The sequence below is a fragment of the Podarcis gaigeae genome (genome assembly GCF_964106915.1).
Source record: "Podarcis gaigeae genome assembly, chromosome: 1".
NCBI lineage: Eukaryota > Metazoa > Chordata > Lepidosauria > Squamata > Lacertidae > Podarcis > Podarcis gaigeae.
In genome coordinates this window covers 110,298,345-110,442,523 of record NC_139678.1, presented here as the reverse complement: position 1 = coordinate 110,442,523, position 144,179 = coordinate 110,298,345, and the positions used below count along the sequence as shown (strand labels likewise).

At 42.5% G+C, this 144,179-nt stretch overlaps 1 protein-coding gene across 8 annotated transcripts; it reads left to right on the top strand.

Annotated features, from left to right (window-relative positions):
• Positions 1-27,773: 27,773 nt before the first annotated feature.
• STK39 (serine/threonine kinase 39) lies at positions 27,774-136,233 on the top strand. 8 transcript variants are annotated; one of them, XM_083709585.1, is made up of 18 exons: positions 27,774-27,860; positions 73,796-73,908; positions 74,639-74,747; positions 75,693-75,834; positions 76,616-76,671; positions 83,253-83,362; positions 83,455-83,556; positions 86,878-87,011; positions 90,494-90,542; positions 90,667-90,732; positions 102,273-102,395; positions 102,825-102,857; positions 104,309-104,371; positions 105,437-105,504; positions 121,626-121,678; positions 124,301-124,369; positions 130,218-130,282; positions 134,682-136,233. In XM_083709585.1, the coding sequence occupies exons 2-18, from the start codon at positions 73,894-73,896 to the stop codon at positions 134,754-134,756; spliced, it is 1,332 nt and encodes a 443-aa protein (XP_083565711.1). In that variant the 5' UTR covers positions 27,774-27,860; positions 73,796-73,893; the 3' UTR covers positions 134,757-136,233. The 8 variants fall into 8 exon arrangements, with proteins under 8 accessions (XP_083565711.1, XP_083565706.1, XP_083565712.1 ...); XM_083709580.1 differs by lacking the exon at positions 27,774-27,860 and adding an exon at positions 33,186-33,952; XM_083709586.1 differs by lacking the exon at positions 27,774-27,860 and adding an exon at positions 33,198-33,945.
• The last annotated feature ends 7,946 nt before the right edge of the window (positions 136,234-144,179 follow it).

The following is a 144,179-nucleotide window of genomic DNA, read 5'->3' as shown; positions in this document are numbered from 1 at the left end:
AGGGGAAGAAGTCTACTCAACAAGACACTGAGCTGCATCTCTCCTTGGTTGGCTCAGCACAGGTGTTTGGGCACTATTGACTCAAGTATCGAACTGGCTAACTCTGCCAGTGTCATGAGATTTGGCTGAGATGGTGGGGCCCTAATAGCTTACCTTTCCCGCCCCGACCTGGCCACAGTGATCCATGCGACGGTCACCTCCAGGCTTGACTACTGTAATTCACTCTACATGGGGCTGCCCTTGAAGCTGTCCCAGAAACTCCAGCGGGTACAGTATGCTGCAGCGAGGCTCCTCACGGGGTCTCTGCCATGGGAGCATGCATATTCACCCAGTGCTTTTCCAGCTGCACTGGCTCACGGTGGAGTACAGGGTCAGATTTAAGGTGCTGGTTTTGACCTTTAAAGCCCTTCACGGCCTAGGACCCTTGTACCTACGGGACCGCCTCTCCCAGTATGCCCCATGGAGGACCTTAAGGTCCATAAATAGCAACACCCTTGTGGTCCCAGGCCCTAAGGAAGTTAGATTGGCTTCAACCAGAGCCAGGGCCTTTTCAACTCTGGCTCCGGCCTGGTGGAACGCTCTGCCTCATGAGACCAGGGCCCTGCAGGATCTGATTTCTTTCCGCAGGGCCTGTAAGACAGAGTTGTTCCGCCTGGCCTTTGGCTTGGAGCCAATTTGATTCCCTCTCTCTCTTTCTATTTACTTTTCCCTTTCTCCTCCTGTGAGGAGGCTGCATTTTAATATTTTAATGTTGTATTTTAATCTTGTTTTTAAGTTGTATTCATTCAACTTGTTTTTATTATTGCTTGTTAGCCTTCCTGAGCCCGGCCTTGGCTGGGGAGGGCAGGGTATAAATAAAAAATGTTATTATTATTAATACATGCAGATTCTGGGAGGTTGGCAGAAAACAGCGACAGGGCTAGGACAGGTCCTGCTCATGGCACTCTGTGGTACGGGGAAACAGCTGGGAGCTCCTCAGAAGAAAGTATGAAGGCAAACTGATGAAATAAGTGCTTTAAAAGAACAGCAGGTGCTGCTGTGTTAGGCGTTGGGAGGTGTGCAAGGCAAAGAGGATTTAGCAGGTAAAAGGGCTGTTACCCCGTTTGCTGTGTTAGGACATCGCAGACAGGTTAAAAGGGGTTGCATTCAGTGGTGTGCGGTCAGTGGGCTAGGGGGACAAGTCTAGTCCCCTAAATGTTCCCAGTAAATTTGGGAAGGAGGCAAGAGGGCTCCAACGTCCTGTCAGAGGCCTGGCACTTTCTTCTCAAAGGCCGGGAAGCTTCTGCTCAGCTTAGGGAGGAAGGAACTATGCTCACATGCGCAATGTCAGGACGTCATGTGCACTTCATGTCCGTCCCCCCAATTGCCCTCGCAGCTGGAGCCTCTGGCCCTAACTGTTCCCCTAAATATACGCCACTGGTTGCATGCCTGACCCTCACAGAAATATCATTAAGTCCCGTGCCTGGAGTCCTGATAACTAGAACTGGGACACCTGGGAGACTGATAATGACTTAGACTGGACTGTGTGGGATGGTGCTGCTGAAGTATGGGCAGCTGAAGACAGATCCCTAATTAGTAATAAATCTAAGAGGCTGCCAAGTGGCAGGGAGTACTCCAGGCAACTTGCATTTGTCAGGGACTATGGCCAGCAAATTTCTGAAAATGCCAATCAGGGTCATATAAGTTTTGGAGCATGTGGTTAGTTTGCCTTTGGGGCCAGCATTGTATGCAAGTGAGGCGGGGTGGTGGTGCAAATTTTGGCATTGCACAGGGTGCCACAGGTCAACCCCTGAAACCTTGCAGCCTGACATGCATCTCCTGGGCTAACCTACTGCCTTGAGGTGCAGCTGACACAGATACATATTCATGTATCCTAAAAGCATCTGTACACGCAAGTCTGAAGTCCCTGGCCCAATCAGGGTTCTCAGATGTGTGCACATAGTGTTTAAAGAGGCATGTATAAATAATGTGTATCATCAAACCTTTCCACATTTGCCGTATGAATTGTGTAGCTGCCATAACTTAAGCCTGGGCACTTTACTAGCTTATGTTAGAAGTAGCATACTCCAAGCAAATTCGGTATCCTGCCACAGGAGGCCACTGTGGTCGGCCAATTATCATTTCTAGAGTTGCATATGATGCTGTTATGGGTCTGAGCCTTACTTCCTGTCGAATTCAGTGGAGCCGATGTTTCCTATTAACATGACGTGAGCAGGAACCGGCGCCATAAATTCCGGTAAGATTGATTGACAGGTAACGGCACCGAATCGTCAACACCAAGTGAATTTACTTCTATCACAGAAACATGCCAAAACACAAAAGATCTGTCCCAGGGAGTGCGAAAGATGAATACGTAATTTGCACTTGGTACTTTGCTCCTGGAATAAAGTATGCTTAGCACAGAGACATGAAAGCTCTGTTGAAGCCATTTAAAGTAGAAGCAAATACATACGATCCTATAAGGCAGGAGGGGGAAAACCTGTGCCCTTCCTTACATTCTTGGACTCCAATTCCAGCTCTCATCAGCCCCAGCTAGGATGGCCAGTGGTCAAGGATGATGGGAACTGTGATCCAACCACATCTGGAGGGCCACATGTTCTCTGCTATAAGGCTACAACATATAAACTACCTTTTCAATCAACCCTTTGGTGCAGAATGGCCTGGGTATGGCTGTGTCATAGACTTTTCATTTTCTACACATAGCAGATGTTGCCTACCCGCTGCTTCCAGAAATAATTGCCTGCTATGGAATAGACAGATATTAATAATCAAAGAGGCACTGCACAGAGGCATAACATTAAGCAGGGACTGTTTAAGCCATGCATTTTTAAAGAGATCTCTTAGAAACATCAACTCATCCATTGCTTACAAAGTGGAGGCCGTTTCCCCAAGGTGAAAAAGGTGCACTGCAAGAATAAATTAAGCCACATATTTTCTGATTGCAGAGAAACTTCTGACCCATTTTGGAGCTCCATCTACCTGTAAGCTAAACTCAGAAGTGGGACAGGAGAGGTGCTGTTTTCCTAGTAAAAGAGGTGCCGGAACCCACCACAAACACCTCTCTCGTTCTCTTAGAATGGCAATGGCACCCACCTGAGAGGTGCCGGAATGGAGTTCTAGCGAGGACGGCACCCACTGCCATTCCCACTCGTCTTCCCTGCAGCTTCCGCACAGACAGACAGATGATGTCTGCAAAGGATTAGGGTGACACCTGTACACAATCACCTCTTTGCACACGTCATCTTGACCCTGGGAGCAGGGCCAGCAGCTCTGAGGTCCCATTTCCTCCTCCACGAGTTTAGCCTATGCAGGGAGGAAAGCCCTGAGCAACTTTATAACTGCAGTGATTCCTTGAGCAAACATGACGTTTGAATCTGTATGCTAGCGCTCAAACAGTACATTTAGCTCTGTTCCGCTTGAATTAAGTTATTTGCATTTCATGTGTACCTTATTGCAAAGAGTAAACACATACATGCAATCCAGCCAGTTTGGGCTTACCCAAATTGCAGTATTACCCAGCTTTTCCAATTGGAGTTGTGGCCTTGGCACACTTAAGTGGGATGGCAACTTTTACCCTTATGGTTCTGAGTCTCTCTTTGCAAGCTGTGACTAGGGGCCAAATATTCTGGTGATAAGAGTGGCTAGGGCAACCAAGGGGTATAAATATTAAAAATATAATTATTGTTATTATTAACATCAGAGCTTTCCAAACTTTTCATGTCGGTGACGCACTTTTTAGACATGCATCATTTCATGACACAGTACTGTAATTCAGTTTTACTAGCAAACCAGAGGTTAAACTAACCCCTTTTCAGCCCAGAAGCAGTCACTCATACAAGTTACAGCAAAGTCTACTTGTGCTGCTCATTCCCTATTTTCCTGTGTTGGGGCACACCTGAAAAAGTACTGCTGCGTCTATTCTACCGCAACACAAAGCCGTGTCTGAAACCTCTTGCCTTCATTTATTAAAGCAGAAACAGAGCCCGAGACGCCTGATATGTAGTCATCAATTTGAATAATGAGATGGGTTTATTCATGAGCTTGGCTCAGTCTAGGGCTGCTGATGAACGAAACAAGAGAAGAGTCCTGAGGTAAAAAGTAAAACACTGACTTTGAATTTCTGCCCCACACATTCTCTTCAGTTTTGTGTTTCAGAATGTGAAATAAGACTTCCTTTTGCATATTATCATTGACTTCATGGATTGCAATAGAACTTTATGGTAACCTGAATACTGAGAGGGCAGGAATGTTGTCTTTTATTTAAAAAAAGTATCAAGATATAAATTCAAAACAAAAGTTAGCAAATATGCAAATCGAGCATTAGGATACTGAGCATATTAAAATATTGTTGATTATTTTGTAATGTGTTTACAAAATGTGTGTTGCATGCACATATCCACAATCTTATACCATTATAATTGCAATGAACTGGTACTAGACTGCTTAGTATAATAATGTTTTGATATGTATTCCTGTTTAGTATTTCTCTTCTGTTGTTTGTTGGGGCACATTTATGTAGAAAAAGCAGTAGCCAAGTTTAAATAATAAATAAAGAACAAATGAGCTTCATAGGTGAGTGGAAATTTGAACCTTGGTCTCCCAGGTCCTAGTCTGGCACCTAACCACTATACCAAAATGGATTTCTTTCCTCCCCGCTGCATCCACTGGGGACCTGCACCTTCCAACTTTCACTAGGAGACAAGTGCACTGAACATCCCTGGGATCCTCCACAACAGATCTCTCTCTATCTGCTCCATTTCCCAGAGTTCACTGCGTTTCCTGTCCTTGTGCAGCTCAAACCTATCGTTTCTATTCGTGCTTTCTCTGGTGCACTTAGGCCTCCAGCGCCACCTACCAGATCTGCAGCAGCACTCACTGCTCCTTATATGGCAGGCGCGGGGAACCCGTGGCCTTCCAGATGTTACAGAACTACAACTATCAGCCCCAGCAAGCAGGGATGGTGGGCACTGTTGCTCAACAACATCTGGATGCCCAAAGTTTCCCTGTTCCTGTTCTACGGCAACAGTAATATCCACCTGCTCCTCCATCTTTTTTCTGTGTCATAGAAAAAAGGTCCAGGATAAGCTGTTGGTCCAGGCAATGCCGAATTTGTACAGTCTATGTATTATTTAAACTAATCAAGTCACTTTCTGTAATTATCCCACTCTGGGGATTCAACCAGTGCAAAGATCATTCTCTCTTGTGCCATTTTGGTGTCTGTAATCCCTAACAAATTTATTTTGAACCCTAAAGGTAAAGGTAAAGGTAAAGGTAAAGGGACCCCTGACCATTAGGTCCAGTCACGGCCGACTCTGGGGTTGCGGCGCTCATCTCGCTTTATTGGCAGAGGGAGCCGGCGTACAGCTTCCAGGTCATGTGGCCAGCATGACTAAGCCGCTTCTGGCGAACCAGCCCAGCCCATGGAAACGCCATTTACCTTCCCGCCGGAGCGGTACCTACTGTATTTTTCACTCTATAAGACGCAGCCGACCATAAGACGCACCTAGTTTTTGGAGGAGGAAAACAAGAAAAAAAATATTCTGAATCTCAGAAGCCAGAACAATAAGAGGGATTGCTGTGCAGCGAAAGCAGCGATCCCTCTTGCTGTTCTGGCTTCTGGGATAGCTGTGCAGCCTGCATTCGCTCCATAAGATGCACACACATTTCCCCTTACTTTTTAGGAGGGAGAAAGTGAGTCTTATAGAGCAATAAATACGGTATTTATCTACTTGCACTGACGTGCTTTCGAATTGCTAGGTTGGCAAGAGCAGGGACTGAGCAACGGGAGCTCACCCCATCACGGGGATTCGAACCGCTGATCTGATCGGCAAGTCCTAGGCTCTGTGGTTTAACCCACAGCGCCACCTGCGTTCCTTTTGAACCCTAACTGGGATTTAATGGTTCTTGCTAATCCACATGCCTCCATCCAAGTAATAAAAACATGGTTCAACTTTCATAAGGCATGCCATGACTTTGCACCCGAGAGCTTCAAATACCACATCTCTGGGGTAACATGTTTGCACGTGTGTTGAGTGCAACCTGTGTCAATGTGGTAACAGCTTTCAGTTGCTGCAGGATTGTCTCATACTATTGATTCCCATTGATTTCCCCATTTCTCCCATCTCTTTGTTTTCAGAAAGTGTAGAAAGTTGTGCAGAGGTTGGGAGAACCATGGCTGTTGCTGAACAAGTAAGAATGAAATTAATTAAACTCAAATATTAACTGAGTGGTCATTTTCAATTAAAAAAAATATTGAGTGGCAGCTAAGTAATGTCTGACTGCCTATAGGCAGGACTAGAAAATAAATATTTAACATCATCAAGGTGATTGAACTGTAGGTAACATCTGCCTTCTCATCAGAATTCCACTTGGTTTTAGTTAATAATGAAGGTGTTAAACTGCCAACTCGAAATATGCATGTTAAGATCCCATGGCAACTACTCCCTTTCCGGTTAGACTGTACAGATCAGATATCTGTCCGAACGGTTAAAATCTCTACATTTCCTGACACGTATTCTATCTTGTGTCTGGAGGACAACATTTTCCGCAGCCTCCTTGTCTTTTGCATGGAAATTAGCCAACCTTCTTTGGACTGAGCTGACCTTTCCTGCTGGAGAAGTGTATATAGCGATCATCACAGCCGTCAGAATCTGAGAGTGCCTACTTAGTAACCAGCTCCAACCCTCTCCGAAGCCAGACTGCCATTCTGCAGTCTTGGCAGGTACTTCTGCGAGGATCAACCAGTCAAGAAATTGGGGACTGTAGAAGCTGCAGAAGCCGAACGACCATACAGGAGTGGCTGCACCACTGCGTCTGTGAGAGAGTTGGCCAGATCTGGCAATTGCTGCAGAGAATCACAATGCCTGCTTAAAAACAAACAAGTAATGCCATTGGGGACATTCTATGCAGAGACGCTACACAAGAGGGATGCTGCTGGTTGTCCTACTCATTGGACATTTGGCAAGTGTTCACCTTTAGAGTTTGTCTGCACAAGACTCCAATCCAGGCAACTGCTATTAGCATAACATGCAGGTAAAGGTAAAGGTAAAGGTACCCCTGCCCGTACGGGCCAGTCTTGACAGACTCTGGGGTTGTGCGCCCATCTCACTTAAGAGGCCAGGGGCCAGCGCTGTCCAGAGACACTTCCGGGTCACGTGGCCAGCGTGACAAAGCTGCATCTGGCGAGCCAGAGCTGCACACGGAAACGCCGTTTACCTTCCCGCTGGTAAGCGGTCCCTATTTATCTACTTGCACCCGGAGGTGCTTTCGAACTGCTAGGTTGGCAGGCGCTGGGACTGAGCAGCGGGAGCGCACCCCGCCGCAGGGATTCGAACCGCCGACCTTTCAATCGGCAAGTCCTAGGCGCTGAGGCTTTAACCCACAGCGCCACCTGCACATGCACAGCGCCACCTGCACATGCAGGTATGACATGCCAATTATGCAAATGTAATGGGGGGGGGGGAAATCAGCATATCAAATTTACACATCATTCCAAACACATCATTCCATTCGATGCCTGCTCCTCCCATATTCTGAAGGCAGCAAAGAAAGATCTGTAGTTAATTTATGGTTGTTCATTATGCAGCTGATTCTGCAACAGTAGCTGGCCATGGGAATTGCCCCAGTACCAAGTAGAGAACAGGAATGAGGGGTTGCCTCTTCCATATATATTTGTATTCAGGGCTGGGTGCTGATTAATGGACTGTCAGTCCTAAGCAGACTTCTGGGGACGGGGATTGAACTTCTGGAAGGAGGAGCAAATCTAAGGAGGACCAAAATTGGCGCACCAACCCTTTAGTATTTCTCTTTCCTACAGAAAGACTCCCCTGTGGCATCCCATGGGATGGGATGGGGAATTGATGCTTTCCATTGTTGTTCATGGTATTCTATCGGAACCAAAACTTTAATTTCACGAGGTGCTATACAATATGCAACATAAGATTGGTAGTAACAATTTATTATGTAAATCAATTTCCCCCAACCTGGTGCCCTAAATATGTTTTGGATTATAACTCTCATTAGCCACAGCCAACTTGATCCATCCTGACAAGTGCTGATGGGTGTTGTAGTCCAAAATATCTAGAGGACACCAGGGTGGGGAAAGTTGATCTAAACAGACAGAAGAGAAAGCTGGAATTAAAGGAGGGAAGGAAAGGTAGGCAGAAGCTCTTGGGACTGCTGAGCACCTAGAAAGGAATGCTGTGATCACCAATAGTCAGCATGGATTTCTGAAAAAGAGACTGATTCCAATACATCCAAATATAGGATAACCAGAATAAAACTGTACACTTAATGGTGCAATCCCATACTGAAGATACACCAGCTGGTGGTCCCACTAAATTTGTGGAATGCAAAGTATTAAAAGCATGCTGGCAAACATGTTGGAGTCATGGAGAAGACATGAGTGTTCCTCCAGTGTTGGTACGGAATTTGTATGGTTTATTCACCTATTTACACTTTCAGTCTGCATGAAGGAAGTCCAGATCTTACAGCCCGGTAATTTAAAGGGGGGATTGTACCCCACAACAGTGCAGCCAGCCTTCAGCCTGCCTGCTCAAGATGGATTCCAGCCTTCTTCCTGCTTCTTCTTCCCAGAACCCCTTGCTACGAGACCCCCCCTTTTCCTGCCACGTCATACACACAGCTACCCTGGCAACCTTCCAAACCTGTCTCTGTTCACACCTCAGGGCAAGGGGGAAGGTAATTCTCTTGCATTGCCAATGACCCTCAATGGCCTTGTATTGTTTCTTAATGGCCCTCACTTGGTCAGGTCGTTTTTGCATAGGCTAGCCCTAGAATTCCTCTGCGGCTTGTATTCTCCCTTCATATCCCAAACAATCAAAATCCTACCATTTATTAATTTCTAGAGTTTAGGGAGTCCCGCCCCCCCAAAAAAACAACTACAACACCAACTATGTACACAGATCCCACACCACCACCTCTCCACCTTTAGAATGCACAAGTGGTGGCCCAAAACTTTCCTAGCCCTTACTCAGGTACAGTCAGAAGGGAAAAGCTGTAATTTAAATGTGGGCATGTGGCGCTGTGGGTTAAACCACTGAGCCTAGGACTTGCTGATCAGAAGGTCGGCAGTTCGAATCCCTGCAATGGGGTGAGCTCCCATTTCTCATTCCCTGCTCCTGCCAACCTAGCAGTTCGAAAGCACATCAAAGTGCAAGTAGATAAATAGGTACCACTCCAGCGGGAAGGTAAACGGCGTTTCCGTGCGCTGCTCTGGTTCACCAGAAGTAGCTTAGTCATGCTGGCCACATGACCTGGAAGCTGTACGCCAGCTCCCTCGGCCAATAAAGTAAGATGATCGCCGCAACCTCAGAGTTGGTCACGACTTGACCTAATGGTCAGGGGTCCCTTTATCTTTACCCTTTATCTTTACCCTTTATCTTTACCCTTTATCTTTACCCTTTATCTTTACCCTAACCCTAACCCTTTACCCCTCGTAATAGATGATATATTCTGAATAAATTGCAAGTACCAAACAGACAATACAATGTATTCCTTGTTGTGAGGATGGGAGGGTGAGACAGGACTCTGCTCATGTCATCAGCACTTCAAAATCCCTTCTGATTTTTCCCCAAAGATTTTACATGCACAATGGTCAGCACGTGAGGTAGCATATGAAATCTAGTGATCAATGGGCCCCCAGCTCAGGATGCAATATTAAAAGCTATAAACAAAGTTACACATAATGAAGAAATGCGGCTACAAAATGCATCCCCAAGCCCGCTATCTCGTTAAAAAAGGGTGCCTTTATTTATGATGCAAGTGAACAGAGGTATTCAGGTTGTTATCACTTTGTTTCACACTTTGTCCTTGCAGACAGAGCATTTCATTAAGTCATGGTTACAAAATAGATCATTCATCTACATCATCTAATTGAATTGTCTGGTTTGCCGGCAGGATATAAGTGAAGTCTGAAGAAACTGATAATACTCATGTTGTGATCAATAATGCGTGTCTCAAAAGGGTGTCTCGGGGCTGATTATGAACGCTTGGCAAAAATCAGGAAGGCCAAACTATGTCTCCAGCAAGCTTATTGAATGAAAAGGAATTGCACAGAATTGTAGAATTGGAAGGGACCCCAAGGGTCATCTAGCCCAACCCCCTGCAATGCAGGAATCTCAGCTAAAGCATCCATGACAGATGGCCATCCAACCTCTGCTTAAAAACCTCCAAGGAAGGAGAATCCACAACCTCCTGAGGGAGACCATTGTTGGGATTTTCCATTCCACCTTTAGTTGCAGACATGGGATTGTAACGTGTCACATGTCTGTTTACATTCCTGCACAGTTTGCTGGCGTAAGCGGAACTTCCACTGTATGGCTTTTGTTTGGATTCTCTCTCTGAGAAGTCAGCAAGGAGAGACGACATGTTTCTTTGTCTTGATTTATGATTAATAAATCTGTAGTTCATAGTATGCGTCCATAGCCTCACCCTGTTCTGTTTGTGTGGTTTACACTGCTGAATATAGTGTGCACAAGTCTGAGAGGCTTGAGTTATTGATTTATGTCGGAGCCAGAGGTCGATGGATCTTCACTGTAGCATGGCTGGAAGGAGACAATCCAACTGGGCTTTTGACCCAAGGATGCTGACAACCATTCCACTGTTGAACATGTTCTTACTGTCAGAAAGTTCTTGCAGATGTTTACTCGGAATCTCCTTTCTTGTAGCTTGAAGTCAGTGGTTTGAGTCCTACTGTCCAGAGCAGGAGAAAACAAGCTTGCTTTTCGTTCAAAGCAACTCCATCAGGTTTGGGCAAAGAGATCTCTCAGAACCTTGTGGTTCCCCTAGAGACAACCTGCAAAAATCCCTCCACATGTTCATAGATCTGTAGGTCAAGCTGACCATTTCAGGAACCAAAACACAGAGGCAGTGATTTCACATATACTATTATATACCAGAAAGGAAAGAAACAGGTCAGAGTGAGAAAGAAATGGAGACCATTGCATATGAGATCATTTTTCATTTCTCTATATACCTATTATTAGCTAATTTTTTCTACCCAACAAAGAATTAATTTCATTTTGGATGCTTCCATATAACTACAGCTACAAAGCTGGTCCAGCAAAAATATATGGTATTACCTCTTTTCGACAAAGCTCTTGTGTGTAGGTTGGTAGGTAGGCATTTGTTTATTTAAAAGCATTTTATACCACTTAATTTGTAATAACCTCTAAGCCAGCGGTTCTCAACCTGTGGGTCCCCAGATGTTGGACTACAACTCCCATCATCCCTGAGCTCTGGCCTTGCTAGCTGGGGTGATGGGTGTTGTAGTTCAACAACATCTAAGCAGTATGCAAGAAATACAACATGAAAACAACAGTATCATAAAAACAGATACAACATAAAAGACAATAAAACACAAATTCAGTTGACTAGGTTGACCTCAGTTAAAGAAGCTGAATCACTGTCTTCATGAAGATGACAGCTTCTAAAAAAAGAAGGCAAATAAATGCACGTGCACCAACGAAGAGAGAAATAAATAATTGTAACCAGGCAAGCATTTCTTCACTGCATGATTAATGTATATAATTAACAGGTACAAGCTGTGATGATGATGTTGAATGTGCTTAGATGGATTGGGCAAATTAATTGTGGATAGACCTATCAGTGACTCTTAATCATGATGGCTGTATAGTACCGCCATGTTCAGCAGGAGTTATTGCTTTTGTGCCCATGTGACTTCCAGGAGGCATCTGATTGGACGCTTTTGAAATGAGGATGATGAACTAGAGCATGGGTAGGCAAACTAAGGCCCAGGGGCCAGATCCGGCTTTCAACACATGTGTGGCTTTCAACAAATATAAAAACATAATATAGGAGGAACTCATATTCTTAGGTTGAGATGAGAAAATACCCTCCAACATTCCTCAGATGAAAATAGGGGCATTCTATTCTACATCAGTATTACTGCTGGGGGGGGGGTTGTCTCTCTCTTTTTGCATGTTAAGTTTTTTATTAAAGTTTTTCATGACACAGTCAACCCCTGAACTCTAACAAGGTGGGCGTTATCTCTCCCTACCTCTTTTATGTTTTTACTTTGTTAAAAATATAATTATAGTACTTCCCCCCCCCCCTGCAGTCTATCCATGCACGCTGGTCCTAAATCTAACACCCTACCTGGAGAAAGTGAGAAGAAGAAAAACTGGGCAGCCTCCAAATCAACTTTCAGCGACAGCCTCACAAAAAAACGCCTTTAATTCCAAAAGAGAACCCATTTTCTCCCACAGGACTTGGGGAAACAGGTCACAAAAGCAAACTCAAATTGCACCACTGGAGATGGGGAAGTTACCGGGGGGAGGGGCAAAAGCTCATAATTCATCTGTGGTACAGATGAGCCATTTATACCCATCTAAGGTCTAGCACAGCACGTTCTCTCCCTACTCCCATTTCCTCTCCCACCCACCGGACCTCTAGGGAAGTTCAGGCATGATCAAACTGTAACCTGTCCCAAAGGTATGATTAAAATGATCTAAAGCAACACAGGCAAAAGCAAGCTGCAGCAGAAAAATGAAATGAAATAAACCGCAATTGTGTTGAGTTCACAATTGAATTGTAGAATTGGAAGTGATCTCTAAAGACCATCAAGGCCAAACCCTGGCAAAGTGGGGACTGAATTCAATGGGGATTGCTCACAGGTTGCAAACCTACACTTATTTATCAAGGAGGAGGTTCCGTTGGGCTCAGCAGGGCTTACCTCTGAGAAGACATGCACACAGCCTCCCTTAGAAGAAGAAGCAGAAGAAGAAGAGTAGTTTGGATTTGATATCCCACTTTATCAGTACCCGAAGGAGTCTCAAAGCAGCTAACATTCTCCTTTCCCTTCCTCCCCCATAACAAACACTCTGTGAGGTGAGTGGGGCTGAGAGACTTCAGAGAAGTGTGACTAGCCCAAGGTCACCCAGCATGTGGAGGAGCAGAGACGCGAACCCGGTTCCCCAGATTACTTAAAGAAACCATTAAACCAAATGAGGCATATACCTACCTACCTACCTACCTACCTACCTACCTATAATTGTAAAGTTGAAAGGGACCCAACCCCCTTCAATGTAGGAATCACAGTGAACAAAAGGAAGGTAAGGAGAAGTAGATTGTCTCCATGCAGCCCAGATCACTCACTCTCCCTTCTTAAACTTAACTATTGCTATAATAATAATAATAATTCATCATGTTTAGTGAGGCGCAATTGGTCCTTTGTTCTCCTCCTTCACGACAACCCTGCAGAGTAGCACTGAAGAATGATGAATGGCCACATGGATAGCTTGGCAGGCAGGCAGGATCTGAACCAGGGCTTCCCCGTACAGCAACTTTAACACCACCACTACCCTCGATTTCGCTGAGCCCTCTCTACAAAAGCTCACATGGAGGCGATTCGCTGCCCATCCCATTTCCTGCTCACTCACTGAGGCAAGAAAAGGACGCACGTAGGACTTTCCAGAGTCTTATGCACAGGCTAACGGCTTCTGGCATATCATAGGTAAAGGTAAAGGGACCCATGACCATTAGGTCCAGTCGTGACCGACTCTGGGGTTGCGGCGCTCATCTCGCTTTATTGGCTGAGGGAGCCGGCATACAGCTTCCGGGTCATGTGGCCAGCACGACTAAGTCGCTTCTGGTGAACCAGAGTGGCGCACGGAAACGCCGTTTACCTTCCCACCGGAGCAGTACCTATTTATCTACTTGCACTTTGACATGCTTTCGAACTGCTAGGTTGGCAGGAGCAGGGACCGAACAACGGGGGCTCACCCCGTCACAGGGATTCGAACTGCCGACCTTCTGATCGGCAAGTCCTAGGCTCTGTGGTTTAACCCACAGCGCCACCCGCGTCCCTGTGCATATCATACACAGTAGAAAAACACAGGATTCTCTTCATCCACTCTCCAGACAAGCTGCCCAAGGGAGGAGACCGGTGGCTGTGGCCATGGAGCAGCGATGGGATGCTCCCTCACACACTTCACAGCTGTCATTATCACTCGGGACAAGCGCTGTCTCATCCTCATCCCCCGAGCTTGGCAGTGGCAGTGCTGGTGGGGAATTGAGACATTCCAGGATTCAACCAGAAGCTGGGATGGCATTAGTAATTCCGGGACTCTTCTGGCAAAATTGGGACACTTGGAGGGTACGCTAGAGTCCCTTTTCCCAGGAACCACTTCAGCCAGCATTCCACTCATCATAGTCTTAGTTAAGAGGGAAGCCAATGCACCTTCTGCTCATGCTCAAGAAAGAAGACAAAATGGTGGACTGGCAACAGAAAGTGGGACCCACAGGTGAGTCCACCATTTCCCCTTGTGCCTACAGTTTGCTTAACCTCTCTGCTAAAGATTTTCCCTTGGCAGCAGAGTTATTGTGGGATTTCCACTCTCCATTCTTTTCTGTAATCAAATAAACAAATAACTTTGCGGTTCCTGTGAATAATCGGAAGACCTGAATGCATGGAGGCAATCTTCCCGGGTCATTTGCAAAGCAAATTAGCTGGGGTGTAGAAGAAAGATAAAGGGCTTCAGTCTTCATGGTGGCTCATATGACATATTCCATGAAAAAATAACCTTGATTTGGCACAGCCAGATGTTACGTCTGTAACAACAAGAATTACTTGAAAGAAACATTATTGAGTCTACCCACACAGAAGGTTTAAATGCGCAATTTGTTGGCAGAGGAAAGGCCAGCTAAAGCCGGTTGGGAAATGCCAGTGGTGCTACAAATCAATACAGCTGACTTCCTTGATTTATGGGGTGTGTGCATTTGTGTCAAGTGTCTGGTGCAGCATCTGAATATAGCTCATTTAATTGCTCTACTTGACCTGTCTGGAAACAAACAAACAAATACTGAGTAAAAATCTGTACAAAATCCCTGATGCAGAACTATCCTGAAATGTGTTCCTTCTGTAATTTCAAACCATCACTATCTATTCCCGCTAAAGCTGTTTCGGTGGATTTTAAACTTTTGATCCTATGACTCGGCAGAAAAGAAATTTTTCATTTAAGATTTTCTGTTGTAGCATGCATTCCTTTATGCAGGAAGTGCCAGGAGTCAGTCTGTGGGAGTTCTAAGTAAAATGTAAAACTGTAAACATGCAAAACCTCTCAGTAAAACTGTGCTGATTAACCTACCGTATATGTAAGAAACTGACAAAGGAATCCCATGCATGTCTATTAAGAAGTACTCTCAGGTAACTCTTTGTATAGCAGAAGTGTGGAAGCTTTTTCATCCTGAAGGCTGCAAATTTATGGCAACCAGATAACTTTGGACCTCAGAGCAGCCACGCCAACTCTAGGGGGCAGAGGTGTCGTCATTCCCCTCAATATAGGCCCAATATTGAGTTTGAGGGGATAAATAGGTACCGCTGTGGTGGGAAGGTAAACAGCGATTCCATGCGCTCTGGTTTCCATCACAGTGTCCCGTTGCACCAGTAGCAGTTTAGTCATGCTGGCCACATGACCCGGAAAGCTGTCTGTGGACAAACGCCAGCTCCCTTGGCCTAAAAGCGAGATGAGCGCTGCATCCCATAGTCACCTTTGACTGGACTTAACCATCCAGGTGTCATTGACCTTTGCCTTTACCTATTGATGGGGCAGAGGAGGCCGAACTGCCAAGCTGAGCGTGGCACAGCATCAAAGGCAGACTCCTCCTGAGCGCACATGGCCTTTCAAGCTGCATGGCATTGGGCAAGGCCTCCTCCCGACGGTGCGCCTCCTTCTGATGACACGCATTCAATGTCACAAGAGTGCGTTGCGTGCCACGTGCGCAACATCACACGCACAATGCACCCCTGGGCCCCCCAAGGCAGCGCCTCTGCCTCAGACCCAAAAGTGGATGGAGTACTGAATATGAATTTTACCATATACGGTAAGATAGTTTCTACACCCATGCGCACACACATAGGAGATAACTCTCAGGGACCAAGGTCCCTTCGGCTCCTCCCAATAAAATATTTGAAGGGTTCGTTGTCCGCCCCCCCCCCCAGTTGATGGGCATTGCCATTCAACTGGTGTTGTGTGATCGATTATGCAGGGTGGGGCTTAACTGCCCCCTCCAATATTTTACTCCAGTTGGCACCCCTGCATATACACCTCTCTGTCCTTCCAGACAAGCAAGAGGCATCGTCAGGGGTTAACAACACATTCCAGGCAGGGAAAGCCACTCAGAAGGTGTGAAGCTGGGCCTGTGAGAGGGAAGGGGTCATGGCATAGATGGATTCCTGAGGGCCACATAGAGAGGCCTGGAAGCTCCCACCCACCCACCTCTCCTGATATACAGGATGACACCCTTAAATGCTTGAGGTTGCAGTAACTACACTAGCAGAATGCAAACCGAAAACAAAAACACACACAACTGTGTTTCCATGCGCTAGCATCAAAATGTGTTAGCATCGAAGGTCAGTATAGAATTGCAATTGCCACTGTGAGCCTAATGCTGTCAGTATGAATGAATGGCCAGGATACAATACTGGCTGACTGGGCCATTTTCAAGATATCCTACTGCATGAATTAAAGCACCTGCCATATTCAGGTCATTCTGGTCCTGCCAGCCTTCAGCTCTGCCCTTTCTCTATCAATCACTTCTCCTACCTGGGCAGTTATCTTCCCACAATGGCCAACATTGATGCCGAAATCCAGCATCGCCTGAGCTCTGTGAGTGCGGCTTTCTCCCAACTGAAGTGTTGAGTGTTTGAGGATCGGGATATTCACTGGGAAACAAAAATGCTTGTTTACAAAGCTATTGTACTACCAACTTTACTGTATGCTTGCGGAACATGGACCAATTATAATCGCCATCTCCAATTCCTCGAAAGATTCCATCAACAGTGTCTCCAAAAATTTTTACACATCACTTGGGAAGACAGGCAAACTAATATCAGTGTACTGGAAGAAGCAAAGATCACCAGTGTTGAAGCAATAATTATTCAACATCAATTTCGTTGCACTGGTCATGTTGTGCCAATGCCTGATGATCGTCTTCCAAAGCAACTACTCTATTCTGAACTTAAAAACGGAAAGCGTAATGCTGGTGGGTCAACAAAAGATTTAAATACTCCCAAGGCAAATCTAAAAAAAGGTAGTGTAAAGCTTGTGCTGTCTTCTTTTGCCACGGTACAGGCTATGAAGCGGGCATGTGCAACCCATATGTAGGGCTTCTTCTTTGGCGACCACTCGTAGCCAAGTAAGATTGTCTTCCATGAACATGGTCTTAATAGTGAGTCCGTAAGTGACTGTGGAGGCCAATTCTGGATCCACATGTCCTTCCACAGTGGGGACATTGGTTTCTGGGCGGGAGTTGATCATGGTGAGGGCTTGCCAAGCGTTCCTTCCTCTTAGCACGTTTCTCCCTTTGGTCCTGACTTTGAGCGTCTTCAAAGCCCATGACACTTTTGGTAAAGGCTGTTCTCCAACTCTAACGTGTTTCCGAATTGTTGGTGTTTGCAGAAATGTTTCTTGTGGTTGTTTCACAGCTGGGCGCTAGGGGGCGCCAATAAACATGGTAGCTCAGAATGAGTTCTCAAGATGTCTGCCTAAAAAAACTACCCTATTTTAACCTGATACGTCTGGTCTTCTGGATTCACGAAATTAGCAGGATTTACGAACGAAACGGTTTGCACAAGGATCATAATTCATATGTAGAAGTACTACGAGTAAGAGGAAAATCCAATTTTTGAAAATCCCTTTCTATGTAAATTTTCTTCCCTCCGTCCCCCAAAGGTTTTATCAAAGTTTTCACAATACTACAGTAAAATAATATCTAGAACAAATAAAATCAAAAAGACAAAAAGGAAAGGAAAGAGAGAAGAACAAGAAAAGATAATAGCAAAAAGAAGAAAAGAGGAATCAGAGAGCTAAAGAACATTAAGAATAAGAGCAATAATAATAATAATAATAATAATAATAATAATAATAATAATAATAAAGCTGTGTAAATTTTCAAGGATTTTTGATTCCATGAAATTGGCAATATAGCTTATTAATAACAGAGGATTTTGTACACATTATTGTGGCAACGTAGCTGACATGTCCTTCATTCTCCTTTTTTCAAACAAAAGCTGAAATATACCAAATGATCATTGTTTATTTCTCATACCAGTGGTTCCCAAACCCCATGAGCCACTTGAAAATTGCTGAGGCTCTTAATTATTTTTCTGCCTGTTGTAGCAATTGTAATGAGCTGCCCTCGATGTTGGATGACTTTAAAAAGTATTCTTATTTATTTTATGGTCTTTTCATAATTGCATTCTAATTGTGATACAGTAAAATACAATACACTGGTACCTCAGGTTACAAATGCTTCAGGTTACACATTTTCGGGGTGTGCACCACGCTGAACTCGGAAGTACCAGAACAGGTTACTTCCGGGTTTCAGCGCCCGCGCATGTGCAGAGGCACTAAATCACGCTTTGCACATGTGCAGAAGCGCTGAATTGTGACCCGCGCCTGCGCAGACGCGCACTGCGGGTTGCGAACGTGCCTCCCGCACGGATCACGTTCACAACCCAAGGTTCCACTGTACAAGAAATAAAAAAGGCACACATCCCAATTAAAATTCAATATTGATATTTAATGCAGACATGCTGCGGACGACTCAGATGAAGTTCATGGACCACTGGTGGTTCACAGACCACAGTTTGGGAACCCCTGATTGGTACCATGTGGTACCATTCAGAAGTTCTACTGGCAGGCAAAAAAGATATTGTGGGCACCTTGGCACCTGCAAGGACCAAGATGGCAAAGACAGATGTACACATTGCTGAGCTATAAGGCAGCGTTCTGTGTTCCTGGCACGAGAGCCCAGGTTTAATCCTCAGCACAGCATTGCAGACCCTCCCAAGTTTTCCTATTTTCCAGGGACATCCCTGATTTGGAGAAGCCATCCTGGTTTCCGATTTGATCCAGGAATGTCCCACTTTTCCTTTGAATGTCCCTGTTTTCATTGGAGAAATGACAGCAATCCTGTATAGGGACGTCCCGCCCCCCCCAATCCAATTTCTATTGGTTTTAACATGCTTCTATGCTGCTGTTTTACTGGTTCTGCATTGTTTTATTGAAATTGTTTATTATCTTTTTACATTGTACACAGTGCAGAGATTCTTTAAAAGTATCAAGTGGCTTATAAATGGTTTTAAACAAACTACACGAGCAAAGATTCACATTGACTGATCCTGCAGCAAATAGCTTACTAGCCCCAGCAGGCAGATTTTAACTAGAATATAATTTTTCAAACTCTAGGGATTGTAAGAAGTTTATCTGGGATGTAGGGTGTGTGTTGGGATTCTCAGTGATAAATCAGTTTATTTTATTTTTTATAGCTATGTAGTGAAACAGGTGCAGGAGCCCCGAAGGGCAAAAAGTTGGCAACCCCAGGAAGGAGCCAACCGTGATTTCTCTTGTGTCTCCATCTTCCCCTCAGCCTCCTTCTCCTGGGGCTTTTCTCTCCTTCCCCACTCCCCCTAATAACTGCCTCTTCTCCTTCAGCCACCATGTCCTTTTGTGACATCAGAGGCAGCCTGCTGCTAATGGCAACAGCTGAGAAGCATCATCACAACCTCCCTAGGCCTGACCATTGTGGGGGCATCTTAGGAGCGAACTGTTTACCATTAAAAAAATACGTACCGTCCGCCCTTCATGCATATTAATATTGGGGTGGGGTGGTGGTTTCACACCACAAATGAAGGTATTTGCCCTTCCATTATTCGTCTTTGAGAAAAGAAGATAGAATAGACACAACCGCTGGATGTAGTCTGTGGTGGGGAAGAGAAGTATAAGATGGTTTGCACTTAAGACCTGCAAGTTCTGCTCATTGCTTTCACAGGGGGTGGCTGTGTTTTGAGAAAGCCTCACTGGCTTCAGGCTGCCCTAGGTTCCCTCTTCATTGTTTTCAAGCACATTCCTGGCTTCAGAGATCCCCGGAAGATGAAAATGATAGATGTGACGAGGGGGATGGCGACCATCCCACAACAACACCCAGAAGCACCTCCACTGGCTTCTGCCTGGCAACTTCATCTGCTAACTTCTACCCTTCGCCTTGCCCACTTTCAAAACCTCCTTTCCACAGACACAAGCATACGTCAGCCAATATTCATGAAGAAGACACATTCACTCACCTTTTGCTCTTCGTTCATTCACGGAAGTGCCCTGGCTTCGACCTACAAATATCTGCAGGCTTCTGTCGATCAGCTTCTGAAGGTGAATTTCAACCAGCTCACATCAACAAACATCATTGTGAGGCATCTAATCATAAGCCTGCATTTTTATCAGAGCTTATATATTTCGATCAGGGCTTGTATTTTAAAATGAGCTTAAAGATTTTCAAATGTTTCATGCCAGGCAGAAGACTAAAAAACCTTGGCAAAATGTTTTTCCTCCTAAGACAAGGGGGCCCCCTGATTTATAGCAGAAAACAATTCTCAAAGTCATAAAAAGGGAATTACAGGCTGAGAGCGAGGACACTGACCTTGCATGTTACAGAAGATAAAAAAAGCAGAGATAAACAAATTAAGGGTTGGTAAATAGTAAAATAACACCATGTGCCTCCCAGTAAAATGAGCCATATTTTCTTCCTAAGGTTAAAAAGGCCAAGAGCAGTGAAAAAGGCAACTGGCTTGGCTGGAGAAGAAGAAGCTTCTTTCTATTTTTATTTTGAGGCTGGAAACTGTTCCTTCCTTTTCACTTTGAGAAGGTTTAATTCTTTTAAAAGGCTACCTATGATAATGTATGAAATATATTAGCTTAAATGTAATTATGCAAAGGATTTAAGAAATGCTAGATTCTTATTTCATAGAGTCATATTGCAATAGGAGACCAGAAGGGCAAATGAGCCCAGCCTCCTGCCAGACAGGAGACGCCATCGAGCACTCCTGATATATAGTTGTCAGGCCTTTTTGTTTAGACACCTTCAAATGAAGGAGATCTTTCAATGTTGATGTGAACTAAAGATCCTTGAAGATAAAAATTTAAGATTAACCATCTGTTTTGGAAGGCAATAGGGCAAGGAGGGCAAGAGGTGAGCTGGTAATTAAGATTCCTTGTTGAGACACATGTAAGATATATTACTACTTATTTGTCATTTATAGATATAAGAATATATAGCTCTTTGTGTTCCATAAAAGGACAGAAGGAAATGGGTGTATCTTTTGTGATTGGTTCTAGCAAACAGCCAATAGGAATTTCAACCAGGCTGATTGGACAGAGGCAGCTACAGGAGGAGCAAGGGGGCTGGATTAAGGAAATATAAGTGCTGGCCAGAATGGCAGGAGGCCAGGCCAGAGCTTGGTAACCATACCACTGTGCCTCTCATTTATTTGTCTGACAAATAAATTATTATTTTAATTTCTCTATTGCTGCGTTGAATATTTCATTCCAGCTAAGCGTTAACCACAAGCAGGGTGCTACAATTGCTCTGTTTCAGCCTTGTAACATCCAAATGAGAACTCCATTGGCTTCCACCCACCAACATCTGCCAGCTTCTGCTAGTTCTACCACTAGAACATCACACAGCTTGAACCATGGATATCAGCTGCCTTCAAGCAGCAATTCCACACTGCAAATGAACTTGCCTTATTATTGCTCCATAGCATCCTACAGCCAGATGATCATCTCCATCCATCTGCCTATTCACCTCCTCCAGGTGGAAGAAGACTGAACGTCACAGCTGTTACTTGCTGTGTTCTGTTGGGGAAGAGGAAAAGGCCCACTTTTATAATCCACTCAGCTGCCATGTACTTTTGTGATGTCACAGGTAGTCTATAGCCAATGGCAACAGCTGGAGATGCATCATTATAATCTCTGCAGGCCTCACAATTGTGGGTACATCTCCGCAGTGACTTACTTGTGTGCTTGTTTATTGTTAAAAATATTTGGAGACCAACCTTCATCTGTACTGATACTAGGGAGGGGCATATTATAAAACTGTTGCTGGGCACTTTTTTCGGCACAAGGGGCACATTTCCCCCGTTCTGGGGCTGCATGCCAGTGACTGATGGGGGTCAGAGGCAGGTGGGAGTGGAGCAGCCAAGTGTCTCATACCTTTGTAGCCTAGGCTCCATTCCAGCTATGTGAATCCAGAGGCTTCTATAGTCCCCCTGCCCATTTTTAATCCACTAAATAAGAAGTATAATAAAAGTAAAAGGAAATAAGGGACTGCAGCTAGTGAGGGGAATAACCTGAAGCAGAATCCAGTGATCTGCTCTTGATTTGTGGACTAGGAGTTCCCCACCCCATAATAAAACCCAAGGGTTATATCCAACATGAGTTGTATTCAGAGTAGACCTACTGAATCAAAAGACTTAGTAAATCCAGTGATTTCAGCAGGTCTCATTTCAATGAAGTATTTGGATATCGCTCCAATAATTAAAAACAAAACCCTACTCCATACACACACACACGTACATATATTTTTCTTAATTTTTTTTTTAGTTTTGCACCTTATCTGTCATGGTATTATCCCAATCATAATTTCTTTTGTTTATCCTTCTTGGAAGAGAAAGGAGAAAATATTAGTTTTCTCAGACTAAGACGATTAAGACTATAAAAGCTTATAAAATTTATCTAAGCTTTTATATCCTTAATTGTCCCGTTTGCTTATGAATTGTTATATGTGCTGAAATTAATCATGTCGCCAATGTTTACTTTATCTTACTTGTTTAGACAATATTTTACACTGTATATTTATCTGATTTTCATTATTGTATTAACATCTTAATACAAATTATAATTTAAATCAACAACAGAGCCAACCAAATTAAAATAACAAAACACTATGACAAATTAATTACATTTGATTAAACATTGATTACAAATTGGACCTCACATCTTTTTCTTCAGTGTTGCAGGTGGAAAGCTGTTGCCACAACAATGAGTCATGCCCACAATCGCTGATCATGATCAGAGTGTCTTCCCTTGATGACATTTCCCAGCACAATTCACCTTTAAAGCCCTAAATGGCTTCAGCCCTGTATACCTGAAGGAGAATTTCCACCCCCACCTCCAGCCTGGACACTGAAGTCCAGCTCCAAGGGCCTTCTGGAGGTTCCCTCATTGCAAGAAGTGGGGTTACAGGGAACCAGGCAGAGGGCCTTCTCGGTAGTGGCGCCTGCCCTGCGGAATGGCCTCCCATCAGATGTCAAGGAAATAAACAACTATCTGACTTTTAAAAGACATTTGAAGGCAGCCCTGTATGGGAAAGTTTTTAATGTGTGATATTTTGCTGCGGTTTTATAATTTGCTGGAAGCTGCCCAGAGTGGCTGGGGCAACACAGTCAGATGGGTGTCATATAAATAATAAACTATTATTATTATGACTCCCGCAAACACATAGGGCTGTGGGTTGGGGCTTCAAGCAACTATACACCTTGTATCAGAACTCCAAAGTCTGTTGCTGTTGCTTGGTTGTTCTTTGAGTAAGGTTACGAGGTGGCTTTTTTTCAAATGCTTAGCTTCAGAACACAAGAAGAGCTCAGTGGCCCAGCATCCTGTTCTCACAGAAACTAACAAGATTAGAAAGCTGCAAGGAGGACATGAGCACAACAGCACTCTGCTCTCCTGTGACTTCCCATAACTGGTATCCTGAAGTACTGGGCCTCCAACAGTGGAGGTAAACCACAACCATGCTGGCAAGTAGCTGTTGTTGCCTTGTTCCCCCTGAAATATTATTTTAGTATTTATGTATTCTATTTATTGGACTTACATACCACCCTCTGTGATAAGATCTCAGGGCAGTTCATAAGATAAAAATGCAAGGTAAAAGCACAAATAAATAGTTAAAACAAAAGCAACAACAAAATCCCCTCCCCCCCCAAAAAAAAACATTTAAAAGGCTGTAGGTTATTAATCAGCCTAAGGCCTGGTGAAAGAGTTTGTGCCTGGTGCCTAAAAATATATAATAAAGGTGCCAGGCGAACCGCCCTGGGGAGAGCATTCCACAAACAGGGAGCCACTGCAGAAAAGGTCCTTGCTTGTATTGCCACCCTCCAGACCTCACGAGAAGGAGGCACATAAAGAAGAGCCTCAAATGATGAACACAGAGTCTGGGGTGGTTTATATGGGGAGAGGCGGTCCTTGAGGCCTTGTTGTTGATGAATGGTACATTGAGTTGAATACAAGTAGAGGGCATACAGCAAAGGTGTGCTTTTATTTTATTTTTTTAAAACAGAACTGAATGCTAATGCTGAACAGTACCACACAATGAAATTTTTCATGCTGTAGCCTTGTTAAAGCTAATGAGGTGCCCCCTGGCCAAATGTACAGCCCGTTATTTTAATTGTTGTAAGCTGCTCTGAGCGATCTAAAATGCTCATAGACGTGCGTGTGTAAATGTGCTCATACACATGAGCTGTACCTGAATGAGTGACACGAGACATTAATCTTGACCATGATATTATCTCAAGCCTGAAAAAATGCACCAATCATCACTCTCTTATTTTCCTCACAGAGTGACAGAAATGACTTAACACCTGCATTTCCACACAATTTTTTAAAAAAACTTACCTGAGGAGTTTGATGGCTTGTTCATACTCTAAAATAGGAGGGTACCCCATTTGATCAGACATATTTAAAACAGTAGTGCACAGTGGTTTAAAAAAGAGAAGAGGCCGCCATGCAACCTTCTGTTAAGATCACTTAAAAACATTAATGAGCTGTGACTTAAGGATGCTGCCTCACTGAAATCAGTGGTATTTGGGTTGGTTTCAACTGGAGCAGAATTGCACCTGTGCAGTGTGAGCCTAAGTATGCCTACTAATAAGTAAGCCCTACTTTGTGTAATGGGACTTTCTCCCTAGTCTTTGGTGTGTTACTTTTTCTCCCCCTTAACATCAAGGTACACATTTACTTTGTGTTTTCAGACCATAGCTGTCAACTTACAGATTTGAAAATAAGGGACCAGCAGCCTCCAAAATAAGGGATTAGCAGCCAAAATAAGGGATCAACAATTACTTTGATAAAATACATATTTTGTTGCGTGCAAATGGCTTTAGATACCTATTAGGTCCATTCATTACCATATAGCATATATTCAACACAAAAAACCCGCAAAAATTTGTTGTTGACAAAGGACAGCTGGACATAGAAAGGGCCCCATTACCTTCAGTAGCTTATTTAAGGGGCATCATCAATAAGGGACAGCAGCGGGACATGGCGCTGGGATAAGGGACTGTCCCGCCAAATAAGGGACGCTTGATAGCTATGTTTCAGACATGTGCTGGGTTCTCCATCTATTATCGTGGTTGCCACCCTAGACAAACAAACAGAAGCTTTTTGAGGGGTAACATATGGAAAGGCCTTTAGGTGTGCATTTCCCCAGTCCATCAACACAATCTAGAAGCACCTTGAGTTGATTGTACATACTGCAGCTGCTGCACCTACGAGGATTGTCCTAGTCACTTCAGTGAGGGGACATCTCTGCCCACACAATGGAAAGTGTGTGTTGCACTCCCCATAGCGAAGTAAGTTAGGTAATTTTTTTCAGGTGGGGCATCCCGATCCAGCAAACTGCTGTGTTGAGAGGACATAATATCAAAACATTAATGTAACCCAACAGGGCAAATCCATCTATATTAGTGAGAGATACATTATAAAAACATCACTTATTTATGGCCTTCTGATTTAATATCCTACTTTGTGGTGCTGTCTTCCCAGACCTAATTACACAATATAATTTACTTCTTCCTATGCAAAGTCTGTTTGTCATATGATGTACAATGTACAGAGGACAGGAGTCGAATGCAAACGGTGTTCCTCTTTCTCTCTTCTAATTGCTGAACATATACCATTCTTTAATTGCTCCATATTTTCACTTCTTTCAAGCAATGAATTTGTGAAAGGAGATTAATATGTAAGCAGTCAGTGCGAACAGCATTCTTCCAGGCTTCCTTTCTCAATGGCAGAATTGGAAGCAGCGGAAGAAAGAGAATTTGAAGGTCGTATAAATCCTGCACTCCAAGCAGCCAAAAAGCCGTCCATAATTCTAGAATTATACATAGCAGCAGGAGCAGTAGGAAAAGCACAAAAAGACAGTTGCTTTATAAAATATACTCTAGGTCACTCATCTTTTTAAACCACTCTGTGCTAGTATGTGTGGGAACTAACCTACTGTACAAAGATAAAAACGGCATTAAATGCTTCTCTCACTTTTGATTTTGGTGCTGCTCTCCACAGCTGTTCGGCCTCCAAAAGACTTCTCAGAAGGGAATATGGCCCTCTAGATGAAAAAGATTCAAAAACCCTGACATACATGGAACAGGAACAATGAAAATATTACGGACGGTGAGATTAAAAGATAAAATGTTGTGGAAGTGGAGATAATCACACATTAATCAATAACAAGAAAATATGTTGACGGTATATTACGAGGGCTCAAGATCTAGTAGAATCACACATCTAACTAACCATTGCCAATACCTTTGACTAATTTGTTTTGGCTAGCCTACCTAACTCACAAGCTCCAGAAATGTTCGATTACATTTTTTAAAAAGTAAATAGATGGGGAAATACATATTTATTAACATACTTACATTGATTTTCTATCTATACAATACCTTCCAAGCAGCTATATACCGTATTTTTTGCACCATAACACTCACTTTTTTCCTCCTAGAAAGTAAGGGGAAATGTCTGTGCGTGTTATGGAGGAAATGCCTACGGGTGGCATGCCTACGGATTTTCCTTCTCTAAAAACTACATGCGTGTTATGGTCGGGTGCGTGTTATAGAGCGAAAAATACGGTAACTTCCATTGCAAGTGGAAATCAACACCAAAAAGAAAAATTAAGCAGGTAGAACAATCAAACCAAAGAGGGTCAAAATCAAGCTCATAGACACATTGTAATTGTAGTGTGATGTGGTGTCTCTAAAGACAAATATACATTCAGGAAGCCAAGCGAATGAATCCCACAAGTTGCCACCAAAAAGCCCTTGTCCCGTGCATCCTGTCCTTTGTCATATAGCTCACCTGGCAGCTGAGACAAACCAGGAAATCTGAAGATCATGCTCATCTACTGTTCTATAGAGCCAGCATGTGTAGTGGTTATAGGACCTGGGAGACCAGGGTTCAAACCCCGCTGGGGTGAAGCTCATTGGATGACCTCGGGCTAGTCACTGCCTCTCAGCCTAACCTACCTCACAGGGCTGTTGTGGGGATTAAACGAGGAGGAAAAAGAACCATGTATACCACCTCAAGCTTCTTGGAGACAAAGGTGAGATGGAAATGCAGTAAAGCTAATTAATAAATAACAAACTGTGCCTTTTGGGTGCAGCGGGGATCTGTTTTGGACTGTCCCAAACACACACCTACCTACACACCTTAGAAACATTTCCAGGGGCCTTGTACAGATGCACATTTTTGTGAACAGCTGGAATGCTTGGAAAGAGAAAAGGAACTGCAAAGGGCAGCTTTCCTTCTGTCAAGGATTCTGCACTTTTAATAGCTGCATATCAGGCATCTATATTCCTGAACGGCAGCTGTCGAAGCACATTTGGAGCTGTCAGTTGTTTTGATGCCCTCACTGTTTTTTTTTTTAATGTCCTGTTTCTTAAAACTATTACCTCCACCCTGGAAAAAAAATACCTCCAGTAATCCTGTCACCTGTTAATTTCTCCTCAGTGAAACACCATTCATTTAAAGCACATGGCTTTACCCAAAGAATCCTGGGGGCTGTTAGCTGCCCCTCACGGAGCTACAATTCCCAGCACCTGTAACAGACTACAGTTCCCAGGATGCCTTGCGAAACCATGTGCTTTAAACATACGATTGTGGATGTGACTGCTGTTGGTAAATTCACAAACTAGTCATTGGCAAGGGTGGGGGTGGGGGAGAAGGAAGGCAACCCCAGTGCTACCATAGCATAAGCCACACAGGATGTGGGTGAGTATTGCCCAATTCAAACTAAGGAGGTTTTCACTGCCTGGAAACAGCAGCACAGAGGCAGAAAAAACAACCCTCCACCAATGTTTTCAGTACCTCAGTTGATGGCATGATAACTTCTTTAGTCTTTAAGGTACCACAATAATATACTGTTTTCAGACAGGGATCTCTTGCCTGTGAAGAATTTTGCCTTGCTTAAGGGCATTCCCCTCCCCAAAAAATCCTTGCCTATGTTATGAGAAAAAAACTGCTCATTTTCCCTTATGGGGTACCCCAGAGCCCATATAGAGTCCTTTTGTAGGTTCTCTATCTGTAGGAGAAAATAACAGAGACCAACCAGAGCATATTGAGAAGCAAAGCAGCTAGTAAGCCTGATCTTTTTTAAAGCTGTTGCAACAGGGTGCTCCGCCTCCCCACAGGAGGTGGGGGAAAGGACCCCGAGCCATGCGTGCAAGCCCTTATACAGTGGTACCTCGGGTTACAGACGCTTCAGGTTACAGACTCCACTAACCCAGAAATATTACTTCGGGTTAAGAACTTTGCTTCAGGATGAGAACAGAAATCGTGCGGCGGCAGCGAGAGGCCCCATTAGCTAAAGTGGTGCTTCAGGTGAAGAACAGTTTCAGGTTAAAAACGGACCTCCAGAATGAATTAAGTTCTTAACCCAAGCTACCACTGTATAAGGGACGCGGGTGGCGCTGTGGGTTAAACCACAGAGCCTAGGACTTGCCGATCAGAAGGTCAGCGGTTCGAATACCTGCGATGGGGTGAGCTCCCATTGCTTGGTCCCTGCTCCTGCCAACCTAGCAGTTCGAAAGCATGTCAAAGTGCAAGTAGATAAATAGGTACCGCTCCAGCAGGAAGGTAAACAATGTTTCCATGCGCTGCTCTGGTTCGCCAGAAGCAGCTTAGTCATGCTGGCCACATGACCCAAAAGCTGTGTGCCGGCGCCCTCGGCCAATAAAGCGAGATGAGCGCCACAACCCCAGAGTCGGCCACAACTGGACCTAATGGTCAGGGGTCCCTTTACCCTTTACCTATTATATATATATGACCGTAACATTCTTTTAACACCTACACAGCAATGTTTTGAGTAGCATCTGCTTCCATCTGCATCTACACAGCAACAAATCTATTCCATTAACCTCTTTATGGCATGCACGGGGACGCCATTTGATCAGTAATCAAGTTTTTATTATTATTATTATCGTTTGTTCTCATCTGTGCTGCGCTGATGTAACCTTCAGAATCTGTCAGCAGCAAGCAAAATTAAAGCAGTTGCTCGTACAGTATATGGAACGTATTACATTTTTTAAAAAAATGTTCGAAAGGACATTTACAAAAGAGGGGACTGTACCTTGGAAAACACACACATTCAAGCTTTCGGTAGCTTTGCAAAATGAGAAAAGTAAGAAGACCGTGCTCCGTCTCGATAAGACTAGAAATTCTGTGTTGTAGAGAAACGCTAGAGAAAAGGTTTTTTTTTTTTTTAATTTAAGTATACAATGGGTAACCCTTGCAGAAATGTTGAGTTCAAAAACAATGGCTGCATTTCTACAGCTGTTGTCATCTCTTCATATAACTGGGGGGATAAAAAACAGAATTCATCTAGTTTGTTTCAGGCTTTTAAATTTGCAATTTTGAAACCACTGCAGCAGCCTTGAATCGTATGCGTATCTGTCAGAAGCTGAGAGAACTACAGGAGAAACCTAAGTTACTTTGCTGTTCGTTCCACATGTCCAACTACCTAAAATGTGTTGAAATGGAAGACTATTGCCTTGATGTGTGTAAAACCCATTGCCTGCGCAGATCTGAAAAAGCAAATAAACACACTGATGTAAAATGGAAAGACTTCCCTGTTACCTCACAGGAAATTGACTGATTCTCAACATCCCACATTTGCTCTCTTCATTCAGAGCTAGATTTCAGCCCCACTAATAGCTAGGCAGTGGTTTCTACATGAAATGCCATTTCCCCTTAAAGGATTTTTGGGGGTTATTGGTAAAAGTACTTGCATTTGATTTTGTTTTTGAACGGGCATTTGGCATATCAAATATTTTCCTTAGTACTCTGAATGGCTATAAATGGTTTTGCCAGATCCACAGGGCAATCCTATGCATGTTTGCTCAGAATTAAACCCCACTGTGTTCGGTGGGGGCTACTCCTAAGCGTGCATGAGCCTAAAGTACCAATTCCATGCCCACAACGTCAGCCCTGTAGTGTAGGATTGTGAGGCACACCTTTTCCTGGGTTCAGAACTCGAGATGCAAAATGACTGGAGAAGACACGCCCTTGAAATTTCATGGGAGGCATGCAATCCTTTGTACGCTTACCTGAGAGTAAGGTCCACTGAATTCACTGGGCCTTCCTTCCAACTGCACACAGAGTCAAAGAATCTTACAGTTGGAAGGTACACCAGGGGTCATCTAGTCCAAGCCCCTGCAATGCAGGAATCTCAGCTAAAGCATCCATGACAGATGGCCATCCAACCTCTGCTTAAAAGCCTCCAAAGAAGGAGAGTCCACCACCTCTTGTGGGAGTCTGTTCCACTGCTGAACAGCTCTTACTGTCAGAAAGTTTTCCCCCTGAATGTTTAGTCGGAATCTCCTTTCTTGTAACTTGAAGCCATTGCATCACTTGAAGTTCTACCCAGCAGAGCAGGAGAAAACAAGCATGCTCCCTCTTCCATGTCACAACCCTTAAGTCGACATGCGTAGATTTGAGCCGTCAGAATATACAGTGGTAGCTTTGGTTATGAATGGGATCCGTTCCAGAGGCCTGGCCATATCCTGAAAACTTTGTAACCAGGGGCGCCTTTCTGCACACGTGCGCAGTGCGATTGAGGTACCACTGTATATGACCACGTTATATGTGCAATTGTGTAACAATTTATATGCTAGGAATAAACAAAGGCAGATTAGTACTAAGCTCCTAGAACTCCACAGGCATCTTATATTTTATCAATATTTTTAAACAAAGTTATACTATTTCTTTTTTTTTAATTAAATTTTTATTCAGTTTTCTTTTTCATTCATTACATACATCTCATATCAATAACATTTTCTATTCATTCCTTCCTCCCTCCCCTCCTAGGCTTCCCCCAACTTCCGCTTCTGGTTTGTTTCTCCTTTCACCCACCTTGCTACCTCCTAAAAGAAAAAATACTAATAGTATACTTATACAATAATATCTAACCTAAATACATAAAAATGAAAATAAGTACACCATATTATTTCCTTATCTTCTACATTTTCTAATACTAATGATGTGAATGTTTATTTAAATCCTGCCATCAAGTCTATACTTTCTTTGTTTCTGCAGATATACCCGTATTTTTCGCTGTATAAGACGCACCAGACCACAAGACGCACCTAGTTTTTGAAGGAGGAAAACAAGAAAAAAAAATTCTGAATCTCAGAAGCCAGAACAGCAAGAGGGATCACTACACAATGAAAGCAGCAATCCCTCTTGCTGTTCTGGCTTCTGGGATAGCTGTGCAGCCTGCATTCGCTCCATAAGATGCACACACATTTCCCCTTACTTTTTAGGAGGGAAAAAGTGAGTCTTATAGAGCAAAAAAAAAGGATAATCTAAATGGTTCCCATTCTTTTTCAAAGTCACTGTTGTCTTTTTCTCGTAGTCTGTGTGTCAAAAGTTATACTATTTCTTGTACAGACTTCATCGCCAAATGCAGGCGTCTGCCACACAGCAATATCTTGGTTGCTCGCGACACTTACCCTCTGATCGGGAAAACTTCTCCTCTGATCCTAAAGACATGGCATTTTGTTGATGTTACTCAACCATGAAGACATATGGATAGCTCAGTTGGTTAGAGCATGCTACTGGTAATGCTAAGGTTGCAAGTTCAATCCCTGTGTGGGATGGCTGACTCTACATCTGCATCCATATGGTAAGAAGAGCTTTTCTTTATTGTTTCTCATTGCCAAGCCTGTGCCTTGGATTTGGCAACGTGTTCCTGCGTTGACCCTTGTACTTCCTGCAGTGGCTGCTTCTGTATGGTTCCTATTGCGTAAAAGAAATAATAATACTGTGGTAGTTTCTCATCTGTGAGCATGGCTACTGCTCCTCCAGCATGTGAGGGAAATTTTAAATTCAGGTGCCATAATTTTCCTGAAAATCTTTATTATAGTATATTTAGCACAGCAATGTAATTCAAGTCCTGCAAATAAATCAATTTAAATGAAAGCTGGGTGGGCTGAATGGAAAGAAGATGGAATTAATGGGTGACTATAGGTAGAAAAGGTAACTTGCAAGAAAATGGAATTATTGGACTGGGGGATTTTTAGGGGGAAACGAACACAGTGTGATATGAATCATCACTTCTTGAAAGTTACAAGTAGGCATGATTCACTCAAAAAGAAAATGAGATACACCTACTCTGTCACATGAACAATCTTAAACAGAACTGCCACAAACTATTAAGTTTCTGAATGTTAGCACCAATAAATTTAAGGGGAAAAGGTACATTGTCAGAAATGTACATTTGATTTAAAAACTGGCCCAAGTGCTGTTAAGAACATTCCCAGACTTAAAAAAAGGTATTTTCACTGTCTCTTATGAAAACAGTGACATACTGTGCAAGTTTGTGAGGCCTAGGTTTCAAACTCAGCATATACAGAGTACTGAGGCTTGTAGTATGGTCGACTGTAATATCAATCTCAAATTTCTGCATAATGTTGGCACTGCACATCTTGCAGAATAAATGCACAATCACATACTAAATGCAAAATCTTCCTTCCATTTTATTGCTGTTCAACTGTGCAAACAATGGAGTTTGCTAACTAGGGGGTGTCCTGTAGGAAAACCCAACATTTATTGTGTATAATACATTATGTTACGAATGTTAAATGGTCCAGAAAGTAACCTTGTACAGTACTGTATAAAGTACACACAGGCATCTTTCACAAGTTAAATCCCCAAACCACAGTGGCCAGGAACCAAGATGAAGCTTTTGTGCTCCTGTAACCTGAGAGGTAAGTCACCCTGTAGTCCCTTTCTTGCAAACGTTTTGGATTTAAAACGTCCGGCTTTGATTATCCATATATAACAAGAAAGTTTTTATCCGCTCCTCTGCGACCCACATTGTGTGCGGCAGGATGCTTAAAGAAGTGTATTGAACAGTAAGCGATCTGAATTGAACAGATCAGGGCCGCATGGCAGGGAAAAATAAATGCTTGGTTGGCTCCTGTTTTTGGAACCGACGAAGAGTCACAAACCGCATAAAACCGCTCCTCTCACCCATCGCCTTCCTATGCAGCAGAACGCAATGCCTGCTGACTCGGAAGTAATAATAGTAACAAAAAGAAACGGGAAAAGAAACCCTGCCTGCGATGCTCAAAGAGACCTGCTCATTCCCACAACGAGGCTGTGCACTTGCTTGAGAGGAAGTCCCTCCGAAGTCACTGGGACTTGCTTCCGAGTAAGCATGCACAAGGAGAGGATCGGGCCCCTTAACGTTATGATCGCACCCATCCTCTCGGCGGAGAGGAGGAGCGTCGTTTGCAAACCTCCTTCCCGGGAGGGCTGGTTTTACCCCCCACCTTTTTTTTTCTTTTTGAGCCACTATCCCTCCTCAATATTATGGTTTGTGCCAAGCGGATCAATTCCGGCTCTCGACTGCGTAGGGCTACTCCTGCTTCTAACGCGTGTAGCAGCAGCAGCAGCAGCAGCAGCTCAGCCTCCGCCCCCTCGGTGCGCTCCCTCCCCCACCGCGCGGCGGGCTGGCTGGCAGGAAGGATGGGAAAGAGGGAGGGAGTGGATGAGCGAGCTGCAGATGAGGGTTAAAGGTGCTGCTGGCAGGGAAGTTTGAAGGAGGTCGCCGCCGCTTGTGCGCTCCGGCAGCATCATGGCGGAGCAGAGCGACTCGCCCGTTCACGTCCAGCAGCAGCAGGAGCAGCAGCAACAGCCGTCGCCGCAGCCGTCGCCGCCGCCGCAGCAGCAGCCGCCGCCCCAGCCCCAGCCGCCGGTGCAACAGACCCAGCCGGCGCCCGCTGCGCTGCCCCCGACCCCCGCGCCGCCCGCCGTCGGCTGGCCCATTTGCCGGGACGCCTACGAGCTGCAGGAGGTGATCGGTCAGTGGCGCGTGTAGCAGGGAGCGGCGGCTCAGGGGGAGGCGGGTGGGTGCCGGGGATGCCTCGTCAGCCGGCTTTGGGGCCTACCGGCTTTTTTCCCCTGAGCTTCCCCAGCCTAGAGGCTCTCATTGCGGCGGATGCGCCCGGCACTGCAGTGCCCGATGCTGCAAACTTGACTTCCTCCTGCTTCAGGCACCGGCTCTTTGCACAGCGCCGCTTTCATCTCGCTTCCCCTTGTTGCAACGTTCCATGATCCGGGGGAGGAGAACGGAGCCCGGCTCGTTCTAGAACACTTAGGGCCGGCTCCCCTGCTTGCTTGCCTGCCTGCCTGCCTGCCTTCATTGAGGGGTGGGGCATCAGCACCCCCCCCTTTGCTCTCTCGATTTCTCTCCCCCACCCCCACCTCGCCTCCCCGGAGTTTTCCCTTAAGCATTGCGGCTTCTGCCGGCCTCCTAAGTTGCCATGGCACTTCTTGCCTTTCTGGCTCCCAACTTTCTCTCTCTCCTGTTAGTGGGGAGATGTAAGTCCACCCCGGCCTCCCTGAATCTCTCTTGTCCACCCCCCGCCCCCACCCTCCAACTCCTTTTCTCCAGGTGCAGCGTCACTCTTGCATCCAGAAACGTCACGTCTATCAGTTTTAGATGACAGTTTTCTGCACATTGCCCTGGCCAAGGGCTTCAGTTACCGCTCTCCTTTCTCTCCCTTCCGTACCATCCGTGCCCCACCCCTTTAACATGTTCTTCACTCTTTGAATAGGTTTCTTTTGCAGTGGCATAGCTATTGCTTTAAGTTTTTTTAATGCCAGTGCCCATCTTTTTCCCCTCCCCTTGTTTGGTGTTGCAGCGATGTTAGCACCATGTAGGTTGGGTCTGTTTCTTGTTTCTTTCACGTTCCCCCAGAAGTTAATCAAATAAGCCTGAGGGGTGACTTGGATGCTATTTGCTGGGCATCAGTTGCTTTGCAAGTCTGGTTTATAGAGAGAGATAACAGGGCTAAAGCCTGCAAATGCAACAAAACTCCAAATCCAGGAGTGTCATTGCTTTGTGAGCTAGGCCGCATCCAGCAGTGGGGTAGGGCTGCCTCCAGTATCTCTTGCAGTTGTTTTTAATATTGATGGCCTCAGAACTGCAGAAATGGGCATTTAAAGAAAAGAAGAGAGCAGACTCTCCTTTGGGAAGTTTTGGCACCCCTCTTGTACTTGCCGAGATGTGCGTCTGTATTGCATGTGGTCTCCTAAGGACTGCTAACAAGAGAAACCGTATCCTTTTGTCCTTTGGATTTTTTAGTCTTTTTGTCCTGCTGCCTGTCATCCTACTTCTTTCTTGGCCTTCTCACCGCCATGGCACTGAAATAGCTGAAGGATGCTGTGCAAGCAAGGTGCCTAAGCTCTCCTCTTTTCTGCTTCTGGAGCAGGGAGGTATCCTGCAGCAGCCCCGCTTGTGGATTGCCAGCATCCTCATCGTCCAGGGGGAAGAAGACCATCAAAAGCACCTTGTAAAACTGTCCACTTAACATTCTTTATCAAGATTTTGGGGACACTTTAACAGAGTCGCATTGGACTCAGCAGGGCTTACTTCTGGGTAGAGATATAGGACCGTACTTTTCTGTTTTAACTATACGTTCCAACATTTATGGCACCAGTTTAAGTTGTTTTTTTAAAGATCAGCTCATTGACAGAGAACATTGCAGGGAGAGTAAAATAATATCTTTATTGGGGCCAGTTGATGTTCATTATGTGGCTTCCGCTCAACTTTTCCTCGGAGAGGGATTTATTTTAAAAAGCAAATTAAAACAAGAATTTTTTTCTGAGTGATGGTCTGCCTTGGTTTCTGCCCGGTTAGCCTTAGAGACCTTGTGTTGACACAACTTACATTGCAAATGGACACTGCTTTTGGAAATAGCTCAGTTGGTAGAGCATGAGACTCTTAATCTCAGGGTTGTGGGTTTGAGCCCCACATTGGGCAAAAAGATTCCTGCATTACAGGGGGTTGGACTAAATGATCCTCATGGTCCCTTGAAACTCTGCAATTCTGTAAATTTGTGAAATGTAAGAGCCAGCCATGTCTGGCCATGTTCTCCAAAGACTGCTGCATCATGGTAGGAGTTAAACAAGCCTCTGCAAGAAATCAGTGAATCACTTTCTTAGAGTGGTAGCCTACGTGTGTTTATTTGGAAGTAAGTTCTATTGAATTCTGTGGTAGTTGTTCCCTAGTCCCATGTGCTTCATAAGTGAAGCTGTAATTTGTCACTTGTCCTTTTTTCCAAAATGCTTAATAAACTTTTTATTAAGTAAGCTAAGCAGGATAAAATCCCATTGACTTTTAAATGAATTGCAGACTGTCTTTATTTAAATCAAGGTGACTTCTTTCTCCAAGAAAACAAAATCTGAATTAAATAGGAAACTTTAGAAAATCAGTGAACAAGCTTGCATATTCCTTGGCTGCCACAACAGTTAAAACATACTGGCTTGTAACAAAAATCTGGCTTTGTTCAGTTTAGGCACATTCTCTCTTGCCACATAGCCCACACACTTTTTTGTGGTATAAAACTTACATTCATAGACTAGGGAGTTGTGAAATGAAGGATTTCTGTTTTGTGCTGCCATCTTAATTCTAAGCAAGATTTGTTTACTAGGAAGTGAGCACCATTGAACCCATGTATAGGACTGTACTTTAAGTGCCCCATGCTTTCTAGGTATAAGATCTGGTAGTAGAATAGAGACATCAAATGACCATACTGTTTGGAGAACAGCCTAAAGATTCATAGTTTGCACAATAACAAATACAATACAAAAAGTTGGGTTACCAAGAGAATTGGGCTTTAACTGATTGATAGAGGGTTCTGAATTAACTTTTAAGAGAGCCAGGGTAGATTTTTAATATTTTGAGTCCTTATATTAAATCCAGACTCCATTTAAACCAAATGCTATCCCTTCGAGTGTTGCTTAATAGAATCAAACTTTTAAAAGCAACTATTTTTTTTTAATCTTGGTCCTTTAATTCCGTACGATGACTTGTAGCTTCTTTGTATTATGTATTGCTTACAAAATGAGGAAGATGAAGGCCTAAACTAGGCATTTGAAAATAAGCTTTGGATATGAGCTAAGCATATTCACCTTTCAAAGAAAAACAAGCAGAAATAGTGCAATCTTGAACTTGTGAGAATAAACGTAACTTAAATCAAAGTTGGATTTTCGCTCAGGGTTTCATAATTACCATATTTTAATGAATATTTTAAAATACATTATATTATGCTGATGTTATGATAGGCACTAGGTCTGAAAACCCTAACCAGTGCAATTAGTCGGTTCATTCACTGCAAACATAAGCATGTAAGATTCTTGATCTTGGCTTAGTTTGAAGCCATGGATGTTCAGTACTTATGGCATTTTTATAATACATGTCTCTCTGAGTTGCATTTTTGGAAGGGTGTTCCAGATGGGTTAATTTAATCCAGAGCAATGCTCCTTTTGAATTAACTTAAGATAAGTAAAAGCAGTGACAGGCCACAAAAAAACCACAGTTTTATTATTGTAGTTGCAAGGTAGTTGTGCAGAGAGTCTTGTAAAATCCTTGTCTTGATTAAATGTGGCTTACCTGCAAGATTGTTTTAAAAGCATGATCGGACTAGTGTAACAACTGTGATTTCTGATGGAAGCATATTTGACAGCTAAAAGTGCCAGAGGAATGGATTTTAACTTTCTCTGGTCTAATCCGGATGACACTTACCTGCTGGTTTTCTGTTTCCTTTTGTGTAATTTGCATTGCATTCATTTTCAGGTCAAGATAATGTAATCTCTGAATTGGCTCTTAAATGCTTTATAGTTACAACAAGAGCACGCAGTGTGTACCCACTGCAGCAGTTAGACATACCAGTAATTTATTCTAGGTCTTTAGTTTTCTTTGGGGAAGCCCTCATTCTGACAATTGGCTTCAAATATCCCATTGCTGTTAATGGGTTTGAATACCTTACTGGTGCATATCTAGTAGGACTCTGTCTTACGTTCTTTTAACAGTATTAGATAAACTCCTGGAGAATAAGGTGATCAATTGTCTACTCCTTCCTACTCTCTGTTTCCTGCTACTTAACCAATTCCCGATGCACAAGAGAAGAGCTTCCCCTCTCATTCCAGGACTAGTAAGCTTACTCAGAAGTCTTTTATGAGGTACCTCATTGAAAGCTTTTTGAATGTCTTGAGTACACAAGGTCAGCTGGATCTCCTCTATCTATATACACTTGTTGACACTCTCAAAGTACTGCCATGGACTTGGGAGGCAGGACTTGCCCTTGCAGAAGCCATGTTGGCTTTGCTTCAGCGAGGCTTGTTCTTCTATGCTTGGCTACTGTATCTTTAACAATACTTTCTAACAGTTTTAGTTTAGAGAAAAGGTAAGAGATGACATGATAGAAGATTATAAAACTATGTCTGCCATGGAGAAAGGGGATAGAGAAAAGTCTACCCCCTCAATAACACTAGAACTTCTGGACATCTGGCAAAGTGAAGTGTTCAAAGATTTAGGGCTGATAAAAGAAACTACTTCATGCAGCGTAAATTGAACTACCGGTATACGGCTCATGCCAAAAGGAGGCAGTGAGGGCTACCCAACTCGGAGGCTTTGATTAGATAAATTCATGGAGGTTAAGGCTAACGACTATTAGCCAGGGTGACCATGTTTCATCTCCACTGTCAAAGGTACATGCCTCTGAATACCAGTTTCTGGGGACTGCAAGGGAGCAGAATCCGGTTGTGTTTAGGTCCTTCTTAATGCTTTCCATGGGCGTTTGGTTGGCCACTGTGTGAACAGGATGCTGATAAAGCTAGCCTTTGGCCTGAGCAAAGAGAAACCAGAGGAGGATGGATCACTGAGCCCACCACCCCATACACTCTTGAGTACTTTTTGGAAGATGCCACACACACCTCAACAGATTTTTATTATATCCATCCTCTTAAAATTGGGACCCCAGTAGTCCATTTAATAGATACAAAACACAGGTTTTCTGTGTATGAAGGTCTGCTGGTGTAGTTTAGTGTACTGGCAAAAGGGCTACCATGCAGCATCCAAGACCCTTGGGAATCTGGTTGGGAGGTTCTGCTCTCCCTTTAGAAACCGCGGGAAAGTAAGATAGCAAAGGCCTTTCCTTCTTTCATCCTTAGTGGAAACCTTCCTTATTCCCTGGACTAAGCAAAGCTGCTCCTAGCATACTGTTGTCATTGCATCAAACTTGCAGGGTTGAGCAAAGGCGTTCATAAAGTTTCAGCTAGATGAGTTTTGCTCAGCTTACCTATTGCCATAGTTTCCCACTTTAGTAGTAGCTCTTTGCCCTGTAGTTCACTATAGTTACTTGAGGAGTTAGTGATTTCGCTTGTGGATTAAAGTGAAGCCTCCCAGGGAGCTGTTAATACAGTTAGCAGACCAGCAGGTTACTTGCAGCTTAAATAGGAGGTAACAGCATTTTTCTATTTTTAGGCTTTGGTTAAACACTCAGGAGTGACTTTAAGGGGGCGGGAAGAGTCTATTAGCTCCTGCATTCAAGCTATTGCTTCTTGGCCAGTATATCTGAATTGCTGTATATACCCTGAGCTTCAGGCTTGACAACTGGCATTGAGGTCCCAGCCTTTCAAGCAACATCTGTTTGTACACAGGCAAGAGTTCATTGTGAGTCGCTTTACTCATGCAAATAAAATTAAGCACATACCTGTGCACATACCTTTTTCTGAGGGTGCAGTTCAGTTCAGCTTCCTGATTATGTCAGCATATTTACATGAATAAAACATACCACTCTAACAAACATCAACTTGGTTTTACTGATTATTTTAAAAGCCAATATCCTTGTATGGAGTCGTTCCCCCAAGTTTGTGAGACTGCTGTACACAAAAGAACAAAGGGCTCCTATGAGAGCTATTTGAGGGTTTTTTCTTACTTCTGTTTACATGTGGCTGTTTTTGATAAGAATGCATCTCTCAGTTTTCCCTGCCAAAGGAGGATTATGTTCATTGATGAAAAATGTATGAAGATTTTCTGGAATTCTCCACTCTGTAGAGGAGGATATAGTTGTTGCTTTGCAACTGACACAGGCATCCTAAGAAGAGATAGCTCCGGTCTGCTAATGATCCCATGAAGAAAAAGTTAAGGAGGTCTGTTCCTCTTTGCCTTAATGTAAGGACGAAACTTCCTTTGAGAATTATACAAAAGCAGGAGTTCACAACTGAAGTAAGCAGCCATGTTGGCCCGTCACACTAAACCATGGTTTAATACGATATGCAGGAGCAGTGTGCAACTCATACCTCCTTCCACATGGGGGCAGGATTTTGGAAGCCCTTGCCTCCACTTTGCCTGTGGGGTTTGTTGGTTTGTTTTAATGGTGGATTATACTGTTGTGTTGTGCGACTGTTTTCAGTACAACTACTTTTAGTCTGTTTGAATTGTATTGTATGTATTCTGTATATTTCTGCTGTATTAATGCAAATTGCCTTGAGACCTTGTGGTAATAATGTGAACACATAAGGGAATGATAATTTGCGGTTTGTTGTGCTGTCCGTACTTTACCTTTAATTATGGTTTGTTGCAAACAAGTCTGCTTCAGACCATGGTGTCTTTTTAAACTATGGTCAGTTTTATGTCAATGGCCATTCTGTGTCCAGATAACACGGCAAGCTGTGATCAGGCAGAATAAACATTTAATAAATGAAATAAAAGCTTAACAGTGGAAGCAAAAGCTTCCGAACTTCTACTGATAGTGTGGGAAGACACAAGGAGAATATGCTAGCCCACAGGTTTTTGTAGCTTGTTCCTAGTCATGCAGCTTGGGTATTAAACCATTTGAGAAATATGAACGTTGCCACTATCTGCAGGCATGACCTGAACGGCAGAATGTTAGTTCGTTCATTTTGTGCTATGTACATTGTGATGGCTGACACTGCCAGTGTTTTGGTGTTGGATCACTCTGTTAAGGTCTTACAATAATAATCTAGTTATGTAAACACTTAGTTCTCAGGTTTATTACTTTAGCCTTGCATATAGTTGAGGCCCACTATGTTCCCCTAGGCCAGTGCTTTTCAACCGGTGTGCCATGGTGCCCTGGGGTGCCTTGAATGATGGTCAGGGGTGCTGTGGGCAACACTGGCCTCTGTCCCTCTATCCTTCCCACCCTCTTCTGATGCCCTCTTGCATCTCTGCCTCCCAAAGGCTCCCACAGCTGTTTGTTGCAGCATCCCTGGCTACAAGCTCCCCAGGGAAATGGTGCCTCTGGGGCTGGCCAGGGAGTGCTTCCCTGACCCTCTGTGGCAATGTGAGGAGGCACCTCTCTTTGGGGCAGGGGGTGTAGCTCAGAGACCAGGGGCAGCAGCTGTGGCTGCCCAGAGGACTCCTAAGGAGAGGGGAGAGGAGACGAGGTTGAGGGAGGGTGTTAGAAGGGTGAGAGGCTGCCAGCTCTGCAGGCAAGGGGTGACATAACTGGGTTCCAGAGCCCCACAGGGGTTTCGCAGAAAGAATGCAGTTGGTCAAGGGAGCCGTGGACTCAAAAAGGTTGGAAACCTCCGCTCTAGGCTGTTGCTTTCCCCCCTTCCAGTTAGAGTCAGGGCCATGAATGGGAGGGAGAGTTGTAGATGCTGTTGCCAAAGTACTGCTATATTTCTCCAGCTGTAGGAAAGTGCTAAAAGTGGCATGGAGGATAATATGGTTGTGAGAGACTGGGCAGGTACAAGTATAGTTTTTGACTGTTGCTCAGATGAGCAGGTAGTCTTGATTCCAAGCACGTTGAATGGTGGTGATATAGGTCCTGTTGCTGCTACAGCCATCTTTGTTTTGAAGAAAAACATATATGTGGGGTTGGTAATCTGGATTAGACAGGTAAAGGAAACAGAAATACGCTCATAGTTCAGACTTTTGCCCATAAATCTGCTACAGCCTTTTTTCCTCTTTCTCAAAGGCAGGGCATTTTTGAACTCTTGATTTCCCCTTCCTGTGGAGCCTTGCATGAAGATTTACCTGAAATTGTCATTTAACACCATCTTTTTCTTTTTAAGATGGGAGCAAATGTCTCATGAAGAAGATTGGAAGTTGCATCAGATCCAGTGATCCACCCAGCTCTGCATCATTTGCCAGTGTTTCCCAAACTTGGGTTTCCAGATGTTTTTTGGACTACAGTTCCCATCATCCCTGAGTACTTGTCCTTCTAGTTAGGGATGATGGGAGTTGTAGTCCAACAACAGCTAGAGACCCAAGTTTGGGAAACAGTGAATTATACACGGACTAGCAGTGGATTGCCAGGCTTTCAGACACAGGATTCCCTCGCATCCATGTAGCGTTAAAAACTCAGATATATTCGTTACTGTAATTGCAAAATGGTTACTTAAACCTAGGTTACGGTCACCACAATAGAATGCTTAGATGCCCCCCTTTTTTTTTGGCAGTGGAATTTATTTTTATTTTTATTCATTTCAATACCACTTTATATTAAAAATAATAATCTCAAAGCGGTTTACAACAAATTAAAACACCAAACAATCCAGAATAAAACAAATTTGAGCGCCAGGAAAAATATTTCAGATCCTCCTCAAAGTCACTATTTGCTTTCCCCGTATTTTTTTTTATCTACTTAATTTATATAACCGCCCCATAGCAGAAGTACTCTATGAAACCAATGTGGTGTAGTGGTTAGAGTGTCAGACTAGGACCTGGGAGATCAGGGTTCAAATCCTCACTCGGATATGATGCTCACTGGGTGACCTTGGGCCAGTCGCAGTCTCTTAACCCACCTCACAGGGTTGTTGTAGGGATTAACCAAGGAGCAGGGTGAATCCTGTACTCTTTGGAGAAAAAGGTGTGATATAAATGCAATAAATAAGCTCTTTTGCTTACCTGCAAAAGAAAGCTGGAGGGGCCAGCCAGATGGAGATGTCAATCACCTACCTGGTATCCAGAGATCTCCACGTGGTCCCAATTGAACCCGCACCAGTCACAAAACTCGCCTGTCATCTGGGGGATTTCGAACCTTGCCTATGTGGAGATGATGGGGACTGAACCTGAGACATCTTTGCATGCAAAACAGATGCTCTGCCATCAAGTTGCAACCCTTTCCCTTCTCCTGTAGATGCCAGGTGCCAAGTCTTCCGAACTTGAAACCCTACCTGAACCCGAAAATAAAGTCGCCAGACTAAGTGGTGGAAATCTCAGAGTGGAATTGCTTGGTTGGGTGCACATTTGTCTTAGTTTTGCTACAGTTCCCAGAATAGTTTAATAATCATTCCCTCTTCCCAGAGAACTCTGGGAATTGTAACTCTCTGAGGGGAATAGGGTTCTCTGAAAAGCTCTCAGCAGCTCCCAGAATTCCCTGGGGGCAGCCAGGACTGTTAATAGTAGCATCATTGAGCACTAAATGATGGTTGTGAGTGTGGCCCTAGTGAGGACTGCATGCTTTACTTGCATTTTGGTGCAATTGTGTGAATAAAGCCATCCATATGACCAGTGTTGTTGTTTTTTTCCTGGGGGAAAAGGTAGGGGAATGCACCACAAAGTTTGTTTGTTGTGGGCCCAGTCACAGTGCCACCACCTCCTCGGGCAGTGGCTAAATGTAAGATATGATTAATAAAATCAAGTAGACAACAATCTGGATTAGAAATGGCCACAACTTTAGTGATTACAGATTATAGGTGGATTTTGACTCAGGCATTGGGTATATATCTATTCCAGCCCTGCCACCCGACAAAAATAATAATTATTTATTATTATTTATTATTATTAAATCTTTATTAATTTGAATTAAAAAATATCCAAACTCAACGACATTTAATACAGACGCAAAGCGAGAAAATAAAGATGAAAGAAAATAAAAAGAGAGAAAAAGAGAAAAGCAAACAAAAAACATAATACTATGCATTTCATATATGTAAATACCATATCATACTGTATTTACAAACTCACAAAAAAGAACAAAAACATTACTGTGAATTAGCTAAAAAAGACTTCCAAATATTTTCATTTACTATATCTATTCTTTCCTTTATAATGCACAGTCTCAAATTAACTTAATTATTTTCGTAAGTCCAAACATAATATCATTTCCACCTTTTATTTACAAGAATCACTCTAGTTCTGCCAGGACATTCTTCTTACAATATTTTTTTAGATATTCTTTAAATATTCTCCATTCTTTATATACATTCTGTTTCTATTGATCTCTTACTCTCCCTGTCATCTTTGTTTTGTTTTGTTTTTTAATAATATTTTATTAAGTTTTAGGAATAACAACAAGCAGAAAAAAGAAAAAAACACATACACAAAAATATAAAGTTACAAAATACAAAAAATACAAACACTTATAGAAAAAGCAAAAAGCAAAAAACAAAACACACTAAAAACAAAAAAACAAAAATCCCTCTTTTTAATTTCTCATCTTTGATTCACTTATTTTCCTGACTTCCCCACATCTCCCTTTTTTGTATCCCTTTAATAAATTAATTCAGCAAATTCATATCCAATTAATTTATCTATTATCAATCCAATCTTCTTATTAGCCTTGTTGTTAGAACCCCTTCAGTTCATTTCAATGTCATCAACATTCAAAACTTTTACAATGTTTCTGTAAATAAATTTTAAATTTCCTCCAATCTTCTTCCACCAACTCTTCTCCCTGGTCTCGGATTCTGCCACATCTTTGCTAGCTGTAGATATTTTATCATTAGGGCTTGCCACTCTGCTATTGTAGGTATTGCCTCATTTTTCCAATTTCTCGCCACTAATATTCTGTCTGCCGTCGTTGCATACATGAACAATGTTTTTATATTTTTTCCTATTTCTATTGGCAGTATGCCTAGAAGGAGGGTTTCTGGTCTTTTTTAAAAATTAAGTTTAAATATCTTTTCATCATAAATATTGTTCCAGAAGTCTCGGATAATTATGCAGTTCCACCACATATGCAAATAAGATCCCATTTCTTTTTCCAGCAGATAGGTGATCTATTTGTGTACATTTTTGCCAGTCTTGCTGGAGTAAGGTGCCATCTATATATCATCTTCATTTTCCCTGAGATTATAGCACGCCATGAAGTTGATGTCCTCCCTCAATAATGAATCAATAATTAATTTTTAAAAGTCAAGGGAACTTGTTTCCCCCAACTTCTTGTTCACAAAACCCCCCTCGTACGGCCAGCTGCTGAATTAGTAGCTTCCCTACCAAATACCACTAACGTTATGCCACAGTTGACGTTGTTGAAATATTGCTTAGTAAAAGCCCAAACTTCTGTTCTGGCACGCTTGGTCTCAATGTCAGCCTGGACAGTGCTGGCTCTGCAAAGTTTGGCACCGGGTAATGCGGCCGGATTCTTCTTCCTGACAGCTGCATTTGTAACCAGCTGCAGTATTCCTTACTAATTATGTTGTCCGAGGAAACCACAGCCAGATGGAACTGGCTTTGGAGGGACAACTGAATATCTAGTCATATGCTGCAAGAGAGGAATCAGCTGTCCTGGGAGAACAGCCCTCCTGAGCGCACTTTAGTTTCAAGTGTGTTTACAGTTCTGCTGCAGAATAATAAGGAAGCGCAATGATAACCGAGTGTCCGCTGTGCTTTCAAGTGTTCAAAAGGGGTTCCTTACAACAACCCTGAACATTGGCAGGTATCATCCCAATGTAGTGAACAAAGGATTTCCTTTTTTATTTTTGTTTTAAATTGAAAATTTTCAGCATAGAATCCAATTTAAAAACACTAAATAAGAATAATAAACAACAAAAAAGAGAGACAGAAAGAGAGAGGAACCCCCCCCCAAGTCCTCTATCAGAGGTGGATTTTAACCCTTGCCTCTCAGCTCTCACCTGGGGGAACAAGGGATTTTTTGATTCACCATACTCTTTTTGGGGCTACTGTGTATAGGCAGACCAACTATGTGTTGGCTACTCTGCTGCTGGGCAAACTCTGCTCAATTTCCAGGTGCCCTTTCCCCCTTAAATAGTCTGCTGGAATGTACATTGCCTCCTCACTCCTCTGTGCTTTAGCTTGACTCCTGCCCCCTCTTGCATGCTTTGTTTGAATTTGTTTTGCCCTATGAGATACTTTTCTTAAATGTTAACCTTGGAAAATTGCTCTTGATGGAGAGGAGGTAGCTTTCTGATGGTTGTCACTTTGATTTACTGCCCATGCTACAACCTAAGGTACCACCAGCACACTTTGCAAAAATAAAAATAAATAAAATAAAAATACTTTATTTGCTGTACAGAAATACTGCAAAGTATTAAATAATACTGTTAAAGTATTATTTAAATAAGTAGGTATTTACTTATTTAAATAATACTTATTTAAATATTATAAATACTTACAATAGTAAGTATTATTACTTAACAGTATTTATATCCTGCACTTCACTAAATGTTTTCAGTCTTGGAGTGGAGAACAAAGTAATACAAATAAGCAGGGAAAAACAATACAGAAATTGCAAAAATCGTATTAGCAAGCCCTATAAGCAATATCTCAAAAATTCAGTCATAAGGTAAGCAAGCGAAACTGCAGTAACAAAAAACTGCATTTCCAATTTAACCAAATACCTAGGTAAAAGCAAACAAGACAGTTGGTAGAGCACGAGACTCTCAATCTTAGCTTTTTGAGCCCTACGTTGGGCAAAATATTCCTGCATTGCAGGGCGTTGGACCAGATGATGTTGTGCCTTCTAATTCTACAATTCCAAGACATTCAAATAGATTAAATAACCAGTGGTCTTAGCAACAGTTCCCACCCTGTTTTTCACTTGCAATAGCCCTCTTCCTCCCTCTTCTGCCTCTTGCACAAAGAAGACCCCACTCTGAGCCAATAGACCTCAGTGGCATTTGAGTAACTTAACATTTCCCCCTTCCCCTCTAATCCATCCAACCTCCCCACACACCGTGAACTGCTGCCCACAAGCATCTACAGCAAGAAACTCCAGCCCTTTATCTACAGTAGCAACAGCCATGCACAGAAAAAGGAGCATCAACATGCCACAGCTGGTGTTTCTCTCCCTTTCCCAATAGGAATGGATGGATTTGCTTCCTCCTAGGGGTCAGATCTACCGAGACGAGTTGCTGTGCTCACTAGGTAGGCCTGATAGAATAATAGAAATGTACAGTTGGAAGGGACCCTGAGGATCATCTAGTCCAACCCCCTGCCAATGCAGGAACATGCAGCTGTACCATATGGGGATCGAACCTGCAACCTTGGCGTTATCAACACCATGCTCTAATCAACTTGAGCTTTATGGCCGACCTGCTCCTGGCAGACATTTAGGTAAGAATCACTTTCCCGATTGCTGCCTTGCCTGGGGTTCATTTCAAAGCAACATTTCCACCCCCCTCCAGATTAAAGTAGTGATTTAAGTGTCTGTACATGATTCACAGCTGATTAAAGGAGAGGTCTTTGTATTTGTAGTTTGGGATGTATGTACCTGAATGCGAAACTGGCAAGGGAGAAGGAGCCGTGGAATGTAAGCAGGAGCTACTATCTCAGAACAATGTTCCTAAGGTGGTTTAAGTTTTTTAATAAGCCTTCAGTGGGTGGCATTATAGGTCAATCTATGGCATGAAGAGGGACGCAGGTGGCGCTGTGGGTTAAACCCTCAGTGCCTAGGACTTGCAGATCGAAAGGTCGGCGGTTCGAATCCCTGCGGCGGGGTGCGCTCCCGCTGCTCGGTCCCAGCGCCTGCCGACCTAGCAGTTCGAAAGCACCTCCAGGTGCAAGTAGATAAATAGGGACCGCTTACCAGCGGGAAGGTAAACGGCGTTTCCGTGTGCGGCTCTGGCTCGCCAGAGCAGCGATGTCACGCTGGCCACATGACCCGGAAGTGTCTCCGGACAGCGCTGGCCCCTGGCCTCTTGAGTGAGATGGGCGCACAACCCCAGAGTCTGTCAAGACTGGCCCGTACGGGCAGGGGTACCTTTACCTTTACCTTTATGGCATGAAGAATAAGAGATTCACCTTCGTCTTAAGTGGGTTGTAGTTAAAGCCACAGTGTTGGCGGTGGTGATGGTAAGGGAGGCAACTGCAGAATCGGACAACAGCTACTCAAAATGCAACAAATCCAATAGCTACTCAAAATGGCTGAACTTATTTTGAATGACACCACAGGATGACTGGCTCCATTCAGATGTTAATAAGCATGGCCAATGGGCCACGTAAATAGCTTTGATGGTAGTGCTTGATAAGTGGTCTACAGAGGACTCTTTATGTGTGGAGATGCACATGTTGCCCTTAGGAATGAATTTTCTCATGTCAACCAAGCAAAGCCTCTTCAAACTTGATTTTTTCCCTTTTTTTGCCAGATAGATGGTGCACTGAGAGAGATTTATCTTTTTTTTTTGTTACAGAACTGCTTTTCTTTTCAGAGGTTTCCAGGGTGCAATGGAGAGAGCCTGAGTGAAGATGTTAATAATTAGTTACTTGTTAATTAAGTGGCAGATTGTTATGACATCTGTAGGGTTAATATTTCCACTTTTTCTTTCCTCTGGGTATTTGACCTGATTTGAGTGCCCTGTATGCTGAATTAATATTGGTTTTATTCCAGTTGTATGATTAATACCAACTTAAATCATCTCGCCAGACTAATTACATCTCAATACTCTGTGGACAGAAGCTGCTTTGTGAACTTGATGTGAATCCACAGTTTCAGGAGAGGTGTATTTAAAGTTTTAAATGATAAAATGGCCTCTCTTTTGGTATATGTATTAGGCAGAAATGTGGGGGTATGGATTTAAGAAGGCGTCAAGGTGGTGATTACCCTCACGCTAGTGGTGATTTGTACCAGGTGTTGGCCCTCCAGATTTGCTGAGCTCCCATCAGCCCCTGCAAGCATGGTCCATGGCAAGGGATGATGGGAGTTGTGGTTCAGCAACATCTGGAGGGCCAAAGATTCCTCACACTTGCGGTAGTGAATCACTCTGTGCAGAAATACTTACGTGTGCAAGAGTAGCATAAGCAGGCCTTCCTCAGCTGGTAGATCTTGGATGCTATTAAAGGTTGACAGTGTGGGAGGCACTGTTTGCTTCGTAAAAGTTCTTGCGTGTTAAGATCCCAAGACCTCCCTCAATAAATAAAGACACAATTGACACGGAATTTAGTTTAAGGCTATTGGCATAATTTTGACCACAACTTTATTGATTACAGATCATGAGTGGTTTGCTTAGGCATTGGTTCCCGACTAGCTGCACCTGACCTCAGCAGGGCAGCACTGATACCTGGACTCCAGCAGACGTCAATACGGGAAAACATCCTGGGGGAGCATTGGACCAGGTTCAGACTCTAGCTCACCCCAAATGCTCCCAGGGGCTCTAGCGTGGCCCTAACCCCTGGAAGGGGATTGGACAAAAGCAAGGCGAGCCCCTGGATTCCTTTAACGGAATACCCTAGCATTGGTGGGGCAGGCACAGCTTATCCACATCACACCTCCACCACCATTGAACCAGTGCCTATCCGCCAAACCTTACAAAGTTGTGACGATTTGCTGTGCGGCAGGCGAAACCCAAGTGGCACCAGCCAATCAGCCAAATGGGAGAATTCCTACTGGGCCCCCAAGAACAGACGACCCACGACGGCATAGCAAGGTCATAATGAACCCTAAATATAGGGAGGGTGGGCGGGTGATCCGATGCACAAGGCGAAAAGAGGAAACTCAACACAACGTGCAGCGGTATATAAAAGGCCCCTCGGTTAATGTATGAAATGATCCCATTGGCCAGAATTACCCCAGCAACCAAGGGTCCACCAACTGTGTTGTTGTGGCTATCCAATCGCTCCCACTCACAACAGCAGTGAGGTCAGCCTTGATGATCAGACCGCAATGTGTGCTCTCTGGGAGGAGGACACGATTTCCCACACTCCTGCTTCCAGAAAACAAGCCATGGTCTAGTTGTCATTGTATCCAAATGTTGACCCATGACTTGTTTTTTCTCCCAACAAACCATGAGCGGTAACCCAGGACAGATCTAGGCTACAGTTTGTAGTTTGTGTGGAGAGAAACAAACCATGAGCTCAGCTTCAGGGAACATGGGAAACTAGACTCCGGCTTGCTTCATCTGCAGTGCAACAGCAGGAACGGTGGAGAAGAGAAGCATTTAAGTCATAATTCATTTTTAATTATGGCTTAATATGACGTGCATGCCAAATCGTGGTGATACTGTTGGCACTAGATGGCAGAACTGCTACAAGAAGTGTCAAATGTTATATGGGATATGCCTTTGTTGGGTCATCAAATGTTTGATGCCATATGGTCAATAGGCTAGTGTACTATGTACGTCAGCATAAAGATAGAGGAAAGAGGATGCAAGACAGATGTTGCTAGTTAGGTTGTAAAAACTGTTCCTATGCATACTTACTCAACATTGTGCATGGGAATGCAGCATGAATAATTTAAGATGGTACATTTTTCAGTACATTTTTCTAACTCTTGAATCTTTTAATTATTCTTAACAGTGTTTTTTCTGGCTTGTAGTTACCTCATTAAGAGACAATGAGAGCAGGTTGGTTAGTGTTTTTGAGTTGTACCAAATAAACTTTTGCATTTCTTTCCTTTCCTCTCCATGCTTAACTAGTATTTTCTAGATCTCTGTTTAATAAATTAACTACTTTTGATATCCTAACATTCAGCTTTAAAAATCTAGGATATAAAATGTTGTATCTATTTATTGTATTGGACTATTCATAAGTAAGTCCTGTTGAGTTCAGTGGGCCTTATTCCCAGCTAAGTAAGGACAGCATTGCTGTCTTAGTCTAAAATAGTTGCATCTTGATATGATCTGGTTGTTACGGCCTCTTTGCTGTGGTCTGCAAACTTTTACAGCTATGGTGAAAAGGAAGAGAAATTGTGGTTGGTTTCAGTGCTTTTCCTTTTGTAATGAATTCTCACCTTCCCTTTAGTTAATTGCTATTAAAGTTCAGATTTGCATATTATGTTTCCACGTCCTGCATAGGGGACCCTGGGAGTTTTTCTGTCGGAAAATACAAGGTTTAAACATAGTTGTGGATCATACAAGCAAGGTAGGAAAGAGATCCCTGAGCAGCAAACAAGGCTGACCGATGCCCAGAAAACATAAGGGGGTGGATTGGCCTTCAGGCAATTTATGAGATTAGAACTGCTGCCTTTTCAGACTTTGCCCTCTGATCCCTGTGCAGCATGTTATAGCAAAAATATATTATTCAGCGCTGGCATACGGGGAGACCGCATCCCATTGTCTTGGTAAGTGCTCCTATCTCCTGGCAACATCTTGCCACTGATGCCAGGAGACGGAGGACTACGGAAGTGGCCCCTTGCACCGGTGCAAACTTGTGTCAGAAAACGTCTGGGAAATGTGTCTTTCTAAGAAAGGTTTGCTGCTTACATAGAGCAAGGCCCAAGCTTAGGGTCCGGCAGGTGACGCCGAAAATGAACAAAGCCAGGCCTCAAGCCTGACGGGGAGTCAAGTAGACTGCGCCTTCCATCTGAGCATGCGATGTTGGGTCAGTGAGGAGGGAGTAGAACGACACTATGGGCTTTTATTAATTGCTTTGTATTCTGGGAGTCTGTTGTGGTGCTGAAAACTGATTCCCCAGCTGAGCCCTATTTGTGCCACACCTGCTACACGAGAGTCGGCTCAGGCTGCCAAAGACTTTGCCTTTCACTTCCTGAACCGCGGCACCTCCATGCTTTCTGTTGCTTTTCATACACACCTGTCGGTGTGGCGGAAAATCCCCCCTCCCCACACTCACGTATTTCATGCGGAAGGTATTAGTCCGTGAAGGGGGGGGGACACGAGGTTTCTTGGTTCAACTCATTCGTTAGACAGCTCTGAGGTGTTTTTCATATTTTTAATGATAACAGATAGATTTTATCCAGACACACCCAGCGGTTCTGTTCCGTGGCCTGGATTGTATAGCAATTCACAGGCCTTGGGCTGCAGCGAATTCTGATGCGTGGGGATGTTTTGCCCTCCCTGTTGCACCCCACCATCAGTGGGGAGGGAGACATGCTCATTAATTAGGGGAGAGGCTTTTTTTCTTCAGTTATCTACTGAGATGAGCAAAAAGAGAAAAGGGGCATAAAGGTTCTCATTTCTAGACTATAGTCCCTTGCTGCCTTTTTTTCCCTTTTCCCTATTCTGCAAGCTATGCCAGTGAGAAAAGACAGGAGGTTTCTACTGGCAGTCAGCCTGGAAGGCTAATTAACTGGAGGAGGGGCTAGTATTTTTCCAGTACCTCTCCGGAGAGAGCTGCATTTAGTCTATTTTTTTTTTTAATAAAAGAAACCTTATATCAAGTTTGTTTTCCCCATAAAGCTCCTCCTCGCATTTTGCAAACAAGGCTTCATGGCACAGAAGTGAGACCCATAGATGATTATAATTTCCTGAAAAGATTTAAGTAGTAAATTTGAATATGCATTTGATCTTTATTCAGATTTCATACTCGTTAAGAGTACAGTATCTGATGAACAGCTCCTAGTCGTAACTTTGCACTCTGTGTACCAGCTGCTCGTGAGTGTACGTGTGTGTGCCTGATTTGTGCCTATTACAGGAGCACTTTGTCCAAGATGTGCCCATTTAGTTGCAAAGTAGATTTAAAAATAAAATAAAATATGCTCATCATTGGAATGAGTCTTAACAACTTTTTCCAATTGCCGGGCATACTTATTGTCATAGTTTTGGGAACTAGAGCTGTAGGATTGCTGGGGCTGGAGTGGAAATGTTGACGTTCAGAGAGTTAGTTTTGTTTGCCACAACAAATCAAGACAATTTTACTGTGGCATATGCTTTTTTTGTACCATCAGGCACAGGGAATTTAAGAATTGCCTCATGTTTTGCTGAAGTGCACTCTAGTCCGTGGAAGTTTATACTATAATAAATTTGTTTGTCTTTTCAAGCAGATTTCCAGGTAGATGGGCATGTATTTTCTACATGCTAGGGAAAGAGATTTCTCTCTCTGAATACTTAAATAGACATATTGAAGCATGCCAGTTGTTGGTTCCATGGAAGCAGGTTGGCATCCTTTCTAGATGATCTGAAGGAGCACATGCTTAACACACACAAAAAATATAGAATTATTTTTTTGTTTGATGTAGGTATCCTATCCTCCCCAAAGGAGGATAGACGATGACCTAGAACGGACATGTATAAAATACTAGTTTGAAACTGTCTTAAAATGGTAAATACTATGCTGGTTGGGACTGTGATGGGAATCCTAGCAATGACTGCAGGGCCACAGGTTCTCCACCCCTGGGGGAATATAAATAAGGGTTTGTTGCTTACAACCACAAAAGTTTGTTGTTGGGTGAGGGGGGGTGCCCAACTCTTGTGGGGTAGACACAGAATGCATTAGTTAACTCTTTGACACTTTAAATATTATAGTAGAATATAAGTCACTGCCTCCTCTGCGGTATATTGGGCCTGTAGATATGCCTAGAAACATAGTCTATTAGCTGTTTTACCTTAATTTATTTCTCATCTAATGCAAAATAGAGGGACTGTGATCATAATTGCTGAGATGAACTCATCCATTCCTCGCACAATTCTTAGCAAGTGTTTGAACTGCGTGATACTCGGGTAATCATGATGAGTTCATGGTTTTTCTCCTCTTCCCCCATACTTATTATCATGTTAATTCATAGCTTCATTAACATAATTCCTCTCAAAGGTTTACTTGGCCTAGTGCAGGGGTCAGCAAACTTTTTCAGCAGAGGGCCGATCCACTGTCCCTCGGACCTTGTGGGGCCCTGGACTATATTTTTTTTTTGGGGGGGGGAATGAATGAATTTCTGTGCCCCACAAATAACCCAGAGATGCATTTTAAATAAAAGGACACATTCTACTCATGTAAAAACACGCTGATTCCCATACCGTCTGCGGGCCGGATTTAGAAGGCTATAGGGCCAGTTCCGGCCCCCGGGCTTTAGTTTGCCTACCCATGACATAGTGTGTCCATAACTGCTAAGGCACATTAGAACCCTCCCTGTCTTGAAAGTATTATAGGAAGAGTGTAGAAAACCTCTGCTTTTCAACTGCTCTGAGGTTAAAGGCCCTGAAATACACAAGTAGTAACTTAGGACAGTTGGCTCATGCTGGAGTATAACATGACTGGAGTGTGGAGTATGGAATATCAATATTGTTCATCATAAAAAATTATCCCATGGCAATTAAAAAATAAAAATATAAAGTACAATGAGCATATAAAATAACATTAAAACTGCAGCAGCGAAGTATTTTGTTTACTTAGGAAAAGCGTATTTCCAAATGTTGCAGATGGGGTTTTGGGTTTATTTCAGTGCTTTCAAGTCTGAGTTGAAAAGCACTGGGAATGAGGTAGATATTTTGGAGTAGCGAGGCTGAATGCGTTGAAGAGTCAACTATCAAGCTTTACTCCAGGTTTGTTAACCTGAGCTAACAACTCCCAGTGAAGCGTTCCGTATTTCACTGTTTCCCATACAGAGTCATTTGTGGGTCGTGATATTTGCTTGTGTTATTAACACAATCACTTTATTTTTTTTTATCTCAGGATGAGTCAAGAACATCTGGCCTTTTCTGATTCACTCTTTGATATATAAACAGAGGTTGAAGGAGGTTGAAGCTGGTTCACGGGTGATTTTCTTGGATGAACCAGTGCATTAGTGCGAAAGATGTGTGGGACATAGAAGGGAGTGAAGTGGCTTGTTTTTCATCGCAGTATGACATGATGGAGGAAATTCTTCTGTGGGTGTTCAGAGTTTTCAACTTGCCTGTTTCTCCTGACACCTCCTAGCAGTGATGCTCTAACATATCTGCCAGGAAAAAAATACCTCCCCAGATTTTACTGCTCCATTTACTAAGTTCGGTGTTTTGTTTTATATTCTGCCTTTCTTTCATCACAGAACGTCATGTGGGGCTCTGGGCGGTCCATTCAGGCACTGAACAGGCCAAAACATGCTTGGCTTTAGTAGGGGGACTGCACTGTTAGACTTCAGAGCATAGTCTGCTATTCTTTAGTCTATTCTTAACAGCTGCTGTTGCTTTGTATTCACTGCAACCCATTCACTGTATCTTTTAATATTAAACTGTTCAGATGGGTGAAGGAGCATGGTAATTAAAATGAATATTCACAACCTGGCAAAAAACCTACCTGGACTACTGCAGAGTGTATCCAGAGGTAGATAGCTATTAGCTGTGGGCCTCTTGTGGAAGTTCACTGCCTGGCTTTTGGCCAGGCCCGTAGATTGAACTCTTGTTCTAGCTGTTAGTAGCAGATGCTTCCGAACACGTGGGTTTCTGGTCTGCTTCCTCCCTCCCAAAAGCAGTTTTTTCAACATTTAAGAAGATTGACCCTGGCTGATTTTTAAAAGTACAGCTGCCATGTGGGTTGTGAGAGTTGGACGAAGCCAACCTTGAGCCACAGGAGAGATCCAGAACATTCCAGAGGCATAGAAGTTGCTGCTCAAGTTTGTACCAGAGGCTCCGAAGAATAAAGTTGCAAGCCATTCATCATCCCTCCAGTTTATGTTCCTAGAATCATTGCACCCGGATTGGGATCCACCTGGTGATAAAGCTAGGCCTTATGGTCTTCTTCCAGTTTGGCTCTCTGATTTTGAGGTGGATATTGCTTTGTGTTCTATACTTAATCCTCCCTGGTTCCCCTTGACAGTGGGTGTGAGGGTTGAGGCTGGAGCACAGGAATAGTGGGCAGGATTCAACTAACGAGCCCTGTAAGTGGGAACCCTCTGCAAGGACCTCCGCTTGTGCAATGGTGCTTTCTCCTCCTCTCCCTGTGCCCTCCCCCATAATTGGCTCCAGGTGGTGGTGTGAGAAGAGCGCATAGGGGAGGTGAGGTGGCAAGCAACAATGCTTGCACAGACAAAGCATTCGTAAACGGGTGATGTTGAATTTCACCCATTGCCCTAATCGTGCACAAGAAGCAGATTTGCAGACCATATAGCATGCTGCTTTAATACCTTCCACTGCCCCTCTTCCCCGACCCATGGTTTTCCCCCCAGATTTTATTCCCATGTCTCATCTCTTAATGGTACTGTGTTGCAAATGGATGGAAAGGCAAGCCTATAAAACAGATTGCCAAATGTGTGATTTAAACTGAACATCCGGCTTTGCTTGCCCAACCACTAACCAGAGGCTCAGAGTGATAAACTCTTAGCCACTTACGGTGTCTTTCCATCATCCACTTGGAGCGTGCAAAATGCTCAATTCCATGCGTACTTCCCCTCTCTCTTCACAAATGGTAAGTGAATCATTTTCCCGTTGCATCAAAGGTTTACGCACTCCACTGGTAGATTTCAGGGGTGAGAAATCTCCCTGTAGATTGGAGAAAGAATGCTCAGTGGCTTCTGATGCCACCAGATGAAGTATGGAATATTTCTCTGTGTGTATATGTGTTTTGTGTGTGTGTGTGTGTGTGAGAGAGAGAGAGAGAGAGAGAGGGAGAGAGAGAGAAAAGATCTGAAAGGTGTTAATATATCAAAGGCATATGGAAAACCAGGCTTCTGTTTGTTCTGTAAAATACAGATGTACTCCCTTTTCCTTTTTTCTGTTGCTGTGGTTAGCTCTGCAGGCCTCCTCCCGTATTAAAACAGAACACAACATAATTTTTTTTTTTTACTCTGATGTTATATTTTGTGTGTTTGTGCCAAGGAGTAAGGACTTCTTTCTTTTCATCTCTTACGGAATTGTTACAACTTTATCTGCGTTCTCATCCTCCTCACCTAAAGCGGAGGAAGACAGTGACTCAGCAGGCAACTAATAATATAATGGAGTTGCTTATTAAAGGAGCTCTCAAGCCTTAGTGCATGCCTCAGAAGCAGTAAGACATGGGCTGTTCTTTTCCTATCACACTCCTCTTTCAGCTGATGTGTAGGGGGACAAAGTTGAGCACAAGAGGAGTGTTTGAAGGAACTGGTCTCAGCTCCTTATCTCTTACTCCCAAAATGGCTCATTGTCACTATGACAGTGATGGCATCTGTGTCTCTGTAACTCTTCCCACTGGTCAAAGGTGGGAAGAGGCATTTCAGGTTCTCCTTTGAACCCACATACTTCTTCTGTAATTTTTAAAAAATGGAACTTGGAAGAAAATCTCTTAATGATCTCTCTCAGCTGCTTAACCTCAGGCCAGGCTCATTCTGTTTTTTTCCTCAGTTTCAACACACTGCGCATTGCTGCAGGCAGTGGTGTAGGTTTTCCGGAAAAGTTTTCATTGTGCAAGTTTCAGTTTATAGGATATTCTCTAGAGTGGGGCTGTCCCGAGACACTATGGCACCTGAGGCGAATCACAGAATGGTGCCCCCCCGAGGGGGGGTAGAGCTACATTAGGAAGAAGGATGGGGGAATAAAGATCTACATTAGGAACAAAGAGGGGGATCCAGTTAACCTTACCCAACAATTGAAGTGGCAATCAAAGTATGTTTTTTTGGGGGGTGGAATTGGTGAGAAAGGTTGGTGCAGAGCCCAGGAGACCCCAGACGGCAACCTCTGCATTTCCTCCCTAGAGGTGGGAGGAGACCTATTGGCCAAGATGCTGCTGTAAATATGGCATTAGAGGGGCTGCCGTGGAAGTGGCAGATCCAGCATCCTAAGAGCACCACCACGGCGGCAGCAGTGGGCAGTGCATTGCTTGGGAGGCCAGATCTGCCCCTGTGGATCCTGCCACCTGAGGCGGTCACCTTACCTTGTTATACACCAGGGGTGTAAGCGAACAGGCAATATGGAACACCCCTGCTCTGCTGAAATGAACGACCTTGAATATGTAATCTTTTGCAACCTTCCCGAGATCTTCAGGTGAAGGGCAATATAAATATAAATACAGTGGTACCTCTGGTTAAGAACTTAATTAGTTCCGGAGGTCCGTTCTTAACCTGAAACTGTTCTTAACCTGAAGTATGGTACTTTAGCTAATGGGGCCTCCCGCTACTGCCGCTGCGCAATTTCTGTTCTCATCCTGAAGCAAAGTTCTTAACTCGAGGTACTATTTCTGGGTTAGCGGAGTCTGTAACCTGAACCGTCTGTAACCCAAGGTACCACTTTACAGTATAAAGAATAGAATAGAATAGAATATGTACTCTCTTGTGGCACAGCAGCGATTCCATGTTACAGTGCAGCCTGCAGTAGACAATGTCCGGCCTTACCTGCAATTCAATTGTCTTTTTAAATTTCCTGTTTGACTGAGGAAGGCGGCCAGATCGAAAGAGTGAACAACAAGAGATATCACTAGAGTGAACCAGCAGGCCGAGATGAGCTTGAAACAAGCTGTGGCTGTGTTTTTGTTTTCTAACCCCCCCTCCCCAAAAATTGATAAAGCAGCCTATTTAGGATTTCCATCACCCTGCCTCTCCATAAGAGCAGTAACAAATGGTCTTTGTGTGCTTTAGAACTGAAAGAACAGAATGTGACGGAATCCGAGCACCGAGCTCTCCCTGCTTTTTGGAACTTCAAAGCTGCGTGTGTCTGGCGGCGGCGGATGGTTTGCAGTGCCTGTGACTTCTAGGTTCAGCGAAAGCTTTGGCTGCGTGGCCACTTAACATGCAGTGTTAGGGTCTGTTGAGGACGGTGTGCCTTAGCTTCTGTTGACACATGTTTTAAGTGCAGACATTTTCACCACTAGAAGGGCCATGTTTGGCGAACTCTTGCGGGTGGGGAGAGGAGAATATCCCAGGATTTTTCTTGGCTCTGCTAGCTAGAGTACAGATACACATTCTCTCTTCCAGTCAGGGGCATTCTGAAGAGAGATCCATTTTTCTCGAAAGGAGAGGAACAAGGAGGACTCATCTTTAAACGGCTCTCTTCAGTGAATAGCACACAGTGTTGGGGGAACATTAACAGATGGGTATGTCTGGTAGTTGTCACCTAGCTGTGCTCATCGACTTATGAAGTTGGCTTATGCTAAGGCGGCGTTCACACTGCTGTTTATTTAGTTTCCCTGACATTTCCCTGTTGCTTTGCACATTATATTTGAGCTTTCGCACAGTGTAAAAGCCACTTCCAGAAAAGCTAATGGAATAGAACGTAGAACAAGTTTAGCACTCATTTCTGTGCTGTTGGATTCCTGGGGAAAAAAATCACTTTGCCACTTCCACAACCTAGCTCACGGTTTCCCAAACTTGGGTCTCCAGCTGTTTTTGGACTACAATTCCCAGCATCCCTGACTGCTGGTTCTGCTAGCTAGGGATGATGGGAGTTGTAGTGCAACAACAGCTGGCGACCCAAGTTTAGGAAACCCTGCTCTAACGCGATGAACTCCACATGTGAATACAGCCCAAGTCTAAGCTATTGGTCTTTCAGTTGCTCCCAATGTTGCCTATCCCAGTTGGCAGCTATTCTCCAGGTTCTCAACACAGTGTGAGTTGTGTGCACAAACTGCCACATCAGTTGTGCACAAGCCTTTGTGTGTGTTTGTGTATGAGAGTGGGTGCAGACAAGATGTAGCGCAGGTAAGAGGTGCATGGGTATTAGTTTAGTTTCCAGACTGGTGTAAATGCATGGCAAACCATAAAAGCAACTGTGGCCGAAGACAGGGTGAGGACCTGTAGGGCATCAGATGTTACAGGACTACAGTTCCCATCATCCCTGCCTTTTGGTCATGTTGGCTGGGGTTGATAGGAGTTGGAGTCCAGCCACGTCTTCAGTTCTGCAGGTTCTCCATGCCTGGCCTAAGAGAATTTCTTTTGCTAAGAGCATGGCTCGTCTTGTGGCCACCAAAGGGGAAGTGAGAGGGAAAGAAAGGCAAGAAAGGGAAAGGATCTAGGAAGAAGAAACCACCACCACTGCCATCCCACCCCCCGATTGCAAATTCCCAACTTGTTTTCAGAAGCGTTTTCTTTGAGGGCGACTGTAAATGCTGATAGCTGCATAATACAATTAAGCAGAGGAATTGTTGACATCGATTATACTACAAAATCAAAAACAGGGAGCTAGCCTGTTGTCATAAGAGCCCAGTTTACTTTGTAGCTCCCTGCAGTTTTTGGACTGCTTGAATCCATCTGGATTACTTTGATGGAACATGCAGCCCCCCAGTCTGGCCAATTTCAGTTCCTCTTTCTTTCGCAGATTGAATGTGGGCATGTCCAGTCTTTCCACAGCTGCTGGTCTGCACCCTGGTGCCTTGTCTGCACAGCCGTGGTATTTTATTACAATTTGCACACCACACAGCCCTCTCTTCTGCCTGAAATGCCAGGAGTGGTTGGGTGGATTGTCTACGAAGAGTCAGCTGGCAAGGAGAAATGGTGTGCTCCTGATACCAAGAAGTAGTCTGTTTTGGGGTCTGTATGTGAAATGGATCCATGTATCTTGCTTCCCACTCTGTTCCTTCCCCAATCTGGTGCCACCCTGTTGTGTTGTATGACCGCCATGCTGCCTAGGGCTGATGAGAGTCTTAGCCTGAAATATCTGGAGTTCACCAGACTGGGGAAACCTGTGCTAGACTTCTTGCTACTTAATCGTGTAGGCAAAGCGGGGAAAGCAAATACTGTATGCAGGATGTTTACTTCTTAAGCGAAACAAAGATACTAAAGCGGACCTTCTGCCAGGATCACTGCAAGACAAACTTCAGTTGTATAAGAGTGTTCTGGTCTGTACTCGTTTGGCTGTACTGCAGAAATGGGCTAGGCAATGCTTCTCGTTTGTCAGCCTAACCCGAGGAAAAGGGTTTGGTGTGGTGAGGCAGAAATCGTAAGTTCCAGGTAAAAGAAAATGGCTGATTGGGGATGCATTTGCAAACAAAGGTGATTAGTGTTATGGTACTTCAGTCAAGACTGTGCAGCCGTATTCTTTCCATAAAATTCAAAATAAGTGAAGTGTTTGCCAGTCACTTTAGTGCCTTGGCATTCATTAGCCAGGTGGAATTATGTTCTTTATTACTACTTAACCCAGCAGTTTTGGTATAATACGGCCTGCCTAGGATGTGGGAGTTCTGGGAAACTTTTTGTGTGTGTGTGTGTGTGGGGGGGGAATTCCACTGCTCTAAGTAGCTTGAGATCTGATACAGTATATTCAATCTATGTTGAGTAAATTAAAACAAAAATGCTGACAAATTTCAATTTTCCAGTAATTTTCAGAAGTACCGGTAGTTGAACCTGAAATAGTTGATCAAGGAAAATCAGCAAATCACTTGGGCGGCAATCCTATACATTCACCTGGCAGTAATTACCACACAAACTCATGGGAACATACTTTTGAATAGACTCGCATAGGGTCGCTTTGGATTGCACTGCTAATGTGGCTTAATTCTTTATCTTCAAGCAAATTCAAAGCTTTACCTGGAAGTTCTGTTTTCATTGGAATGCGACTCTGCTAAGAGAAGAAAAACAAGCCAACTTGGCTTCTTGGTTTTAAACCAGAATCTCCAGTTTGTACATGATGAAAAACCAAGAATCTGAGAAACCAAGAAAATTCTACTGAAGGTCTTCTCCTGGTTGCGTAAGAGACAAAAATGTGTGAATTACAGGCCTTACTTGGGACTCCTTCCTGCACATGCACTTAGCACTAAACCATGGTTTAGCCTTACTTGAGGTCCCGCCCATACCTTCCTAGTTAATTTTAGGAAATGCCAGTTTTCCAAAGGAAAACATGGGTGCAGGAAATTTTCCAGCTGACAGTGCTGCCTGTGAGATTTCGTTTCTTGGAAGTAAGAAGGTTAGATGTTTTCAGAAATATCCCTGAAAGGCAAATGCCCTCACAGACATTAGCATAGTTTCAACCCTACACAGTTTCTGCTCGGTGAGAATAGTCTTACACTTCATTAAGTACACACTTCTTAGATGCTTTGATTACAAATTTATGCCTCAAATTGGCTTTTACTAGGTGGGAGAGAATTGTGCTAGCTTATATTGAATCTCTCTTCCCTGCCTCCCCCCTTTAGCACTTTCCCTTTTAATGTGTTTTGGTTTGACTATTTCATTGCCAAGATGCAAAATAAACCCATACAAATTCCTATTTCAACATCCTTCAAACACCCCCCCCCCCCCCGCGGAGCTCTTATTTAATCTCACAAGAAAAGGGGAAATTGGAATGTATGGTTTTAGCAAAGCAAGGGGAGAATGTCCAGGTTCTCCTTTTTGGCTGCAGTTTGTTCTGAGATGTCTAGCATCAGAAATGTGTGCAGTGCAAATGTCAAAATGATGTGATTAATTCTAAGACTGTTGTCAACTCTCCACTGCGGTTTATTCATCCCTCGCCTGGGGTGTTTTTTGTTCAGTTGTGTGCAATGTGGTTCGTAATCAAAGGTGGGGCAGGTGACATGCTCATTTACATTGAGAGGACATAACACCTTCAGTGTAAGCTGGCAAGAGAGCTCTTTACTCCTCTAACAAGGATCTGGAAAATGTAAAAGTTAGAATAAGAAGCTGAGGTGAGGGGAGGCCTTTGCTTTAATTCTCTTGTTCGGAATTCTTTATATAGATATAAATTAAATTTGGTGTGTTTGTTTGGGAATCAATGCAGTTTTACATTAGAAGTTGAACATAAGCTCCCTGCCCTTCAGTTTAAAGGATAACCCAAGAAAAGATGCATTAGAATGGAACAGTAAGTGACAGGTTTGATCGGTGGGAAGAAGCCTTGACCTTATGAACTTGCTGATCACTTTCCATGATTAGGGAATTCCAATCCCGTTTTAGCAGTAAACCATTGTATGCTGTTCTGCCCAAGTTCAACCGTGGTTTGCAATCCAGGATTGCAGATCTACCATGGTTTTTAGCAAACCATTGTTTACCAGGTTCAGATAGAATAATAACAGTATTGTTTGCTGCTAAACCAGGATTTCATAGTTTCTCACTGAAAGCAAGGTGAAGACGAGGAAGGAGCTCATAAATCCCATGCTAATTGGGGCTCACTGTTGTAATGCTAAAAATGGTATGTGTGTGTATATGTAGATATATGTGTGTGTGTGTGTGTGTGTGTGTATAAATATATATATATGTATGTATGTTTGTATGTATGTATGTATGTATAAATATGTGTTATGTATGTGTATATCTATATCTATCTATCTATCTACCTACCTACCTACCTACTATCTAGCTCCCCGCATATTATAACACAATAGTTGGGAGTTTTCTTTAACTCTGTATTTTTAGAAAGCTAAACAGCCAAGGAATTGACAGGTAGTGAGGACAAAACAGGGCAGGTGAGAACTGCCTGTGCTTCCTTGAGGTCTTCACAAGGACACCGCAGGATTAAAAATGAAATAAGTAAAACTAAGTAGATCTGTTGTATTGCAGCTGTGGGGCCTGAGGCTGCATCAGTAGCTCGCTGTAAGGCCACCTAGTGGGTTTATGGCCGAGATTACTTAAATCAGGAGCTCCAAGCTTTCTCACCCATAGCTGCTCTGCTACAGCAGCTCTTGCCAGTTTGCTTCAGTTGTTATTGCATAATACCAGTTGTTTAGCTAAAACGTAGTTGGAGTCCATTCTTGGAAGATTAAAGTTGTTATTCAAAGGAAGCCCCTCCTGGCCATTTAATTCAGTAAATGGATTTTGAGGCCTAGCAGCTTTTGTCTTCCTTTGGCCTGGTGCGCACTAAGCATCATCTCAGTTTACAGCCCCCCTCCCCCGCCCACCAAATTCTCTCGGTCTCTTTGGATCATTGCTCAGCTTGACTTGTTCGCGATTGGCAGTTGTTTGCGTTGCTTTGAAACAATTAGCAGAATGGTGAATTCCTAGGTCTGTGTGCTCTTGTGAGAAATGAATACCCGGTTTCCAGCCATGCTTCTTAGACATTTATAGGCACTGACAGCAGCAGATTTCATTGTGGCAGGCCTTGCGCTGTGGCTGAGAGGAAAAGTTAATGAATTAATGTGAAAATTATATCCTATCCTATCCTGTCGCAATCCTCTTTCACCGAATTGGTTGAGCAGCGTAATTTGCTCAGTACCTTTTGTGAAAACCCAAGTTTTCTTCCATGGCAGAAGAATAAATCTCTTCTCATTTTACAGTGGCTTGGATAACAAAATTGCTCAGTTACTCTGGTGTCAGACCAGCATAGGTTGCCAGGTTAGAAAACCACATCCCCCTCCTTTAAAAAAAGAAGAAAGCTGCAGGGTATTTATTATAAAGAGAGTCATTTTTGTTCTACATCTGCAAAGATCATTAACTTTCACAAACATTTTCTGCTAACCTGGATCGTTTTCCTGTCCCCTCCTATATAATGGTGGTTTTCAAAATACGTTTTGGTGAATGGCAAGCTCCTCCTTTTGGAACAGGTCAGAATGTGTGAGGGTAGGAATGCAAACATTAAGCTACAATCAGGTCTCTCTCTGGTACTTTAAATTGGCTGTATAATTGCAGTCTAGGCTCTGCTAACACACTCTATAGGTTGACCAAGTAGATGAAGCTGACATGGTAAAGTCTCTGTGCGATGACATCTTAACTTGTGTGTGTATGTGTCCCGTCAAATTCTTTGAATTATTTCTCTGATAGAGAAAGCCGAACTGTGACAAACAGTTTGCAAGATAGAAAGCACCTTTAGTTGCCTGGAACTCTTTTTTTTCATAGAATTCTGATCTAGCTGAATTTTGGATGCTCTTTCCACCCTATTAATATTAAATCAGCCTCAGTTCTCTTGTGGGGGAAGGTAGCCAGCTGATGCAGGTAAATGAGAAGCCGTTTGTGTGCCTCTTTCGCAGCGCCGTTGTATCCTTTTACATCTGGAGAGTATCTTCTGCAAATGCCTCGGGGATTGCACATTCTCTCTGCCAATGGATCATATGTTCTCCTGTCAATGCTACCTTCAGTTAGCCGGAAAGGAATACAGGGAGCGACTGCAGAAGTTGTCTGCAAAATAGGAACACTGTGGTGTGTGGCTGGTTTTAAAAGTCCGTGCCTACTTCCTTGTCAAGCAAAGTAGCACCAGACATTTTTGCTGACGGGTGGCGCTGTGGGTTAAACCACAGAGCCTAGGACTTGCCGATCAGAAGGTCGGCGGTTTGAATCCCCGCGACAGGGTGAGCTCCCGTTGCTCGGTCCCTGCTCCTGCCAACCTAGCAATTCGAAAGCCTGTCAAAGTGCAAGTAGATAAATAGGTACCGCTCCGGCTGGAAGGTAAACGCCGTTTCCGGGCGCTGCTTTGGTTCACCAGAAATGGCTTGGTCATGCCAGCCACATGACCTGGAAGCTGTACGCCGGCTCCCTCGGCCAATAAAGCGAGATGAGCGCCGCAACCCCAGAGTCGGTCACGACTGGACCTAATGGTCAGGGGTCCCTTTACCTTTACGGTGGTTAAAGTACATCCTGGTACCGATTGCAGTACATCCTAACCCTGAAAGGTAGCAAGTTAACTTGTGTGTTCCTTGCACATGGGTAGTGTTGACGGTCAGTCCTTAGTCCCGTCAGAGAGTTACAATTCCCAGAGTTCCCTGCAAAGAGGGATTGATTGTTAACCTACTCTGGGAATAATGGCCGCACCTGTAGCAAACCGCAGCACACAAAATTATTTGGAGGAAGCCGTGACTGTTTAAAGAATGTACCGTATTTTTCTGGGTATAACACGCCCCTGTGTATAAGACTCCCCCTATTTTGGGGGACTCAAAATTAAGAAAATGGGAGGAGATTGCCCCCATGTATAAGACTACCCCCCCTTTTTAACATCATTTTTTAGTCTTATACACGGAAAAGTACTGTATGTTGCTGCTTTAAATGTCCAGTTTAGTTGCGGCTTAGATGGAGAGCTGCTGGAGCCCAGAGGTGATGATTTCACATAATCCCTGGTGTTTTCTGTTGGAGTTCATTGACACCTTCAGCTTTCAGCAGTGAAATGTAGAGGGCTAAAGTGATGTGCAAGCATGCATGACGCAGCTTGGGGGACTAAGTGCAGTGAGTGCGTATTTGTATCTGAAAGTTCATGTTTCGTGTTCTAGAGAAAGAATCTGAGAAGAAGATAAATTGGCCTTACTATTACTTTGAAGCAAAAAGTTTGTGTAACAAGTTCAACTTGACAGCTGACACCTCAATAGCCTTAAGGACCAAATTATAGGTTACAAATAAAACACTTATATAAAGTGTGTGTGTGTGTGTAAAATAGAAATGTGAGCTGCTCATGAGAATTTGACTGTAGGGACCAGTGGTTGGTGGGGAAAGTTGAAGGTTCCCCCCTCCCCCAACTGGTTACTCCAGCTAAATTTACAGTTGCTATTAATTAAAAAAAAACGTTGGAAGTTATAAGTGCGTCACTTGTGACAATCTAGTTTTAGAAGATGATGTGTTTGCCTCTTCAAAAAAATAATAAAAAAAATTCTCCCATCACTTGTTAAAATGATGCATATTGGCAAAGAGATTAACTTCTGTTGTGCTCAAAACCTTCCCAGGTCTCTTCCTCCTTCTGACTTTAGCTCTTGGAAACGTTCTCAAAATAAACTCTCTGAGCTCTCCAAGTGGACAGGAGCAACTTCTACTGGCACATTTTAAGAAGATGAGCAAAACCCACCTTGAAAAAGCTGGGAAAGGCTCTCTTTTCTCCCCAAATAACCTCTCCTTCAGACTAAATGGACTGAGTCATCATCAAATTCATTTTTTTTTACACTATACCTCTACAGTATTGCATTACTGGAGTTCTGCAAAGAAATGCTGCCTCTTAGTAGTAATACTCACGAGAGGGAAGCCTAATTTTGGCCCTGGCGGTGTAAACTTCACACTTGCCTTTCTACCATCCTGTTCTGATTTACAGGGGACAAGATGTCTGGTGCATAGATGATTTTCCTCTTTTAGACTGTCTGTGCAGTTGCACCCTCAGATCACTGTGATACATTAAAGGGCTCGTGTTTTTAAAGGCCTAAAACTCAAGTTATTAGAATTATGGTTTGCTCAGCCACATATTTTTAAACGGCTAGGGCAGTTTTTGACACCAATTTGGGCCTCATCCCGAATGGTTTACCCCTTAAACTTTATACCAGCCTTCCTTAAAACCCACTTCTTTGTAATTTTATTGTTGGTATGATTATGCGGCTGGATTAAAAAAAACAACCCATTTCCCCCCCACTGCTACTTCAGCCTATATTTCTCACTAGGTTTTGGGAGACAGGAATACTGGTTTTTGGGATTGCATTCTATGCTGTAAAGATCTAATGCTTAAGCTGGTTCAAGCTGTGTTAATGATGGTCATGTAGGGACCACCATTTAAGAAAAGAGAGAGAGAGGGAGGGAGCTGGTGAGTTCTCCTAGTTTTGGGTCGTCTTGGTAATCTGCATCATTTTAGTTAGTGGCAAGGAAGGTTTTTTTAAGCACATGGTGGGTTCTAATGTCAAAAACTAAAAAAGGTTTGTGTGTGTGTGTCCACTTGTTTGAAGGGTAAGCCAAGAACAAAGGATAGTCTTGCTGATTGCTAGGCTGAAATTGTATAGACATGTTCTCTTCCAGGAACTTCCGTGTGAAGTGAGACTTAAATGACAGAGGCTTATGAGGCTTTCTTAACAATAACCTATTGTGGGCTATTGTTTGTATAATGATCCAATGAGTTGCCGTTTCTGATGGTGTGCCAGGGGCAATTCCTTTGTACCTTCCAAGGTGGAATATGTGGTAGTTTGGTCTTTTGCTGCACCTGCACGATTGCTCCCCTCCCCAGCTCTCCATTCCTAAGTTCAGCAGCTTAGAGTATGGTATTCCTCGGGCAAGTATATCATCTGTGTTCTACACCAGTGGAGCTGCTCATAAAAATAAAATTAGGGGTGTGTGTGCATATCGGCACACTTGCCACATGCCACTTAGAATTTTCCCACCTGTTAAAACTGTCTTCTAGGGAATGGATTTCCTCTTTTCCCTGTGACAGGCCATCTCACTTCTCCCTGCCTCTTTCCCAGCAAGAGTGCAGGTATGTTCCTCACTTATGCAACTTTTAATCTATCCTCCCCATTGGGGTTCTGAGACCATTGTGGAACTGCTGGTTCTGGGAACTGGCTCAGCGGGCCCTTTAGCTCAGTTGGTAAAGTATTAGACTCTTAAACTCAGAGTCGTGGGTTCAAAGCCCCCATTGGGCAGAAGATTCATGCATTGCAGCAGGTTGGAGTAGATCGCCCTTCTAGTACCTTCCAGTTGTGCGATTCAAAGGTTCTTCTGCCTTTTGAAGCATCAGCCTAGTCTTGCAGGATGTTGCTGAAACCGATATGCTGATACAAGTTTTCTGTTATTTTCTTATAAAGTTTTGTGGTTTCCTTCCACTTCCCACACACTGCTTGTACGTTTATGCAGTTTGCTCCTTTCTTACACACATCACAGTAAATGTACAAGAAAAAACGTGTTAAGTAAGGAGGAGATACTGGAGACCAGGCTGGTGGTCACTTCCTTGTTTGATTTCCAGTAGTCCCTCTTTCTACCCCCCCACCCCAAGTCTTTCCCCCCTAATTTTAGTTGTTGCTCAAAAGCCATGAGTCTATGCCACATGGATGTAAGTATGCAGTAGTACAAAGTGAGCATTTCATACAAGGCAAAAATTAGTCAAGTAATGAAGAGTTGAGACAATGCTTAAAAACATTAAGACCAACAACAACAAGATAATATATTAGTAGCAGGCAGCAGTCTAGGGAGGTGGTTAGACCCTAAAGGAGGATAAGGAGATTGCAGTGGTGCTGAATGAATTCTTTGCATCTGTCTTCACAGCAAAATATATAGGGCAGATCCCAGTGCCCAAACTAAACTTTTCAGGAGGTGAGTCTGGGGAACTCAGGATTTGTGAATGGATAAGCTGTGAGAATATCTTTATATTGCCATTGGTGTATAAGCTCATACCTAGAAAGAACATTAAGTGGAACAATAAACAGCAGTGAATCTTAAGAACTAAGGGTGAATAAAGAGAACCAATTTGCCACATGATTAAATTGTCACAATTAATTTATTAAACGTGTTCTGAAGCCCCCTAATATAGGCAGCCACGGCTGTTACTGTTTCCACAAGCTATTTAGTGATGATATTCTATTTCTCCATGCATTGCTTCCATGTTTTGGCACCACTTCCTGATTCTTTGTTTCTGAAGCTAAACTGGCTCATTGCTGCCTTCTAATAGTATGGCAACTTGCACTGAAAGTGAAGTTTGTAAAGTACAACTGTATTAGTTTAAAATATTTAACGTCCTGACGAAGTAGTTGTATGTGTGTGCATTTGGGTTGTTATTTATAAAACCATGCCATGTACTGGTTTTGTGCCTTTATCTGCTTTGATCGCCAGTGGCAAGTTTGCAACAAGTGGACAGTGTGCTGTACCCTTCAGAAGCTTTAGCTGGCGTGGTTGGCTTTGTACCACCAAAATGCCAAGCCAAGATCCTCCACTGTTCTGAGTATTATATTAATGAAGAAGAAGAAGAAGAGTTTGGATTTGATATCCCGCTTTATCACTACCTGAAGGAGTCTCAAAGCGGCTAACATTCTCCTTTCCCTTCCTCCCCCACAACAAACACTCTGTGAGGTGAGTGGGGCTGAGAGACTTCAGAGAAGTGTGACTAGCCCAAGGTCACCCAGCAGCTGCGGGGAAGTGAACCGGGTTCACCAGATTACAAGTCTACTGCTCTTAACCACTACACCACACTGGCTCTTGAATGAAGATTAGAAGAACAAGGCAAGGAAACTTGTGTGCTCTTGGGTTGCTACTTTGTCTGATTATGTACTGCAGGAAGAATTACTATATTGGGATAAATCAACGTTCATTTATTTCATTTAGGGATATTGATGTTTCAGATGAGGTCAATATTGCCTCCACCCCTACCCTGTAGAACAGAGCTTTCCAAACTGTGTGTCGCAACACATTAATGTGTTGGCTGTAATGTGTGTAGGTATGTTGTATGAACGCTTCCTGTACCCCTCCCGGGGGCTGGAAAAAGGTTAGTTTAACCTCTGAATTACTGAGCTGCAAAATGATGCATGTCTAAAAATTGTGTCATCAGCATGAAAAGCTTGGCAAACTCTGCTGCAGAACCTAAGTCCCTCTGAGTTATACTAGTATAACTCTTCCTCAACACAGCCAGTACTTCATTCCTGCCCTTGACATAGTTGCTACCATTCCTTCCTGCATGTGCCCCTTTTAAGGATTAATGCCTAACCCATAATCCATTGTTTAGAAAAAAGGAAGAAAACGAGAGGACAGGGAATGAAATCCATTTGTGTTGGCAGGCAAGGAAGATCTGTCTCCTATGAAGACAAGGCAGCAGTAACTATTGATGCAAGTTTCCCCAATAAAACAAAAGGGCAAGGGAATCGCCACCACTGCATCATCAAGAGTCACTCTCCTAGCTGTAATTACACAGCCGAAATGATAAGGAAGGGATGTTCATAAGCAATAGGTGTTTTGCCTAAATTTGATAGCCTCAAACTGCACACGGTGGTTCACAAAGTTGCAAACTTACATATGGTCCTGGTCCATTTGCATTTTGAGCCACTCCAGTGATAGCTGTGCCCCTCTATCCTTTGATTTGGGAGTGTGCTCTTATTTCGGTGAGTACAGTTGTACCTTGGTCGTTCCAGAAGTCCATTTGACAACCAAGGCTCAGCTTCCAGTTGGCTGCAGGAATTTCCTGCGCGCGATCGAAAGTTGCGGAAGCCTGTTGGACGTTTGGATTCCAAAGAACGTTTGCAAACCGGAACACTCACTCTCCGGTTTGCAGCATTCAGGAGCCAAAAAGTCCAAGTGCCAAGGCATTTGGGATCCAAGGCACGACTGTATATCGCCCTGCCGAGATCCTTATTTTTGTGGGTCTTCTTCCTTGCCTGTTATATGTTTGTCCCCTAAGAGGACCAAGTGTTGCCAGCAGGACGATCCTGGTGTCTTAACATTTCCAAATTTATAATGCTAGCATCAGAAATATTTTATTGCGAATATGAACATAAGAAGAGCCCTGCTGGATCAGTGGCCCATCTAGTCCAGCAACCTGTTCTCACAGCAGCCAATTAGATACTTATGGGATGTCTGCAAAGCAAGGGCTTTGGGCAAGTGGCATTCAGAAGCAAACTTTCTCCAACAGTGGAGCCTTTGCTCCAGCAGTTTAATTTACATTGAAGTAAATTAATACCAGCGGGACTTCGGCAGCTAGGAGTTAGCACTGGGATCTACGAGGTATTCATAGCTGGGTGTCTGCAGTAAATTTTCTCCAGTATGCGAGCGGGGTGCGCTCTTGAGTGTGTTTGCCCATTTGCACTTTAATGGGTTTTTAAAAAAGAAAGAAAACAAAAAAGATCACAGGGTGAAAAAGGGTACAACCCACTGGAGTGTGTATCAAAGCACTTGTTGCTACGTTGTGGTGTCGGTTTTTGTCTGTGTATCTTGGTAATATAATTGAGTGGATATGCTGAGCTACATGCTTTGTCTTCAAAGCGTGGCAGGGCGAAAATTGCATACAAAACATCCTACTTCTAAATAACTAAGCAAACATCAATTAACACAGAGACAATAACTTCCAGTCATGAGGTATTGTGTCACTTTTGTTGTCCGATGGGAGGGAAGAGCACCCTATTATTCTGGATTAGGCACGTAACTGAATTCCCATTGTAAAGCTGCGTAACAAAAGGCCCTTTATGCACACGTTGTGTTAGTTTAGGGCATGCCAGTTTTGCTGGCAGAATGAAACCTAGTGTTTGAGAAGGCCAATTGGGGTATCTCACAAGTGTGGTCTGTTCACTGAATTTGTAAAATGCAAAATAATGTATTTTTAAAAAATAAAAAAGGGGATCTCAGAGGAAACGTCAAGTGCTGATTCGTGAACCAAGCAAAGGTTACGTATAGGAGTAACAGAGTTGTATGCCACTTTCAAAACTTTGCTTCTTCACAGAAGATACTCAAGTGTTTGCGAAGTATTCCTGTTTTGCAAATTACTAGCTCATCTCAAAGAATCCACTCATCTTGAACCTGCCATAGAGGATGTTTGTTTCCATGATGGATTTAGCCAAGGAGCGCACTGTTCTGCTAGCTTTGGGTCCTGAATTTTTAGCTCCATCCAAAATACCACTTGGCAACCTTTGTACAAGGCTTCCATATTTCTGCACTCAGGCCAGCTTCTTACGCAATGTCTAGGGTTTCAAAGGGTCCATGTTCCCATCGGCCCTTTAGCATCTATTAAATAAACAAAAGAGCTCTTTTGCCTAATTGTCACCTCAGATGGTCCCAAATCTGAAACGTTTATCCGTCAAGGTCGGCTTTATTCCCTAAGCTTTTTGTCTGCCATCAGTTGGGTAGGTAGGGGTGTCACTGAAACCACTGGCAAGAGAGTCCAGCGTATCTAATCAGACAAGCAGAAGTTGTGTAACTTGAAACTGAGCCCTCTTTTTTTTTAGGTTCACCGAACCCTCTTTCCACAGAGCGGCTGGAAAGCTACGGGAGTTTAACGCTTACCCAGCCAAGCTTGATCAGCGTGAACATTTTTCAGATGAAGTGTGTTAACACACTCACTTAGAAATTATTTTCAGATGTCTATTATTGTCACTGGGGTGCTTTAAAGAATACCCTGTTGACATCAGTGTAGTGTCCATTTTCAGCCTGTAAAGGTTCTGAGTTACCACCTCCAACACCCTAAAAAGTTGGAGGCAGGGTGGATAAAAATCAATGATTTTTTTTAAAAAAAAATAAAGCAGATTTTATACAAATTTAAATTGGATTTTTAAAATAAAATGCTTTTGGAGGAAAAAATCTTTCTAAAGATAGTTTTCTATTTAAGTTACATTATAGTCCAAAGGCTATTCATCAGGAAATAAGGATTTGTTTTAAGTTTTTCATGTGTGCTAAAACTCAGTCTAAGTTTTGTTTTTTTAAAAAATGTTTTAACCACATTAGTCAACCAACATGGATGCGTATGCTATAATGTTATTGTTTTAGTTAAATAATTTGTTTAAATTGTTATTAAGGAAATGATTATTTTTCTCCTTCCAATAAAGTACAGCAGAAAAGTTGTCCAAATATAAACAGTTAACTTATTAAACCTCACAATAATTTCATAATTGTCTGCCTATGTATTTCTAAAGAATATAACCAAATCGGTAATTTTTGATATAACTGTAAAAACTACTCTGAAAATGTATTATTCCAAAAATAAAAACCTTCATCCCGCAAGAATACCAGCAAGAATGAATCTTTCTGTGAAAAAAATGATTTAAATCAAGTCTTACTGACTAGTGATTTAAATTGTGATTTAAATCAAATCCACCCTGTTTGGTGGTGCACAGATCATCAAGGCAGCTGGTATATAAGGAGAACACCAGGAATAATAATATTTTTTTACCTTCCCATCTGTCTGGGTTTCTTCTGGGAAGTCTTCCTTCCTGTGTATCTATTATTTGCTACACTTGCTCTAGAGTTCTTAGACCCCAGCCTGACCATAACTCTGGGAAGACCTCATCTGAGGGAGGCAGCTCTGCCGAGGCCCCCAGAACCACCAGGGACCCATGAAGAGCCTTTAGCTGCCATCGCACAGCCTGAGTTACCCAGCCCCAAAGACGCATTCCTTGGCTCCTCTTAAGACCCTACACACCTGGCTTGATCCCTTCCCTTTTGCTTCCAGGTTCAGATCCAGTGGAGGCTTTGCTCACCTGGCTTCCAGAGAGGGCTTTGGCACCAGGTGTCTACTTCGGAGGAGGGAGAAGCCAGGGAAGGCCCCAGGTGTGCCCAGGGATCTAACAGATAACCAGGAAGGAGGAGCAGCCTGAGCGGATGAAAACCTTCCATCTTGGCTGGCTCTTTGTTGGGGGTAACAGCTCCCCATTGGGCTCCCTTCGGCAGCTTTTGCTTTGTTTCCTAGTACTTGACACTGTACAAGAGTCTGCAGGCAGTGCCCCTTGTGACTGCATTGCAAGTGATGGGAAATAGGACATGGTTGGCAAGATACTCTCATTGAGGATGAACCCGAGAAGCTCCTCTGAAACCTCTTTTGCAACCCACAGTTTGAAATTTGCTGCAGCAATAGGTAACTCTGAACCTCGTTTCTTCTATCTCTCCCAGGTAGTGGTGCTACAGCTGTGGTCCAAGCGGCGCTATGCAAACCCAGGCAAGAACGCGTAGCAATAAAAAGGATCAACTTGGAAAAATGCCAGACCAGTATGGATGAACTGCTTGTAAGTTAAACTGAGTTGAAGGACATGTATACATGTACATACTAGACTCCCTAACGTTTGAATGATGTTCATGAAAATCTAATATTTTTATAACAATGAAAAACTCTTAAAGTTGCTGCCCACCCAGAATCTTTAATCAGGTAATGGAACCAATGGCCAGTTGGCATGTTTCATCTCTTTCTTCTTATAATTTAAGAAAGGTCATAGTTTGAAAATTCATATTTGGGTTCAAACATTTATTCAACCTGAGGGCTATAGCTTTCTGGCCCCCTTCCCGAATAATATTTGTGCACATAGGGAGATGTCCTGTGTTAGTTATTTTCAGAGTAGACCCACTGAAATGAATGAATTTAAGTAAAGTGGGTCTACTCTAAGTATGACTAACGTGGCAACCACCCATATAATCTTAGTCAAGGGTAGTCAGCGTGTTGTCTTCCAGGTGTTTTTGGATATCTAGCATGGCCAAAGAACAGGGATGATGGGCGTTTTGGTCCAGCAACTTCTGGAGGGCATGATGTTGGCTATCCCTGATCTGAGCCATATTTTCCCACTCTGAAAGCTGCAAGTATAAGTTGCTAGTTTTTAAAAGATGGCCATTCTGCAACATAACTTAACTTCCCTAGCTCTACAAAATAATGCCTCTCTTGGGTTTGAATAGCTGGAACATATTTTATAGAACATTTTTGTTTCCTTGCCAAAATATTATACTTGCATTTTGCATTACTTATAGAAAGAAATTCAAGCCATGAGTCAATGCAACCATCCCAACATAGTTACATATTATACGTCTTTTGTGGTCAAGGATGAGCTCTGGTTGGTTATGAAACTGCTAAGTGGAGGTAAGTCTCTGTAGTTTATCTAAATTGATGCAGTGAGATATTGAGATTAACTTTCGCTAATCAAATCTGTGATCGTGAGCACCTAAATCAGTGTTTCCCAAACTAGGGTCTCCAGCTGTTTCTGGACTACAATCCCCATCATACCTAGCTAGCAAAACCAGCAGTCAGGGATGATGGGAATTGTAGTCCAAAACCAGCTAGAGACCCTAGTTTGGAAAACACTGACCTAAATACTGAGTTGAATTTCTTTATATCTTTCTGCCCCCCCCCCCCCCCCCGCTTCAAGGCTGCTTTTATAGTAGCATAGCTCATTATCTAATAATATTCAATAAATCCACAACAAAACTAACAATTTGGTATGTGTGGTGTAAATTTTTAAAGCTGTGCAAATAGTTTTCTTTAGAAATAGGCTGCATGTTGCTACACTGACCTGTAAGAGGGTGTGTGTGTGTGTGTGTGAGAGAGAGAGAGAGAGAGAGAGAGAGAGAGTTTTTTCATTTGTGAAAAGCAACACATTTTGGGGTAATTTTGGGGAACGAGTCCTGAGAAAATGAGGCAGAAGTGTTCCCTGCTCCAGAGTGAAGGCAGTGCTAAAGCCCTTATTCATGTCTTAATCTCCTATTCAGTATATCATTTGGCTCAGATCACTCCCCAGGAAGAGAGAGGCCCCTAGTTTTTAAGGGTTGTGGTGGCATATGTCTGTGTTTGTGTTCGGAACTGGAGAAAAAGCATTTGGCCCACCTGAAAGCACAACCTCTATACCAAAAATGTTAATGGGGTGACATTCAGCAAAGCTCTACTTGTTGGAGGTCTTTGTATGTATGTCAAGGTAGAGTTGAAAACGAAATGCTAAAGTATACATCATTAAGCTTGAATTGCAAGATGACTTCCTAAAAAGAACATTTCTCTTTTTATTCCGTTATATGTATATGTATGAAAATCTAGGCTCCATGTTGGACATCATAAAGTATGTGGTCAACAGAGGAGAGCACAAGAGTGGCGTCCTTGAAGAATCAATAATAGCAACAATTCTTAAAGAGGTTTTGGAAGGCTTAGATTATCTACACAGGAACGGACAGATTCACAGGTAAAAAAAGCTAATGCGCCATGTGTATTAGTGCAATTTCTCTTCCGTGATTTTCTAAAACGGCATTTACATACCCCTTAATTGTTAGCATTTCTAAGCGGTAAAAACAAACCATATAGAGGATAAAACAATGAAAAAATTGCCATGAAACAAGATGAATAAAAAACACTGAAATGCAAGCTGAAGTAAGAAAGTCTTTGTCATATACGTGAAGTCCAGCCAGGAGGGTGTCTGTTGAACCACATGTTTCAGACCACAACACTGAATTGTGCCTCCTTCTATTTGATTGGTGTCCAGAATTTGATGCTGAGAGGAACAGAGAAGGAAGAAAAACGTGTGGCTGGGAGTACTGATGCTTCCTGGTTTCCACTTGGGTTCTCTTCCTATGTCACCTCATCTAAAGAAATTAAATTGTTGGTGGAATCTTCAACCTGCTCCAACCCTTTATTTGCTATAGTAGAGTGGGAGCAGTTTGAAGGGTATAGCAGGTTGAGATGTGGAGGGAACTTTATATCCCGTGATCCGCAGCACTGCAGAGACTTCCAGCTCGGCATGAGATTTAAAAGATAAGCTTTCAAGTGAGTGGAATAATACCCGTTTTTCGCAATCTCGTTTTAAAAGTGGCAATTTCAGTATTAACGAGAAGATCATATAATCACTGCGTTTTGAGTAGCTTTTAATTTATCCTGTGGCATGTTTCTCAACAAAAAAAATTCCGTCGAGTGTGATCATATTCTCGTTCACTTGAACTGAAATGACTCCTATTCATCCATTTTTATAGGGATTTAAAAGCTGGTAATATTCTTCTGGGGGAAGATGGCTCGGTACAAATAGCAGGTAATAATCATGATCATCAAAGCTTCAAAATGTGTATGGAGAATCTGAAATGTGCTAAGAGACCCAATTGAAGTTTCAACCTTTTTAAAATGTTACCAGGTTGAAGAGCCCTGGTGTTCATTGATGACGAACCATAGGCTGAAGCACCCACTGTGCGCTTAGAAAATGTTTATGTGGGTTGTGAGGTTTAATCCCTGCAAGGCGTGAAGCTAATGTCAGAGCATTGGTTAAGAGCGGGAGCCGGCGAGTCCTCAGTTGAAATTTCAACACTCACCGGACCTTACTTAGAAAACCTTAGGCAAGCCGTTGCTACGTCTTCCTTCTGCAAAACTTTATATTTAAGATACAGTGGTACCTCGGGTTGAGAACTTAATTCGTTCCGGAGGTCCGTTCTTAACCTGAAACTGTTCTTAACCTGAAGCATCACTTTAGCTAATGGGGCCTCCCGCTGCCACCGCACAATTTCTGTTCTCATCCTGAAGCAAAGTTCTTAACCAGAGGTAATATTTCTGGGTTAGCTGTGTCTGTAACCTGAAGCGTATGTAACCCGAGGTACCACTGTACAAACAGAGAGGTGATGGATAGAAAAGGGAGACCTGGGTGGAAGACGGGTCAGAGTAGGTTTTCTTCAGGGTGTGAGGCTGAGGAGGAGGGAAGCTTCTTCAGGTGAGAGCAGAGATGACACACTTCTTTGCATGTGGATTGAAGATTAAGGTATAATATTATGATGATTATTAGTGTTATCCTCAATGTTTGTTATTTCTCTGCTTCTTTTCTTCCCTTTCTTTTCTAGTTCTTTTCTCTTTTCTTTTTAAATTTTATTTGTTCTAGGTATTATTTCACTGTATTGTGAAAACTTTACTAAAATCTTTTGGGGGGAGGAACCAAACAATAGTGGGTAGTATTGACAGTTTATTTTTTTTTAATTACCATTATATCATAGTAAAGTGATTTTTTTATGTACAAAATACTATGTAAGCAGAAGGATGTCCCTTAAAAAACCACTATGGTCTATTGTTTTAACAAGTGCGGGGGGAGGATCAAAAGCTTTTCCTTGGCCTTTTATCAAAATAGCAAGGAGACATAAATTGACAAGGCTGGAAATTTTAATTTTGTACCTCTTTTGTAGTTACTTGATGAAAGATTTTCATGAAGCTAATTCATTGTGGTCACTGATCCATCTCATGACCAGTGTTCCACAGTAAGGACAGTTTTGTATACTTTAAGCTTACATCTTGGCACAGCGCTTAGGTCTTAACAGTTGCACTAACACAGTTGCGTGACTTTTAAAAAAACAAAAAAACATGCTCTTCATGTATTTGCATAGTTTTACTTTGCTAGACAGGTAGAGTTGTAAAGAGCTTTTGGCAAGCTGCTGAAACCCCACCTCCAGAACAATGGAAATCTTGTTGCTAGCATTTTGACCCCAGGTGCTGGGCCTTCAGCAGGTGTTGATCAACAACTTAGGGCCTTTCCCCCCCATATCCATTGGTATTGGTATGGTTTCTTGGCAATGTACAGTCGTACCTTGGATCCCAAACTCCCTGGAACTCAGACGTTTTGGCTCCCAAAAGCCGCAAACCTGGGAAGTGAGAATGGACTTCCGGAACAGATTCCATTCAACTTCCAAGGTACGACTGTATCGATACATTGCCCAAGACTGGTTTGAGGGTCAGAACTCGATGGCGCCTTCACCCGGCAGTATATCATGAGTGAAACCACTTCCGAGCCCCTCCGACACCAGTACCTGGAGTGCCGAGGGAAACCCAATTTACAGTTGGGCTCTGGCAGCGGTGGTTTCACTCACAATATACTGCCAGGTGAAGGTGCCATCGTGCTTTGGCCTCAAACTGCAGAGGGAGGAACCAGCTACATTGGTGAGGCACGGGGGTCGATGCTGCTTGTTCCTTTTTTTTAATAATATTTTTTATTAGTTTTATATAATACAGAAAAAAGAATAAAGAACGTATTATAAAAATAAAAAAAAGGTTACAAATTTTTCTTACTCCTTTTTCCAAATCTGTTGGACTTCCCCACGTCCTCCCAACCCTGCATTCTCTGTAATGCATAACGTCTGCAATTTGTTAACTTGTTTCAATTTTAACACAATAAAGTTGTTTCATTATTCTATCTCTGACTCCTTGTACCTTAATTTCCATTTCTTTAATTTAACATTACTGAAGCTAGAATTTCCTAGAGGGTGAGTTTTTTAACATTCATACAACTTATAATGTTTTTCCAAATAGTCTTTAAATTTTCTCCAATCCTCCTCGAATGTTTCTTCTCCCAAGTCTCGGATTCTGCCAGTCATTTCGGCCAGTTCCATATAGTCCATCAACTGCGTGTGCCATTCCTCCAGTGTGGGTAAATCTTGTGTCTTCCAATATTTTGCAATCAGAATCCTTGCTGCTGTAGTAGCATACATAAAAAAAGTTCTGTCCTTCTTAAACACTCTCCGGTCCACCATGCCCAGAAGGAAGGCCTCTGGTTTCTTAGGTAAGGTAAATCTCAGTACCTTTTTTAATTCATTATGGATCATTTCCCAGAAGGCCTTCACTTTCGGGCAGGTCCACCAGAGGTGAAAGAATGTCCCTTCCGCCTCTTTACATTTCCAGCATTTATTATCAGACAGGTGATATATCTTAGCAAGCTTGACTGGGGTCATGTACCACCGGTATATCATTTTCATAATGTTTTCCTTCAAGGCACTACATGCCGTAAATTTCATTCCGGTGTTCCATAACCTTTCCCAGTCTTCAAACATAATGTTATGCCCCAAATCCTGCGCCCACTTTATCATGGCGGATTTGACTGTCTCATCCTGAGTATTCCATTTAAGTAGCAGGTTATACATTCTCGAAAGTAGTTTACTTTTTGGTTCTAACAATTCTGTCTCTAGTTTCGATTTTTCCACCTGGAATCCAACCTTCTTATCTACTTTGAAGACCTCTTGAATTTGTGCATAATGCAACCAATCTCGCACCTTGTTTTTTAGTTTTTCCAAGCTCTGCAACCTCCAATTGTCTCCAATCTTTTCAATGATTTCCCCATATTTAGGCCAATTGGCTTCCATATTAGATCTCTTACGTGCCTTGGCCTCCACCGGTGAGAGCCACCTCGGAGTCTTACTCTCCAATAAGTCTTTATATTTTGTCCAGACCATTAAAATTGCTCTCCTGACAATGTGGTTTTTAAACAATTTGTGCACTTTAACCTTGTCATACCACAAATATGCATGCCACCCAAAAGCATTGTCAAACCCTTCCAGATCTAGGACATCAGTGTTTTCCAGTAAAATCCAATCTTTCAACCAGCAGAAGGCTGCAGCTTCGTAATATAACCTCAAGTCTGGCAGGGCAAATCCCCCTCTTTCTTTCGCATCAGTTAGTATCTTAAACTTTATTCGGGGCTTTTTGCCCTGCCAAACAAACTTAGAAATAGCCCTCTGCCACTTTCCAAAACATTCCACCTTGTCCACGGCCTGTAGGGTCTGAAACAAAAATAGCATTTTTGGCAATACATTCATCTTTATAGCTGCTATTCGGCCCAACAAGGAAAGTTTCAATCTTGACCATGTTTCCAAATCTCTTTTGATTTCTAACCAACATTTCTCGTAGTTATCCTTAAACAAATTCAAATTTTTGGAGGTCAGATACACCCCTAGGTATTTTACTTTTTTAACCACATTTAATTCTGTTTCCTTCACAAACTCATCTGTTTCTGTACTTGTCAAATTTTTTGCTATAACCTTAGTTTTTTGCTTGTTCAGCTTACGATGCTGCTTGTTCCTGCCTCGGCTGCCCATACCTCAGGGGAGCAGTTTAACAAATTATTATTATTATTATTATTATTATTATTATTATTATTATTATTATTATTAATTCCCCGCCCATCCGGCTGGGCTTCCCCAGCCACTGTGGGCGGCTTCAAACAAAATATAAAATATTATTATTATTATTATTATTAGTAGTAGTAGTAGTAGTAGTAGTAATTTTTTAAAAAACACTAAAATACAATAACCTATTAAACATTAAAAGCTTCCCTAAACAGGGCTGCCTTCAGGTGTCTTCTAAAAGTCTGGAAGTTGTTATTCTCTTTGACATCTGGTGGGAGGGCATTCCATAGGGCGGGTGCCACTACTGAGAAGGCCCTCTGCCTGGTTCCCTGTAACTTGGCTTCTCGCAGTGAGGGAACCGCCAGAAGGCCCTCGGCTCTGGACCTCAACAAAGCCCTCTGCCTCTGGCTTGCATGACCCTGAGAGGCATTGGGGCTCGTTCAGCTGGGGGACAGGAGGCTTCCCCCCATCCCCAGTTGAGGGGGTTCAACAAAGCTCTGATGCTCCTTCAGACTGGGCGATGTATTTCTGCTTCTTCTTCCCATCTTAGGAGACATTGTGATATATCAGCATATCCCAGTATTTAGCTGCTGATATATCACAATGTTGAAAACCAGGTATCGCCCAGCCCTAGTTGCTGTATTTTTCCAGATTTTTTTGGCGTGCTGCCTCATAACGTCGCCTTTGTTTAGCAAGTACTCCAGAATAACACACTCAGAAAACTACTTTTCCTTCTACCATGAAAAACCTGACGTGAAAGATCCGTAACAGATCCTCAATATTTTCATTTGTATGGCATGTGTAGAAACAACATCCTGGTTTCTGTGCAGAAGGGTTTGATGAGCGTGGTTTAGGAGAGACCTTTTTCTTGCCGCTTCTCTCTGACTGGCGTGAGCTGTCAGTTTGCAAGATTAGTTCATAGGACAGAGATGGCAGATACAGAGACAGTGGTACTGAGTCAAAGTATTCTCCATGACAGCAGTCATTTGCCATAGCTCAGGCAGACATGTATTTCCCCTTTGGATCTCCTATATTCCCATGATCCTAGATTTCCAGAATACTAGGCATTAAATCAGGCACCCCCAGACTCGGCCCTCCAGATGTTTTGGGACTACAGTTCCCATCATCCCTGACCACTGGTCCTGTTAGCTAGACATGATGGGAGTTGTAGTCCCAGAACATCTGGAGGGCCAAGTTTCGGGGTGCCTGCATTAAATAATAGTAATAAAGAGCTATCCACATGCTCTTAATTCTAACACCTACTGGCCGAAATAAAACAAAGTCTTTCCTTTTCCCCTATATTTTATTTCTTTTTCTATGTTCACAGACATTTGTGTGTGGTAATAACTGTATTAGTCAAGAACATGGGAGCCAACTCCTAGGGGCTGAGGTCCCTTCGCCCCCCCAAAAAAACGTTCAGATGGGGTGTGTGTCGCGTCCTGTGATTGATTATGTGGGGCTTAACTTGCCTGCCCAATTATTTTATTCAAGTTGGCACCCCTGGCTCAGAATGATTCTGGGAACTTGTTTGTGGGGGTTATTGACACCTTAACAGCATTGGATAAGTGGTGGTGACAAACTCTTAAATTAATCTGTAATGAATTTATTGGTGAAAGAGATGTTTGCGGTGGTCTGCTTGTCTACCACAACACTCCATATCGTTTAATCAAGTCTTTGTTTTCCTCCCTCTTGAACTCTTGCTATTTAATATCAGGAGCACGAACAGAGGGCTTGTCTTTAGTAAAAAATCAGAATGCCACTACTTTAAGATACTGTAATTTTATTCCAGGGACCAGTGAATTTGAACTGGCTGCATAAGGAGGGGTAGACGAAGCAGATGCTGATAAAGGTTTCTCTGCGCTCAGGAAAAGTGAGCTGTTGTTGTTCCTTTGATCAATGTCTCACAAAGAGCATCTTGATCAAGTGGCTCTTTATTTTTCTGGAGGGTTGCATTTTTTTTCTTCCTTCATCGTATGCTAGAAAAACTCTTCTGCTCTCCTGCTGTTGTGGATATCTTTGGAGAAAACAAGGCAGCTCAGACAAAAAAAGCAAGCATGTTGCTTTGAGGATGTGGTACATCCTTGAGCACAGAACTTTTAAAAAAACCCTTCAAAATAAGAACGGTTCCCTCGTTGTGGGCTTCCCATAAACACCTGCCTAGCCATTATAGGAAATAGCCCTTGTCGTCCAGAATTCTTTGGTCTGTTCAAGCAGCAGGACTGCTTTTATTAATTGCCTCTTTATTTACACCCACACTTAGCTTCTTAATCAGTTTCTCCCACAGCCCTCACATGACTGTTTAAAATTCTCCCTCTGATCTTGCAACTTCCAAAGTTACTTGAAGCAGAATGTGAAATAACTGTGCAAGCAGCTCTCTGTTGAAACTTTGATGCATAGCTAAAAATAACACTCTTTAAATTCTCAATGGAGCGTGTGGAAAACTGACCCAGAATGCTGTTTTGGAAGCAATAGACCTCTTGTTCATGTCCATGGGTATTGCATGCCTTAATACATAAGGACAAATATTATTTAAAGGTATGATTCACGAGGGGGAGAGGCGTCTTATGACTTACTATGCAGTTTATAGAAGTGTTATTGTTACACCTACTGAGAAAACATTTAACTTCACAGCTTCATTTAAATAGGCGTTTCATATTTTATGTAGGAATCCAAGTGGAAATAGCATAGTTACCTCAGTATAAGCTAATCAAACACTAAAAGGGTTTCCTGTCTCTTCTATTCCTAGACTTCGGCGTTAGCGCATTTTTAGCCACAGGAGGAGATGTTACTCGGAACAAAGTAAGAAAGACATTTGTTGGTACTCCATGTTGGATGGCCCCTGAAGTCATGGAACAGGTACCTGTGTGATACACCATTCTCCTGGCCTTCCTCGAGTTCAGCATCTCAGCGCTAAACTAACCTGTCTGTCTTATGTTTTCATGCGATAGGTGAGAGGCTATGACTTCAAGGCTGATATTTGGAGCTTTGGAATAACAGCCATTGAATTAGCAACAGGAGCTGCGCCTTACCACAAATATCCTCCGATGAAAGTAAATACAGTTCTGAAAATAAGAATGAAGTCTAATTTTGTATAAAAAGTAGCATTGCATAGACAGCACTGTTGTGATCCCCCCCCCCCCATTTTGTTCCCCGCTAAAAGTATGAAGTGATGTTGCAAAGGGGTTTGTGTGCGCCATCTTGGAACTTTGATGGTGGGCTTACCAGATGAGACACCTAAAGGTGTTATCCTCCTCCTTCCATGTGACAAAAAAAGTCCTCAGCAGTCCAGTGGTGTTCTCTTCTGTTTTGGTACAGATTGCCCAATGGAAACCATGCAGCACTATTCACAGGAGCGTTCTTGGGAGCAACAATCCATTGTGATGGACTGTTGTTCCTGTGAAGCCTTCTTTCCCAGTTTAGGAGGGAATGCGAGTGGCATGCTGAGGGCAGCCTAGCTTCCTGTTTTGAAACCGCAGTGAAGCACTTTTTTCGTAATTAAAAAAAGAGAGAAACTCAAGCCAGGTCACCCAGATTTCTGAGAATATGCCAATATGTCTCTCTCTCTCTCTCTCTCCCGCCTCCCACCTTTCATGGAGTAGCACAGACATCCCCAAACTCGGCCCTCCAGTTGTTTTATGACTGCAATTCCCATCATCCCTGACCACTGGTCCTGTTAGCTAGGGATGATGGGAGTTGTAGTCCCAAAACAGCTAGAGGGCTGAGTTTGGGGGTGCCTGGAGTAAGCAAGTTGTCCCATGGAAGGAAAGCAGGATGTCATTCTGTGGTGAATTGTCAACACAGTTTTACGATACGATACAGTAAAATCCATAAAACCCAATTATTAAAACCAAATCAAAACAACAGGGTGGGTTAGGAACCGTGAGAAAAGTAGGCACCGGAGCTTTCTAGCTTGTTTTCTCTAAGGTGACTAACATAAGCTTCTTTCTGAAAAAGGATTGCCAGAATAACACGCAACAGTGGCCTGTGTTGAATCCCTTGTGTGCTTAAAAGAAATCTTGTCAAGCTACCAAGTAAAATACCAGCCCTTCCTGAGCAAATCCGAAAATGTGAAGGTTGAGATATGCTTTGCAAGATTGGACGGCATTGCTAGTTATTGTTGTTTGGGGCTTGTATGAGTGCCAGGTGTACTGATGTGCCAACTTGATGTTTGTTTTGATTCAGGGGTCTGTTAAACATGCGTAAGTGTGTACACATGCACACACGCACTATCGCTAAGATGGCCAAAAAGGTCTGAGCAAACAGATCTGAACATTGAAAATGTCTTATAGTCAATGTCTGCATAGCAGCTTCCTCCTAGGCTGTTGACTTGCTGAAGTCCTTTTCATTCCTTCTTCCTTCCCTGTATCCTTTCCCCAAAGGATGTGCCAACATCAGTAATGCCAACTGCACAGGCAGTGCTAATATTGTCCCCCCCCCCCCCATTTTTTACTCTTTTGGTCCATGGGACTGACTGAGAATGCCAAGCTTATATCAACTCGGCGCAAGCATCTTTAAGGTGTAGGTGCTTGCATGCATCTGTAAATGCTCATATGTGAATCTTTGTGGCCTTCCAATCATCCAGTTTTAATCAGAAATAAAATTTGCATATATGAAGTAATTTTTTGAGGAATTTAAAGTATTGAGTCATGTATGAATTATGTGTTAATTAAAATTATAATGCATAAGATATATATTAATCTTGCCTGTTGTAGGAATCGGGAATCTGTTCTAGGTTTCTGCTTGCAGTATTGTTAGTAATTTATACCGGGGGTGATGGACCATAGCCTAAAAAAGAAAGTGGACGACAGATACAACTTATGTTCCTTCATTATTTCATGCAACACAGAAAGAATAAGGCAGGAGTCTATTAGGCAGAGACCCCCAGAAATACCCAAACATATGTTAGGGTCATAAGTGAATTTGATTTAGAAACATAAAAGGGGCTATGAACTTACAGAAAGTGAATGCCATATTTATATAGTGACATAAGAATAGTTGCCATAATATGAGCATGTATATTCTGCAGTGGCTATTTAGATGTCCTGGACACTGGTCTTAAAAGAATGGCAACCCATAGGACAAGTTTGAACAAGCTCACTCTCCTTGGCCGTGTCTGTCACAGGGCTGGAAAAACACTGCAAATTCCTAGGATCCAGTTTCACATATTCAGAAACCAACCCTTAACAGAGCTGAATATAGCAGTGTAAATTCCTAACCAAACAGGCTTAAACTTTTCGGTGCCTAAGAAACCAGATACCTGGTATGTTTTTGGTCCTGGTGTTGCAACTTCCGTGACTCTTGGCTCAGTGCTATGCTATTAATGTGGATGACCTCTGGCCCCTCAGTTTGATAGTAACAAGAGCAGACAGACATTTTGAAGATGGCAGTGCCCGGTTTCGTTTTGATCTCGAAAAGAGTATGCCCGTTAGCAAGGCTGTAGTGCAAAGCCCTTAAAGGCGCCAGTGCGTAGGCTCATGACACAACTTGCATGCGTGTACAGAGTGCGTCCAACCAAATTAGGAAGGTACAGATGGCTGGGGTCTAACTTAGCACTACAGTGTGTCCTGCCGCTGTGTAAGGTCAAAGGGCAGAATATTGGTCCCGGCAAAAAAGATCCAGTACTTGGGCCCCCAGAACCACCTCCTATAGTGGGGTAGCATAGCTGACAATAATGCCAATATATTTTACACCTAGCACCCAATGTGCCCCTTGGGTTTCAGATAGTACATGGGTAAAGGTAAAGGGACCCCTGACCATTAGGTCCAGTCGCGGACGACTCTAGGGTTACGGCGCTCATCTCGCTTTATTGGCCGAGGGAGCCGGCGTACAGCTTCCGGGTCATGTGGCCAGCATGATTAAGCTGCTTCTGGCGAACCAGAGTGGCACACGGAAACACCTTTTACCTTCCCGCCGGAGCGGTACCTATTTATCTACTTGCACTTTGATGTGCTTTCAAACTGTTAAGTTGGCAGGAGCAGGGACTGAGCAACGGGAGCTCACCCCGCCGCGGGGATTCGAACCGCCAACCTTCTGATTGGCAAGTCCTAGGCTCTGTGGCTTAACCCACAGCACCACCTGCGTCCCTAGTACATGGGTAGATGAATCTAAAAAGCCTGGCACACAAATTTTCATGGCTGTATAGCGGCTGTGGTGGCTCATTTTCCAGAAGTAATGTATTTAGTGTTACTCCGGAAGTGTATACTTGATTCTGGCCAAACGAGGCCTCCTAGGAGAGTTAACGCTAACTACAAGACTCTCATCATAATTTGATTCGACTTTCATATATGTTTCTAACTGCTATTGTGACATAGTGTTTGTTTTAACCTGTTTGTCTGATACCGTTTCTCTTGTTGCCTTTGGTTTTAAAATAGGTATTAATGTTGACATTGCAAAATGACCCTCCAACGTTGGAAACAGGTGTGGAAGATAAAGAAATGACAAAAAAGTACGGCAAGTCCTTTAGAAAATTAATTTCGCTGTGTCTTCAGAAAGACCCTTCTAAAAGGTATGTCTCTAAAAGAAAAAGAAAAGGGAGGTGGGAAGGCTAGAGTTTGCTGAAAGTTACGCAAAGCTTCTCTGGAGTAAGGGAGGGAATAACTTTAAACTGCCTTGTTTAACAGGGTTTCTTTTGTTTAAAGGTCCATCTGAAATATATTGGGCATCGTGTTGGGTTATAAAGATGCCATTTTCAGCACACTTGAGAATTTGTTTCTGAGAACTTCAGGCTGTATTGGCTATGAAGACTATATGTAGTATTTTTGCATTGTGAAGCCATGTTTCCTTTTCTTTCTTTGTTTTAATCATTTTGAGTCTTGCTTTGGATAACTCAGTTTATTGCGCAAGAGCAATCTCAGATTTTGAACAACCCAGGGCTTCAGATAACCACCCACCTGTTTCAGTCACCTTACCCAGTCCACAAAAGCAAGCCCCCACCTCAAAAACATATTTTTCTTCTCTTTTAGGTGGCAGTGATAGCAAAGGTCCTTGGTTTGAGGGGACAAATACCCCCCTTACCTCTATCCCTCACAGTTCCCTGACCTGCTGGATAATAGCACCCATTCAGGGCTGGGTACCATATAGTTCTCACAAAGGTTGGCGGTCTAGTTGGGGGAAGGTGATTGGGGCTTTAAAAGCTCCCCTCTTACTTTTTTGGGTACTTTTTGTATTTTTATGTTGTGAACCTCCCTGTGATTTTTGGATGAAGGGCAGTATATATTTTCCGAACCTGGCTTTGAACAAGTTCACCATCATCATTGTTGTTATTAACTGAACGTGTATCCCTCTCTTTCTCCTGTGGCAGACACATCCACAACAAACATGTATTTCTTTTTTTAAAAAATTTAAAAATCTAAAACAGTTTAAAGCACTCCAGAAAGCAGTTTCAGTTAAAAATGGCCAAAACAATTAACAGTTCTATAAACCTTCTCTCATCCAGTGATCTTAGGGTTGCCAGGGAGTTTATCTTTTGTAAGGAATGTAGCTATAATGTGTTTGCATTTCTTAAGATCAAGGCATAAAATAAATTTCACTACTTCATTTCCAGTGATCTTACAAATTGCAAATAAAAATGGTGAAACAAGCCACATGCCCATTCTGTTTGTTTGTTTGTTCCAGTTCAAATGGAGCAGTTGTGATCATAACTGAGAAATTTGAAATTGCGAATGTCTGCTATAAGTTAGCCTTTTGAATTCTCCAGGAGTCCCTGATTTTCTTCTCTCCTGCATCCTGTCTTCAATTTCTTTGGCCTTCCACTGTCTCTCTTATTAATTTCTTATTAATTCTCAATCCCCAGAGCATGTGCTTTGAAAGCAAAGGTTTGCCACTTGGCAGCAGATAGAAATGTGTTTAGTTATTCAGTCTGGAATGCTCCAGACAACTCATTTCTACTAGGCTGCTAACTGCGCACAAATGGCCTACTGCTTCATTGTTGGAATAAAATAAAGCAGATGAGCAGTTATCTCCTGGGAAAAGGCATCAGGACTATCCATCTTTGAAGATGATGATGATAATAATAATAATAATAATAATAATAATAATAATAATAATAATACAAGTTTAATATTTTTGTTTTGTACAAGTTGTGGTTTTTCTTTTAAGTTCACAGTAGCTTGATGGATATACAGTGGTACCTTGGGTTAAGTACTTAATTCGTTCCGGAGGTCCGTTCTTAACCTGAAACTGTTCTTAACCTGAAGCACCACTTTAGCTAATGGGGCCTCCTGCTGCTGCCGCGCCACCAGAGCACGATTTCTGTTCTCATCCTGAAGCAAAGTTCTTAACCTGAAGCACTATTTCTGGGTTAGCGAAGTCAGCAACCTGAAGTGTATGTAACCTGAAACGTCTGTAACCCGAGGTACCACTGTATCTGGCATCTGGCATCCCACAATATGCCAACTCTTGCTGCAAAATGTTCCTGTTTAACGGCACCATCGAAGTTCTATAGCCCCCGCTCTGGCTACAGATTGAGAACTGATCTAGAACTTCCTTCCATACCTGATTGCAAAGAGTGTTTGCTGCAGCTGTGGAATAATGCTGTGGATCCAGAGCAAATGTGAAACCGGACTGGTATAAGGAAGAACCAGTCCTGTTTCAAGCAATATGTGCTTATGGGCAGTGGATACACATACAAAATAAGGGGTATATCAAGAGATACATATGTATTGGTTCAATGAAAGGAATTGGCTAAATGTAAGGTTTCTCGAGTGATTTGATATCAAGGTTTTTTCCTTAATTTTTTTTTTACTTCAGATTTGTGCAAAAGTGAAGTACAGCTGCTTTTTGAACCCACGTTTTATTGGTTTTCTCAGTGTTTGCAGAACAGTTATTCCTGTTCAAAGCTGCTTCCACCCTCTTTCCCCCACTTTCTAGAGGATCACTGCATTGGGTGCTGCGCTGCAGATCAGAGGAGGCAGAGAGGGCAGTGATGGGAGACCTCAAGCATGGTTAGGTCTTACCAGACGTTGCCAGTGGTGTCATTTTCCCATTAGCAGCCAAGATCACCACACATGAGAGCTTCCACTATTTCTGGCTGTAGTTGCCGAGCCACCAAAGTGGCTTTTATCTATCTGGGTTGCTTTGTGAGAGGCGTCTCAAATTTCCAGTCGGTTATTTCTAGATTATAACTAACAATTTTTAAAGTATTCAAGGTGAGATGAGCCAAATGAGATTTATTAGTGCCCTTGGCCACCACCTCGAATGCTGCTGTTGATTCAGGCATGTTTAGAAGGCCTTATCTTTTTATGTATCATTTTTTAGGGGTTTTTGTTTTGCTGCGTATGTTGATCTGCTGAAGACACAATGTTTGCACTTCCCCAGTAACTATTTGCCTTTAATTTTTTTTTTAAATATTGTCAGCCAACTTCAGTTTGCAAAATAAGGACTATTTATATTGCCCCCCCTAAAGTATCTGTTCTTCCCTACCTAAAACAGTACGTTGGGTTAAAATTCAAGGCAATATTTGGGTACCAAAGGACTGATCATGCATGTTTTAATAAACAATTGGAACAGATTCTCAATCCTTTTGTAATGAACTTGTTGAAAGCAGCTTTTTGAGCTGTGAGGTGAACTAGAAAATGTGAGTTTCTAGACTGTGTGGCATCTTTACATTTTTAATCTCATATGTAGATCACAACTGTAATTGACTTTTTAAAAAAGCTTTTTGAAAGCTTATGTTTCAAAAAAAAAAAAGCTTATGTTTAAAAAAAAAACTTTTTGAAAGCTTATGTACCTCTCTGTGTGTGTGTGTGTGTGTGTGTGTGTGTGTGTGTGCCGTGCACACGCACGAGTCCAGAATAGTAAACGCAATACCATTCTGAATACCTGTCTCAAAAAATATGTTTAATCACTGGAAGTTTAATGTTGGATTTTTGAACAACAGCTATCACTGCTGAATACATTAAATCCTGTGTACTGAGCAGTGTTTTGAACTGTGTATATCAGGAAATAGTTTTGTGTTTATATTCTAACCTAACTTTTAATCTCTTTCAGGCCTACAGCAGCAGAACTTTTAAAATGCAAATTCTTCCAGAAAGCAAAGGTAAAAATAATTAAGGCCACAAGTAAACTGACCCTGTCTTAATATCAGTTGATTACTTATTTATTTATAATTTTACTTTCTCGGGGCTGCCCGGCCTTAATTATAAGCATGTTTTGCTTTGCAGACTAGAGAATACCTGATTGAAAAACTGCTTACAAAGACACCTGACATAGGACAAAGAGCCAAAAAGGTAAGGATTCTCACAACTTTTATTCCCTAAAGTGTAAGCCTCTTTGTTGGGGCGTGGCAGTAATTGCTTTGGACTGCCGAGGGTCCCAAGTTGGCCTGCAAGGCAATTTCTCCCCAAACCATGCCCACCTGTCCATTCAGGGTTCAATCCTGCTGGGATCTTCTTCACTTTCAAGTAAATGTGTATCAGCCCTCCAAGGTGCAGTGGCTGTCCACTGTATTTATTTAATATTGGATATTCAACTGCAGTTGGCAAAACAGAGTCTATAGCTGAGTGGCTTCTGTTGCATTATTTGACCAAATACATGTTAATATGATTAAAGCCTGGAGCTGATACTGTACTACTCTATTATTCTTAGATATTGAAAGCCAATTTCCTCTCACACAGAGATATAATTTTTTCCCATTACAAATGCATAAGATTTATCTACAATCTATATAGAGAAGCAATATTTCAGGGTGACTTTGGTCCTGTATTTTAGTACTGAAATATACAGCAGAGGGCAGCAGTGCACTTGCAGCTGTTTAATATTGGTTCAGATGAAAAGGGGGGGGGGAACAATGGCGTTTTCCATTTTTTAAAATGTAGTACCAATCTAATTCCATTCATGTTAGAATATTTCTACCCTTTACTTTTTATATTTTGCCCTTTGCCGACGATTGCACCAGCAACAATATAAGCTATTTAGTATTTATATAGGAGATTTACAATACACTCAATACGTTTAATGAGCGCTCCACAGTACTGCAGCAAAGCTGTTGTTGTATCGGTATGAAAAATAAAGGTTGGGGAGTCACCGCTGTTTATTATTAAGAACCATTCTGATAAAACCAGCCCTTGACTTCTGAGAAAAGGGCTGCTGTGAGGGAGAAAGAGGTTCTCTTTGGAAGTAGTGTATGAGTATTTCCAGGTGCAATGTGTCAAATGCCCGAGTACACTTTTATGACAGATTTTGCATTTTGGCCTTGATACATGTTTCTTTTTTTGGGAGGGCATCCTGTGGCCCTCCAGATATTGCTGGACTCCAAACTCCCATCATCACTGACTGTTGGCCATGCTGGTTGGGACTGATGGGAGTTGGAGTCTATGTTGGCTAAGGCTGATGGGAGTTGGAGTCCCTGCTGGCTAGGGCAGATGGGAGCTGGGAGTCGAGCATAGGGCCATTAGGGTGTGTTTCACTATTCCCTTCCCAGTTCATATTTACTGTATAGTTATGGCTAGAACTATGTACTACTTAATCGCAGTAGAAAAATAATTTTGAGATGCAGAATTCATTGGCCACAGTTACTTAGCTCTGTTCTTCAAAGATTTAATCTGTATGGGGTAGCTCTGGGTTTATACACCTAGATTAGGTGTTAAAATTCTGAAATCAGAAATGGTGATTTTATCACCATTGATATAAAACTGAAAGCAAATGAGGAGCAGGAATCGTAGCACATTTGTATGGGTTTAACTTTCCTGTTCCCCTGGTCTTGCATACTTGCTTTAAATGCCTGTGCATGCAATCCTAAATCTGCCATAGTGCTCTTTTGCTGCTGGAGAAAATTTACTGGGACATGATTATGTTCGCCACTAGAGGGGGCAGCCAGAACAGATCATTTCAGAGCCTGGTTTGAACACCACATATGTAATCTTATTTTCTTTCCCCCATTCTTCGGAACTTGATGGGAAAACTCGATTCCCTGCATGTTTTCCCTTTCAGGTTCGGCTGTTCCACTCAGACTCTCGGGCTGATTTTATCATGCATTCACAGCAACCTCCGTAAGGCATAAAGCTAGCAAGCGAATAAAGTGGATAAATGGTTAAGGGGCATTTTTATTTTATCTTAATGGGATGAAGGAGAGAGGTTCACCTGCAAACTCCCTGCTGAATGATGCATGCCTTCTTATCTGCATAGCTTGATAATGTCACAGCAATGTACTTGAAGACCTAATTTTTAGTTTTTAAAAAAAAGTGGAGAAAGAAGACTCACAAGGCTTCTGGTTACAAATCTATATTCAGGTATTCACTTAGGCTCCCAAAATACTTGTAGCAATGCTATACAAAGCACCAGGCTTCCAGATTATGGCTTAATGTAGAACAGGAGGAGAAAGTCCCTGCTGTTAGTCATTTCTTTTAGATCCCTTATCTTAAAAGATTAACATTGTGAATGAAACTTGCATGTCTTATCCTTGCGGCATCTGACATGTGAATATTTAAGGTGGAAAAGTAGAATACAGTGGTACCTTGGTTGTCGAACGGATTGGCTCCCTAACAAATCGGCTCCTGAACGCTGCAATCCTGGAAGTGAGTGTTCCAGTTTGTGAACATTTTCCAGAAGCCAAATGTCTGACACAGCTTCCAATTGAGTGCAGGAAGCTCCTGCAGCCAATCAGAAGCCACGCCTTGGTTTTCGAACCATTTCGGGAGTTGGAACGGACTCCCGGAACCGATTAAATTCGCGAACCAAGGTACCACTGTATATATTGCTCATTTTTTTCAGTTAAACCTTTTTGGGCTTGTTCAATAACCCAGCCCCCCACCCCTTTGTTGCTTTGCTAAGTTGCTGCTGTGAATATTGAAAGTTTGTCAGTCAGCTGGTAAAACCTGGTTTTTCCTGATAGTTGGGAAATGTCTGGGAAGGGAGTGGTAAAATGGATGGTTTCCCAGTCAGGGACGTCTGGAAAGATATGTGCATAAACATCGGGTTGCAAACAAACTCACTTTCCGGGTGTCTCAACCCTGGAATGTTTATTTATTTATTTAAATTTATATCTCCCCTCCCACCACTTCCCAAAGGAGCTGGGGCGGTTGGGAAAATCACCAAAAATGACAGAACGATACAATTAAAAGCAACATAATAACATAACGTTCAAAAACATTAAACACATTGAGAAACATACTGTATTTACACAACACAGGCTTGGCAGAGATAGATTCAATAACTGCTGAACTGGTGTCACCTGGAGCCAACAGTCCTTGTTCCGAGCGTTTTCATGACAACCACATTTAGAATTGTAGAATTGGGAGGTTGGAAGGGGGGTCCTTGAGGGTCATCTAGTCTAACCCCCCCATGGCTCTTGGTTTTGTGCTGATTATTGTGTGCCTGCAGCAAATTGCCGGATTTGTTAATCATGGATACTTTTCAGCTGGCTTGGGCCTGATGTTACGGACGGGATTCTTCGATGCAGGAGCGAGATATCCCGCTTGCCCCTTTACCCAACCTGGCAAATTCTACCAAATGACACTGCATACCCACCATACATTTAAAGCACATGGCTCCCCCCAAAATAATCATGTAGTTTGGTAAGGATTCCCCTGGGTCCTGCAGTTATGTGAGTTGCAAGCTACAGTTTCCAGGATTCTTTGCGGGGGAACCATGAGCTTTAAATACATGGTTTGTACATAGCCTGAGTGAAAGGATATTAGTCTCTTCTTATTAAGAGAAGGTTTCCTACCAGAAGCTTTAAAGGAGATTGAGGTGGTGAGGCTTTTGTTGAAAATGCCTTCACTAGATCCTATCTTGGCATGTAACTGTATGTAATCAGCTTAGTCACCATATCTACCCATTTGGACCAGTATAATATGCACAGACTGGTTCTCCAAGGTTCTCCAGGGTCTCAAGCTGAGGTATTCACCATCACCTGAAGCCCTTTAACTGGGGCTACCAGAGACATTGGGATGCGGGTGGCACTGTGGTCTAAACCACTGAGCCTAGGGCTTGCCGATCGGAAGGTCGGCGGTTCGAATCCCCGCGACAGGGTGAGCTCCCATTGTTTGGTCCCAGCTCCTGCCCACCTAGCAGTTTGAAAGCACATCAAAGTGCAAGTAAATAAACGGGAAGGTAAACGGTGTTTCCGTGCACTGCTCTGGTTTCGCCAGATGCTGGCCACATGACCCGGAAAAACTGTCTCTCAGACAAACGCCGGCTCCCTCGGCCTGTAAAGCGAGATGAGTGCCGCAACCCCAAAGCTGTTCGTGACTGGACTTACTGTCAGGGGTCCTTTACCTTTACCAGAGACGCTGAACCTGGCACTTCCTGTATACAAGTCTACGCTGTACCCCTGAGTTTCTGATTGCTCCCCAGCGTGGGGGGCTGGCGGGATAATTATACATCATTGGGGGGTTTTGAGGCACATTTTTTTCTATTGCTTTTGTTCAATTTTTTCATCCCATTCTGTTGTCATGTTTTAGGAAACTTGAAGATCAATTTTGAAGGATATAAATATACTGATTATCATCTTAGTATTAAATTATTTAAAAGACATTGTGGTTCAATGTATAGTATAGTGGGCGTAGACTTTGACAGGAGATCAGTGTTCAAATTCTGCCTCCCCTCAGACTTGCTTGTGTGGGCAAGTCACACATTTTTAATTCTCTGTCTGTAAAATGGGGCCATAAAGATATAATTGGCTAGCATAAACAAGGCAAGAGAGGAAATTACTTTTTTTTTGTTTCCTTAAACATTTTAGCTTCTTCACTTGCCAACAGGAAAAAAGACCGGTGTTTAAAATCTCAAATTCATTCCCCAAATCAGGATTGCCAAGGATAGTAAAATGGCAATTCACATTTATTCTCTTTTTTTATTACTTTCCCTTGCCTATACCTTTTTACAGCTATTAGCAAGCAGTGTGATGTCATCAGCAAAAGTTGAAAGAACCGCTTTTAAAGCACATCTCCTTTCTCTCTATAAATTCTACTAATTGCCTTAATTAAATGAGATGATATTCATTTTTTATAAACATCTTTTATGGTAATTAAACGTATTTAATTATAACTGAACAAATGAATATTTGATGAGTTGCTTGTAGTGCGACAATGGTTCCAATTTGCGTATACTTTAAATTGAGTTGCAGTGGCTTAAAACTGAATTAACCATGTTTCATAATCCAAAACTGCTTTTAAATCATGGAGTATTGTCAAATAATCACATTTTTCGAACCTTAACAACTAAAAATGAAATTTCTATACTAGTGGTACTGAGCAGCTATTTCAGAGTTGACAATATACATCCTTTTAATGGGGATCGAAAAATCCTAGTTGTCCAGATTTTTTGTTTTTAATGGGAAAGGTAATTTTAGCTCCTATCAGTTTTTGATTCTGGTCCAAAGATGTTTAGAACTTCTTTTTTTGTATTAATAGCTACTAAATTTGGGGAAAGCAATGTGTAGAACCATTGTTTGCATTTATCTGGATTGTTACTTAAGAGTGAGACGCCTGTACAGTACAGTGGTTCCTCGGGTTAAGAACTTAATTTGTTCTGGTAGTCCGTTCTTAACCTGAAACTGTTCTTAACCTGAGGTACCACTTTAGCTAATGGGGCCTCCCGCTGCCGCTGCACGATTTTTGTTCTCATCCTGAAGCAAAGTTCTTAACCTGAGGTACTATTTCTGGGTTAGCGGAGTCTGTAACCTGAAGCGTCTGTAACCCGAGGCACCATTGTGCTCATATCTTAGCCTGAATTTAGCATCTCCACAATCCGTTACTGAACTGAGGCATCATATATGCACCAAATTCAGAGGGTGACTCCCCCTCCCTTCCTATGAGGAACGTAAGGAAGGACAAAGGTATTGTATACAAATACTGCAATGGAAGTGAAGAAAGGCTTGCCAAAGACGACATTCTCCAACTTGCTCGTGAATTGCACCCAAGGCTGAAAAGAGCCCATACAGTGAAACCGAGAGCTTGCGAAACAAACGTGTCTTGTTCATTCCTGGCGGTTTGCAGCGCCTGCTGTCATTTGAGACAGTCCGTGACGGGCTACCTAATCCTAAAGGTGACCTTCGGGATCTTAGAGGCACCTTCAGGTGACACTAGCTGCAGTTGTACTGCCTGCTCCGAATTAATGTCTTCTCTTTTCTCGTTAGCACAGGACTAAGCTACAATGAGTTCTTAGAAATGACCTTTGTTAGAAGATTTCTGGCACCTTCTGACACAAATTGCTTGAGTAGTAGCCAGAAAAAGGGAAGAGAGGAAAAAAAGCACAAACACATCGAACCTCAGTAGAAGCTTGTGCGGGTGGCTTGCTTTTTTGCCATTTCTGTCATTGTGGTGTTGGTGTGTGTGTTTGTGTGTGCCTACCCTCTAATTTGTCCTGCATTCTCATGTTCCAGCTGACGTTCGTATTGTCTCCTTCCACAGCTGTGGCAGTGTTGGCAGCAGCTTGCGAATTTCCCCCTCCTTCCCTGCGTGAACAGCTTTCTGTTGCACATGTGCTGAAGTGCTGTTGTGTTACCTACATTTTAAATGTCAGCCGCTCTTATTCATTCTTTTTTATCACCTGCATGTTTGTCTGATTCATGTGCGCCGTGCCCTCTATATGTGTTAATTTGTCTTTCTGAGAGTGAAGGTTCCTTTTTGTTTTCTTTATGAAAGTTACAAATAAGTTTGCCTTTCCTGCTGGAAGGAAAGCTTTTGTTGCAGGGAGATAATAGGACCCAAATTAGAAGCTCTTTTATTATTATTATTATTATTTTCCTCCTCCATCTGCCAAAGCAGTGCTAATTGTGGCACATGGTATGATGCAACTTGTGCTATTTCCAGTCCCCAAATTCCCTAAAATTCTTGATACTGGCACCCAGTTGTGCAGTGCCCTTTTCTCTCAAGTGCTGACCTTGGTGGGTTTTTGGCACCAGCTGAAAACTTATTTATTCACCCATATCTTGAATATTTATTGCTGAAGGTGAGCCCTGCCGTTGCTAGACATGCTGATTTCCCCCTTTGCTGTCTAAGGGGATAGTAGTTTGTGGTTTATAATGTGGTCTTATTATAGCGGTTCCTCGGGTTAAGTACTTAATTCGTTCTGGAGGTCCGTACTTAACCTGAAACTGTTCTTAACCTGAGGTACCACTTTAGCTAATGGGGGCCTCCCGCTGCCGCCGCACCACCGGAGCCCGATTTCTGTTCTTATCCTGAAGCAAAGTTCTTAACCTGAAGCACAATTTCTGGGTGAAAGGAGTCTGTAACCTGAAGCATATGTAACCTGAAGCGTATGTAACCTGAGGTACCACTGTACTTAGAAAATGTATTTGATTGGGGGCGGGGTTCTCCAAGTGGTATAAAACTAAATTACTATGTTTTATGCATTGGGGACGAGATTCAATGAATGAGTCCTGTCAGTGGAAACCCTGTGCATAGACTTCCATGTGTGCAGTGGTGCTTTCCCCACTCTCTCCTGCTTTGTGTCCCTTAAATTCACTCTGGGGAGGAGCTGGGAGAAGACACAGGAGCAGTGCATGGAGGAAGGAGAGCAGGATCATCCCTTCCGGCAAGCCAAAATGTCTGTCCTGACAGAACAATTGACGTGGCACCATGTTGAACTCCTCCCTCTGTGCGCTGCTCTAGGATTGTATTTAATGAACAGCGGGCTAGCAGTGCCTCAAATGAATAAAAGTGAATAAAACAAAAGAAAGAATGGCAACTTCCCAGGTGTGGTTCCACAGTTCTTACTAGAGTGTCAACACCAAATCCATAATGGATCTTGCCCTAATCCCCTTTCCTCCACCTCCCAGCAGCCACTGGTGCCTTCTTCCTCGCTCTGTAGCAGCTATTACTAGCTATTACATCGCCCAGGACCAGCTTGAGGGCCGCAGCAAGATGGCGCCTTCACCTGGCGGTATATCGCAGGTGGGGCTTGCCTGAACCTGACTCCCTCTAGTGCCCGGCACAGCGCTCATCTCGCTTTATTGGCCGAGGGAGCCGGCGTACAGCTTCCGGGTCATGTGGCCAGCATGACTAAGCCGCTTCTGGCAAACCAGAGCAGCGCACGGAAATGCCGTTTACCTTCCCGCAGGAGCAGTGCCTATTTATCTACTTGCACTTTGATGTGCTTTTGAACTGCTAGGTTGACAGGAGCTGGGACCAAGCAACAGGAGCTCACCCCGTTGCGGGGATTCGAACCACCGACCTTCGTGTGCCTCTGTACAGTCATACCTCAGGATAAATACGCTTCAGGATAAGTATTTTTGGGTTGCGCTCTGCGGAGACCCAGAAGTAATGGAGCGCTTTACTTCTGGGTTTCGCCTCTCGTGCATGCGCAGACGGTCAAAATGACGTCATGTGCGGAAGCAGCAAAACGCTACCTGCGCATACGCAGACACGCTGTCCCATCTTACATTCTGTTCAGGATGCGAACAGGGCTCCGAAACGGATCCCGTTTGCACCCCGAGGTACCACTGTATCATGATGTTTGGTATCACAATGTTGAAAAGCTTGACATCGCCCAGTCCTCGTGTCCATAACACCTTTTACTTAGGTTTTTCTTGGGAGACCATCCAAGTTATATATCTGATTAATTCTTGATGGTTGTTCTTTAGCTACCTTGCCAAGTTTGTTAAAAAAAGGGGGGGGGGGGAGAAAGGCAATAAGCCCTGAAATAAAGTTCCTGTTTATAATCCTGGAAATTAAGATTAGGGCACGCATTTCCTCATCCTGCCATTTTCATGAATACTTTGAGCCTTGCCGTTTTGTATGCTGTGCTTTATTCTTCGCCCCCTGCTCCCTTCCTGTGTCTCAGTAAACCTTGGGCAATGTGAACTAATTTAATTTTAATAATTATGTCCTGGTGCATCTGCTGATTTACTGAGCATTGCTCTTAGTCATCATGTGATTTCTGAGAACAAGAAGCGTCAAGCAGCCTGGCAACATATTATTTTGATCAAGCAGGCTGAGGCATAACACACAATCAACTAGGATGATACTGGAAATGTACTGTAGCATCAGAAGGCCTCTCGACTTTAAATTCTGATGTGTGGCTTACATTATATTGGTATGCTTGATTGCCAGGCATATGTCCTGTCAGCAGTACATTTCTTAATAGGAATGAATCCATTTTAAATATTACATGTCATATGCACCTATTCATTTATAATGATAGAAACTTGACCAGCAAGGTCAGAGCGCTATAGAAAAGCCTTTTTATCACTCTCTTGTGTTGCCGGTGGTATTCTGCCTTCACTCTTCCTTTTATAATGAATCTGTTAGAGATACAAATGCTAATGTGGAAAAGGGGAGGTGAACAGAAAAAAGCAGCTTGGAATTTTGTTTCTGCCTATACATTTAATATGTGCACAATCCCAAGGACACTTTGAAATGTTTCATCTTGAATCTTGTGTGAGAAGAATTCTGTGTGCTTAATTCCTTCACACACACTCGCAGCAAAGAAGGTTAGGGGAAGGGATTAAGGGCAACATACCATAAATTAATTATTCTACTTAAACTTTTTTTGTTTTTCCTTTTTAAGAAAAGCAGTTTAAGAGCCAAAGAATTCCAAGTCTGTTTCAGGACCTTGGTGTGTTGGGGTGACAATCTTCCTGATAAGAATCCTCTACTGTGGGTGTGAATGACATATTTGAAAGGAGGGGGGGCATTTTCATTGGGACCATGGTGCAGAGTTAAAGGGTTAACCCGTGCACCATACTCACAATCTGGTTTTGGCTCCCCTCCGTGTTTAAACATTAAACATTTAAAGATGACGATGCATTTAGTGTATCATCCAATTTGCCTCTAGTTGGGAACCACAGTTTTGACCCGTACTGAGATTCTGGTGGCTCAGACATCAGTCCTGGAAACAGAAGCTGACATGTTCATAAGCTCTAGGGGTGGGATGGGGAGAAAGATAACAGGCCAGAGTGCGAGGAAGTTGGCACCTTCCCTTTTTCTTGCCTTGTGCCATGGAGCTGTTTTCCACAGAAAGTTCCACAGTACGGATATTTTTCTCTTAGGATAATTTGGCAGTTTTATTTCACCTACCTGGAACCAACAAGCACCCTCAACCTGCAAGTCCTCAGCTTTTGCAGACCAATCTGTACAGGCATTTGGAGACCTGCGTTTTAATTTTACACCATAGATTTTGTACAGTGGTAGTTTTGCTGCTGTGACCTGCCCTTAGGTCAGGCTGTGACCCCAAAGCAATGTGACCCCAAACCAATGCCCACTATGCCATGTCTTTGGTGTGATACCTGAAGGCTACCGGCATCCTTTCCTGGAATTGGGTCCTGTGTGACTTCCTAAGCCAGCCAGGCAATCAACCTGCATGAGCAATAACTGTCCTTTGAAAGCGAGACAGTACAGCAACCTGGAAGCACAGAATTTTAAATTCTGCTTCGTGAGGCCTGCTTCTAGCTTCCCTCTCCCACCCTTCTGCAGGATTGTTCTTCAATACGGAGGCTGAGACTGCTACCCTCATATTTGTCTGGAAAGTCCAAACTCTGAGATGGGGAAAAAAGAACCTTCTGGTATAGGAATCTTCTTATCCTCTCAGTGGGGAAGATAGGAAGAGGGCCAAATCAGTTGGACAAAATTGTGAAATGTGTCTCCATATTCTTGCACCCACTGCAAGTGAATGTCAATGTCCCACTGTTGTAACCTGATTGTAAAAGCCTGGATTTTCACCTGCACTTACTGGCATTTCTAAAGTAGTGATTGTGAGAGTCCTAATAGTTTGGGAATTTCAAAATATCGACCAGCCTTACATTAAAAAACCCACAATACTGGACTGTACAGATTCTGCTAAAAAACAACAACACCCTATCACCCTGCTTTCCCACAAATGCAGGCCTTTAAAAGCATGAGCCTGCATTACAAAAATGCTTCCCATGTTGTCTTTTCTTAATAAAACTCATTCGATTCACTATTTTTTCCCTTTGCGAAGTACACTTGCCTTGTACTTTTTCAATTATTCAGCTAAGAGCAAGAGAAAGCAAACTGATCAAGGGAATGCAGACTGACTCTGTGGCAATAGGTGGACCTCACACAGAGCGAGGCTGTTTGTGCGAAACAGTAAGGAAGCTTCTGGAATGAAGTAAAAACACTCCGCAGTGTATACTGACCATGCATGGGGTTTTTTGTTGTTGTTTTGAATGGCCAGTCTGTCAATGGGCACATGATACAAATGAACACCTGAGACTCTTAATCTTGGGGTCATGGGTTCGAGGGCCACATTGGGCAAAATATTCCTGCATTGCAGGGGGTTGAACAAGATGACCTTCACGGTCCTGTCCAAATCTACAATTCTATAATTCTGTGATACAAATGAGCACCAGCTCATCTTGCAGGACAGCTCCTACTACCACCCAGGCCTGTGGTTATTTTCAAGCTTGCTATTCACCATTTACTGTTACGGAGACGAGTGTGTTCAAATTTGGTTCTTCTTCTTGAATTGTTAATATGTTCTATAGGGGTATTATTTCTTGATGATCTCTACTATATTCTTAAAAGCCAGGCATCGTGGTTGAGTACACTGTATGAAATTGCACTTCGATAGAGGTTATTCTACTAATAATTTTGTAAACCTTTGAGAGCCTGAGGGGAAACCATTCTTTTTAAAATTATTATCATTTATTGAACGTATGATTTTAAAAATTAATATACTGCCCTTCATCCAAGGATCACAGGGTGGCTTGCAGTTACTGTTGTGAAGTATGTATATTAAAAATAAATGCTTTAATGTTATGTGATGACCAAAGTATGTTTTAAAAAAATGGCCAAGAGGACTTCAGAAAGAAAACGTTGCAGTGTTGTTGCTTTTATATATAAGTGGTATAATGTTTTGTTTTTGTTAGGTTAGAAGAGTACCAGGTTCCAGTGGCCACCTCCACAAGACAGAAGATGGAGATTGGGAATGGAGCGATGATGAAATGGATGAGAAGAGTGAAGAAGGCAAAGCTGCATTTTCCCAAGAAAAGGTGACTTTTGGAAACTGCCCACTGTTACACACTTACGTGGAACTTGGACCTTTTGCTCGTCTTCTGAGGCCCTTCTCCATGTGTCCTCTCCAAGGGATTGTGGAAAGGGTGATGACATGAGAATGGGCCTTCTCAGTGGTGGCTCCTTGTTCTATGCAATGCTCTCCCAAAGGAGACACACCTGATGCCATCACTATCTGATTTTATATGCGATCCAAAAATATTTTTATTCACCTAGGCCTTTGGACTTTAATATCTTCTGCATATCTTTTAGTGAGTTTGGGTTGAGTTGGCTCTGTTCTTCTATATATATTATTAGTGAACATTTTAGGTTATTTTTTTCTCCTGTTTTTATTCATTTTTAATGCTTGTTTATTATTTTGGCACTTAAAAGAATGCAACAAGTAACTCTGGATGCTTCTCTTCTAGTCCCGAAGAGTAAAAGAGGAGGAGGATGCTGAGGTAAATAACTGTGCGCTTATCTCTTATGTTCTGAATAGGTGAATGGTCCTTTTTATATTTTTGTCTGTGATCACGCTAGGCATTGTTGGCATCTTAAAATATGAAGCTTTAGGCTTGTATTGTCCTCAGAATAGATAATATATGGGTGAGGTGTAGATTTCAGCTAAAAACCCTCAGCATTTATTAAACTATTTTGAAAAGGCACCACAGCAGATAAAGAATTTGGAGCATAATCTCACGCTCTAACCAACTGAGCTATCCACATAATTATACACCTCTGGAGCTTTTGCAGTTGCATTTTAAAGAAGGTTTTACTTACTTAAATTCCGCATGTCGCCAAAGTGGTTTGCAATCTGTCCAATTAAAACCTATCGACTCAATACAAAGCCCTTTTTTTTAAAAAAAAGTCGCTCGGTACTAAATAAAGGAGCAAGGGAGACCAAGTGCCTACCTAAAATGATAGGTTTTATTTGCCACTAGTACCTGAAATGCACTGTGTCAAAGGAATTCCACACAACTAGCGTAGCTGCAGAAAGGAATAGGTGGAAAACTGTACAGAAGTTTAAGACTATAAGGAGCTCTCCTTATAGTCTTAAGGAACCCAGGATAGTTTAGGTCCATCTAAGTGAGTCTCTTTTTCTGGCAATGGTCAACGAGATGCTACTGTTGTTGTTCCTCAGCAACTAATACTTAGAGCTTGACTGCCTCTGAACCTGTAGGATACATCAAGCTATGATGAGTAAGTAGACTTCTTCCAGGAATCTGTCTCAATTCTCTTTAAAAGCTGCCTGGGCTGGTGTCCACCACCTCTTGTGGCAAGTTTGTTGTGTGAAGTACTTTGCTTTTGTCTGTTCTGATTAGTCTGTTGGTTCCATTGGACGACCCTAAGTTCAAGCAGTGGTGTGAAATTCCATGCAGGTGCTTAGGTTATAGTAATTGCAGACAGTGTTGTCCTTCCATTCACAGCAGGCTCTTTGATCCAGCAGAAGCTTCCATGAGTAGAGCAGGAAAGGAGGGAATGTGCACTGATTTCCTCCCTCCTGCTGTGTCTCTCCCAAATCTGCTCCACAACAGTTTGAGAGGTGGCACAGAGGTCTGGAGCTGCAGGAGAAAGGGAGCATTTGAGATTCACTTCCCTCTCTGTTCTGCTTATAGAAGCTTCTGCTGTTGCGTTGACCCTTCTTTGAATGGGAGGGCAGCATGTTCTCCGTTTCTTTAAATTCTTCCTTGAACTTGTTACAGATAGGTAGCCGTGTTGGTCTGCCATAGTCAAAACAAAAAATTCCTTCCAGTAGCACCTTAAAGACCAACTAAGTTAGTTCTAGGTATAGAACTAACTTAGTTGGTCTTTAAGGTGCTACTGGAAGGAATTTTTTGTTTTTCCTTGAACTTGTGCAGTGTTGGGATACAAAAACAAGCAAATGAAATTCACCGTGCTTTCTTTTAAACAGATTTCCATGAATTCCAGCAATATCCCCGATCAAATACAGAATCTATCTATTAAAGGTTCTGAGGTACGACCACTGTTAACATTACTTACGGTTTGGGTTGATGGGGTGGATTTTATGAGGTGTTTTGCACAATCAAACTAGCATGGGTTGTACGAGAGAGCACTGAGCAAGCAGCCTAAGGCTGGGTTTTGCATTTGGTGAAGTGGTTTCATGATAGCTCTCCAGAACGCCAGTTTTCAACTTGCTACAGGTTTACTGTGCTACCAACTAGATTAGAAGTTATGCCATAACACATATTTTTTACCATGCGCCACAGTGATCGGCCCACAAACTAACTGTGCAAAGTTAGCTGAATGTATTGACCTTAAGCAAAATGGGCATTTGTGGTGAGAGGAGTTGAAATTGTGCCCCCTGTCCAGAGTCTTCCTTCCTTCCTCTCCCTGTTCTCAGTTAGCCACAGTGATTCTTCGTTTAGAGGCCCTTAACCTCATATTTGGGAGGCGGGTCCCGCTGTGGGTTAAACCACAGAGCCTAGGACTTGCCAATCAGAAGGTCGGCGGTTTGAATCCCCTTGATGCGGTGAGCTCCCGTTGATCGGTCCTTGTCCTGCCAACCTAGCAGTTCGAAAGCATGTCAAAATGCAAGTAGATAAATAGGTACCACTCTGGCGGGAAGGTAAACGGCGTTTCCGTGCACTGTTCTGGTTCACCAGAAGCAGCTTAGTCATGCTGGCCACATGACCTGGAAGCTGTACACCAGCTCCCTTGGCCAATAAAGTGAGATGAGCGCCACAACCCCAGAGTCAGTCACGACTGGACCTAATGGTCAGGGGTCCCTTTACCTTTAACTAACCTCATATTTTATGTGTTGGACATATAAACAAATTTCTTACTAAATTCAATTCTACGTTAAACCAGGGGGTGGCATAGTTAATACAATGGTTTTAAGCTTTGCCTTCTTAAGTGAAGGTTTGCAGTTTATTGGATTAATCTGGGAAATAGATTTAAGGTGAGTGCTCTGTTATTGTCTTGTATCCGTTTTAAAGTTTGTTTTTGTAAGGTTAATTGTTTCTTCAGGAAGAATAAGTGTGTACTACTTTCTCTTTCCCTCTCTCTCTTTGGAACTTAGACTCGGCCTGCTGTTAGTAATGAATTTGGTGAAGTTCCATGTGCCGTGAATCTTGTTTTAAGACTAAGGTAAGAACTTTCATCTATTTGCCTTCATAGACTTGGTGGGGTGGGGGGTCAGTGTTGTTAACTTTAATAACATTAGCAGAAACTAAGTGTTCACATAATCCTTTCTCAGTATGACCAATATGAATGGCATTCCCATGACTAATTGCTCTCTTTTAATTGCTTACTAAAAGAGAAGGGGTGGGGGTGGGGAGAGAAATAACTGAATATGACTGTAGCTCCAGGCTAAGGGTACCCTTCATTAAGTATTTTCTCCCCCCCCCCCCCGCCTGCCTGTTTCATTCCATTGCAGGATCACAGTGAGAGATTTTTAATGAGTTTCTTTCACACTTCAGCAGTCAACCTCTGACGGAAATAAACCATGGCTGTATTACAACTTGCCTGCTCAGAACATTTTTACTGGGCAGGTTTGATCTGCAGCTGCAGGGGGAAAAATGACTGATATATTTTCAAAGAACATTTAGCCTTTTAGGAAATGATACAAATATGGTGTCAGGCTTTATAGTTTTTTTGGCAGTAGACAAAAGTTGATTTCCATTTTAAGAAAATGAGTCTGTAGTCTATTAATTGCTTCTTAACGAGCAGGTTTTTCAGAGGCCTAATTAATTTCCACAAAACTAGCTTAACATGCTTTTCATGTAGACGTAACCTAGTTTTTCTCTTTAGCTAACCTAAAATAACTTTGGAAACTGAAACTTCTTTCGTGTTGATCTACGTCTTAGTCCTTCTTTCAATGGAAGGAAGTGGTTATTTCTAATGTACTGTGGGAAGATTGAGTACTGGTCTCTTAGCTGTAGCAATGAGATTAATCAATGATACAGAAGAGCTCACTACCACCCGTCCTCTTTGCATGTCCAAAGATCTTTCATCTAGTTTCTCATGTGATGTGGTCCTCTGCAAGTTTTCTGGAACCAGCCCAGTCGGTAGTTGCTAAGATAAGGACTTCTTTTGCATTTCCCATGTACTCTGTGATGGAAGGTATTTGACATGTATGACATGAACTCATTTTGTCAATAACGCAAAAAAAGGGGGGAAAAGATAATTTAAAAATGGAAGCAAAAGTCACTTGGGCTTTCTCTTCCTAGTCAACCTTGCGCTCCCACGCCCTGGGAGATAGTGAAAATGCTGCAGGTTCATGTGCTCACTTCCTCCTGACCTAAATTTGCTTTCCCCCTGACCTCAGCAAGTCATCACATTTTGAAATGTCTTCTGTAGCTTGCCTATCCTGATGTCATGATGAAAAAACTTTCATTAGACATTCTAATTATGCACCATAAATGTAGGGCAGAATCCATTGTAGCTCTATGTTTCTTCTTTGTCAGTGGAAGAATTTCTCCTTGCTCAGTGGAATATTGTCCTTGTTTTGTCCCCTCCTATGTCCCCTGAAACATTTTCTCAGGGTTCCCTTAGCTCTTTGGAGCAAATTTGAGGAGGAGAGGGGGAGGAAGTCCCATTGTGCAAGTGAAAATCCTTGTGCTGATGGGACATGGTAGTATACGTTATACAAAATGTATTCCTCTTGATTGTAAAACAAAAATACCCTTTAAGCAGTTCTATGTATGCTTACCTGGGAGTAAGACCCATTAGATGTAGAGAAACTTGATTCTAAGTAAACCTGCCTAAGATTACTTTGTTAGTCTCTTTATTTACTCTTTTCCTCTGCCTCCATAGCAATAGTATTTTAGCAGTGCTCGAAAGAGATTTAATTTTATTGTAACTCCTTTTGTGACTATTACAGATTGTGAGACTCTGTAGAACTCTGTGTGCATTCATCTTGTAGAAGGAAAGGGCAGGCAATATTTCTATTCCTGCCAAATTTACAACGGCAGTCCAAGATAAGGAGTTTTATTTTTGCTATTTCGCATGTTAAAGGAAAGTGCTATGGCCAGTGTAGGAATGGCACAACCTGTTTTTGCTATTCATAGATGGGGGGGGGGGGTTGGTGGGATTTTTTCCCTCGTCTTTTTTAAAGCCTTTGTTGTAAAACTATTTGCGATTAACAAAAGCTGTGAGAGCACAATAAGCTATAACTATTCTATAAATTGTATTCAGTCTATCTGTTGCTTTCATCAGCCCTTTCTGCATGGAGAAAAGCGCTTATATTTTGTACCTTCACAAGCCCAATCTCTTGGTTTTATATGGTTTGCTTTGTAATGCGCCGCATTGAGTTGGTATTAACATGAGTTCAAGCAGCTAAAATCTAGGGTTTTTGGCTTTACCCGACTACTTTCCTCCCGAGAAATTTTGTGCCACCACCTGCTGAGCTGATAGTTAAATCAAGTCGTTGATGTGACCTGAAAAGCACATTGAAGAATTTCCACTAAGAGCTGGCTGTAGTCTGATGAGTTTTTGCCAAGGAGTAATCGAACCATTACATGTTAAACACATTCTCTTGGGAATTCCTATGCTTTTGTGATTGATCTTCACATGTACGCACAAGGGCGAAGGGTGGAGAAGTGTCTTGGTGATCAAATCCCATTTTGGCTTCCCTTTTTTAAAACTGCTTTAAATTCTTTAATGACTAAATCTTTTCTTAAAAGCCTTAGTTTGCCTTTTAAGAGCGGCAAACTTTTCTAAAGCCATTTCCTAGGCTCGTCACGAAGCAGTTCAGTATTAGTAATGCTTCTCTTACATCTGTTATTGCTGCAAAAATTGTAGGGGTTTGGTTGAATTCATGCTGGGTGCTGCAGAAAGGAAACGCTAGCAGAATTAGTGCTGTTCCACTGCAAATGGTATCCCTGTACACCTGATCTCACCCATAAAGCCTACACTTTGTGGTTTTCAAATATACATGAGAAGCAGTGCTCCTGAGCACAATCCCAGGCACACTCTACTTGCACTCCATGTAATGTGTAAGGAGTCTTGTTGTGAAATGCAGAAACACTCTCTCCTCTGCCCTGGCTTGTGGCCATGGACTAACAATTTGATAAATGAATTATTCTGATGTTTGGCAAAAGGCACAGATTTTAAACCATCTATACGGGCCTGGTGTGCCCTTAAAGCTGCTATGTCGACCATTTCTCCATATAGAGGTTCACATCCTGCTACCAAAGAAACACTAGTATCTAGAGAAAATTGAATTGTAGCCGCTATACTTCTGGGTTTAGATGTGACTTAGTACTGCACTTTACAATCTTCAAGAGCTAGTATGTCTGTTAATGGGGGGAAATATCTTCTCTTCTTGGGATCCAGGAATATTTCTAAAATATTTGATCTCCAGCTTTAATTGCTTGACTTGCCTATACTTGTTTCTTGGCATTTTGTGACAAAAATGTAATATATAGCTTGTGCCAGAGGAGGTGGTTCCCTGGACAGTTAAGTCCAGTCAAAGGTGACTATGGAGTTGCGGCACTCATCTCGTTTTTCAGGCTGAGGGAGCCAGTGTTTGTCCACAGACAGCTTTCCAGGCCATGTGGCCAGCATGACTAAACCGCTTCTGGCGCAACAGAACTGTGATGGAAGCCAGAACACATGGAAATGCCATTGACCTTCATGCCACAGCGGTCCCTATTTATCCACTTGCACTGATATGCTTTTGAACTTGCTAGGTTGGCAGAAGCTTGGACAAAGCAACAGGACCTCACCCCGTCATGGGGATTCAAACTGCTGACCTTCTGATCGGCAAGTCCAAGAGGCTCAGTGGTTTAGACCACAGTGCCACCTGTGTCCTTTTTAACACAGAGGAAGACTCTGTGCCAAGAGCTGGTACTATGCATTTTACTATTTTTCAAAGCATTTTAAAATTCTAGGCTTGTTTGGTATTTTCACAGATCCAGAACACTCCAGCTAGGATATAGTGATTGTTTTGGCTGTAGGAATTAAGACAGCTATTCCTAGAGTACAGTTGACAAGTTCCAAGGTTCCTTTTTAATGGCTTTAATTATCCCCCAAGTATCTGGCGTAATCTGAGTTGGACTTATTTACATAAAATGAATATAATCCAGACCCATGCATACATTATTTTATTTATATACTGCTTTTTTAACTATGAAAATAGCTAAGAGATAAGAGATTTGTGAACAGATCTTTGAGGGGCCAAAACTGTGTGGTTCAGCGGAGTCTTAATTGCTGTCCAAAATAACATCTCTATTCTCCTTGTAGTTTCACTTACCTGTGATACTATTGCATTCCCTTTGTCCCCATTACTGGTCATTGACTGTAATGAAGAGATGGAATTGAACTGCATTTCCCCCCTGGTTTTAAACTGATCTAGTAGCTTGGCTTTTTCCAAAGCCGTTCACTGTGGTTTTCCAGTTTGAATAAACTTGGAAAATATGGTTAATTCAGCTATGATTTTATTGCTTGATGCATGAACCACCTGTGTGTACAGTCAAAAGACTCATTCATATCTCAGATAATAATGGTGATTCTAAGATATGATCCTCTGAACTCTGCCCCTGAGATGCAGTTATTGGCAGTAACTGAAACAAGTGACATTTATGATGAAACTTCAGCATAACATTCATGTTGAAATTTGCACCATAAATGTACACTGCTTCTTTACAGCTTAATTGAAATGGTAAAAATGCAAACTTTAGAAAGTTAATTCTAATGCAAAGTTATTTTCAGTTCACTTTGATTTTACTTCTACAAAGACTTTCCCTCCACCTTGCGTTTAGGTATTGCATCATTTTTATCAAGGTTTCCCTGAACAGTAAAACTTAAATCAAACCATGATAACATATCTTATAGTAAAATTGACTTTGTGACACTCTATCAGTAAATCACCATCCAGAGAGACAGTGAACTCATTATAGTAGCCTTGAAATAGAAGTTGGGAGAACTGTAAAAGATTAATTTTGCATTTTCCCATCTTCCGTTCTTGGGAGCAAAACTTTTTTGAGCATCCGAGGCTTAATATAGTAGCCTGCCCCCACAAGCGTTACCTAATAATGAGGGCCGTGCTTAACTTTTGTCAGTTATTTCCAGAATGAAAAGAAGTAAAGTAAATGCAATTATAAAAGAGGTTTAGGGAAAAAACTGAAAGAGGAGCTGGAGCTCACAAGAGCAGTAATTTATAGCCAAATTACTGTTCCTTCCCCACCACCGCCCCTCAGAAGTGCCGTGTGTGTATATAACAATACAGAAAATTTTGATGCAGTCAGAGTAGGGGATGCTAGAGGCAGATTGGCAGTGCGAGAGAGGGATGGGCGGTGAGGAAAGAAAGAGCGGAACAGGAGGGATGGGTAATTGGAGCCGGCTTCTTTCTACTGGAGTGTTCATCCCCTTCTTCAGCTTGCTTGCTTCTAATTTAAGGCAGCTGTCAGATGAATCCTTTACTTTAAGGCTGGATTTTTTGTGTGGAGAGTTTTTTCCCTCAGTTGATTTTCTTACTCATGAGCTGAGGCTGGGGCCAGAGCCCCTGGGTGTTTCACATGCACATAACCATCTCGTTTCCATGATTGGGAAAATGGCTGCATTCCCATTTGACCCAAGTGCATGGCAGTGCAGATGCCCTAGGCATTACATACACACTTTGTGCATAGCTCCCACCCATGGGTACATGCAGAGAATGCCAAATAGCTTTCATAAGTGGTAAAGATTGCTCTCCTGCAGTGTGAAAATCCTGCCTTTCTTCCCTAATGGAACCCATTGGGTGGCATCCATCCTAGCACTCACAGTTGGCAGACTTGCCAACTCATCTGCCTTCAGACCAATTATGTTGGATTGTGGACAGACGGGTGCTCAATAGCCTTATTGTGAGAGGAATAAGGTTACTAAGTATGGAATATATTTTGACAGACAAGGAGGGAAGGGTCAGGATTTACTCTGTGGACAAAGGACACCCCAGTGCCAGGATATGCCGTGTGTGGAAGGGTGGGCAACCAAGGTTTGTCAGTAATCTTTTGGTGAAGGAAGTATCCATGTAAATATAGGGGAAGGAGGATTAGAATTGGGCAGAGTGGATAAAAATCAATGATTAAAATAAAATAAAATCAGATTTTAAAAATTTTTAATTGGATTTTTAAAATAAAATGCTTTTGGAGGAAAAATCTTTCTAAAGATAGTTTTCTATTTAAGTTACATTACAGTCCAAAGGCTATTCATCAGGAAATAAGGTTTTGTTTTAAGTTTTTCATGTGTGCTAAAACTCAGTCTAAGGGCTTTTGTTTTTTTAAAAAAATTATTTAACTACATTAGTTAATAAGCATGGATACATATGCTATAATGTTATTGTTTTGGTTAAACAAATTTTTATTAAGGAAATGATTATTTTTCTCCTTCCAATAAAGTACAGCAGAAAAGTTCTCCAAATATAAACAGTTAAGTTACTAAACCTCACAATAATTTCATAATTATCTATGTATTTCTAATAGGATAACAAAATCAGTAATTTTTGATAAAACTGTAAAAACTACTCTGAAATTTATTATTCCAAAAATGAAATCTTCTTCTGGTTGCAAATATTAAGATTATACCAGCAAGAATGAGTATTTCTGCAAAAAAAAATATTTAAATCAAGTCTTACCTACTAGTGATTTAAATTTATTTGATTTAAATCATATCCACCCTGGAATTGGGTGGTTTATTCAGAGGCATGGTTTCAAATACCACCTGTGCTTGACATGTGCTTGACATCACCTTCTCAGGAGATAAATTTATATGTTTAAAGTAGTATTATACCAAAGAATTCTGGGTGGTGGTGTTTGTTTAGGATGCAGAGACATGCTCAGTGGCCCCTATTCCCCTCATGAAGCTACTCAGAGTGGTTTAGGAATCAATCTATCTTCCCAGGGAATGGGCAGAAATCACAGCCTGTTCATAAAGATTGGTCTGGCCATTCCATAAGATTTATATTCTTTGCCCAAATTGAGAGGAAGACAGGATGTATTCCAATTTGTATGAAGTTCCTTGCTGTCAGAATTCTTCCACAGATGCAGGCTGTACACACATAGGAGATGGAAAGTCCAATAGTTTTGAGCAACTGCAAATTGGGAGTTCTCATTTGAACCTCATTAGGGAGAAGGCAATGTCTTCTATCAAATTCCTCACTTCTATTGAACATACAACATCACCAAGTAAAGCCACATCTTACTGCCCAAACAAGGTCTAATTCCTTAAAGGTTAGAATATGCCCATCATATTCCAAGTGAGTCTCCAGATTCAATGCACATTAATGTTTTGTGGGTTTTCGTGTGCGAAGAAGCTCACTGGTTCAAGGGATGCAAGACTGCAATCTATGGTTGAAACACTGGTAGCAAGTTCACTTCATAACTCCTATCAATGCTTGCTCCGATTGTTCTGAGGAATGCTGAATATTGACTTAGTTGTACCATCTTTGAACAGGCAAGCAGCATGTGTGCCTGCACACATTTTCCAAGCAGAGTGATTTCAAATCTTGAAACATGGTCAAAGAGCCCTTGGAACAATGGCACTGATCTTCAGCAGACTTTGGATATACTTGAGATAGTGGTGTGTTCTGATAGCTTTCATCATAACAGTCGCTGGTGTTGAGAATACTTAGGCAATGACTGTGCCAAATTGGGGTGACTGGATTTAAAATGACATTTTTGAAATTAGCAGAACTAAATGATATTGAAAACAGGCGTTATGGAAACTCAGCGCCGTTGAGCAAGCCAATAACCTCTACAGGCGATCTGCCACCTTCAGTCACAGAGGACAGCCATCATTTTAAGTGGATAATTTAGAGAAATTAAAGTCTGGATTTTTGTAAGAGTCTAATGATGATGAAGAATAAGAGTGAGATTATTTCAACCTTTGGTGTTCTACAAGAGCTTCTGCAAATTGGGAGAAATATGAAATGGTGGGAGGGGGCAGTGATTTTTGCTTCTCGCTGTTCCCCCCACTCACCCCCAAAAATCTCCAAAGGGTTGTGGAACTGGTAGTATGATAATACACATTTTGGTATAGGCCTTTAAAATTTTAGGTCACGATATCATAGTCTACTGGAACAAGATATTGGTTCAGGACTATATGCAAAAGCAGCCATGGTTTAGTGTTATGAGCTGCAGTGAACTTTTTCACCCCAAGCCCCACATCCCTTCTGAGAAGACTTTCAAGGGCCGCGTGCTCGTTGTGTGGGGGGTCAGCAACCAAAGTGGGCAGAGCAATCAATGTAAATTTCATCTTTGTGCAACAGGCTAGTTTTTACACAAACTCACAGAACCCTCCATTATCCAGGCAGGCAGGCAGGCAGGCAGGCAGGCAGGCAGGCAGGCAGGCAGGCAAGAAGTATTATCAGAGTTTGTGTGCACATTTTAGCCAGGCAAAACCACTTGTGGGGTGAAACAGGGCCAATGAAGGATGTGGCCTGAGGAGAAGGGATGTACAGTGGTACCTCGGGTTAAGAACTTAATTCGTTCTGGAGGTCTGTTCTTAACCTGAAACTGTTATTAACCTGAAGCACCACTTTAGCTAATGGGGCCTCCAGCTGCCGCTGTGCTGCCACTGCACAATTTCTGTTCTCATCCTGAAGCAAAGTTCTTAACCCGAGGTAATATTTCTGGGTTAGCGGAGTCTGTAACCTGAAGCGTATGCAACCTGAAGCCTATGCAACCCGAGGTCCCACTGTAGCCTGCATCATCAGAAGGTCAGATAGGGAGGCCTGGCGGTCCCCATTTGGTCTCTTGGGCCTGAGGCTCTCCATCCCTGGTCTAGCCCATGGACATGTTTGCATTGCAAAGCCTGTCTTCTGGATTTGCGGTTTTATTTGTTTTATATACTACATGCTGGGTAGCTAGAATACATAGAAATATGCTTTAAGTTCCCATCAGATATTTTCATTAGCTGCTGCTTGGGGTGTGAGGGGAGCTTGCCTAATATGTGTAGCAGATAACACAGTGATTGTAAAGTAGCCATGTGGATTCATCCGCAATGTGTAGTAATGGTCTCACATTCATCACAAAAGGCATGTTGTTAGAGAACACCATCAGTTCCCTGTTGCGTGGGGATTATAAAAGAATTTCCTTTTCCTTAGGTGTGCAATTGTAAAGGCTATTCCGTTCATCCTCCTAGGTCTAACTAGAGTTAAGTATAAAACTGTGTCTTCACATTAGCATTGCAGAGAGCTGTGTGCACAGGGAGGAATTTGCGTTGGGCCTGAGGTGTTGTGGTTCCAATTGTTGATGGGTTCAATCCCAGCGGTGATTCATTTCCAGCTGAGTGAGAGTTAACGAGTAGAGATTCATGGCAACTGCAAAGATATCTTTACATTTAATTGGTGGTTCTGTCTGTTGAGATCATGCGATCTTTCCCCAAATTTATTTTACCCAGAGCTCTTGGATAATAAAAACACAAATTGTGAATGCTGCCTCCGCATAGAAAGGTAGAATTAGCCCGCTGGAGAAGTTTATTGGTTTGTGTACTATTTGGTAGTGTTCAGCAGCTAGAGGCTATGATGTTTTTGCATTTTACAGTACTTTCCACTTGTAGAGAGGTCAGTGTTGTGAATGGCAAGCACAGCCATTGTGCTATACTGTTAGCTGAAACTCCCCTTTCCCCCTTTTTATGAGGAGCTGGGGAAGTGAAATGAAAGTACGCCACATCGGACATTAGCCCGGGTGCTTTTATTTCATGAAGACTCTATGCTAGACTACGGCACGTCTTAGGTTGGAGGCAAACAACATCCAAGAGAATTGGAGACAAACAGCATCTATGCTGCCTGATAGTTTCATCTGGTGTGCATGCTCATCCCTTTATGCAACATTTGTCTGCAGCCTTTAACAGGCTTTGAGTATTTTTGAAGCACTGCCACTACAAAATGCTGGAAATCTGCATGCCTGGAGATGACAGTTGGAATAAGCTTGCACTTCGGTTGCGGGGTGAAATGTCTTCAGCCGTACAGTCTGATCTGCAGAGTGTTTGCCCAGATATATGTCACACTGAGTTCAGCAAGACTTGCCATTTTAAAGTTTAGGATTGAGGCCATGTAGCACAATTCTATGCATGCTTGGCTCTGGGGCTTACTCCTGAGGTAGGTGTGCATAGGATTGCAGCCTTGGATTCCATACACTGTATGCAACCCAAGGTGCGTATGTTTGCTCCAGATGCATAGTGTGGAATGTGGTTGGAACCAATATTTTTCTGGAAGGAAAGAGTGGTAATTCCAGCCACTATCAGTCCCATGAAGTTTCTGTATAGGGAAAGATGCTCTGAACAGAGGAAGGACAGGCAGCCTGCTGAGTGCACAGGGTCAGGGTATGGAAGGAATTATGGAAGGAACAAGATAAAATGGAGGTTGGGAAAATGGACTGCCCTGTAAGAAATGTTACATTCTAAATCTTTATAACAAGGGAACCGAGTAAAAGTGCTGATGTACATGGGAGCCTGTCAGTTTGAAGTATGAATGCGAGTCCTAGGTATTTTTATGTGTGAGGACTCAGTCCATTTAAAAATGGGAATGAATGAGGCTGTCTATAAAAAGCGAAATGACCAAAAATCAGTAAGACTCTTGGTATTAAACTGGAATAAGGAATTATAATGCAGCGGTCTGGCAGCCAATATTTTACTATATAGATATGGAACTATGCAAGTAATTTCCTACTATATCCTTGTTGAGTGAATTATTTTAGAATGGGGCTCTTCTCTAAATAATGAATGATTAATATAAGCACTTTGCCCAAATAATTGTTATAGAACACTGCTATTCTTAAGCATGTATGGGTTTTATGTACCTTGGTTTAAATCCCATTTTTACACTCAATTTTATTCAGCTTTGTAGTGCCAGAGACATAGAAAAAGAAATATATTATTTGCTGCTCTTGCATTTCAAGTGGATTTTTAGAAGCTGGGAAGGAAAATCATGTTTGGAAAGACCAGGGAACACAATGGATCATTTATTAGGGTTTTCCTCGAGTTTTTCAAAGAATAATTGCACTATGTATTTAAGCTGCATTCAACTGGATCCAATGATACCTCTCATTGGAGGGGATTGCGAGCCAGCTTGTCTCACCTCTGAGGTCTCTTGCTGTCTGTGCAGGGGAATAAAGACTGAACAGAATCCACCAGAGTAAAATCAGCACACTCAGGCATGTTCCACATGGTCAATTTCCACACAAAATCTGGCGATTGACTGCATGATGTGGACCTAGATACACTGAATTTTGGGTGAGTTGCCTCTATTCCAGCATCACACCCTCTGAATGTGGGTGTCCAGGGATGTTTGGGGCAGGCACACTCCCTCACCTCTGATCCAGTCCGCTAGAGATTTTCCTCCTAATTACAGGCAGTCTCCTTTTTTAAAGTCATTGTTGTAAATGTCATTTATCCCATGATCAACCTGTCTCAAGTGATCAGCTTAATACAAAAATGGGTGTGAATATGTTAAGTAATTTCAGTAAAAAAGTCAATATTGAGATTTATGGTCATGGAAGGATTGTTGGGAAACAGAAGGATGGGGTTTATTGGAGGTGGGTGTAGTTGCTGAAATGGATCTTGCACACACCATTGTGCCATGTAACCTTTTGGTGGAAACTTCTGCTGTTCCAGTAGGAGTGTGACTGGCTAAGCAATCGTCGTGCCAACAAGGCACTCAGTAGCATCTAGTCAAGATAGCTCTCTGCCATCCATTGCTCATTGGCTGCATTTGACTCCTTCATAGGGCCACGCATTCACTGCCCTCCCTAATGCTTGTACCAACATGTTCTGCGCACTGAGCCCAAACCTGTCTGTCTTAAAATTTGCATTCGGCTTCATCTATCCTGAAAAGAGTCTTGACCACTCTGTTGTTTGCCCCTTTTAGTGGCCTTTATCACATCCTTTGCAAGCTGTACATGGCCTGTCTTCTTAGCCACAGTGCATTGATTAGTTTCTTAGCCACAGTTTCTTAGCCATGGTGCACTGATTAGTGGTACCTCTTCTTGTCACTTCTTGTAACTGCTATCTCAAGGGGTACAAAAAAGAACGAAGAAGGAACTGAGATCCAGATGAAACAAACGTCTTTAAAAAACAACTCCTCCTGGACACAGGGAGAGATCTGGAGATCTACAAACACTGCCATATCCTCATCCACCAATATTCTCCCCGGTCTTGAGAGGCTAGGGATGCCACAATTCCTCCTCAATTGGGTAGGTGGGTGTGGTGTTTTGTGTTAAAACAGTGGACTGTACCAGAGGGTCTCTGCTGTTGTGGCATAGTGGTTCAGAGCGGTAGACTCGTAATCTGGGGAACCAGGTTCGCTTCCCCACTCCTCCACATGCAGCTGCTGGGTGACCTTGGGCTAGTCACACTTCTCTGAAGTCTCTCAGCCTCACCTCACAGAGTGTTTGTTGTGGGGGAGGAAGGGAAAGGAGAATGTTAGCCGCTTTGAGACTCCTTCGGCTAGTGATAAAGCAGAATATCAAATCCAAACTCTTCTTGGACAAACAGTTTAGCTTTGGAGTTGTGCCGCAGAACAGAGAGCCTAGGAAGTAAGATCTCAAAACCCTGACTATGCGCCTTGGCAAGTCCGCCTTGCATATAGAATGCATGTAGAAACACAAAGGTAAGAGATTATTGTTTCTGGGTTTGTGAAAACAGAACTTTGGGGTAGCACAGAGAGTATAAGTCAAGTGTTTGTGGAGGAGGTCCTAATTTCCCTGAAGCCCTAAGTTGCAAATTACAGTCAATAGTCTCTTCTCGGTGGACAGTACTGAGGGTCATTTTTCATATATATTTTTTTGCATTGTGGGATTGTACTCTGTGCTGTAAGACATTTAATTTTTTGTTTTTAACCTTGCAACTTTTACCTGTGTGAATGATCAATTTCATTTTTTTCAGCAGCTGTCTATTTTTTTTTAAAATCACATATAAATGGTTGATTCAATTTATTAAGGTAAATCTAACTCAGTACCTTTTTGGACAGCTCAGTAACTCACGTTATACACCTGCATGTAGACTGGTGCACTTTCAGCATCCAAAGTCATATTTTCTTTTCTTTTTGCATATTGCATTGGCTCATACTAACAGTAGCTTTATATCTGTCTCTTAGATTATAAGGAGAGGTTCAAGAAGCCCCATTTGCTTCTCTCTCCACCCCTAATATTCATAGGGACATCTGTGTGAGTCCAGATGCAAGTGAATAGATGGGGCTTTCAGCTAAAGCCCCCTCTCTCCAGCATCTTGTGAGCAGATCTGATACTTCCTGTGGGCTCTGAAAAGTTCCTACTTTCCACCCTTCAAAATAAAAGAAACCTTCTGTTTAATGGTTGGAGCTACTGAAGGCAGCAAATGAACTTTACCATTGCCTCTCACTAATCGAAACAGTTCTGCATGGTTGTTTGGCTGCATAATACTGCACTATGCAATATCCATTTGGTCTGACTAAAGAACGGGATAACAAGAAATTAATTCACCTTTTGAATCGCGCCTGCTATACTTAGCAGCTGGATACTTCTTTTGCTGCGCTCATTTTGCAAAAGTTGTATCTGTTGTCTTGCCAATCCATTTTTGTTGTTCTTGCGTGATCGTGTTTTTGTGACTGTGTGACATTTTCTTAATATGTGTTTAGCAAGTGATAATAGTTCTGAGTCATGGCTGAGCGTGCCTGGATGTTGGATTTAGTTTTCCCACAGCAAGACTTCATGGCCTGGTACACTGAAATATGAGTCTGCTTACAGTTTCCATGCTGAGGAACAGAAGAATAATGGACCGCAAAACACATTTCACTGCTATTAGCTTTTCAAGCAGATTGAGCTATTCGCCAGGAGAGGGAAAAAGTGCGCTACAGCAATTATGTTTGTATCTGGTCTTTGCCCACTTGCTGTTTCCAAAATGAGATGGCTGTCTTCTTTTTTCCTCTCCCTATGCCCCCACTTCTGTCCTCGGGCAAAGGAGATTGTTTTATTGACAAATGGGAAAGTGTCAATCAATATGAAAGTGGAAGTGCAGAATTAGCCGCATTATCAGAACATAAAATTGTTTATGTTGTGTGTGGCACACATGTTAAACATGCTCTATCCTGCATGGGCAGATTGACACCGAACTCAGCGAAAATGTTAAAATAAATGATGTAATTAAATAGAAACATGTTAATGTTAACTACCTGCCCACCTTCAGGCATATTCTGGAAGGGATTGCCAGGATTAATATCTCCTTATGTTATATGCATTCTTACATACAAAGCTTTTACAAAATCCATGCACTACCGAACTTTTTATGGTACTAGCAAAACACCTATCACTATGAATTGAGGAAAGAGGAGTGAAATTAGTCTCGTGCTGCTCTGGAGCTGTCTATATGCACAATACCTTTTTCTGATTTTTAGTGGAAGGTGAGGAGAGGAGGTTTTCTCTCAATGAAATGTGTCTTCGGGACTCACAGGAAGTTGCTGCCTTAATCCATCTACCTCAGTATTCTCTACACTTGACTGGCAGCAGTTCCCCAGAGGTTCAGGGAGTATGTCTCAGGTGTACCTGGACATGCCGTGGATTGAACTTTGAATTTTTTTACATGCAAAGTATGTGGTCTGCAGCTGAGCCATGGCCTTTTCAATCTTAACTCTGTGGCCTTTCTGCAATCTACGTGCCCACAGCTGTGAGGGGCAACCATAGTAAAGGACAGTGTTGGGAAGTAGCTAAACCCGGTGATCCAACTTTTGCCCAGGTGAGCTGGTTTTCACTCCCCCACCCCCGAATCATCCTGCTGATTAGTTGAATTTTGCATATGTGATCTCAAGGCTGAAATCAAGTGATTTCTTGCAGCCCATTCCTGAAAATGTTTTTTTTAACATTTATCTATTAAATTCCCCAACATTTCAAAAGGGCGTAGGACATCAATGAAATCAACCAAAGGTCTGCTTAAACAGGAACGTTTTTGCCTGGTGCCTAAAGGTGTATAATGAAGGTGCCAGGAAAAGCATTCTACAAATGGGGAGCCACTGCAGAGAAGACCATTTCTCATGTTGCCACCCTCTGGACCCCACGGGGAGGAGGCACACAAAGAAGGGCCTCAGGAGATGATCTCAGGGTCTTGGTAGGTTTATATGGAAAGAGGTAGTCCTTGAGGTATTGCGGTCCTGAGCCGTTTAAGGCTTTATAGGTCAAAACCAGCACTTTGAATTGGGCCCGGAAAGCAATAGTTAGCCAGTGCAGTCAGACCAGATTGGTGTAACCCTCTTCCTCCGGTAAGCGAGCTGGCCACTGAATTCTGTACTAGCTGAAGTTTCCGAACTGTCTTCAGAGGCAGCCCTACGTATTAAGTTCCCTTTACATAAGAAGGGCAGCATTTTTCAAAACAGATGTGCAGACTAATTTTTTTGTTGAAAGCCCAGCTTATAAAACTGAAAAAGAAATATAACTTAACCTGCTGACTTTAGCGTGCTTGTAAGTGCTCTGCTGAGTGTTTGGGCAAGTCATAGCACTTCTCTCTTGAATTCGATTCCGTAATGCTTTCTTGTTTTCTTCCTTCTCATTTAACCTTACTCCTCTTCAGCTTAGTGATGCTGTGAAAATAAAGTCTCAAACGAATTCCTGAAAGCTCTTGGGGCAGCACAGTGCTGTGGATTCAGCCCCTTATGATGGTTGCCCCCCCCCCCCCCCATATTTCAGCAGCAGAGTATAGAATTCGTGATGTATGAGTGGGGAGCCTTCAGCTTTCTAGATGTTCTTTGACTACCACTCCCATCATTCCTGACCATTGGCTATTCTGATGGGATTTGGAGTGCATCAACATCTGGAGGGTCACAGGTTTCCCACCTGCGCCCTAAGCTTATGTATAAGCACAGTTGCACTCAGAAATAAGGGTAGAAATACAAGACCAAAACTTGGAGGAACTTGAATTGAGTTTTCTGATTGTAATCTAGCCCTTTACTATTCAGGGAGAGAGTGCTGAGTTATATTTATACTTCTTCTGGTACAGAACAAAACTTACTTCTCTCTCATACTTTTTTCTTTAAAAAAATTGGATGCTCATAAAACTGAATGTAGACGTGTGTAATTTTAGATTTATTTGAAAAAAATGCAATATGGTTAAACTCCCCCCCCCCCTTTTTCAGGGTTTTCCCTTGTGTTGATGCCCTTGTGCATTTGTGATGCACTTGGGGAAAGACAAGGCCATAAAACTGCAAAATACTGCCTACATATTAATAGCAACTTATTTATGAAGCTTGAATACATTTGGAATGCACAAGGCTTGCACTTCATTACATTTTGATGTGTTTACCGTGGCTCCTTTTTTTCTCCCTCTAGGAATTCCAGAAAGGAACTTAATGACATACGATTTGAGTTTACTCCAGGCAGAGGTAAGACTTTTAATTGAAATTATGCTTTTATGGCTCCAAATGGTATTTCGGAAATTGATTTCTGCTTTATAGTTTAATATAAATTAGCTCTGTGAAATCGCTTGTACCAACCAAATGTTTTATATTACGCTACTTAACTGAAACAAAACTAGTGCCAAGTGTGTAAATTTTTAGTGGAATGTTTTGGTTCAAGGTAGAGGATACTAAAGAGAGAAAGAGAGAGAGGGAAAGAACTAGAAAGAGAGCACTCTATCAGTCTCTCTGAAAATTAATGTAATGAAGTGCGCAGTTCAAAGCAATCCTGCTGATAACTGACCTCAGAGTTGTACAGCATATGAGTTACTGTGGCATACCAATAAGTGATGGCTATGTAAAAATTGTTAACTGCAGGGCAGAATATAAAGAGTTTGGGAGCCTTGGCAGTGAAGATTCTACTAACCGACCCCCTAGGGTACAATCTAGCAGTTTCAATTGCAGGGAGACACTGCAGCCTTGTAGCTCTTCTCATCTCTGCAGGATGTTTCGCCTTGTGCTGACTCCTTATCGATGTGCCCCAAAGGCACCACATGGGACCATCTTGGGTACTAAGCTTCAGCACAGTTGACTTCTCATTATGAGCGCATTTGCGACCCAGGGGGGTGGGGAAGAATTGGCTGCATTGTGTGTCAGGCTGCCATCTCCCAAGTGCCATTGTGGCAACTTGCCTGCATGGCACTGTTCCTGTCATCAGGATTCCTTACTTCGAGGAAGTCTGCGTGTAAGAAAATGGCTCTGGCATTGCGATGCACGAATCTACACTTCTTTGGATTGTTAAAAAGGGAGTCATCTTCTCGTACAGCTTTTCCCATGCTGCCTCTTGCACAATGCCACAGTTGCAGGTCAATGAAGGCCCGGGCAGTAGTAATAAGATTGTGCAAACGACGTCTCTTTGGGCCACTGCTTCAAAGTGGGAGGGGCTGCCAAAGATGGTTCTGGCCATTTGAATCTTCTGAAAAAGTCGGGTGGGGAGGTTGCAAGTTGCTGTTCTAGTAGTTCTAGGACTACTTTTGGATATTAATCGGCCTGCTGGTAAGTTTTTATTTGGTGGTGATATAGTAATTCAGGCCAAGATAGATAGATTGACCCCCTTTTGTTACAAAGGTCCATACAGCACACCTAATGCCTATTGCTATGGTCAAGCCATTTGTAGTACTTAAGAACAGAGTCACATTCTCTGCAGAACACATGTCCTTTATCACAAACCCTGGTTCTGATGAAACAAGTATGTAGGGCATGCATCTGCCTTTAAATGCAAGTATGCCAGCAATGCTGTGCAATGTTCGGAAACCCTGGAACATTGCATTTGTGATGGGAAGTAGCAGTTTGCACATGGCAGTTCATAGAATCCTAGAATTGTAGAGTTGGAGGGGACCCTGAGGATCATCAAGTCCAACTCACAGCGATGCAGGAATAAGCAGTTGTCCCATATGGGAATCAAACCTGCAACCTTGACATGATCAGCACCACGCTTTAACCAACTGAGCTATCCAGTTTGCGTTTGCTTCATAAACTGTGGGCCTGCCTTAACAGCGTACACACTTCCAAAAGCCATCTTGATGAACTTAAACACTTTCAATATACAAAATATTACGATGGAAGGCTTTATCCAAAGCTGTTCAAGCTTAACCTTTTCACCAAGTAAACGGTAAACTTGGACTTTATTGCCTGCACAAAAGAGAATGATGTACTCAACAGGGCTTTCCTTTTTGAACTTTTTGTTGCAGCAAATCTGAGCGCTGAAGACATAAGTCACTTAGGGGAGAAACATACAGCAGCAGCAGCATGTGTGTATATGGCTGCTAGAGCTTCTATGGTGGAAGACCCAGCTGTCCACATGCCTCTCTCCTTACATATCCATTTAGGGTTTTTATTTATTGTGGCATCAAGTGCTGCCATGTCATTGTGGTCCTAATACAGGAATATGTTACTTTTAGTTGAGATAACTAAAATGTCGTAGCATTGAAGTGTTACACAGATCATGGAAGTCTTGGAAATCTTATACGCTACTCAGTACCTGTAGGCAGGACCGTATCAATCCTTTACATGGGGAGAAAGTTGTTTAGAGTGTTGTCTTTTCCTCCGCAACACTTTTATGTTGAGCCAGTGCAAACACTTGCTTCTGAAGCTGTTCGTGAATTTGGGTCTAGCTGCTCCTTGTATCCTGAACTGAAAGCTCTTATTAAAAATGAGGGATGGAAAAAGACTGTGTGGCTCTCAGGCCCTGTTTATTTCATAGGCCCCCTTAACTTTCCTACATTCATTACAATGTGGATACCTAATTACATGGCTGAGGAGGAATTCCACTGGCTTAAACAAAGGAGCTTTATAGGATTGGTGAAGAATTAAACAATTAACCCTGTACTTTTGAATGTGTGTAGAAAATGAGAGAACTATCAGTGGTGGAGTATATGGTGCCTCTAACAAAAATAAGTTTTGGTTTTAAGCACCCTTTGGTAATGGACGTCCATAGATTAAAATTACTTTTAAAACAAATTTCCCTGGCTTAATGATTTTTATTTTGTTTTGTCCCCACCCCCCCAGTTTAATTATGACTAATACATATTCATTTCACGTTCCACACAGACACAGCAGATGGCGTTTCTCAAGAGCTGTTCTCTGCAGGCCTGGTTGACGGCCACGATGTAGTCATAGGTAAATCATGTTTCGTTTTGAAATTACACTGTTGCTGTAACTCAGTATGGTTAAATGGATAAGGGCCCATTCACAACCTCTCTTATTCTTTGGTTTTGCACAAAAAGGACCCGTGTTATCAAAACTTCATTGACTACCATCGATTCTCAAGGGAATCCTCAGCATGATTTCTAATATAAATAAGCAATACGGTACTTCAGTGTGGTTTAACTAAGATATTTTTATTTAGCTTCAGTGATTATCTCTGCCTCCTGGTGGAATTCTTGCTTGTTTGGTAACATAAAATGTTCAGCTTCATTTGGAACTCTTCTGTATCTGTGGTGTTAGGATCTATGCGTATGCTTCTAAAAGTATGAGGTTTTCTTCTCTTCTGATCCCCCCCCCCAAACACACACACACACACACACACACACACACACACCCCACAGCATTTCAGGCTGAGACTTCCACAGAAATAGGCCTTACAAAAGGCTCCAACATATATTTTGGCCACCCACATCCTGTTCCTTAAGAAAAATGAGGTTTCTTTATGGTTCTCATAACCTTCCAGTGTCCCCCATAGACATGAGAAGGAGATCCAGAAAATGAAAGAGAAGAGAGTGTTCAACTTCCTCTGATACAAAGATAGGGCCTACTGGATGAACTCATTAAAGAGGGAAGATTCCCAGTGTCTGCCAAAAATGCATATAAGCTACTTGCTTACTGGTGTGTGCGACTTGATTTACTGACATTTCTCCTCACCAAAACAATCTTCTCAGGGGTTTTTTCCTACAGGGATTGCTGTTTAGCTAAATTTATTTTTTTTAGGAAGGAACAGGTTCCATCAGTTCCCAAAGCACCCTGACTGAAAGCAACCGGTACGTTGCAATTCCACTTTTCAGCTGAAGCATGCAGAGAAGCAACCTGTAGATAATAATAATTTATTATTTATACCCCACCCATCTGGCTGGGTTTGCCCAGCCACTCTGGGCGACTCCCAACAGAATATTAAAAACACGATAAAACATCCAACATTAAAAACTTCCCTAAACAGAGCTGCCTTCAGATGTCTTCTGAAAGTCAGATAGCTGTTTATTTCTTTAACATTTGATGGGAGGGCAGGCGCCACTACTGAGAAGGCCCTCTGCCTGGTTCCCTGTAACCTCACTTCTTGCAGGGAGGGAACCACCAGAAGGCCCTTGGAGCTGGACCTCAGTGTCTGGGCTGAACAATGGGGGTGGAGATGCTCCTTCAGGTATACAGGGCAGAGGCCGTTTAGGCCTTTAAAGGTCAGCACCAACGCTTTGAATTGTGCCCGGAAACGTACTGGGAACCAACTGGCTTTGACAAGCTGACTGGGAAATCTCTGGTGTAAAATAAATGTAAAATATCATTGAAAGAATTTTCTCCAGTGCCCTCTTCAGCCTATGAAGTTTGTACAGCAAGCTTTGCATTTTGAATTTACTGTGAATATATATATAAATTTAAGATAATAGGAGGCTTATGCCTTGGTAACCAAGAGGGGTTGAAATATTATATGACATCGACTTCTGGTGAGACTTGAGTAAAGAAGAATTGTTTGTTTAGTCTTTGCACAATGTGTTTAAAAAGAAAAGGCATAAAAGGTTAACCGAAATAGCGCACTTTAACATAATTTCTCGCCATACTTCAGTCGGATTGGTCAGACACATAAGAGTGAATTTGCTTAAGGATATGAAAATAACAGTATTCTTTCTCTTGAAAAATCCCATAGTGACTTGCTCCATGGCATGGTTTGCCTTCGTAATGTAAAAGTCGCTTGCTTCAGTTTTATATTAAAAGAGAGATCAAAGTGTCTGCATACAGTCTCTGCCTAATTTGCAATGGCATTTGTAGTTAAAGCACAGGAGAATATTGTAAAGCTTCTGAAGACTTGCCACTCCTGCTTTCATCATTTCCCCTGCCTATTCATTTCCCCATCTTCTACACCTCCGTCTCTTGATACATACATCTAGCTGAAGATGGAATTTAGATGTCTTTTTGCGCAGCTTTCCATCCTGCTCCTTAATGCACTGTGAATCGTTAAGATACGGGAAAGCCATGAAACAGTAACCTGCATGGCCAGGGGTACAAAACACAACAGAAACCCTTTTCACAAAGCACTCTATCTCTCAAAACTTCATGACTCGATCCTTGTTTCAGAAGGCTTTAGGTTGTGTCTCTCTCTCTCTTCAGTATTTTTTTTCAAGTTGCTTCTTGGATAAAATAGTGATATTAATTTCCCCACCTATTCTTGATCTCCACTTTGTGTGTTCCTGTCCTTCAAAACCTTGTTCACATATCACCAGGATTCACTTTAGTATTCCTCAGAGAGAATTTGATAATGTAACGGGGGGGCTAAACTAAATTTTGGACAGCAGACCCCCTGTAACAATCTCACAGCTTTTATTTTTTTAAGGAAAAGCTGCTGTAGCAGGTGACCATTTTGAGCAGTGAATCAATGCGGGAGAGAAACCATTTGACCCTTTTAGTTTTTCTGCTCAGAACTAGGATTGAAATACAGGAATGTGTGTCTGCACTTGTGCACATCAGAGGTTATTTTTAACCTTATGTTGTTTCTGAGCAAAGTGTGGCTTCTCTTCTTAACAGTTAGCTGACAGTGCAATTTGCAGGGATTACTTGCAGGCATTCCCTTGATCTGCACCTCTGTCTGCCATTGCGTCCTATCTCAAAACAAAGGTATCGTTGTGTTTCAAACCTAAAGTAGTTTCTTCAGGGGAGATACCTTGAGTTAACAGGAATTGGTTGTCAAATAACATTTCCTGTTTTGATTAAAATATAAGGACTAAAATTTGGCGAGAGCTTCTGCTTGATCTTTCTTCACTAGTCAGTTTTATGAAAGTGATGGTAGATGTTGACAATGGAGGCCCTGATTGATAACTGCCAGGCTACTATGAAGTGGCACACCTTGATTTTTAACAACCCACACAAGTACTTTATGCTGTACTGTGTATGTTTTTCAAGTGTTCTCCCATGACTGCAAACCTGCCTTTTGAGCATCTCTTGTGTGTATTGACGTGGAATGTAGGCTGTGGGAGAGTCTGAACCAGGGTCATAGCCTAGGTTACCGAAGCCCGGCGCCGCTGGAGCGCTGGGTGGCTGGGTAACGGATGGAGTACACATGCGCATTCAACTGCCTAATGGCATCTACGTAACCCAGGAGATCACAGCCATAGAGATAAGAAGAGTCATTTCCTTGTCTGCAGAGGTCACTTCCAGGTTCACATGCAGAAGCAGTTTTCAATGGAGCCCACAGCTGTATTGAGGCAGCACTGGCTGTTGAAATTTTGTGCTCCTAACAATTTTGCTCCCAGGGCAACACCCCTGTGGCCCCTCCACACTATGCCACTGGTCTGAACTGTAGCCAGCACAAGAGTGTTTTGTGGCACCTTTGATGACTAACAGATTTATTATGACGTAAGATTTTGTGAGCATGGAAAAATGCACAAGGCACTTCCACTATTGTATAGAAACTTCTTTAATCAATATCCATGGGTGATACTCAAGTAGGTTTTACTCAGAATAGACCCATTGAAATGAATGACCCTAACAGACATGTTCAGCATGGCTACTTTGAGTAAAACTTGGTTGACTACAAGTTCTGCATATTGTGCTCAAGCTGAAATGTTGTGAAGCTCGCTCTCTCCCCCTCCCCAGGTCAGCAAAGAAACTTGAACCAAGGCATTTTCATTCTGTGAGTCTCTAATCTGGGCCTACTGTGGCCCTGTACTTTGGTGAGAGTACTGCTTTTCTTCACCTAGTGCTGCCTCAGCTGGGATCCTTCTTTTCAAGAAAACTTTGGATAATGGCTGACTGATTGAGTTATTCTGGAAACTAGTTAATCACAAATTCAGTTCCTTCTACTCTTGAAGTGCAGCAGGTTTAATGAACCAACGACTTTCAAATGTCAAAATTAACATAGTAATGGCATCAGATCAATGCGGAAATAAGTATCTTAAAATGCTTGTCAAAGAACACGAAGTAATTTCCAATGGTTTCTTCATACTTCTAAAGCTGGGCTATACCTTATGCTCACCACTGAAAACATAAACGGCCTAGCCTAGCCTAGTCTGTTGAACTCTTAAATAACTCCCAGTAATGGGCAGAAATAATAGGAGTGGGGATTGTTCACAATCAGAGGAGAGGAGGAGCTACCGTCTTGTCTTTGTCCATTGTCTGTCTCTACTGCCTCTTTCCGGAGTGGCTAATTTTCCCAAGGATTTGGGAGGATGAGGTCTAGGGACTGTTAAATATGAGACTTCACATCAGGAACGTTGCATCTCTATTTGTTTCTTCATTATAATTTGTTTTTACATATCATAAAACCCATGTGGCACAACTTACTTTTTGATAGATGCTTGAATTTATCACTGGGGGACATGGGCAGGACTAACCAGGTTTTGTTGGACTCCATTTCCAACCATCATGGCCAGTGGTCAGGGATGATGGTAGTTGCACAGCATTTGCCCATTTTATCATAATAAAGAGTGAAAGATTGCTTATGTAAGCACATAACTAGAAGAGAAACAGAATTACAATAAGAAATGATTGTCAACACACTGATGTTTTTCTAATAGCCAGAAAACAAAATTACTGTTTGCGTTAAAAGAAAACAGAAGGGACAGGAAGGGAGCAATGACACTTAAAAGCAAACAGTGTTTGTGACTTAAGAGTATTTGACTGCATATGATCAAGCTCAGGCTGGATTGGGGTGGAGCTCATGTCGTATTTGACATGCTGCCTGAAGCATCCTGGTTGCAAAGTTTGCACCATGTTGCTACTGCCACATTTGCAAATACTTTTCACAAGCGTGTTCTAATAAGTATATCCTTAAATGCTGTTAGGGCAGTGGTGGTGATGGTGAACTTGCCACTGGGATGCCACTTGTGATTTCATCCACTACTCTTAGAGCAGACGTACATTTCTTCAAACTGACCAAGACAAGTGCAGCCCAGGGACCATGTATTTTAGGTGCTAGAAAACAGTATCAACACCACCCATCTTCACCATACCAGGCAGCTGACAGCAACAGAAGGGTAATGAAGTTGGTGGTGGGGCACCAGAGGTGGCAGGTGAGCTAAATTCAACTTGGTGGGTCACAAGAGATAAAATGAAAGTTTACCTCCTGGGATTAGCATTGAATAGATAAAAGCTGTAGACTCAGGAGTCAGAAGGTGCCAGCTGACTATTATTTTTCTGCTTTTAGAATATATAAAGTTCAGACCTCTTCTTAGTGGGGAGAAAAACCCACACTTTCCCCTTAAAAAATAAATCTATTTCTTCTTCTACTTAGCAAGAAAACTAGGCCATATAGATCTTTTTTTAAACTTGCAGTCCTACAGAAGATGATGGTCTTGTGGGTTGTGTGTTAATTACTACCCTGTTGTTTCTCTTTTTAAAGCTATAAATAACATTCTGTTTACCCACTTAATATGCTGGGCTGAAATGGCTATTAAATTATCATAGTCTTCAGAAGTTGAGTGCAAGTGTGCAACTAATACAATATATATTTTCCCGTCTTTCTAAGTCCTGGTCCCTACAAAACAAGCTCTGCGAAAATGTTAGAACAGAAACCATATCGAGATGAAATTTTGTAATCCCCCCCCCCATGAAGATCCATCTACAGAGGACAAATATTGAATTAGGACACAAAGAAATAGAGCAGGTGCTTGCCATGCATCTGTTGCAATCAAGCGGAAATTTGTGTAATTTGGGGTGCAGCTTCTTACAAGTTCACCATTCTGCTTCTCCTGAATAAATGTATTCAATGATTAACTGTATACCATGTTGCTTTCTGTGTACTCCATTTTCTATGCTTTGTTTTCCTCAGTTGCTGCTAATTTACAAAAAATAGTAGATGATCCCAAGGCCTTGAAAACATTAACCTTTAAGCTGGTAAGTACAGTACTGTGGTCAATAAAGTAATGTAATAAATAGAAAACAATTACTGATCTTTTGAGCCAGGTCTTCTTAATTTCTAGTGCTTTATTAGCTGCCTTTCTGTACTGAACATTGACCTTTTCAACGTTTTATTACCCTACACAAACTGAAACAGGAAAGCAGAAAACAGTTTTAATGGTCTCTTTTTTTTTTTTGAAAAACAAACAAACAGTTCACTAACTGGAAAGGATAATTTGCAGAAAACAGCACTACTTAATTTCGAAGATTAAAAAACAAACTTGGCATATGTATCCAAAGACTCAACAGCTGCTCTTGAAGTTAAGCGACTATTGATGTCTCAGGTTTATTACTTAGGAAAATAGCCAAGGCTTTCTGATTAGGACCAGCTGAACCAATGGCTCTACAGTATTTTCTATAAAGAGAGCAGTATTCTTTGTGGAGGGGACTTGCTGTTGTTTTGTGTTAACAGTGCTGTGCTTGAATTGCAATAAGCACTGCATTGTTCCTGAGATCCAGAGTGCAGTAATAGCATGCCAGCACCACATGTTTAGCCAGATGAAATGGTGGCTTGCACTTCTTACACAGCATGCACTTAGTTGCACGGGCGCTGCTAATTCTCCATGTTCATAAACTTGCAGCTAAACGTGTCAATTCCTTCCCTGGTGCATAGTGGCTTGGATTGTAAGATAAATTAACTTATGGAGGTTCATAGAAGGAAAATTTGCCTTCCCCTCTGTCCCTCTGCAGCCACCTCAAAAAGCCTCTCCAGAGGACCCATCTAAACAATTTGGGATGGATTGCAAATAGCTCCTACCTGATGTGGGGCGTTTCTCCATTTGTGAGCGATTCTCCCCTTTCCCAGACCCCCACCACACCATTCGATGCCGAGGAGCTAATGTTCTCTGCTCTGTTTGCTAAGGGAGAGTAAAAGAAACAAGTGAGATTTATCAGCAAAACTGGAGAGTTCATGGATCACATGCCAGAAAAACGTGCAGGTAAAAAGTTCCTGCTGCGGAGCCACCATTTTTAGTGATACATTTTGTAGGAGCTAAACTGGGAAACATGGATCTGAAAACTGTTTTCCTATCTTCTAATATTGTAGCTTTTAACACGTATATGTCCAGTAATTTAAAATGGATCGCAGCGGTGGTTGTTCTAAAGAAGCGTTCTGGTGGAGCCAATTGACTAAGATCTGTTTAGTTGTGAAAGATAACTGCGACATGTGATAGGAAGCAACTGTAGAATGGCCCAGGTGAGAGGCTGTCATACAAAGCCATCAAATCACAATAGAGGTCATTTATGCCAAGGCTGTGTTTGGGAGCCATTGAACCATAGATGTAATTGGTTTGTCGGGGCTATAACATAATATGGGTGGCATTCAGGTTACTCAAGATAAACATGAAGCCATGATGTAGCAACAGTTGTCTTAGTGATTACATACAGTTCAGAATTTAGTGCAATTCTTAGATGTTGAAAGGAGGATTGTGGTGGAGTAGCAGCCACAGTTAAAGCTTGCAATGAGTAGATTTCAGTAAAAAGTGTTTATTATTGGATGTGTTCTGTATTACATTCTGCACAAAAAAACCTCCTTTCGGCTCTTGGAATGAATAATGTACTTCATTTATTCGCATAAATGCAGTGCTTTTGCATTTAAAAAAGGTATTGTCTACATGGGGCTATGAAGATAAGTGCTGCAGAAACTATGGTGGGTTGCAATTTTAGATGCAAAAGAAACACAACTTACTTCTAGATGCTTCCTTTCTATAAGGCTTTGTGGGGAAATGTATGGCCTCATTTAGGAAACAGTGCTTGGGAGGAAACTCTTCAGTTATTTATTATTTTAAAAACGGTGAGCCACTAAGCAGCAAGGAAATTACTATGCTTCTACTATATGGTCTGTTCCCAAATAAGGATTAAATAAGTAAGTAAGTAAATAAAGCAATCCATGATTGCAATTTTACACATAACATGAATTCAAGTGCCAAAATCTTAAGGCACCTTCGCTGCTGTATAATCACACACATTTCGCTAACAAAAGCTAGTTGGAAGGCTCTGGGCAAGTGGGTCAAGGGAGCAATTAATGCTTCTGTGGGGAAGGCCTGGCCTGATTGAGACGGCTGTAAGGCATCTTCTCAAGAGGCCCTCCACAGATGCAGAGGTATTAGATAACAGGAGTGTGTTCGTAAGATAATTGAAAGTGTATATGAGGGCTGGTTGACTCTGGCTGTACCTGAATATAGTTGATTGTCTATCTAGATCAGTCTCTCTCAACTTTAGGTCCCCAGATGCTGTTGGCCTACAACTCCCATCAACCCTAGCTAGCAGGACCCAGTGGTCAGGGAAGATGGGATTTGTAGTCCAACGACATCTGGGAACCCAAGGTTGAAAAAGGCTGACGTAAACAAAGGATGGGAAACTTTTTCTGGTTGGAGGGCCAGATCTTTTATCTCTTCCTACCCCTGGAAAGTCAAAGTTGACAGTTGGGCGGAGCCACTCCTGATAATCACCTGATGTCATAGTGATGTCAGGTGATGTGTCCCTTTGAAGCTCTGATGGTTGGGAATTTAATGTGAACTGCAGGGCTCTCAGAACCTGCCTTGCAATTCTCCCTCTCTTTTAGGCATCCAATAAGAGAAATTTGTTTCTTTAGGCAGGCTTATTGAAATAGCTGGTATAAAACCTAAATTGTTCCCGGATTCTTTTTTTAGTTGTGAGGTGCTTTTTAAAAACTTCTTAAATTTATATAATATATACTCTTGCTTCTTTTATCTTTTTAATGATATTTCAATAAGATAATAACAAAAAAAAAGTTCTGCTTTTTTTAAAGACAACAACAAAATTCTTTTCTGCCTGCAGTAGATGAAGCCTATTCAAGAATGGCTTAAAATGGATATATTCACAGAACGATTAGGACATGTTAACACTTGGGATCATTGACACAGGGTAGTTAATTGCAGAAGTGCTAAATTTATGCTCTTGACAAACGTATCAGTCTCTGCTGATTTAAAATGTCGGACAACTGTGGCTTATTTTTCAGCTTGCCCTCAATAGGGAGAGGGGAGTGTGTGTCTCCAAGCTGTTGTTTTAATTAGTAATATTGATTCAAAGATCTATCGCATCTTGATAAAACAAACGCGAACTTGAGTTAATGAAGGTCAGCTACATTAGCCCTGTTGCAGTTTCCAGGAAATTGGCTAGGGCAGGCTTGGAACAGGGGAGAAGTCCAACACTGCATATTTAAAGGTCTTGCATTTTGAAATATAAAGAAAATGGTTTGCAGCAGGAGTAGCCAACATAGTACCCTCAAGCTGTCGTTAAGTCTACAATGCCTATTGTCCCTGACAATAACAACAACAACAACAACAACAACAACAACAACAAAATAATAATAATAATAATAATAATAATAATAATAATAATAATAATAATAATAATAAATAATAATAATTTATTTATACCCCGCCCATCTGGCTGGGTCCCCCCAGCCACTCTGGGCGGCTTCCAACAAAACACCAAAATACAATAACCTATTAAACATTAAAAGCTTCCCTAAAGAGGGCTGCCTTTAGATGTCTTCTAAAAGTTTGGTAGTTATTTTTCTCTTTGACATCTGGTGGGAGGGCGTTCCACAGGGCGGGTGCCACTACCGAGAAGGCCCTCTGCCTGGTTCCCTGTAACTTGGCTTCTCGCAGCGAGGGAACCGCCAGAAGGCCCTCGGCGCTGGACCTCAGTGTCTGGGCAGAACGATGGAGGTGGAGACGCTCCTTCAGGTATACTGGACTGAGGCCGTTTTCAGGTATACTGGGCCGAGGGAGCTTCAGTCACATTAGCTGAAGCTGTTGGGAGCTGGTGCCTTTCACATGCTATGGGTGGTATGTTGGCTATTCCTGGTTTAACTACTAAAACCTTTTCTCATAAACACACAGGTCCAACCCCCTTTTAACAGGTAGCTGCCACCTGCTACCCATTCAGGTGTCATGATTCAAGCTACATCCCCCACTCTTGTAGATACCCCTTTGGCAGTGAGTAACAAACTGATATGCAGCAAGAGCTAGGTTTGTTAAGAATGCCATGGAATGTAAGGTTGGGAAGTCTGCGCAAAATTTCTGTACAGTGGTAAAATGTGCATAAATAGAAAAATGGAAAATGCACAGTTGTTTTTTAAAAAAAGTATAATGTGCATTAAATTAAAGAGGTTATGAAGATATTATGCAAGCATATAGATAGATATGCCTCAACACATTATGGCTTGATGCCTATATGATATGCTGTGTATCTGTCAGATGTAATATAATAAAGGTCTTTAAAAATGCTTGCAAAACAAACAAACCATAGTTCTCCTTACACATATTGACATTTTTGTGGGGTTTCCCTCCTGCTTTTTCCCCTCCAGGCTTCTGGCTGTGATGGTACCGAGATCCCTGATGAAGTAAAACTGATTGGGTTTGCTCAGTTAAGTGTCAGCTGATGCCAATCACTTGACCCCCGGCGAAACGGTGAGATTGCGAAGAGGCCAGCTTTACATTGCAAAGGAAAAATTTCAAGCACCACACACTGAATTTCTGCTTCATTCTCTAGCAAATCACCAAGTTGGAACCCAAGCAAAAGTCCACAGCTACACTGCTTCTGCTAACATTCCAAAAGCTACTAAATGTGTCTCTAGCAATCAGTTTGGATTTCCCTGAAGTAAAAAACAAAACAAAAAACCAGACAGATTGGAAATGTGCTCAGGTGGCTATGTATCCATTGGTTACAAAAGGAATTTTCTATCAGAGCTATTCTTTAATTAAAATAATAATGCAGTAATAACTATTTTAGTGGATGATACCAACTCTCTTTTGTTGTATGTAGAAATGAACATAATGGTAAATGCTAGAGTTTATTAGCCAAACTTGAATTCTAGTTTTAAAACCCAACTGTGAATTTTATTTCCCCCTATATTTATGCATTATACATCCTAGTTGTAAGAAATTGATTTCTCCCTCTCCATTTCTTGATTTACGTGCTTATTGCAGTTAAACATGTTTGTTTTAAAGAGAGTTTCAGGTTTATCTTTGAAGTATTTGTCACTATCTCTGGTTTCCCCCTTTTTTGAACTGTTGTAGGCATTTAGTTTTGGTTTTGTTTGGTTTGTGTGTCCTTTTAAAATCCGCAAGTGGATTGTCAAGAGTGTGGGAGGTGCCTTGCAGATATTAAATGTTCTAAGACTGTGCCTGAAGCTGGGTGAATCTGAGCTCATCTCATCTCTAGGCCTGCCATGTCTAGATTGCTGAGTAATGAGGAAGATTTATTGTAGCAGAGACTTGAGACAAATATGGCCTACGTTCTGCTTTGTTGGGGGAGTCTACAAGCTGAGACCTTATAAACAGTTGCCATTAAGCTAAAAAATGCCTTTACTTTGCCCATCTCTGATTTGGCTTATCTTTAAGGGATAGGAATTGTTTTATAATGATAAAACTTGAAGAGAATCTGAGCTTTACTTGAAATTCTGCAGAACACCCAGGTGGAGTGCAAATAATAAGAAAGGGCTTTGTGCAATGACTTAAAAGGTAAAAGATACAAAATTCTGTTACAAAACCTTTTTAAATACTTCAGACCGAAGTAGTCATACGCTTAACCTGTGGCATAGATATTTTGGAGCTAGTAAATGTTAGAATGATTCTCTAATCTGAAGCGTATTTTCAGAAGTGGGTTTCTTGGATGTTATCATGTTAAACAACTTCCTTGCTAAACTTAGATAAATGGCAGCTCTCTTAACATACTGGGGGGGAATGGCAAATGTGTTATTTAAGAGTTATTTATAATGCCTTGTCATAAATGTTTGAGGTGTTCTAGAACCATTTGCATACAACTCATTGTAATTCCATTCCATTCTATTGTTTACACAATGATTACTCAAAGACTGACTGCAGAGGTAAAAGGAAAATAAAAGTGTATTGCACAAATAAGTTGTTGACTTTCCTTTAAGGGTGAAGCTGCGTTGTATTAAGTCAGAATTCCAAGTAACCGTGAGAGTGGAATAAAAAATTCACCCACCCCAGGTGACTGGTTACTGTCTCCAATTGCTGTTGGTTCAGTGTATATATGGAGCACTTCAAAATGCGCCCCACGTGTTGCACATGCTCAGTTCAAGGATGAGTCAGTCTAGCATCCTAACACTTCTTACCAACCAGAAGCAGTCTGCTTTTCTTCATCTTTATGGCGCCACCTTCATTGTTTTTGCTGCAGCAGACTTAACTCTGGAAGTTAACTCCATTTTCTTTCCATTTCCCGCTTTCCTTGAGTTCGTGTCATTTCTAGTTTTTTAGTAATTAGCAGTCAACCCCTGCACATCTTTAACTGGTGAGAAGCCTCTTTACTTCCATATTTTCTTTTCTTTTTTGAGTTTTAGTTTTTCAAAAACAAAAACCACTTGTCATCACAGAACAATTGTTTAAAGCTGTTGTGTTAATAAGTACTTGGTTTTCTTTTTCAAAAGTTTTTTTGCGGGGAGGAGGCAAGGAATTCTAAAAATCCATCCCTGTGGTCAAGGAAGACCGGAAAAATGGGGATGTTCCTCTACGGGTGAATAGAGACCATGTGCAGCATTTATACCACCACTATAGAGTAGGTAACAGGCAGTATTAGAGAGTAATGGTGCAGAGACAAAATGCTAAAGCTATTTAAACATTGCTATGAATGTTACTGGGTTACTGCCGACTACCTTGAAATAAGAGGAAAAGCTGTTACCTGGCACAGACAAATGATCAAGGAAGAACACAATAAGCTCAGCTGAAGTAAGAGCACGCATAGGAAATCAAACACCTATGGCTTTTTAATGAACCAGTTGACAGCTTTCTGCTGTTCAGTCTCTCCCCCCCCCCTTTTAAAGTAAAAATCAGAATAGTTTAGATATGTAAGGAGTGACAAAGCACCATAAACATTGCATAAGAAGCCTCTTCACTGCAACTCTATTTAATTCATGTATTTATATACCATCCTCTAAGAAAACAGCAGTGTACAGCAGCATAAAAAAACATTTAAAAGGAATACAGCACAATTGTTAAAATGACTGGTTACCCAAGACATTTTTTAAACAATTGCCTAGGTATGTTTGCATAAGGAAACCTTCCAAGGATTTCCTGACAGTCAGAAGTGAAGATTCCTGCTGAATTTCTGCTAGAAGAGTGCTTCAAAGCATGGGACTGGAAACACTAAATGCCCAACTTCTGGGGCCATAAAAGGTAAAGGTACCCCTGCCCGTACAGGCCAGTCTTGACAGACTCTAGGGTTGTGCGCTCATCTCACTCTAGAGGCCGGGAGCCAGTGCTGTCCGCAGACACTTCTGGGTCACGTGGCCAGCGTGACGAAGCTGCTCTGGCGAACCGGCACCAGAGCAGCACACGGAAACACCATTTACCTTTCCGCTATAAAGCAGTACCTATTTATCTACTTGCACTTAGGGGTGCTTTCGAACTGCTAGGTGGGCAGGAGCTGGGGCCGAAAGACGGGAGCTCACCCCACCGCGGGGATTTGAACCGCCGACCATATGATCGGCAAGTCCTAGGCACTGAGGTTTTACCCACAGCGCCACCCGCGTACCTGGGTTCATTGGGGGTAGGAGAAACAAATTGAGCAACCACTCAGAGAGAACAGCTATTTGACCTCTTATTTCAGAAAGGAAGTAAACGAGGGTGTCCAGTCTTGGCATCCATTGAAACGTGGGCATGTGTAAGGGGGCACATTCAAAACAGGAGAGGCCAAGGCCAAGTCAGTATAGATGGGAACCAAGTGGGAAGAGCAATCTCTTGTGTAGTATGGATTTCAGGTGAGATATTTACCTTATGCAAGCATCCTGTGAAGTTTTGGTAGATAGCCTGGTGGTGCTTGTGGGTGCCATGTTGGCAGTCCCTGAAACAATTATCCCACAATGCTTTGCAGCACTGTGCTATAAGAAGACTCTGCTAGCCTGTGGAAGAGTTCACAGTGCATCACTAATACATTTTTCTCTCCCCAAGCCTCTTTCTATGCAGCATTCCTGCAGAAATAACAGTGGTAGTCACCTGAACTCCTTACATAGTTACTATTGACAGAAGTAGAGGCCACGCTAATACCCAGAGAGCGAGCGCCTGTAATATGAAGTGAAAAGTCAACACCATCTTGGAAAAGTAAACTACAGCAGCTAATGCTCATTCATGCATTAATGATCAATGTAGAGGCGCAAAAGCTTTCAAAGGTTTTCTGAATACATAGAATGAAGCATTGGTATTGTTAAAAGCTGTTCACTTGAATACTAAAAAAAGAGGAAAAATAACCAGTAAAGTTGTGTTAACATTAATTTACAAGATTTATATAACTAAGGGAAACTGACCCTGAGGTTGGAAATGAAGATTGCTTAAACTGCAGGGGGTGGGAATGTGAAACCTTGAGGTGGCAAGATGGTTCACTTCCCAGAATGCAACACCCGAAGCCATTTTATCTAATGCTTAGTGTTTTTACTGAATTTAAATTGAGCTACAGCAGAAAGTTTGCTCAGTTTCACTTGTCGGGGAAGAATCCCCCCACCCTCACCCGGCCCCACAATTGTAAGAAACAGAAACATTTCACAATGTTGCATCTTGTTGATTTTGAGTCAGATGCAGTGGTGATTTTGTGTTCACAGACAATGTTTCTGCTCAGTTAAGACAGCTCACCTAATTTTCACATATCAGCTTTCATTAGCCAGGAGCAAAATTTGAAGTCCATTGGAGTTTACTGAACATCACAAATGTACACTGAAGCACACAGGGTGTGTTTTTCTTTGACTTGTCAACAGGTAGCAAGTGCTTGTGTAAGCCATGCTTTCCTATGTTATCGACTTGATGCTATAGCAAAAATCCAGAGGCTGAAGAAGGGTTTTGTGGGAAAGCAGCTGTCATGGACCTAACTCTTTGCAAGTGATCATGGGAAACCACATATGACGAATTGAACAATATATGGCCTTTAAAACTCTGTGTGGGGGGGTTATTGCTTTTGTTTCTTACTATGCTATATATTTTTGTGTTTTTATATTGTTAACTACTCTGTGATCCTTGGAGGAAGGACAGTATAGAAGTTGTTGTTGTTGTTGTTGTTGTTGTCGTCCACTCTCTGAGTTATCGGCAGATAGTCCTCACCAGGAGCCACAGCGGGAAGAATGAAAATTGGTTTGCTTGAACTGCTAATAGCTTCAAGTATCCTGGAGGAAGATGTGACTGGAACCCTGAGTGGGACTGATCCTGTTTCAGGGTGAGGAGGATATAGTACAACATTGCATTGCAGTTCCTGCATGTATAAAGCAGTATTGAAGGCTGCACAAACCCGTCGTCTCTTAAATTTATCCTGATGTTCTACATGATATGTTATTTGCACTCCTGGTAGTGATATGTTAGGTGTGGTTAGGACGTAAGTTTCTGAGGAAAAATGTGCTTCCAACCATTGACTTAGAGCGCAACCGCTGAGAATTCAGAGGTTCGTCCCCCTTCCTGCAGAGCCTTCCATTTGGCAAATTGCATGTGTGTCTGTTTTGCTGTTTGTACATTCTGTGAAGCTCTGATTCTGGACCACACGATTGTCACCAGAGATGATCTCCATTAAACTTGAGCCGTTGTTTTTCTCTGCTCTATTCCAGTTGCTGGGGGGGGTGTCCCACTGAGCACAGTGTTTTTTGTGTGTGGAATTCAGCGATTCAAGTGGGTCTGTGGTAATTCATGAAGCAGAAACCGAAACCCACATAGCTGGTGATAGTAAAGTATACAGCGACTTGCCTCAGAGGCATGAAGTTGAGAGCATGACAGGCAGCTGTACGAGAACGAGAACGGCAATACACAGGAGGAAAAGAGCAACATTAGTAAGCTGGCATTCGAAGGCGAGAAGGCCTTTCAAAGGCCAAATTTACATATCTCACACTGTGAAGGGGAATATCGGTGAGATCACTCTGAGTGACAATCAAAACCGAAAATGTGGACAGCGGCTCGGCTGGTTCATCGCAAGCCTGCCTCTCTAGTTCAGCTGGGTCTAATGAGCCTGTAGTGCAATTAGCGTAAAATTTGGCCCTGCTGCTTAGCATAAGAATTTAATCAGTCAAGAATGGGATAAAAGGTCAAAAGGAAACAGCCAAACACTTGTACTGCTGTGAATGCATTAGCCTTTCCTTGGTTGTGGTCTTTCTTGTCAGGGCTCCCAATTCCCCTGAGGGCACACACAGTGCCTCAGATTTTGAAAACCGTTGCCAAAATTGCATTATGTGGTCAAATAATCTGCACGGGGCTGCCTGTTTATGCCTTTTCCGTGCCCGGTATCTGCTGCTGCACAGACTGACCTGACCTCCTCACAAAGTGTCAGGCTGTGTAATAAATTTTATGTAGGGAACTAACTCCATTTGGGGGGAATAAATGAAAAGCGCAATAGCTCTGACCTGCTTCCCAACCTTTTATTTTAACTCCTAACTGCAGGGATCTTTGGATTAGTGCTCTCATCATCCCTGATTATTGGCTGTGCTGGCTGGATCTGATAGCGAGTGGAAGCACTACAAGAAGGCCTCATTTTTGCCCTAAATAATACTTCTTTTGGGTCTATTTTGCCTTTTTTTGGAGGCATCCGCAGCTCTGCATGCAGCCCATATTCCCTCAGTGTGAAGGATATTACACTGTGTGAATAGCCCTAGAAAGGGCACTTTTTCCCCAGACGGGACTTTCGGGAACTCAGTTCCAGAACCTCTCAGGTGGGTGCCATTGCCATTCTAAGAGAACTAGAGAGGCATTCATGGGTGAGTTCCAACACTTGTTTTTCTTTCACGGCGAGTTCCATCACTTCTTTTTCTAGAAAAATAGCACTGGCCCTAGATAACCTCTGAGTTTTGCAGCTGGGCAGGGATTCATATGCAGGACTCCTTAAATCCAAATCGAGTCCTCTAACTGCTACACTATACCGCTGAGCTTTCCAAACTGTGTCACGACACGTTAGTGTGTCAGCTGCAGTGTGTATGTGTGCCACACAAACACTCCTTCCAGTCTTATAAGGGGTTAGTTCAACCTCCAGTTTGCTAGTAAAACTGAATTGCTGTGTTAAGAAATGATGCATGTCTAAAAAAGTGTGTCACCAACATGAAAAGATTGGAAAGCTCTGCTATACCGGTTCTCAAATAGCATCTGCAGAATGTCCCAGTTTCAGTCCTCAGCATCTCCAGGTTGGGCTGGGAATGTCCCCTGCCTAAAAACCCTGGGGATTGACTGCCAGTTGGAGTAGATAATGTTGAGCTAGAGAGACCATTGGTCTGACTCAGGAAAAGGCAGCTTCATATGTAGAGCCTGATCCCTTGTGAGGAGATCTGTGTGAAAAGACACTGGGATTCTGAAAAAGCTGCAGAGAACTTAACCAGGCAAACCAGGGTAAGGACAGATATTCAGCACTATATCTTCATTCTTCATTCTGTAGACATGTAAGAGCTACTTGTTCTTGAATTTGTGTCCATGAAAGTAGCTTTATTTTCATGCATCATTAGTTCTCTGCTAATGAACTGCAAGATTTGCCCGCCTAAGCAGGACCCCCCCCCTTGCAACCCTGCTTTTTTTCCACTGCTAGAAAATGTCCTTTGTTTTTACTTGTCTTTCATTTACATGATGGCCCAACTGATTAGATATCCAGATTTAATGGCTGAGCACTGCGACACTCTGTAATTCATTTTGCCACTGTGAATAAACTCAACCTTACAGGGTACATAAAAACCGAGGTTTTATGGCTGTTTTTATGATTGCTGGATTGCTACTTGTCAAGCTTATATGCATAGCCAAGGCAATCAGACCTGCTCAATGAAACCAAGTTAAGTGAGAACTCCCCAATTATGGAAGGCCGGGGCAATGCTGGATCATCATGCAGATGAGACGTTGAAGAGGTTCATTCAGAAAAGCTTATGCCCCAAAGCAAGAAGTCTTCTAAACTGCTGACAGGCGGGGTTTTTTGTACAAAAAAAAAAGGCCACGTGTGGGTGAATTCTTGCCACCCATTATACAAACATGCCATTGGAAATGGCATCATTCTGTTATCTCAGTAGGGTACACAGAAGGCCATTATGGCAGCTTATGTGAAGATATGGAGTTATGAGGCAATTAGATACTCCTAGACTATTTTCTGCTCATTCCTCCCCTCCACCTGTTTTCCTGTCTGCCTTACTGTTCAAACCAACATTTCCCCTTTATCTCCTTTTGTTCTACAGTTATTAAATCCATCGAGCTTTCACTGGGGTGCGTTAGGGAGTCGGTATTACTGAGATTTGTATTAAACAATGTAGATAATATTTTATCATGCAATCTACCACACCTCTGCACCTGGTCAGTAGTTGAATGCCCCTCACCACTTGGCAGTTTCATACAAGCTACTCATGGCTCCCTACCCCCGTTTATATATTTTGCTCATTTCCTGTGTCTATGGTTAAATGGCTCCAGAATGCATGTCTGTTATATCTGTTCCCCTCCCTCTTCTCCCAAAGAGAGTTCTTTCTTTCTGAATTCCTGGGTTTGTTTTTCAGCCTTCATTGGCGGGAAAACAATGTCCTCTTCAGAGTTAAATGGAATTAAGGTAAGTAGGGGAAACATCCTGCAGCCTTGGTTTCCATCTGAAATATTAAAAGATAATCCAGAGGTAATGAAGTGGGCTAAGCCATGATTTATAGGAGGGATTTTAAGTTATTTTAAAGATTAATAGGAAACAAACTATAAATCATCATTCCCACTTGCAAAAGCACTGTGTGGGAGTTGGGACAAATTAATGGTTCGAGGAGAAACTGAAGCGTCTTGTGTTTGTATGCTCATGTGACTGGGGGGGGGGAATTGAGAGAGCGAGAGCTCATGCTGGGCACAGCAATTTGGGATGCTTTGCTAAAGGAAAGCTTTGTAGCCACTTTCCTGGCTTTCAGTTGATATGCTTTTGCTTTGATGCTAAAAGCCACGTATCAGTCCCGTAATAATAACAAAGGCAGAAAACTCTGCTGTTTCCATATATAATTTTTACTTCCGCAGACTACTGCTAAGAGGAATTACATACCCATTTTTAAAAATGAGGGTGCTGGGCTTCTAAACTGGATGTGTGTGTGTACTTGGAATGGGGAAATGGCCTGGTTAGTAACAGGCTTGGTAAAGGTAAAGGGACCCCTGATCATTAGGTCCAGTCATGACTGACTCTGCAGTTGCGGCGCTCATCTCGCTTTATTGGCCGAGGGAGCTAGCGTACAGCTTCCGGGTCATGTGGCCAGCATGACTAAGCAGTTTCTGACGAACCAGAGCAGCGAACGGAAACACCACTTACCTTCCTGCCGGAGCGGTACCTATTTATCTACTTGCACTTTGACGTGCTTTCGAACTGCTGGGTTGGCAGGAGCAGGGACCGAGCAATGGGAGCTCACCCTGTCGTGGGGATTCGAACTGCTAACCTTCTGATCGGCAAGTCCTAGGCTCTGTGGTTTAACCCACAGCGCCACCTGCGTAACAGGCTTGACTGACTGCCAAATCAACCTTGAAGAACTCATTCTTCCAGGGGAGTGGAAGCCATAGTCTTATGTCAGGGGTTGCCAATGTGCCACCCTCAGGCACACATGTATCCACAGAACAGAACAGAACAAAATAGAGTGGAATGGAACCAAACAGAACCTGAAGGTCCCCTCCAAGGCAGGTATGGATGATGGCCATGACAGCTTGGGCTTTTTCAGTGGTGGCCCCTAATTGTGGTAGGTTCTCCCCAAGGAGACCTGCCTGGTGCTGATATTATCAGCTTTTTAACACCAGGCAAAGACATTCTTGTTCTTCCAGGCTGTTTTTTTTTTAATGTGATTTTTTAGCCTGGTGTTCCATCTTTCGGTAGGGTGGGGAAATGTGCATACAGTGGTACCTTAGGTTAAGAA

What these genes read in the sequence shown, in the direction of transcription:
- STK39 (XM_083709580.1), top strand. Translation starts at nt 33,727, where the DNA reads ATGGCGGAGCAGAGCGACTCGCCCGTTCACGTCCAGCAGCAGCAGGAG. An exon ending in CCCCTGAAGTCATGGAACAG is followed by an intron (nt 83,363 to 83,454) that starts GTACCTGTGTGA and finishes TTCATGCGATAG; the next exon opens with GTGAGAGGCTATGACTTCAA. An exon ending in CGGCCACGATGTAGTCATAG is followed by an intron (nt 124,370 to 130,217) that starts GTAAATCATGTT and finishes TGTTTTCCTCAG; the next exon opens with TTGCTGCTAATTTACAAAAA.